The sequence below is a fragment of the Vanellus vanellus genome, assembly GCF_965231255.1.
Source record: "Vanellus vanellus genome assembly, chromosome: 18".
NCBI classification, from domain to species: domain Eukaryota; kingdom Metazoa; phylum Chordata; class Aves; order Charadriiformes; family Charadriidae; genus Vanellus; species Vanellus vanellus.
The window spans coordinates 7,754,788-7,897,696 of NC_138923.1; the positions used below are offsets into that span (position 1 = coordinate 7,754,788).

General features: G+C 47.7%; 4 protein-coding genes across 5 annotated transcripts; 2 read left to right on the plus strand and 2 right to left on the minus strand.

Moving 5' to 3' along the window:
• Positions 1 to 2,318: 2,318 nt before the first annotated feature.
• Positions 2,319 to 15,513, plus strand: POMT1 (protein O-mannosyltransferase 1). Its single transcript, XM_082492531.1, has 20 exons — positions 2,319 to 2,526; positions 3,224 to 3,369; positions 3,660 to 3,766; positions 4,375 to 4,425; positions 4,777 to 4,923; positions 5,940 to 6,051; positions 6,894 to 6,959; positions 7,513 to 7,606; positions 8,061 to 8,216; positions 8,825 to 8,955; positions 9,203 to 9,298; positions 10,695 to 10,787; positions 11,775 to 11,871; positions 11,963 to 12,055; positions 12,554 to 12,674; positions 12,946 to 13,043; positions 13,544 to 13,657; positions 14,173 to 14,299; positions 14,929 to 15,106; positions 15,336 to 15,513. Exons 2-20 carry the CDS (start codon positions 3,248 to 3,250, stop codon positions 15,508 to 15,510), a joined length of 2,178 nt encoding a protein of 725 aa, XP_082348657.1. The 5' UTR covers positions 2,319 to 2,526; positions 3,224 to 3,247; the 3' UTR covers positions 15,511 to 15,513.
• UCK1 (uridine-cytidine kinase 1) lies at positions 13,606 to 22,625 on the minus strand (the record flags this gene model as incomplete). Of its 2 annotated transcripts, none has more annotated exons than XM_082492530.1 (8): positions 13,606 to 13,688; positions 18,489 to 18,754; positions 19,176 to 19,224; positions 20,756 to 20,850; positions 20,950 to 21,092; positions 21,189 to 21,285; positions 22,204 to 22,363; positions 22,539 to 22,625. In XM_082492530.1, 7 exons carry the CDS (start codon positions 22,623 to 22,625, stop codon positions 18,567 to 18,569), a joined length of 819 nt encoding a protein of 272 aa, XP_082348656.1. In that variant the 3' UTR covers positions 13,606 to 13,688; positions 18,489 to 18,566. The 2 variants fall into 2 exon arrangements, with proteins under 2 accessions (XP_082348656.1, XP_082348655.1); XM_082492529.1 differs by lacking the exon at positions 13,606 to 13,688 and adding an exon at positions 17,597 to 17,734.
• On the plus strand, positions 22,624 to 24,818 carry PRRT1B (proline rich transmembrane protein 1B; the record flags this gene model as incomplete). Its single annotated transcript, XM_082492561.1, has 5 exons — positions 22,624 to 22,785; positions 23,392 to 23,645; positions 23,921 to 24,257; positions 24,439 to 24,564; positions 24,672 to 24,818. 5 exons carry the CDS (start codon positions 22,624 to 22,626, stop codon positions 24,816 to 24,818), a joined length of 1,026 nt encoding a protein of 341 aa, XP_082348687.1.
• A 1,560-nt stretch (positions 24,819 to 26,378) lies between these two features.
• Positions 26,379 to 116,244, minus strand: RAPGEF1 (Rap guanine nucleotide exchange factor 1). The gene is made up of 26 exons (XM_082492723.1): positions 115,769 to 116,244; positions 82,954 to 83,093; positions 78,236 to 78,414; positions 74,897 to 75,053; positions 69,759 to 69,847; positions 69,212 to 69,364; positions 67,514 to 67,637; positions 66,012 to 66,195; positions 64,903 to 65,418; positions 58,126 to 58,328; positions 55,442 to 55,600; positions 45,780 to 46,061; positions 43,658 to 43,750; positions 41,928 to 42,016; positions 40,425 to 40,536; positions 38,706 to 38,781; positions 35,358 to 35,446; positions 33,907 to 33,995; positions 33,349 to 33,534; positions 33,109 to 33,193; positions 32,783 to 32,877; positions 32,281 to 32,359; positions 32,036 to 32,137; positions 31,487 to 31,584; positions 30,289 to 30,417; positions 26,379 to 29,718 (listed from the first exon to the last, which is right to left on the minus strand). Exons 1-26 carry the CDS (start codon positions 115,785 to 115,787, stop codon positions 29,568 to 29,570), a joined length of 3,678 nt encoding a protein of 1,225 aa, XP_082348849.1. The 5' UTR covers positions 115,788 to 116,244; the 3' UTR covers positions 26,379 to 29,567.
• Positions 116,245 to 142,909: the final 26,665 nt, after the last annotated feature.

The following is a 142,909-nucleotide window of genomic DNA, read 5'->3' on the forward strand; positions in this document are numbered from 1 at the left end:
CTTAATTAAAAAGGAAAAAAAAAAGGTTAAGGAGGAAAGAAAGGAAGGGAAAAAAAAAAAAAGTGCTCCAATATATTTTTAAATGACAAGTAGAAGCAGCACAGTCATCAGTGAAGCAGGTATTAATGTTGATCTTCCATAACTTGCTCCTGGCTCTGCCTTGTGGCGGCTGTGCAGTGGTCAGTAACTCTGAATGTGTTTGCAGCCCATTGAACTCCATATGTGTTTGTGTTCATGCAGAGGCACTCCGTTTAACAGTTTCCTTGCAAGAATGCTGCAAAGCTACAAGCTGCCCTGTGGTTCCTGTGTATTTATAGATATATACTAAAAAAAAACCAAGTCTAGCATTTTTGCTATGTCTCACCTTTTGGCAGGCTACTATATTCACTTTCAAGTGAGCACCACTGCATGCCAAGATCTTGTTCTGTTGCATTTTGTTAACCTTCCGTTTTGCTTCTGACTGGTTAAGCACAGGTTAATTCCTTGTAGCGCAGGTTATTCTTGACATACAGCAGCCCAGTCTCCTTGTAAGAAAGATGCATTTGTGAATAAGAATTAATTTATAACAGGCATCAGGATACTTAGTTGTGGCCTGTCGACAGGAAAGGTGCATTTTGCTGAAGCAGTGCAGCTGCTGACTGTGAAGAGACAGCAGCAGTCCACCTACTTTTTTACTGTTGTTTGTTTGTTTTAATCCAAAGACCACCACGTTTTCCTAATGGCCATAGACACCCCCTTGGGTTCCATGGCCCGTCCCGGCTCCTCAAGATGTCTGCAGCCACAACTTTGACTCTTCCCCTGGGAATCACAGCAGCGGCAGTGAGGCGCTCGCCCTTTCGCATGTCTCCAGGCGTTGTCCTTAGCTGGAATCCTTCCTCTGGTTCTGTATAAATTGCATTTGTTGTTTCTCGAGGGGATATTGTACTCCTTAAAGCTTTTAACCTCATGACCTGTATAGTACTTTTTTTTTTTTTTTTTTTTTTGGCCTTTCCTCTCTTTGTCTTTTCATGTAGACCAGATATTTGAAAGGGCAGACGATGGATAATTGTGTAACGTGCAACTTGTTTATATTTTTTGGAAACTTTTACTTGGACCGGCACTCGAATCACGGAATCACCAGGCCAGTTGCGGCACACTCTTTATTGCCCTTTTTCCTCGTTTCAGTACCTATTGTTTCTCCTTTCAAATATGTGATTGTATTAGCTCTTTCCATATGAAAGAATTCTCCTTATTTAAATAAAAAAAAATAAAAAATAAAGCAGATTATGCTTTTCTCAAATTCCCATGTCCCTGTCCCTTCTGTGGTTCTTTTGGTTAGACTTGCCTTTTTTTTTTTTTTTTTTTTTTTTCTCTTGCCTGTAGGCGGCCGCAGCCCCGATGTGGGTGGCCGTTCGCCTGGCGATGGCGGGGCCGCCATGGCGGGGCCCCGTGGCCACACGCGGGCGTTGCCTTAGCAACGCCACGGGGCTCTTCCCTTTCCCCGCCCTCACGGCGCTGCGTGCGTCTGACGACACATCCGGCGCCGCGGGGCAGGGGGTGGAGCACGCCGCACTGGACGGCTCCGCCCCCCCTCCGGTGAGCGGTGGGGGCGGGGGCACCATCTCCTCAGGGCCGGGGGTCCCCGTCCCGCTCCCTCCCCCGGGGCACGGGCGGGCCGGGTCGGGGGTCCTGCTGCTCAACCCCCCCACCTCCGTAAGGCTCAAGGGGGGAGGGGAACGAGGCCTGATGGCGGGGATAGTGGCGCCGCTGCCCCCCACCCCGAGCCTCAGGGTGGGGGTATGAGGCCTGGTGGGGGGGTGGCTGGTGGCCCCGCGGCTCCCATGAGCTTCGAGGGGAGGGTGGGAGGCCTGGTGGCGGGTTAGTGGTCCTACCCCCCCCCCCCCCCGGAAAAATAAACGCTCAAGGGTGGCTATAGGGCTGGATATAGGGTGGTTGATGGGTCCTGTAAGCCTCAAGGGTGAGGCCTGGGTGTGGGGTCCGTGGTCCTGCTGCCCCCCCCCAAGCTCTAAAGGGGGAACAAGGTCTGGGAGGGTGGTTAGTAGTCCTACTGCTGCCTCATAAGGCTCACAGAATGGGCTGCAAAGCCTGGTAGAGGGCTTAAGGATTCTGTGAGGAGGTGTATGAGGTCTGGGGGACAGGTAGTGCTGCAGTCCTGCCCCAGGGTTCAAAGCCCACCTGTGCTGCAGGGAGAGGCAGGGTCCTCTCCATCAGAGTGTTCTTTGGGGTCCCAGGGCCTGCAAGGCGATGGCGTAGTGCAAGTGATGGCCTGCCCTTGTGCCAAGGCAGGCGGGGCACTGGTGTGGTGTCCCCAGTGCCAGTGGAGACCGCAGCTTTGCAAGGGGCTTCTTAAAAAAGCATTTCACAAGGCAGTGTGCAGCTGAACAGCACTTGTGTTTTGTAGGTAGTGAGAAACAAGGATGGTGGCGCTGTGCTTGATGGTGCTGATGAGCTTGCTGTCTTGCTTTGTTCTCTCCTGATCAAAGCCATGCAGATGGATTTATTCCAGTAACTTTCAGTCGTATTGAGGTGAGGAGATACAACACTGATTCCCTACTATTTTCTGACCTAGCTTTTAGCTGTTCTGCCTAGAGGAGTAGAGTTCAGCCCTGCTTCCTGCAGCACTCCCCCCTAGGCAGCGCTAGAGCCCTACAGCACCTACACCTGTGCTCTGATAGCCAGCCTTTTAAGACAGAGGATGTTTATGGGTTCTGTCCCCTGCCACCCACCTCTCTTCCCCCAAAGAAATATGCTCAGTTTTGAAGGAATTAACTCTTTTTATTTTTTTTAAAGCTACCTGAGCAGCTTGGTGCCTGAGCATGTGGTTTGCCTATCACTAGCATCAGAATTTGGGCTGGGAGGTTTGCTAAGCACAAAGCGAAATATAAGCTTGAATTAAGCTATTGTGTTTCTGCAGAATCAGTGTAAGAATAAGCAAAGTTTCTAGCTTACTATTGATGATAGAGAACCATACGCATGTAGAAGCAGAGCAGATGAAAAGTTACATGTGTGTGTTTAGTAACTTTATTTTCACAGTTACTCCAGTAGATACAGCAGAAAACACAGAAATGTGGAAAGCGAGAGAACTTTGGAAGACCAGTTACCATGAGCGACTGTAGCAGAAAGTAGTGGTGCATGCTGTCATGTGCATGCTGCATGGTGTTAAATGATCTTCAGCTAGCTTTGAGCAAAAGGGTGACTGCTGCTCTTCTCTCTTTGTTCTCAGAGGTTCGGACAGACCTTTGACAGGATGTTGGGATTTCTGAAGAATCCTGTGGTGGTTACTGCTGAGATAAATATGAACCTTGTGGCGTTGACTGTGATTGGATTAATAAGCCGTCTTTGGGGGCTTTCCTATCCACGGGCTGTAGTGTGAGTAGAATAGTTTATTTTCTACTTGAATAACACAGACTTGTTTTTTAAATGTTTGTGAGTAAGAATGCAGAAGCGGAAGAGCAGAGCTTGCCTGATGTTAGCCTCTGTAAATACAGTGATAGTGTTTCCCTTGTAGAAACTCCTGAGGGGAAGGGGAAGGGGCAAAGTCAGTGTGCTTCATTGTGTTCTTAGCTTTCTGCCAACACAGTGTTTCCTCTCTTAGTATCCCTGTAGCCTGCAGGATACTTCCAGTTAGATTTGACATATTTTTGCCTCCTGTATTTCAGTTTTGATGAAGTTTATTATGGCCAATTCGTTTCCCTCTACATGAAGAGGATTTTCTTCGTGGATGACAGTGGCCCACCTTTTGGCCATATGCTGCTAGCTTTGGGAGGTAGGACGTCTCCTGAAATTGGGAAGTCTCTGTTGCCTGTTGCTGTGGAATAGAGATGTGCTGTTAGAAATGAGTTGTCAGATCCTGTGTCTGGGGAAAAGCACAAGGCAGCTGAGAGATTCTGATATAGACAGAATTAGGATTTCCCTTATTTAGTGTTGTTAGGGTGCTGTTGCATGAGTACTGGGAAGGGGATGGAGCTATGTATCCATTACCTCATTGTTATCCAGTCCTTTGGATAAAGAGAAAGGTAAGATGAGAAGAACTAGTGACTGGAAATTGTAGGCAACAAGCAGACTTTCAGGCCTGAGTTGCTTTCTGTAGCTGAGATATGCACAACATAAAAGTGTCTGTATGGGAAGGAGAGATTAAATCTACGTGTAACTTTGTCACTGAGAATCTGTTGTTCCCAACTTATATTCTTTGTGCTTCTGCACATTATCAAGCACTGCTGCAGGAGAAACAGTATGAAAAAGGACCCTTTTGGGAAAGGGAGCTTTCATGCACGGAAAAGCTATGTGTTTGGGAAATCGTTCCAAGACCAATTTAGCACCAGTTTTTATACTTGTTTTGAGACTGGAAATTCTGAATTGTTGCTTATGTTGTAGGTTACTTAGGAGGATTTGATGGAAACTTCTTATGGAACAGGATTGGAGCCGGTAAGAGCTGATTTTAACTCATTTCTCATTCTTCTGAGAAAATAAGCAGTATTTCAGTGGCTGACAGGTTCCTTTTGCTTAACTAGTGGAAATAGTGCTTTATCTGAAACCCTCTCTTCTTAAATAAGTCTTCTGCAGATCTCTAACAGAAGTTTAAGGCATTATGATTCCATAGCACAGATTTTTTTAATCAGTTAAAACAGATTAAGAAGTATAAGACGGACAATAAATCACTAAGAGCAGGAGTTAGATTCAATAACTTGTTGCAGTCATGAGGAGTTCTGTATTGATCCATCCTCTCTGCAATTAATAGTTTCCAAATTTGTGCATCACTGTTGCCTCCTATTTCAGAATATAGCATGAATGTTCCTGTTTGGTCCTTGCGACTCCTGCCGGCACTGGCTGGTGCTCTCTGTGTGCCTTTAGCATACCAGATCTTGGTAGAACTGCAATTTTCCCATTGTGCCGCACTTGGAGCTGCTCTTCTGATTCTCTTAGGTAAGATTATTCCCCTGGTCCCCGTTCTTCATACAGGGGCAGAAGGGTCCCTTTTCCACTCGTGAATGTTTTGGGTGCATAAAAGGCCGGAGTAGCATCTTCCCACAGAATGCTAACAACATGTCAAACCCCGCTTTCAGCCCTGGCCTGTATCAGTCTCTGCTGTGCCTCTCTGGTCCCCTCTGTCCTTACAGCTCTGCAGCAGGCTGCCATTCTAGGCTGAGGCTTTATACAAGTTCATTTCATTATTAAGCAAAGTGGGCAGCCTTCACAGCCTCACAGAAAACCACGTTTCTTGCATCCAAGAAAGCTTGTACTCTCTTCCTCAGAGTTTTGCAGGATGAGTTACAACATACCGGTTTTTAACAGCAGGATGGCCCTACTTACAGTTGGAGCACATCAAATTTCTTCATCTCCAAGCTGCAGCAAAGCAGTCTGTGTCCTTAGCACCATGATTTGACACTGTTCCAGTGTATATAACTCTTTTTTTCTTTTTTCTCCAAGGGGCTGCTGGCAACTTCGTGAAAGGGAAAGAACCTCTCAACAGCCCTTTAGCAGTCTGATAAGAGAAACCTCTCCTAGCTAGCGGCTGCTCTGATTCTGGCTCAGGGAATCCTGCAGAAAGCAGCTCATTGCCACTCCCTTTCTTGAAGATTTGTCATCATGTTCATTGCCTTGCTGGGGTCACTGTATTGACTCTTGTTGTCTTGAAAAGCCCAGTGTTGATTTTTTTTTTGCCTTTGTAGGCAAGCACAATACCTTTATCTGCCTCCTGCCAGACTTTACTACTTGCCTACCTCTGTCCTTGGAGACAGTTACAGCCATGTACTTTGCTCCTCCTGGAAGGTTTTTGTCACTTTAAACCAAGCACCTCCCTATTACAACCAGTAAGATTGCAAGTAAATTGGCTGTCCTTAAAGGGGCAGGTCCTTCTCTTGGATAATGATGTGATTGTCTGAGGTAGCACTGCCAACAGATAAGTTCCTCTAATTTTGTGTCTGTCTCTTTTCCAACAGAGAACTCTTTGATCACTCAGTCAAGGTTCATGCTTCTGGAATCAATATTGATTTTTTTTATCCTACTTGCAGTTTTGTCCTACCTGAAGTTCTACAATTTGCAAAAGCACAGGTAAAGCTGGATTGTCTCCCATCCTTTTGGATATTCTAGTGGTGACTCTTTTTTGTCACAGACTGTGTGGGGTTTTTTTGTGGAAGTCACTTCACCATTCTGCAACTCACTTCATCTGTCTGTAAAATCAAATGCTTTGACCTCTCATATGGCTGCCCTAGAAGTTTTCTCTTCTTAGCAGTGTTAAAGGCTGTTTTAACTGGTAGCGAGGTTGTCTTTTTTATTTTACAATAAAAATGAAATCCCTTGGGAGCACTCCTTTGCCCACCTAGATTTTTTATTGGAAGGTTTCTTTCTGTGCACAGAAATACTGATAACAACCAGTCAATTAACACTTCTTTGTTCCTGTTTACAGGCACTGAATTTAGAGATATTTGTCTCTTTTCTTGTGAATTCACATGTTCTCTGATCCTTGCAGAGGATAAAATAATCTTTAGTAAAGTAAAATTATCTTTTAACTGAGCCCAGCAAGTGATTTAATACATTTATTTTATCTATAGTATCAGAAGGCAGGTAGCATTCAGATTTCATGGAATCACGGAGTTTTCAGAGTTGGAAGGGACCTCTAGAGATCATCTAGTCCAACTCCCCTGCTAAAGCAGGATTGCCTAGAGCACATCTGCCCTTTTGCTTTTCACAATACAGAGAAGTACATTTAACAACACGCTGCAGTTCTGGGCTGAGTTGGTGGCATGGGAGGTTCAGAATGAGATACCCCTGAGTAGAATAAGGAATAGTGGAGTCCTGCAACTTTTTTTTCAAGTTAAATTACCTGAATTCAGGATCCTAAGAAAGTGCCCAGATCTCACTGTAGCATCCTTCCCTTTGTCCTTTTATTTAAGTTCCTTTTCTGGAAGCTGGTGGTTTTGGCTTCTGTTGACCGGAGTAGCTTGTTCTTGTGCGGTTGGGTAAGTGATGACATCTTCCTTTCTTTTACTAAGCTGACTTTCCTGCCTGCCATCTGAGGTGTCAGTAGGGCTTTGGATTTTGAAGACTGATTCTTGGTGCTGTTCTGAGCAGACCTCTCCATGACCTTTAGAGAGGACATCAATTCACAGTGGGCAATAGCAAGCATTAGAGGGTACTATCCTGGGAAGAACAAAACACATTTCTTAGAGGCGGCTTTATGCTATAAATTAGCATCGATGTTTCGCCCCTCCCTCCTAGTTGCTTCAAGCTTCAGTAAGTCGGCATTTAGGGACTCTGTACTTTGTGATCTACTACCTTGTTATCAAGAAGGTTCTCTGTCACTGTGGTTATTTAATGTAATTGGCAAACAAATGATATCTTCTGGTGTCAAAGCCTTGAGGCTTATTTATGTTGTTGTACCAAACTTGTCATGGATCTAAGTCCTTGGACTTTATTGCATACTGTTCCAGAGACAGTTTGAATGTTTATGTCTTGTATTAGGTAACTGTGTAATTTTTAACCATGTTCATTTTTTATGCACTTGCCTCTCAGAGTGAAATATATGGGCCTGTTTACCTATATGCTGCTCTTGACTGTCGCAGGACTCCACTTCTGGCACATGATAGGAGACCAAAACTTGTCAAATGTAGGTAGCACAACATGCGAAATATATTATGTGTAACTTTTCAGTACAGGAGCCAGCTAGGAGCCTTGCAAGTCCATGCTGTCTGTAGCTGGTTTTTGTACTAAAATTCCTTGTCATAGTCTGCAAACCCTCCTGTCATAGAACAGTTTCCCAGCTCAGCTGCTGGAGAAGATTGAGTTGAATTTAAGATAAGCATGTGTGTGTGGCTGGCTTTTCTGCCCTTATCCCTGTCTTGGTGATTTGTGGCTCAAAATCGATACTGTTTCACATACCTCCTGCTGGCTCCAGTTCAAATCCTCAGTGGAAATTATCCAGTTGTCCACAAAGTTATAGCTGAATAAGGGTGGTTGGGGAAACTTAAAAAAAGACAAGCAAAAGAAGCCAAGTGCACTAGTATTTTTAATATTTTTAATACCTGGAGCATGAAACCAATGAGTTCTCTGTGTTCTTCTAGGTTTCCTTGATGTGCCATTTTCTAGCTAGGGGACTGGCCCTTGTCATCATCCCGGTGGCAATGTACCTGTTCTTCTTCTATGTTCACTTGACTTTGCTGTATCGCTCTGGGCCTCATGACCAGATTATGACAAGTGCTTTTCAAGCCAGCTTAGAGGTAAAGGAAATGTGGTCATGAAAATGATTTATTAGGGGAGAAGAGGGGGAAATTTGTCTTGTGTTCACTATTAGAAGAAAGGCGTGCAATTTTGTTCCTTTGATCCTGCATATTTGTTCCTTTTATATCATTGAACTACTCTGCTGCTGTAGTACTGCTCTACGATAAAGCAATAATGACTGAAATCCTAATAACGGGTGAAAAACTTTTCCCAGTGAACCAAGAACAGGATGTTCACTCTTGTGGTGAATATTTGTCCCTTCCTACAGGAAACTCCACAGAAGTAGATACAGTACTGAACTTCTAAGTGTTGGTGTTGTATACTACAGGATGATAGTATAATTTTCAGTAGAAGAGTGCTTAGTCTGTCTTTTAGAACAGCATGGCTTTAGGGATATTCCCTAAGACACTGTAGTCTTTCAGGCATTGGAGTATTTACTATTTGCTGAGTATGGTGCTGCAAGACTTGATTTTTGTAGATGCAACCAAATGAGAAAGCATGGTACTAAGATACTGCTATGTTAAAGTGACACGTGACTCAACAGAATTTGAACAGCATCTGGGTTGTTTCTTCTTCTTTCCACTTACCCTATCATTATACTTCTCAGGGTGGGCTGGCTCGAATCACTCAGGGTCAGCCCTTAGAGGTGGCCTACGGCTCTCAGATTACTCTGCGGAACGTGTTGGGCAAGCCCATGCAGTGTTGGCTCCATTCTCACACAAATACTTATCCCATCAGGTGAGGAATCTGGTTGGGTCTGTATTGTTAGGGTGAAAGTATGCTCTGGTTCTTCACCTGCCAGTCCAAGTATCTCAGTTTGGGTCCTGACAATCTCTTAATCCTTCAGAGCACACTGCAGATACACAAATTCTCTGTGGTCTGTAGGAATGGAGCCAGTGATCTGGTGCTGTTTTGTATTGCTGTGATTCTGTTGAGCACAGAAATGTACTGTTACCAGTGGGTTTTTTGTTAACCTTTTGTACAGGTATGAGAATGGCCGAGGTAGTTCCCATCAGCAACAGGTGACCTGTTATCCCTTCAAGGATGTGAACAACTGGTGGATCATCAAAGATCCTGGGATGTGAGTATCCAAGAGATTTAAATGCTAAGCTGCCATAAGCATAGCTTCTATATGCTTCTATACCCTAACCAGGGCTTGGATTGGACATAACTATTCTCTGCTTATGGGTGTAGAGGCCATGTGTGATCCTGAGCAAGTAATTTCAGCTCCAGGGTTGGTAGGGGCAGCTGTTTGCACAGTCCTCCTCTCAGTATGGTAAAAGCATTATTGAGGACTCTGAAATTCCATCTGAACCGCTCCTGCCAGAACGTGGGCTGTGCTGTGCCCAAGGGGAACTTTAAAGACTCATGAGACCGGTGGGAACTCTTCAGGTGCTTTGCATGAAAAGGAAGTTCTGGTTTTTGAAGTGTGTGAGCCATGGCACTGGAGTGCTTTGATGAGTTTTATCAAACTTGAATGGTCTCAGAAGAGAGTAGAAATCAATTTTGCAGAATGAGTATTTCTTTGTATTTAAAGTGTGGGATGAGCTGTAAAATCTGCCACATGGGGAGGGATTCCAAGTGGATGCCTGTGTCTGAGAGGCCTGGCTTCTGCTGAACTGTTTTGTTACTGTAACTGTCAGTGGAGAGCAGGACTCTTTGTTCTTGTAGTTTTGCCAGTAAAAGCCCTTGTGTGATATCATTTCACAAAAAGTTGTGATCAAAAAGTTGATTTTTGTACGTTTCTTACGTTGCTCTGGGAACTGTATAAACAGTCCTACCAGAAGGACTTCGTGCCGTTATAAATCACGTCCACATTGGGAAGGTTTGCCCATAGTGCAAACCTTTCAAGCAGGGACTGTGCCAGAACTACAGAAACCCAGTATCTTCATAAAACTCTTCAAACTCTGGACTTCTGCAAGCCCTGGAGGATATGAAGTCCTGCTATAGAACAGTAAAATACAGGCAGCAGATAGGTGAATTGCAGTGTTCCCCTTTGCCAAAGGGGGAACAGGCCTTAGCCCTGTCCAGAAGCAAGATGACAGTTTGGTCTTCATGGTGGAGATAGCTGTTGATCTGTCCTATAATTCTGCCAAAAGTGATATCAGTTGTGGTCTGAACACCTGTCAGACCGCACGGAAGCACTTACTCATTTCACAGAAGCCATCAAGCAGCTGTGTGGTGGGAATAATCTGAACTCACTCCTGAATGACCTGGATTCAGACCACTGACCTAATGGCTGGGATGTCAGTGTCCCATTACCAATCCTCTGAGTCATTTTGTCCTTAACGTACCTTTGCCTTGATGACCTTTGTTTCCATTCTGGTACAATCTATAGATTGCTTGAATTTCTCATCTTAACTGCCTAAATGTCTGTCCCTGCCTGCAGCTTCTTGACCTAACAGTTTGGTCATGACAAGGTTGTGTTATATAGAAAGAAGAATGTAACCACTTCCTCTTGGGTGTCACTCCACCAGGCAGCAGCTGGTGGTGAGTAACCCACCCCGTCCTGTCAGGCACGGACACATCGTGCAGCTGGTCCACGGCATTACGACTCGGTACCTCAACACGTAAGTCCTTTCCTCATCCTCTGCTCTGCCGAGCCTGCTGGTTCATTCTGCTTTGTCGTCTCTCAGAATAACTATTAAGGGGTCGAAGCACAGTGACTTTTGCATTTACATATGCTATAAACTGCCTGTTATTCATGGATTCTTAAAACGGTGGGGCTAGGAGAGACCTCATGTGGTTAGCTACACAAGCCATCCCGTGGTCCAGAGAAAGGATGCTGTATGCTTATTTCTTTTTTGCAGTTTACTTGACAGTGGGATTTGATACTAGTCACAAACTGTCCAGTGGTTGCTAGCTGTTTCTGGTCTTCCAACTAGTGGCCTTGAGAGGGGCTAGTGGTGATTTAACCCACGTTCACAGTTCGTGATAGTTCTGGAGATTCTGAAATACATAGTCCCCTTCACTGCCTCTGCTCCAAGCAGGTGCAGATATTCAGTATTTTGTGTGACACTTAACCCAAAGTCATCTATCAGCTCCACTGACTTTGATGGCATACTCCTGTGTGAAGGATGTGCTCTGAAAGTTAGGAAGATGTGTTGGAGAATACAGTGTGCTGTGGCTGATTGCCACAGATTCTTGCCTGTTTTGAAATGAAATTGCCTCCTGACTGCTTCCCGAAGGGTGTCTGTGTGTACTCAGATTAGGAAGCAGGGTGTTCTGAGCTTAGGTTTTTGCTATGTCCCTTCCAAACCTAATTTGTTCATTATTGGAAACCTCAATGAACAGTGTCTCTGTTTGTCACAATCAGTGCTTGTTCTTCAGCCTGGCATAGCTGGCATCTGTATTGGCTTTCTCAGAGCCTTTTCCTGGCAGCTCTTGGTAGTGGGGGGTGTTCTCTTTCAGAGTAAACAGTGCAATCTGTGTAAATGGGTTACTTGGTTTTGCTTTAGTACTGAATCTGGTCTAAGCCAATTCAATACCTTTACGGGTTTGCTTTTGTATGAATTTGGGAAATGGTGTTGGAGGATCTTACTTTACTTGTCTTCTAGGCATGATGTTGCTGCCCCTCTTAGCCCCCACTCCCAAGAAGTTTCCTGCTATATTGATTATAATATCTCCATGCCAGCACAGAACCTCTGGAGAGTGGTGAGTGGTCAAAGAGAAGGGAGAAGCTCGCCATGTTCCAGTAGAAATAGCTGAGACAACATGACGATCAAAAGATGTCTTTCTGTTGTAGGAAATTGTAAATCGGGAGTCTGACACAGATGTATGGAAAACAATTCTGTCAGAAGTGAGGTTTGTTCACGTGAATACCTCTGCAGTGCTAAAGGCAAGTGGATTTATGTTTATTTGGCTATAGCTTTTCCTCCATGCAGCTCTTGTAATCTCATAAACTACTAATCTTTCCGCTCCAAAATGTCTAAACCACTAAACAAAGTAAATAAAAGGAAACAATAAACTTGCTCAATGTGATAAAAGAGCAGCACGTGTTTCAGGTAGTCATACTCAATTCCTTTTCAGCGTGCAGAGCTGTCCTGCTTCTCAGGAGGTTGTGACCAATGTACACAACTGGGCCTTAAATAAATACTGCCTCAGAAGTTGATGCTGGGTCTGGATGTAGTATGTGACAGCGGCTGGAATAGTTCAAGATCTATTCACGGAGTTTGCCAAAATCACTGACTTTATGGCTGTAGCATTTATTGAGACAATATTGCGTGGTGACTCTTCACATACTTTCTAGCAATCAGAACTCAGGCAGGCCTAGAAAATTCCAGCCTGAGGCTCACATTGGCAGGACTGTAAGTTTACAGTCATCTTTCACTTTCAGCTCAGTGGAGCATCTTTACCCGAGTGGGGATACCGGCAGCTGGAGGTGGTTGGAGAGAAGCTGTCCAAAGGCTACCACCAGAGCATGGTGTGGAATGTGGAAGAGCACAGATATGGGAAAAGTACGTCTCAGCCATGTTCTCGAAGGAGATTTCTGTGACTGGGGGAGGCTTCATGTTGACGGGAAAGTGGTATCACGTGTATGTGTGTTCAGCTGGCTCTGGCTCTATCATGTCAGAATCCTTACAAATCCCCTTAGAGCGTTCTTGCAGTTGGACTGTGTATTAGAGAAGGGCTCCTGGGAGTGTGAGGAGCCAGAGGTATATCATGTGTGCCCTCTCCCCTTTCTAGTTTGTTGTGTGGTTATTTCTGAGCTATGCTGTTTTCTTCCAGGCCAAGAGCAAAAAGAGAGGGAAGTGGAACTCCACTCTCCCACACAGATGGATATAAGTAAAAACCTCAGCTTCATGGCGAAGTTCACAGAATTGCAGGTGAGTGTCTTCTTACTCCCTTCGTCTTTCCTTCTGCTGCAGAGCAGGAACCTGAGCATTTCTGCAAAGCCTGAGCCTGAGGCTTCATTGTTATATTCCTTGCTGATAGAGTACTCACTAAAAAAATATTTCTGAGTGTACTTAGGAGGGCAATAGAGACCTGTGCTGTTCAGTAACGAATACCCAAGTGATTGTGTAAAAAAAGAAGGAGGAAGATCAGCTGGGCACCCAGAAGCTGTCTGAAACTGAACTGTAATGTGTTGTATATGCAGTCAGTAGTGTTGATGCCCCTTACTACCACTGTAGCAATTCACTAAGGAAAGTGCATTACATAAGAACAAAATAAAACCATTGTATTGATCTGTATCCAGTATGAGATACCCAAAATCTTTCTCCACTCCCAGGTTAAGACCTGACCATCTTACATCTGGAACTGTTCGCCCATGCTATCCCACTCATTGTTCCAATTCTGAAAGCCTTCTCTTTACTTTTTTTTCTAGTGGAAAATACTCACATTAAAAAATGAAGACACAGAACATAAGTACAGCTCCTCTGCTCTTGACTGGATCACAATGGACACGAACATTGCTTACTGGCTCCACCCAACCTCCGGTGTAAGTACGAGAGGCAGAAGTAAACATGAACCTGGTGAAGAAAATAGAGTCCTGTTCAGATGTGAGCTCCCTGAGTGTGAGTGAGAGCAGGGCTGCAGTTCCAGCCAAGGAGCTGCTACAGGATGGACTCTTCCTATATTAAGAATGTATTTTCCCTGAGGGTTGGGTTGTTGGTTTTTTTTGGCATACAGCTTTGACAGTAGTTGCTTTTAATTAAATCGTGTTTTCTTGCACTTTTTTTTTTTAAAAGGAAAACTGCCATTTAATAATTTCCATTATTGATGCCATTTAGAAGATGAGTTCATCTCCAATAGCATCTTTTAAGTGCCTTACATTACAAAAGAGTCTTGAAGCAACAAAGTTTATTGGCTTGCTTTGTTCCGGGAAAGATCAGGTTACTAGCCAGGCACATGCTGAAGTTTAATTTAGCAAATCTGTGTAGGCAGTATTTAAAGTTATCTAAAAGAACTGCAGCATGTTCCTGCCCCTGGCTTAGACCATCTTCTGTTCTGCAGGCCCAGATCCACCTCCTAGGGAATGTTGTCACATGGGCTTCAGCTAACGTTGCTGCTCTGGTCTACATGTGTCTGTCCCTGTGGTACTTGATACGACGAAGAAGAAAAATTTACGACATTCCTGAAGGTCTGATTCCATTGTGTGTGTGTGTGTGTTGAGGTGGGGGGGGTTGTCTGTTCTGCTACACTTTAATGGCCTCAAAGCCACATTTTTGCAATTATGTGCTTGGCTATGCTAGCACTTGCTCCCTAACCCTGAAATTTTTATTAAACATGAAGAGTATGATTGTGGTCATTGCAATATGACCACCACCTTATGAGACAACATAGTAGCCAGCATAATATTTATTTGAATCATTCCCTGGACCTAAGAAATCTCAAGGCATCGGATTTGGATTCTACTGAGCCCTTTTGTGATGATTTAAAAGAGGTAGGGAGGGGGTTATTTTAGATGTGGTCATTCCAGCTGAGGTACTCCCTCCTCTGTGTGGCTGGGCAGTTTCATGCTGACCCTTCTAGCAGTACATTTTGTTGTCCTGTGGTGAAGCTGCTTCATGTTGGCTGTAATCACTTCATAAAAGCGTGACAAAATTTAATTATATCCCTCAGTTGAGTGTGGTCAAGCTAAAGGTCATATTAGTACAAACTGTAGGGGGGGCGGGGGGGGGGAAACAAACCACACACAAGTAGGCAACCTCTTAGCGTCTTTAGGTTTCCAGGGACTGTGCTTTCAGCTATATCTCCCGTCTTCTGCAGATGCATGGCAGCTGTGGGTATCAGCCGGGGGAATCTGTGTTGGAGGCTGGGCTGTGAATTACCTGCCCTTCTTCCTGATGGAGAAAACCCTTTTCCTGTACCACTACCTGCCTGCCCTCACATTCCAGATTCTCCTGATTCCCATCGTATTACAGCATCTTGGCAATCATCTCTGCAGGTATTTGGTTTCAACAGATAGATAGATAGACAAGAGAAATGACAGAGTTCTTTTCTCCAGGGTTGTCACCTTGGGAAGCTGCTGCAGGGAAAGCAGCGATTTTTCTAGCAGTGGCTATACTTTGGCATTTGCCTTTAGAAAAGATAGGCCAGATTTAGGTCTTCCTTTTGGAGGACGTGTTTGGCCAGCCTTGATGTAACTTGACTGCTCTTTCCCTCTCTCATCCCAGATCTCTGCTTCTCAAGAGCATGTTCAGTGCATTGATCGTAGCCTGGTTCTCTTCGGTTTACCTTGTCTATCGCACATTCAGCCCTGTGACCTATGGGGAGCCCTCGCTGTCCGTTACTGAACTCAAGGACTTGCGCTGGAAGGACAGCTGGAACATCCTTATCCGAAAACAGTAACAGTTACAGTCTTGTTACAGGCAAAAGGAAACGCCTTCTATGCAAAGCCAAGAATTTATTGTTAGTATAATTGAAATCTTAACAGTCTGATCAAGTAATTGGTAGTAGTACAGGTCTAATTATTACAGGAAAAGAAAATAAAAGAATACTGTTACAGAAAAGGTCTCAACAGTAATATAGCTGTTATGAGCAAAATTCTCGATCTCTACCCCCATTACAATCACCCTTCCACTGCCCTGAAGGTTGGTGACTTCAGTCAAGAGCATCCCAGGTCCTTTGCTGGGACAAGTATGCTGCAAGGGTTTCTTCTTCCTCTTTCCTGGGAGTATGTTGGTGATGGTTTCTTCTTGCACTACACTGCACTTCGGGCTATTTTGTATGTTCCCTAGCACCTTGGTCTGCGATTCCATGTTAGAAGTTACTATAAATAGATTCTCTCCAACATATTGATACTTTTTGCTGGTTTCTGTTACTCCTGTTGGTAACTGGCCCTGCAGCCTTCAGCATCATCCCATGACTATATTCCTCAACAATGCACTATTTGCCCCCACTTTGAATGTTCTGCTGTCATCCCTAGTTCATTACATTACATTAATTAAGCTAGGTTTATAAATAGTTCATTCTGCATAGAATAATGACTTGTTACTATTATCTATGTATAATCGTTTGGCATAACCACAATTTTTATGAAGCTAAGCAAAACAAAAAGACATTAAAAAAATTGCCGTTACAGCTAAACAAGCTAAACCAAAGCTTCGGGCAGGCCAAGAAGTCAGCCAAAGCCAGAAGAATCCTTTGGCCTTGCGGCATTCATGTGAAGCCTGTGGCCTGTTAGTAGCGATGGCGGTATTGTATTTACCGGGCTGCAGGGTTATACCTCAGCTCTCATAGGAAGAGGAACTCTTGAGCAAGGCAGAACTCATCATGCTGACAAAAAAAACCTGCTCTAGCTTGTACACATGGGTTCGGGGTAAAAACATTGTAGGTAGCTCAGCCCGTGCCCAGGCCTGCACCGCCAGTGGAATTCACAGGGTCGGAGACGGTGCAAGTGAAGGACTGGGATCGCTCAGTGGGGGATTTGCAATAGCTCTGTACAGGCATCCAACAAGGGTTATAGTACCTACGCCACATTTGCTTTTTTTTTTTTTATGTGTCTGCAGCAGCAGGATCTTGCGATACAGCTCAAAGCTGACCAAGAACAGTCCTGGACAGACCAGGGTGCTTTTCACTGTAGAGTTCCTTACAACTGCTATTCGAGGCTGCTTTGAGCTCCGCGCCTCCCCCAGAGGAAGGTATGATCAAACACCACAGTCATTCAGAGTAGGTTTTAGTGACTATTTTCCTCCTACTTAAATCAGCCCCGATAGCTAATGCTTCAGTGCAGTAGCTCATACTCTAAGTCTGTCACCCTGAGCTAAGCAGCACCCAGCAGCAGTTTGGAAATTAACTGCTTTCTCCTCAGCATTACAGCAGTGTACCACTGAACTGTGGTGATCGCTAACTGATAATGAACCATTACCCATTTCCAGTGTTGAAAAGACTGTAGGGATGATAGTGTAGACTGCATTTTTTTTAATTTTTTTTTTCTTCTCTACAGCTAAAGCTAACAATTCTGAGGTAAGGGGAGAAAGAACTGTTCAGGATAAGAGTAGCTCCAGAAGTGTTCCTTTCTGTACCTTCGTGCTGGTGTAGTGCAAGTAGCACAAATACCTTTTATATAAAATGGTCATTTCTGCTCACTGTTTGTTCATTTGTTTATTAGCCAAAGTAGCACACCCACAACCAACACAGCCAGACCCTGGTTTTAGAAAACTGGCAAATATGAAAAAGTTCCTCATAATATTTTCCCCCACCCTCATTCTTAAAATTACACCATAAGTCCAGACTCAAGAAGGATACCACAAAGACATTTTCAAAGGCCCAACTGGCACTTCATTTCAGATTTTTTTTTTCCAAAAACTTAATGTTGTGGCAGTATCACTTATCTGGGGTAAACTCCAGAAACTGGGATATCACTGTTTATACTTCCAGCCTCTTGTCTGCTCTTTTTAGAAAACCAGACGTTCTTGAGTTTAAACTGCCCGAGTGCTAGGTAAGTGCTTTGACCCTGCTTGAGGGTAGAAGCATGTCCAGAGCAGTTTGTGCCAGCAGAAGGAGGGTCTTGCAATTCACAGCTCATCTCACCACCCACTTCTGGAAGCGGACGGATTCCGCCCAGCAGAATCTGCAACCAGCAGTACAGAAATGCCTTTAAAGACACTAATACTGACAATGTCAGGTTTCTGTTTCCATGAGCAACTCAATCCAGTTGGAGCTCACACATTCAGTAACTCTGGTAAAGGAGATTATTTGGGTACAAAAAATAATCATACAGTGTAGCAACATTTGGGAGCTTAGAAAGGAATAAATTAGGAACCAGAATCACACAACTTCTTGGGCCTGTCCCCCTGATGAACTGCAAGTTCCCATTTGTCCCAGACAGTCTCTGTTTCATCTCTGTCTCAGGGGAGAGATTCCTCTACAGGTCAGTCCCCCACATGCTACTACAGGCTAAAAAAGGAGGCTGGCCATCAGGAGAGCAATGCCAGAAACTCAAGGTGGCAACAAGGACTGCACCTGCTTGTTAAAATTAATGGGTTGTAAGCTAGAGACTTTTTCTTTTGAAAAAGCAGCAGATAATTTTCCTGCTAAGGAAGATCAACATCAGGGAAATGAGGTATCTTGCTAATCACCTGGTAGCACTTAATTTTCAGGGGAGACTTCGGCATTAGATCTCATTTTGGAAATTAAAAAATGGCAAGTGGCACTGCCTTTAACCAGTTCGTCAAGTAACAGAACTCCAGACACCATGGGGAGAAAAGGGAGGGGGCTTGGAGGGGAGAAGGGCAGTCGGCCGACTCCTTCCTCTCCCCTCTGTGAGAAGTTTTACACCAGTGTCCCCTCCGCTACTAGGATCATTTAAAGGGCACTTCACCAACCATTCTGTTGAAGTCCTTTCCCAAAGTTGTCTTCAGCGTTGGTCTGGACCAGAGGCAAATCCTTCAGACGCTGACAGGTTAGTGCGGACGGCTGCTGGACTCCAGGTGGGAGCGTTTTCCGGCCGCTAGCACGCTGCTGCTCTCTGTTTGTTCAGGGAATGGGCGCTTGTAGGTCCGACCGTGTCCGTTCATTGCCCCTCGCTGCCACTTGCAGATGTCTCCGTTTAGGATGTCTTGGATGTGCTGCACTATTAGGTTTATAGCAACTGCAGAGAGGAATGGGAAATACAGGACACATCGGCTTTCTTGGCCAAGTTATCTAGAAAATGTGGAGCATTCAGCCCTGTTCGACTCAAGTTTTAACAACAAGCCCTTAAATGAAGCTATGCCTGCCCTCTGCAGTGAGGTCAGACCTCAACAGAAACTAGCAACGGCAACACCAGCTTTAACACCGGTGTCCTGCTCTGCATCTCCAATCGCATGTCACTTTTTCCAGCCCTCCACAGGCTGAGCAGCTGGTCATCCCAGTCAGGCTCTGAGCAGCTCCCTCCCCTACAGCCTTCCAGCAAAACACCTTTCCTTAGAAGCACGCAAACAAGACCAAAACAGTGTGCCACCTGCTCTCTTCCCAACCCCAAAGGCGGTGTCCCCAGAGAAAATCAGACAGAGAACCGAACTCCCTTTTACCCATGTTGTCAACTCCTCGGGGGATGATCACATCCGCATACTTCTTTGTCTGCAAAACAGAAATAGTTAAGACTATTAATGGGAAAAGCCAGCTTTATTCTAATGATCAGAGGGCTGGAGCCCCTCTGCTGGGAGGACAGGCCAAGAGAGCTGGGGCTGTTCAGCCTGGAGAAGAAAAGACTCCAGGGAGACCTTAGAGCCCCTTTCAGTGCCTAAAGGGGCTACAGGAGAGCTGGGGAGGGACTCTGGATCAGGGAGGGGAGCGATAACACAAGGGGTGATGGTTTTAAACAGAAAGAGGGGAGATTTAGATTAGATACTAGGAAGAAATTCTTCCCTGTGAGGGTGGTGAGCCCCTGGCGCAGGTTGCCCAGAGACGCTGTGGCTGCCCCATCCCTGGACGTGTTCAAGGCCAGGCTGGATGGGGCTTGGAGCAACCTGGGCTGGGGGGAGGTGTCCCTGCCCGGGGCAGTGGGGGTGGAACTAGATGATCTTCAAGGTCCCTTCCAACCCAAACCATTCTGTGGTTCTAGGAAGAAACTACCAAACACCAGAAAGCTGAGGGCAAAGATGGAGAGGTTCCTACGCTCCGGGACTGCAAGTTAAAGTGCTCCCTCATAGTAACACCTAAATGAATTGAGACGTCATACTGGCTAACATGCACTGGGTTTAAGGTCAAGAACTGTTCTTGCTGCCCCTTTGCAGTGAATCAACAGGTAGAAGCAGTAGGTCGTGTTGAAGTACTTTCTTTTACACTTCTGAAGAGCATGCTGCCTTCAAATGGGTCGCCCGCTTTGAGGCTGAGCTCTGTTTGCTAAGAACTGGTTCTAATCAGCATTTCACAAGCCATTGCTAAATCTCTGCTGAGAGCCAAAGTACCCAATGTGCATGTGAAATTCCTTCCTGCCTCTGATGACATTTTATTGATTTTTAGCACCATTGGGGCCCCCGTTTGCTTCCCCCCCCCCCCCCCTACTTATAACAAGGCTGGCAAATTCAGCATTTCTAATGAGAACTTTTACAATCTCAGAATTGCTTTGATCTAGAGCAAGAGGCGCCTGAGTTAGCCTTTTCCATCTTATTTAATCCACATACAGGATTTTGTTCTCAAAGGGTTTTTTTACAAATTAATTTGATTACGTGAGCACATAAATTGGCCCCGCACTATACGGCATAGCAAGCGGACACTATAGCGGTCTGCCCCAGGTTTTCTCCAGTGTTCCCTGCTGAGAGCGAGTCTGCTGGAAACCAAGCTCTTCTTTCTTCCTGCAGGACTTCAGAATAAATGCAGAGTGGGAGCGGTTCAGTCACAGGGACCCATGCTAAACTAGCCAGGGCAGCGAGCGGTGAGAAATGTGCACAGCCACTAGGGATTTCTACGGTGCTTTGCAACACCAGGGACCAACCATTTAAGTTCCTTAAAACAAGCAGCTTGTAAGGGTTAAATAGATGAGGCAGAGGGGAGAGCGTGGGGCTCGTGAAATACAAATATCAAAAGTCACCACCATCTACAGTGCAGGTGACCCTGCACCTTCTCTCCCCTCAAAAACCACAAATCAAATTAGTGAAACATTTAGTACCGGTAAGCAGAACTCCTCAAAGGCAGGCTTGACGAACGTGGTGTACTGGGTGAGGATCTGCTCAAGGTCCCTCCCACGTTTCATATCTCGCAGAACTGGGACAGGAAGATAAGAACCCATGAGTTTTACCACATGGCTGGGGATGGATAAGGACCATGAGCAGGCTGATGTTGCCTGTGACGGCCGAGCATTACCCCTGCGGGACAGCCGGACATCAGAATCCGTGTCAACAAAGAGCCGAAGATGGAACATGTCCCGAATGTCTTGATTGTAGAAAACCAGGATCCCTTCAAAGAGGACAACGTCAGCAGGATAGACCACCGTCGTCTCTGCCAGCCTGCCAGCAAAGAACACCCAGAGCGTGTTGTTAAATGGGTCTCACACCACAGTCAAGCAACACGTCCCCAAGACTTTGCACAGAACCGAAACCTACCTAGAATGGGTCACGAAGTCATAGGTTGGTACCTCAACCGTCTTTCCCTCAACAATGTTTTTCAGGGTTGTATGCATCAAATCATTATCAAAAGCGTCTGCAAGAGGGAGGTTTAAAGAGGAAGATGTTCCGATGCTGCTGCATCAAATGTTGTGCTCAGATTTTCTAGACCTGAAGGAAAAACTCTGCCAAGTATTACACCAGGAAAAGAGGAACTTCCGCTTTATCCTTTCCCACCAGCAGCAATCCAATGCTCCCCACCCGAGCTATAATTACTAGACTTCATTACAGAGAAAAGGAAGAGAGAATTTGCTGTTTATAAGCAACTACCAACACAATGAAATTAAGAACCCAAACGTGAAGCTGGTAATTGCATAATTTTACCAAACCACTTGGTAATTGTATAATTTTGTACAATTCTTTCAGCCTGTTAACTAAGAGCAATTTGAAAAACCTCAGACACCTTTAATGCTTTTCATTATCTGCCCTGGTGAAGCCACAGCAGGCTCCAGACTTCAGCCCAGGGCAGATCATTGTCCCGTTTGCAATCCGTGGCGCTCCCCCGAGCAAGGGGAGCAGCTCTTTATGTGGAAGAGAAACATCAGGAAAGGATTTGGGGATGGATGTAGTTTATCACTGAGCCTCTCAACAGCTGAGGATGAGGAGGCAGAGCAGTGTGCGAGCGGGATGCTCTCCAGCATCGCTGTCTGTGCCCTAAACTGGCAGTTGCCACCTGCAGCAGCGCAGCATTCCCGACAGCAACGTGTACCCGTGAGGGACAAACACAGGATCATTTAGGCTGGAAAAGACCTTTAAGATCATCGAGTCCAACCGCGAACCCAACACTGCCGAGTCTGCCACGCGTTTTGGAGCGGGCGAGAGCATTTCTGCTACCCAAGACTTGTCATTTTCCACAAGCCCTTTCAGCAAACCCCACGACCTCCAACCGCTGACGTTCAAGGCGAGGGAAGAGGCTGCCGGGCCCGGGCCGCCGCCTCCCGGCGCGGAGCCTCACCGGGGTGGTCGAAGTTGTACTGTCCCTTCAGCGCCTTGGCCTTCTGCTCGGCGGTCAGCACCTTGTAGAAGCTGTCCTGGCTGAGGATGAGGACCTTCCGCTGGCGGTGGTCCACCTCCTTCTGCCCCAGCAGCTCCATGATCTTCTCGCAGACTGTGGACTGAGCGGGGCGGGGGGCGCTCAGCCGGGCCGGGAGGACCCACCGCCCCCGCCCGGCCTCTCCCCGCCGGGCCCCGCGCAGCCGCCCCCCCCCCGCCCCCGGCCTCCCCCAGCCCCGCGGGCTGCTCCGGGCAGCGGGCTCGGCCCCGGCCCCCGCCGGCAGCCGCGGGTCTCACCTTGCCGCTGGCGGTGCCGCCGCTGACGCCGATGAGGAAGGGTTTGGGGTGCGGCCGCTCCGGCTCGGCGCCGCCGGCGGAGGCCATGGCGGGGCGGCGGGGCGCGGCGCGGGGGATGCCGGGAGGTGTAGTCCGGGGGCGGGGCCAGTGCCGGGGGCGGGGCCATAAGGGCGGGGGCGGGGCGGAGGGGACACGTGCGCTGAGTGCGTCCGGTCTCAGCGGCGGGCGGGGACGGGCGCGGGCGGCTGTACCGTGACATGGGCGGCTACACTGTGTCATGGACAGTTATACCGCGACATGGGCGGCTATACCGTGTCATGGACGGCTATACCGTGTCACAGGCAGCTGTGCCTTATATAGGCACACGTGTGTGTGTGCACACAGCAGCGCATGTACACCTGCGAACGCGTGTGCATACATAGGGGTGTGCAAACATACGTCGCTGCAGAAATATGTATGTGAAGAAACATGAACACACAGCGTATGAGGACATATAAACACAAATATGTATAAGACATACAGCGCACGCGCACACACCGTGTATGGAGAGATATATATACAATAGAATCATGGCATACCGGGTTGGAAGGGACCTCAAGGATCACCCGGTGCAACCTCTGTGTATGTACACACTTACATACACACACACACGTTAAACATTAGCTAAAATATATACAGGTTAACATACATTTTGTATATAAATAGATTTGTCCAGAATATATAAGAGCGCACTTTCTACATGTAAACATAATACTTTAAAATAAAGACAAACCCCACATTTTACACACGAAAAAAGTTGTTTAAATACATGTAAACGTCGGTCTGAGCCGCGCACCGTCTCGGTCGGCTGCAGCACCGCCTGTGCGGCGCGGTACAGCAGACCCACAAGCCGGACGGGCCCCGCGGCCGCCCCCGTTTGCCACCCCGGGGTCCCGGTGACCCCCACCCCGCGTCCCGTCCCGTCCCGTCCCCGTCCCCGCCCGCGCCGGGCGCTGGGCAAACAGCGGAGCGGTCAATCATTAACCCGCCCCGCCGGCGCTGCGCTCCGGGGCCGCGGCGGGGGACAGCCCCGAGCGACCGGCGGGTGGGGACCCCGCGGGCACCGACGTGAGTGGGGACATGGGGGTGGCGGGGGGGGGGTCGGAGCTCCCGCGGCGGCAGTGGGGCGGCAAAGGGGGGTGTGGGGGGGTGGGGGGGTGTCCGTGTCCGGCCACCTGCCGAGAGCCCGTCCCAGCCCCGAACGCGACCCGAATCACGGGGGTCGTTTGGGGTCGGTGGTCCCCGCGCCGCCGGCGGCCGCCACTGGTGGGGCGGGCGGGGGAGGGGGGAGGGGGGACGGGGGACACGACACCGAGCAGCCCACGGCCGCCCTGTCCCCGCAGGCGTCTCCGCGGGATGGAGGGCCGCGCACCGGCCGGGCCCGCAGCGGAGGGAGCGGAGCCGGGGGGCGGCGGCGGGGCGGTCGGGGGGCTGCCCAGCGCCGGGACCCCCGCGGCCGGGCCCACGGTGGTGGCGGCGGTCACCAACGCGGCCTTCGAGGGGGACCCGCCGCCCTACTCCCCCCCGGACCCCAAGAGCGCTCACTTCTACCCGCCGTTCCCGGACACCTTCTCCCAGCAGCCGCCTGTTGTCTACCAGCCGGGGCCGGGGCCGGGGCCCTTCCCGCCCCCGGGCATCCCTCCGCCGGGCATCCTGCCCGCACCTCTGTCCTACACCACCGTACGTATCCCTCACCCCGATGGGTCACCCCTCATTCCCCCCCTCTTTATCCTCCCCCCGAGTGTGTGGGGTCCCAGGCAGCGCCTCGAGCAATGCTGGAGCACCACGGCCCGGGGGGTGGAGGTGGGGTAGGGGGGCACGGGGGTCTCGTGCAGCTCTAACCACCCCCCCCGTGTCACAGTACGATGGGCCATCGCCCGCTGGCCACGGGCAGCGCCTGCCCAAGGACTACATGGTGGAGTCGGTGCTGGTGACCATCTTCTGCTGCCTGCTCACCGGGGTCATCGCCCTCGTCTACTCCTACGAGGTAATGACAGTGCGGTCTTGATTTACGCCGAACCCGCCCGGCACATCAAGTTCCCCCTCCCGGTGCTGCGGGTCTCTTCTAACGTCTCCCCTTCTCCCCCTCACCAGACCCGTGCTGCGCTCGGTCGCGGGGACATGGCCCAGGCAAATGTGGCATCCAAACGGGCCCAGTCGCTGGTCCTCTTCAGCCTCCTCTTCGGGTTGTTCGCCTCCATCAGCTGGGTCATCTACGTCCTGGTGGCCCTGTACCTATGACAGGGACCCCGAGCCCCAGGGACACAGCCCGTGCCAGGGGCTCCTTGCGGCTCACCATGGCCTGGGGGGCACGGGCAGGTGGAGCCGCCGCAGCCCCTGCGTGGCATCACCGGGGCTGCTGTGGGAGACGGGGGACCACAAAGTGTTATCGATGGGTGACCGCAAAGTGTTATCAGAGCTGAGGAGCAGCAGCCGTCCTTCCCGGCGGGGCGAGGAGCTGCTCCGCAGCCACACGTGCCTTCGCCCACCCGCTCTCAGCCCCACGAACTGCAGCGTGGGCAGGACAAACCCAAACCGAAGCGATGCTGGTGCCATGCCCCACCGGAGCCGGTTCTGGGCAAGGAGCCGTGTCGGAGCAGCAGCACCGTGTACAGGATCAGGCTCTGCTGCGGGATGTTGAATCCCATTGTCACGGACTGTCACGTGGAGGTGCCAAACGGGACTCTGTCGCAGGCTGGAGCCGGAGCAAATGGCCAAGGTGTAAGGGAGAGGCTGAGCCCTGCAGCCGCTCCGCCGGCAGCTGCTGCTCTGGGCATGCGAGAAGCCCTCTCTGGTAATTAATGTGAGAAGATGTAAACCCATGCATTTAGCTTCTACGGTAATTTTGCACACACAAATACACACACACACACACACACACACACACGCTGTAGCGCCACCTTCTTGCTGCTTCCAGATTGAAATAAAATACGGGTGTAGCCAAAACTTCTGTTTTCTGTGCGCACCAAGGATCTTCCCCTTCTTCCCCCGTGGCTTTTGTCCACCACAAAATTCAGGGCGAGTTCTCCTATAATAGGTTAAATCAGGGTTTCCCCCAAAAGCAGACAGGTGCCGGGGCCCCAGGAGACCCCGGGGACAGGACACGCACGGGGCTGTGCTGGGGATGCAGCAGCCCCAGGTCTGGGGGTGCCACTTGCGGAGCTGCTGCGGGGGAGGATGAGCCACTGGGTCTTCCAAAGGCTGCTCCGATGAGCCGAGTGGGGATGTACGTGTGCCCTGTGCGAGGGCCACGCTCGCGGCTGCCTCCCCGGGGAGCGCTGGGACACCCCGCAGCCCCCTTGCGCTTTGCCGGGCCGGTGGGATGCGGCACCGCAGTCCAGCCCCGGGGAGGGAGCAGGCGGCACGCGCTCGGTCAGTGTCTGGGCATCCTCCTCCCGCGCTGGTCCATGCCCATTATTTCCAAAGGAATTTTGAACCCCATCCAGGACTGAAATAGCGCGGGAGCGTGCTCGGCCGCCCAGGCCACCGCAGGGGTTATTTATAGCCCTCGGCCGCCCGGCACGTGGCCGCTGCATCGGCTGGGCTGCAGCCGGGCACACGCTTGTCAACGTGTGTTTTGGGGAGCGGAAACCCCCCAAGACGGGGCACATGGGTGCCCAGAGGAAGGTGACAGGAGCAGAGACCCCTCCACAAGTGTAGGGCTTGTACTGGGGGGAGACCACCTTGCTGGGAAGAAATTTATAGGGGAAAAATGAAAGGGAGACGGGCCGGAGGCAGAGGAAAAACCCAAGGGGCACATGAGAAAACACGAGGCCACACCAGTGCCAGAAGTGGATTCGATTGTCACTTTAATCCACAGACTGCTGCATGCACTGTAAACAGGATCATCAGGCGGGTTTGTTACGGGTGTTTATTTGTCTTTAATATAAAAGTTACAGGTCTGAAATGTTCGCAGGAAGATGCCACCATCAGGACTGGATTAGTGGTAAATATATAACACAACCGAACCACTGGGGGTGGGGGAGAGGCCTGGGAGCGGGGCAGGGGGCTGGTGACCGGGGACATCGCTTCTCCCCCCTCCCTGCCCCGTGCAGAGAGGGGACCGAGACCCCTCCCTCCCCCAAAAAGGGAGGTGATGGCCTCAAGGACGCTCATGGTCAGTCTTGCAAAGGGCTGCTGCTCCCCAGGGGTGCTGCTCCTGGAGGTGGGTGGATCTCTGGTCGGCAAACCTGAAGCTGCTTTGGGTAAGGAGAAGCTTTTTTAGGGTCCCTCCAGCCCTGCAAGCGTGGCCCGAGGCTGGGACACAGGCCAGGAGCCGTGGTTGGGACACTCCCTGGGCTGGGGATGATGGCAGAGCAATGGGGAGAAGGGGATGGGAATGCTGGGGGGGGTCTCGGCGCCACCGCGCTGGACGAGGTGCTGCAGCTGTGCAGCCCTCCCATCCCCATGCCGCGGGCTGAGCCTGCGGCCCCTGGGGGGGCTGGCGGAGAGCAGGGAGCGAGACCCCCCCCCCTCTTTAGCGCTAAGAGGGCTCGTGGTTTCAAGCGCAGGGAAGACCCTGGAAACAGCTCCCGCTGGGCAGCGAGGGAGGAGGGGAGCAGGGCTGAAGACAGGGTGCGCCCTCCTGTCCCTCCGTGGCATCGAGCCCCACGAACGCTGCACCCCCACGGCCCCCGCCGGGGAACGAGGAGAGATGGGCTGCGGTGGCAGCGCCACCACCGTGCACGACACTCCTACAACCAGGCTGTGCCACGGCACACCGTCCCAGGGAGGTGCTCGGAGCTGGCCGGGCAAGCCTGTGCCAGACACCGGCTCTATTTGCCTTTTCACAGTCTCCTCATGTTGTGGTTTGTGTGTTTGGTGCTTTTTTTTTTTTTTTTTTTTAAATCTTATTTACAAAGGGAAACACAAGCATTACTTCCTGCGTGGAAGGCTGGGAAGCCTCTGGGGATTGCAAAGCCTTGGCCAGACACAATGCACGGCTCCAATGCCCTTAGTGCCACAAAAATAAACCGTTTTGGAAGTGTTCTGACTCGGATGCCGTGTTTCAGCAGAGGAAGATCCCCACTCCGCCTGCCCTGGGGCTGCACAGCACGAAGCGGTGTTGGACCCTATGCTCTCCTGCCCCAGCAGACGCCCTGGCGGGCAGGGCGGCCGCTCCACGCTCCAGCATTTGGCTGCTGCACGAGTCCTGTGCCTAAATCTTCAGGAAAATAATCAAACTGTGTATAATCCCAGGAACGGGGCAACTGTCGCTGCCGCCTGCCAGCCGTCGGGCAGAGCTGCTGTCTGCAGGGAGCCGGCTAAGACTCGGCAATGTGTTTGTAGAAGGAAGTGCTTGCCACTCTGATTCACCCAGAATAAACAGAGGCTTTAGCAAACACAGAGCTGCTATTGAGAAATAAGTTAAGGATGCTCTGCGAAACACCCCGTCTCTATTCGTTGCGAGCCGCTGCCCTAAAACCGCAGGACTTTGTTAGACAGAACTCTGTGAAACCCTGTGAGCACGCGACACGGTGCTGGGAAAGGCCCCACCAGACTGCTGAAACCCACGATCCGCACTGCAAACCATCGGATGAGGACAGAGAGGAGAGCTGTGAAATGGCCCGGCTGGGGCTGCACTGGGGAGGACACTGTGGGAGGGACAGGGAGAGGGGACAGAGGGGCTGAATAAGGCACACGGAACAGATTGGGGTTAACGCTGCATGTGTGGGAAATGAGACCCCCCCCTCGCTCTTCCACGGCTGCCCCTGCCCTGCTGGCTCCGGCACGGCGGGACTGGGGACAGGGACCTGCTGGGGCTCCTGCCAAAGCACGGATCACAAAGCACAGCACCAAGGGTCAGCCAGACGGGGATCCCCCGAAAAAAAACATTTGGCAACAGTGAGAGGAGAGAGGAGCAGGGCGGAGGGGACGGTGGCTCGGACGGGCACAGGGCTCCTTCCCAGTTCCCATTTCCACCCCCAGAAACGGACCCGCTGGCTCCTTCGCCCGGCTCCTGCGCCCGCCCCGCAGCCAGCACCCACGTGGCCATCCCGGGCCTCCTTTCTTCCAGCACTTGGAACAACACTGTCACCGGTTGTGAATTTTATACATACTGTTTTGCACTTTTCTTTTTTTCCTATAAACCCATTGGTATTTAGACATGCATCAAAAAAATCTCCAATGGATTCTAAACACTAATATTTACAGTCTCGTATACTACAGCATTTACTGTGCAAAAGCTAGTACCATCTCTAAAAGATACGGGTTCACAGGACAAGTGAACCGCAGTACCTCCATGTTTCCAGGGTTCGGAGGGATTACTGTTGCTTAAATAACGAGATCTGAGAGGAGGAGGGGGATACGATGACCGGAGATGGCGGGTCCCTGCCCACGTTTTCAGTGCCTTTTCTGTATCTACGACCGGCGCCTTCCTCCCACGAAGAAGGCGTGAGAGATCTGGGGTAAACCGAAGACCCCTGTAAACACAAGCAGCTCTCTGAAAGCAGAGCTCCTCTGGCAGGCAGCGGGAGACTCTTCCATCCTCATCTCCTAGGGATGAACACGTTTCGCGGTGGCATTGCAGGGGAGGCTCAAACCCACGGCTTCCACGGCTGCTGCCTGCTGAACACCACTCTGGAGACAAGTTTGTGGGTGCTGAGCTCTTGCTGACCACCCTTTGTGGATGAAAACAAAACCCCGGGTACTCCCGGGTGCGATCAGCCAGCAAACCAGTAACACGCTTGCATGGGACCCTCCTTCCACATAGCTCTCTCCCCGGGTTTAAAGCTGATTCATGGCACAGAGGGACGGGAGGAGAAGGAGGGCGAGTGCAGCGAGCACCGGCTGATCTCTGCCCTTCGCGGCCGACGCACGCCGTCACTTCTCGCCTGCTGCGACAGCCCGACATTCGCACACCCAGGGATCGCTGCCAGCTGGGAGGGAGGGTGCGTCATCCAGTAACAGGTACAAACATTGAACTCCAGTCTCATAGCTGCCCTCGGTGCGTCTGCGGAGCAATTCTCCTCGCTCGCACAACCCTTCCTCCTAGGTTTTCTCTTCTCGGTCTGTTTTCCGCCTCGTAATGTTCCGAGGTTTGATTTTGAGGGAGAGTTCCCACAAGGCTTCCTCAGCCAGGTGGTCGCTGAAATCGTTGAAGAACGACACTATGTCGTCGTTTCTTTTGATGTCATAATGTCTGGAAAAACACAGAGCAGGGCGGCAGTTAAACAAGGGGTTACCTGGGGACCTCTCCCAACTTTGAGCCACTCCCACCCTGCTCTAAGGGACATCCAGTGCTGTGGGGTCTGCATTACCTGAGCCCAATGCTCGTGACTGTGGCGTGACACCAGAAAGGGGAAAAACCATCATGCCCACCGCCAAATTGGGGAAAAAAAAAGACCCTATTGCACTGAAATAAGCAGTTAGGTCTGCTCCCTCTGCTGCTCTGCATTGAAGAAACCCCTCCATGACCTAGAGAACGTAAGAACCAGCGACCTGGAGGAAAAACTGTTGTCTGAAAGAGAGTAGTGGGAAAACTTCACTGCACTGGATCTCAAAACTAATACAGGAAAAATGCTTTCACAAATCTTAGTATGTGACCAGAGCCCTCTTGTTCCCAGGTCTCCTTACATCTCCATCATGATGCTTTGACCTTCGACTCCCTTCCTCTTCCACGGGGGCTCCCCTGCCCCAGCCACGATCCCACACACCAATTCCCACTGTGCCGCCTCGAAGGCAGCTCTGACCCCCCTCCTGCTGCACTTACACTTGTTGGAAGCACCTCATGCTGTCCAAGATGTTAAACTGCTGCCAGCGCTTGGAAAAGTTCACTTTGCTGTCAATGTAATCAGGGTTTCCCAGATGAACAAAGGTCAGGTCCTGCAGAATCAGGCCCCTGAAAGAGAGAACCGGGTAGCGGGCCAGGGAGTAGGCAAACAAGTACAGAGGTTAGTCGCACAGGGGCAGGACGGCCAGCCAAAGGCAATCCAACGCCCTCCTGCTGCTGCCGCCATCAGCATTGCAAGGTTAAACCAGAGGGGAATGCCTCCCCCGGTGGCAGATCCAAAGGTGTTCAGGTGCAAGGTGCCCACCAAGCACAGCCGAGGACCTCTGGGGCAAGACACTCACGGTCATGCTAAGGGCGCTGACGTTGCTCTTTCACCCTCCATGGAAAGGAGGACCAGGCTGGAAGAAGGTCATAATGTGAAGTGCCTGCCAGGGGTTAAACCTTCCTTCCAGTTTTATGCAAGAGGGTTTCCCTCCTGTTGAGGTTTTGCTAGCAAGGGGGTCTGCGCTCCCTTCCTCCCTCTGCCTTCCCGGCTCAGCCATGTCTCTGCACCTTCCTGCCGTGGTCCCCTGCCAGATGAGATGCCACGTACCTACACAACCTCCTCCTACAGAACTCTTTCCATGGAAGAAAGCAAGACTGGGAGAAGTTTTACTGGTGTAAACCCAGAGCAAGTCTGGTATCTAGATCAGAATGTCCTTATGGAGAAGGGCAATGGCTTCAACCATTCATCTAGAAACAGGATGAAGCAGCACGTGTGACAAGGCAGGGTCCTCATTTATTAGCCCTTGCTGTCAGCAGAACCAGAGCTGTCGCAGAGGAGCAAGCAGCAGCTCGAAGCTGTGTAATCCATTGGAAAATTTGTCTTTCTGCACACAGACCCTGAAGAAACTCTAGTTAAAAAGCATCAACTGAAGATGCAGGCACTGATCTTTCCTTTGCCACAGTCAATTCACAAAAGCTTTCTTTACAAAAAGACAGCTGCCTCCCTGCTTTCCTCTGCTACAGGACAAATTGCTCCAGAGAGGGCACGTGGGTTGATGTGGCACATTCCCGTCTTATTCCAGATGCACGGCAAAGGGCAAGTGCTCAGCTGAGCAGAAGCTGCTGAGAAATCCTTGAAGGAACCTTTTGAATGTGCAGAAGTAACAGCGGAGGAAAGAAACTACCAACTCACAGGTAAGGTATGCAGGGGGGCTCCACATCAGCCAGAGCTGCTCGGTAGGCGCGGAAGGACGAGGAGCTGTCAATCAGCGTGCAGTACTCAGCCAGGCCCTGGCAGAACACAAAGCCCACGGTGGCACCACTGCCGCAAACCCCTTTTCTTTGACATGTGTCCCCAGAGAGCTATGCGGGCCAGGCAGTTAATGCCATCCTGCAAACACCTCCAACCGATTTACTCAGCCTGACCCCGAGTGGCTCCACACAGAGCCTCGCTGCCTTCAGCCTCACCAAGCCTTCAATTGGCAGGGAGGAGGAGGAGGAGGAGGAGGAGGAGGCAGCTTTTCTCACCCGTGACTGCGCTGGCACTCCTGCAGCTGTCAGAATGCCCGGCCACGCTGCGGGCTTCCAGCGCTGTGGCGTTATACCCACTGGGGAGCAGTTATCTGCCATCCCTCCACCCTGGGGCGTTGCTGAGCTGTTAAAACCACCCAGCTGTTTCATCCCGTAACCACAGTTATCTTTTCCCCCCCGAAGATGACAGCTCTCACCGCTCCTCCCTCACCTCTGAGGTTTGTTTCTGCCACTCCAGCCTTCGGATGGGTGCAGAATCCAGTGCAGAAAGAATGGCCAGATAGGAATTAAAATTATTCAGCTTTCGTAAGTGCTGTGAAGAGGGAGAATATACCAGTTACTCCAGAGATCTGAAAAGCTTTCTAGCATCAAACAGCTCTACCAAACAGAAGGTCCCACTCCCTTGCTCCTTTAAGGAGCAGTGTGTGTGATTCACAGCAAGAGCCAAGCTGATACCTTCATAATCTTTATGAATTTAAGGAGCAGCCTCTCTCGGTCTTGGGCTTTCTCTTGTAGCATAATTATTGAACGGACCCTGGAAGAACGGACAGAAAAAACCAAGAAAGTTAAACCCACTTAAGCAGATCTCAGTTTCCTTGTTTCATTTACAAAACTGCTAACTAATAAGGATGAATCAAGAACACCGAAAAGTTCATGATGCTTCCAACTTAAATGGAGCACTCTAATTCACAACAAAGAATGATTCCAAGGATGAGCATAATAACCCCTCACAGAGTGCATTTATTTGCAAGGGGAATGTTTATTTGAAGGGCTCAGTGGTACTGACAATAATTCCTCCAGTGTTACAGTGCTCTTCAAAACTCCCCTGATTTTCTTTCTTGTGTGCTCTGGGGTCTTTAATAAGTGCCCGGGATCTACTTCCCTGGCCAAAAATATACATTATCCTGCTTGTAACAAGGGAACCAGCGCACAGTTCAGTGCCATGGGTGCTCCTTACCAGTAGGACATGTTATTAAAGTGCTCTGTGAACTGTGTCAGGTTGGGGCTCTTCTCTTCATTTTGCTCCTTTGCCCAAAGCAAAACTTCTGGGATCTGTGGAGGAAGAAGAGGAGAGGGGGGTGGGAAAATACCACACATTAAAATGGGATTTCTCCCTCAAGATTCCCAGTTGCAGTCTGTGGTCACAGCCGTTTGCTGACACAAGTTCCGCTGTCTCCTACAACCCAACAGATGTGCTTGGAGAGCTGGCAGGAACACCAGAGATTGCAGAGGGTACAAGTTCAAATCCCCCCCACTGCCCTTGCCCCATCCTCATCTCCGTACCTCAATTTTATAGAAGAGTTCAGCATCTAGAAGGGTCAGCTGCTCGGCTATTTCATGACTGTGGAAATCATGCAGGGTCCCTGGCCTGTAGGAAACAAGGATGAAGTATAAAGGCTAAGAAAATGTGACCTGTTGTCTTTCTTTTCTTATATTTTGGACTGAGAAAACTCTTCTGTCCACAAGAAAGGGATGCCTTGTCTCTCAAAGGACCAAGATATGGTTACGTGCATCTTTCCTCACCTGGCTGCCACCCCACGGGCTGCAAGAGGTTTGATGGAATTGGCGTAGCTTAGCAGTTTCTTCTGATCCACTTTATCAAGGATATTCTTGCGTAACACTCTGGCGAGGCTCAGCTCCCCATTGCAGACCAGTCGGAAGACCAGGTCCATCAGCAGCTTGAGAATCTCCTCCGTCAGCTCCACCAAGCTGAGAGAAAGATGGAAAACCCAGGGAAGGCATCAGAGCTACGACTCTGAGCTAGACAGTTTGTATCTGTACCCCGTCTTGTTGCTCTTTCCCACAAGCAGAACCAAGTGATTGAAATTCCTCCCCTTCCCAGCTCTTCCTTTCTTACAGGTGCCCCTTTTACTAGTTATTTTAAAATCACTGACAGAGACAGGACACACTGAGAACCTGCTGAACAAGAAGGTTCAGCACTATAGGTGTCTCCTTGGTCAGGGTAGGGGATTTCAGCTGTCATCATAGATGAGGATTAAACAACACATCTTCATAACTGTCAGACTTCTATATTGTTACTGACCCCACATCTCCCATCCCAGAACGAAGAAGGCAACTCACCACAGCTCATCCACCACTCTCACCAGCACGAAGAAGGTGTTCTTACTGACTCGCTTCTTAAACGTGTCTGGGAAGTGGCAAAACTTCTCATATGTGGTTGCAAATTAAAGAATCAACTTCATGTGGTCAGAGCAGCAGCAGTGCAACCAGCAGCTGCCTTGATTAACGTTAGACTAGTGTACTATTCTGGCCTGACTAAAACTGGTGTACAATTTCCAGGAGATAAGGGACACCGATATGGCTCTAATTAACACGCTATTAAGCTGCCACCAGCTGCAGGTAGCAGGGGTGTGAGGAGGCACTTACACCTTGCAGAACTGATGCTAGAAGAGCAGGTGTACCCTGAAACCGTTCTCTCTAAGGTGGAATTTAATGAGCAGCACTCCTCTACTGTGATCTCCCCCACTGGTCTGTGACATCTGGTCTCAACAGACCTCAGATGTCACCTCTACTTTCCTCACCGCCCAATTTTGCTGCAAGGAGAATGGTGGCAGGGGAGACAGCACAGGTTGAAAAAGCTTCTGCCAGGTGGGCAAAGGGGAGGAGAAAAAGGTTATCAGTAAGTCAAGCATTGACAAGGGCCTGCAGGAATGCCCCAGCCGGCATTTTCACTGACAACCGCTTTGCAGAGAGATTTGCTGTGTCCTTGGCTGCGCTGATCCCAGCAGGAGCAAAGGGAGCAATGGCTCTGCTGCAGATGGCAGTGATGAGCTGCGACGCAGGACAGGGTGACGTCAGGCTCCCTTTGACGTGCGTGTACAGGACGAAAGCCCACGAGGCTTTTGCACTGCCTGAACGGAGACACTGACCTGCTCAGCTGACGGCGAAGGGAGACACGGGAACAGAGCCAAGGGGAAGGAACTGCAGGCAGGGTGCTCAACAAGAAGCCCTCTCCATGCTCTGCCAGAAACACTAACGCTCACCCTGCCACGCAGGGGCCCTTCGCCTCGTTAGCAGTTACAAGCTCAGTTCAGAACTGGGAGGCTAAGAGGGTATTATCTTCTGTGCCGCATTGCTTGTAATAGGAGAGAGAATAGGTCTTGATGGTTTAGTCATCTCTAGTATTAAACTACATCTGCCCAAGCAGGCAATCCCGACGGCCCCTGCGGAAGGCAGAGTGATCCCCGTTCTACCAACAAGGTGTCCCAAACAAATGACCCATTCCCCCAGTGATGTACAGAAAAACCTGAACTGCTCTTCTCCCCTGCTAGGGCTTGCAGGAGACGACTCTCAGGTCCAGTATTCCACCCTGCCCAGACCTGCCCAGCAGCATTTCCCATTTGCAGGGTGCAGAGGTGAAGGAAGCCCTGCCCGGGACACCTCCAGGGCAAGCACATTACTGACCACATTGTCAGCAGGCTTTTGACCAAACAGCTTTGCCACCAACTCCCTCCGCAATGACATCTTGGCTCTGATTCCTGGTGGTGGTGAACTGCCACTCATGCAAAAGGATATCTGTACTGCAGCTTCTTGATGAGCTCTTCAGGGGTAATAAACGTCCTGTATGTAGTCAGAAAGGCTTCACAGTACAGCACCAGATCTAGAGAGAAAGACAAGAAAGCCTCAGTCAACCCCGCTTTCAGAAAAAGGAAGCTTCTTGTAAGGTTGAGTCCAGTATTAGTGGAAGAGGACATGGACACGTTTTGACATGAATGGGCTTTGCAGAAACGCTGTGTGTGCTGTGGTTTCTTACCAGCAGATGGACCCTATGGCACAAGAGCAAACCGCCCTGTCCCCACTGGCCTGGCTCCCATTTGCAGGACTCAGGCTTGCTGCTTCTTCACTTATGCGACCACCAAAGGGGTCAGTGAAAAACCCCGTTTGTGGGACAGGAATTTTCAATACTGGGTCAAGGAAAAACGTGTTTTAGATCTCGGGGATACTTTAAGATCTGATGGTGAGAGGTGGGTGTCTGTTCTCTGTCTTTACTGCTTAGGCAGCACAGAGCCCTGCAGAAAGACATGGTCACTCTTCCCTCCTGACCAGGAACGCACGTGTTTGGACTTGATGACAGGGTGCTGCAGATCCTCTGCCCTTGCTGTGTTCCAGGAAATCTGCCCCGGGACAGTGTAAATATAAGATTATTTTCAGCCAAAAGAAGACTAAATTGCACTGCAAAAACTGATGCTACCACGACCATGACCCCACCACAACACAGACTGATGTGGTGCACGCAGACAGCTTTTGTTTATTAATCTGCGGTAGCACGTGCTGAAGGCCCCAGAATTGCAAAGGCTTTGGCCATCGTCATGGGCACAAAGGAGGGAATTTGGAAAAGCAGAAACTGCAAATGGGAAAGAAGACTTCAGGTCAAGACTGCAGTACACTCGCAGTGTCAGGCAAGGCTTGGTCACTGTGGACAGCAGTGGTCCAAAAGGAAATTTGTTAGCTCCTGTATAAAACCACGCAGTACTGCAGGCAGCACGTGCAGTGGGACGGCACACTGATGGCACACTGCCCCTGCTCGGTGTGTGGCAACCGCTGGCAGAGCCCTGTTAGCACAGACGGCGAGAAAAACCTTCTGCCCTGCCTGCCCAGGCTGGGCTGTACACGTAAAGCTTGTTTCAGCCGGGACAGGGACCACCCCACACCCATGTGCTGTACCATCCATCCGTTGCACGCGGAGGGTGGGAAAGAGCAGGGCACGGTGTGCTGGTTGTGCTGCTACCTGCAGTGTTCCTCTTGGCGGGAGCCGGACGGAGACGCCGCTTCCTCCTGCTCTTAAATCAGAGAGCACTGCTGCCTTTTGATTCAAGACAATCAGCCATAAGCTCTAAAGCCGGAGGCTGGGTGGTCGTGTCAGGGGTGAGCGCAAGGCCTCCTCCAGCTGTAATCCTGCACTCGCAGCACGCGCGTGTGGCTGGGAGCACTTAACTGACCATGGATTTTATTCCTAAAGACCACAAGTCTCTCTTTATCCCTTATTCCATTTAGCTCTTTTAGCAAACTCAGATGGACAAGAAGCATCATGCAACAGGGCGTGGAGTTACATTTATTCTGGGTTCCCATCTGCCCAAAAGGCAACGTGAAGTAATACAGCTGGTCTGCTCTGGCACTCAAAGCTGCCAAGAAATTCATCTTTAAAGGAAAGCCTCTTAACTATACCCCTCTGTGCTGTTTGGACGATTGATTTACAAGCCCCGAATTCTTCTCATTGTAAGCTTAATTCATTAACCCTCTCAGTCACCCAAACACTGGGTTAGCATAGCACAAATTCCTCTGTGCTCCATTCAGCTCAGCGGCTTGGCAGAGCCGGTGGGGCTGAGCTCTGTGACTATTCTGAGACACGTACCGCACAGAGCTCCCTCCACCCACCCGCTCTCCCCGTCCCCACTGCTGTGCACTTAAAATCCTGCTCTAGTTTTTCCTAGTCTTGAGAGGTTCTCCATGGCCTTCACCTCACTGGTCACAGCGTCCTCAGAGCTCCCCATTCATGACCCGGAGGTCTAGCGCACATCCCTTTACCAAGTAGCTGTTCTTTCAACAGAAAGAGTAGGGAAGTTCTTCCAATGTGGTGCTTGTTCCGGAGAACACAAGGAATAAATCAGAGCTTCTCTATTCCAGTTTCAGCATTTTTATAAGGGGTATTTCCACCATCTCATTTAGACTACTTTTTTTTTTTTAAATAGACATATCAAACCATGGTGCAATCAATTGCCTCCTCCTCTCTAGTGTGTTCCTAACTTTGGTCCGTTCTGCCTGGATTTGATGCCTGATGTAAACAAGGAAACACAGCTGTCAGAGGAAGGATTTTCTTGCTAACTGAATGGTGCTGGTAAGTAATTGGAAACACCTTATGCTACAGTAAAAGCCCTGCCATTTAAAAATGCACACGAAAGATATTTCCCCCTTGACTACCAAACCTCTAAAATAGGAGCACTGAGTGGTTCAGTGGGTTAGTGCATTTTGCCTTGCATCCCAGGAGATAAGGAGATCAATTCTGGTTAAGGCCATCAGCACAAATGTGTTTGGCAGGTTCAAAATCACTCCCTGGAAACACTGCAAAGGCTGTCTTTGCCACAGGTCTTGGAAAGGAGCTGCTTCATGTGGGTGGTGACTGGGATTGGAGAGATAAAGTGGTGTTTTAACAAATGCAGAGGTAAGGGTTGCTAACGTCCCTTTTCCTCCCCCACACCTCCTTTCTTGTACTGTGGATTCCTTCTCTGAACTGGTCTGGGTGGCTACCAGCATGCAAGTGGTAGACAGTGGGACTAGGAAGTGACACGATAAGTTGGAAATAAGGGGTGTCAGCAGACCAGCAGCCGGACAGCTTCCCCGATGCCCATGGGTACTGCATTAGACCCAAGCCAACATCCCTCCTCTCCTACTTCGATGCAACAGTTGCACCAGCAACTCCTACATCACCACTGCCCTGACGTTCAAAGGGCAAGGAGCACCTCTGAGAACAGGATCCATGCCACAACAGGCTGGTCACACCTGCCCTTGCGGAAGGCAGTGGCCTACCTCGGCAGGTACGGAGACACCAACACAGCACTGTCACCAACTCCACCGGTGCGCCTCGCCTTCCAGATCTGGGCAAGGGCTTTGAGGAGTTAATACCATCCCTGCTGCTAACTGGAACGAACAGGCGCTTATCCAGCTTACCTCCATTTCACCAAAGATAAACGCAATCCCCCCGCCCCTGCAACTCGGAGGATCACAGATGCAGTCCTCTCCTCCCCGGCCCAGCTGCCTGCAGCCACATCACGACTGCGCACACTGCAGAGACGCAGAAGACAAGCAGCAAAAGGCCACCCCGGGCTGAGCTCCTCAGCTCTGTTTTGGTGCGCCCACTGTACCTTTCCTGTCGGTCTCTGTTGCATGCACTAACAAAATGTCTCCGGATCCACCACGAACATCTGGCCCATCATCTCCCTGCAACGAGAGGAGAAACATGTTAGGCATGGCCCAAGCTCCCTTCGGCCTGGTTTACCACCTCTGGGGTTCAAGCTCAGCAACAACTGGCAGAGTACGCAATGTTCCTGGCACTGCTCACAGCACAAGCTGGGACATGGTCTTCAGTGCTGGGCTAATCCTGGAATTTGAATAAGCGTTTGGTGTCCCAGATGAGGATCTGGGCTGATCCTTACTCGAGGTCTCTGACTCCTTAAGGCCAGGCGATGAAGCTCGGCGAAAGCTGAACCTTCTGTCCGCAGAAGAATGAACAGAAACATCCCAGACTCCCAAATGTTCCCAGAAGACCATGAACAGAGCAGTAACACTGTGTGAACTGTCTCAAAGTGCGGGATCACGTACCACAGCGGCTGTGGGGTGAGAGGTCATGCATTCAACTTGCATGTTCCTGGAACGTCAAAACCTAGCAAATTAATTCCCTAATCTGGAACTATTTGGCTGGAGGTCACCTGAAACGACCCAATAACCGGGAGCAGAAAACTGCCCTGCTAACTGCTTGGCTCCTGCCTTACTACTCTCTAAAAACATCTTTCTTCTAGCTACTGCAATTCACAACTAAAAATATGCAAAACTGATCTATCAGCCAGCGGTTCCCATGCTGCAGGAAACGGCTCGCAGTGGCAGATCTGTACCATCTCAAACATGTAGACCGTAAAGAAAAGAAAGAAAAAAGAAGTTAAGGGTCGACACAGATCTGTTAGTCCCAAATGTTCAGAAATCACTGTTTTTTAATTGTTTTTTTAAAGGAAATATTCCTGCAGAGGAGATTGGAGTTGTGACTGGCTTCCCTTAGCAATGTCTTTGTAATTTCAATATGCAAAACACTGAAAAAAACATGGATTGCAGCCATGGAGCAGCTATGCCGAAGATGTGAATTTTTCAGGTGACCCTCTGGCAAAGCTCATTAAATACTACTTAAGGAATGACTAATAGCTTCTCACTCTCTCCTGCACATCTCGTCTGACCAAAGAACACTCCTAAAGTGCCAGTAAGTGACACATTCTCTCTTTTTTTCAGACTAGCCTCCTGACAGTCTGAAAGCTTCAAAAGCCCACATGTTCTCTCAAGCTGCATGTCAAAGCCAGCTTGGTTCAAGAGCACAGCGAGCAAAGCTGTCTGGGAGTGCACCCAAGGCTAGAAATAACACCATTTCTCAAATACAGAAACAGTTACTTTGGTTGCTCTTCCACATCAGTAATACAACGTCCTGCTCGAGAAATCTGCTAAACCTGCCTTCAGACCGAAAGGCCAACACCATAAACCTGCACCTGGATTTACTGTGCTCGCGCTCTCGGGGGCTTCGATCCAGACTGCTGCAGGCTGAAGAGGTGGGAAGGAGCAGAGTGGAAAAAGGGCACAGGATGCGCTGGTTTTCAGAGACATCTCACATTTTGTTAAACCCTCATTCATTGCCAATGCTCCCTGCCGGTCTCAGCATCTCATACTTCCACAACAGCCTGCACACATAAAGCTGCATACCACCTCTGCTGCAACCTAGTTTTTCCTGTCAAATAAAAGCCAATGCCTTGCTTGTGCACGCAGAAAATCAGATTTCAATACAGCGTAAACCAAAGAGTATGAAAGCAAACCCTGAATGCACCTACCTCTTGCTTCAGCGTTAACCTGGCCATAATTTCACTGTGGTCGATAAGGGATAATTCATCTACTTCTTCCTCCAACTGCGATGATTCCAAAGTATCTGGTGACTGCTGCTGCCTGTAAAAAAAAAAAAACAACAAACAAAACCCCCACCCCAAATACTCATCAGTGTCATTGCCCATCCAAGGGAAGAGATGCTGGGTCGACCTGAGCTCTCAATGCACAAACCTTCATTAAACGACAGTAAGTACACAGAGAGTCTGGAGGTAAATCTTTTGCAAACAAGCCCAAATGTCTAGCTCTAATTCTGTTGCTTTGTGCATCTTTTGAGAAAGATGAACCTTTAGGACCTGAACACTTGTCTGCCTGCACTTCTAGCAGACGGGATTTTCCTATGCCCTGCGTAAGTACACACTTCCACGTCTCCTTAATCCACCAAATTTTTAGTGCACACAAATCTAAGCCCTTCCTCATATGTATAGAGACTGAGCATACTCTACACTTGTATATCTTAGTCAGCTCATGATCCATTGTGCTGCTACAAGGGGAGATGACAGGCTTTCATGTTGCAGGGAGAAAGAGCAGAAAGCTCTGACCACTTTTTTGGTGTACATCCACAACTCTAGTATTCCTACCCGCAAAGGACAGTATGCTTGTGCCTGGACACGTGCTCTCTGTGCCCGTATTCCTAAGAAGAAAAAAAAGTACGCACGTTCTTTATAGCTTTCTCCAGGCACAGGCCAAAATCCCGTGCCCCAGTGAGTACTTTCAGCCCAGAGTGAGCTCTGCAGAGCACTCTCCTTCACTGCAGGGATTAAAACCTTCAAACCAACTGCAGGAAAACGGGGGAGGGAAGTTGACTGTCATACACAAAACAATGCTGTTCTCTATTTTTGCTTTAGAAATGCAATTGCAGAGCAATCTCAAGCAGCAGGGAAGCATTCTCTCCACTCCTCCTGAAGCCCATCTGTTACAGCCTGCACCTCTTCATTTACATAGACAAATGATGGTTAAGAGCATTAGAAGGGATATAAAGCCTCCTGCTTCGGGGCCTCAGCCAGCCTCTAACTAGCAGGGTTAGGAAGAAATTCCCCTCTGGAAAACTATTTCCCAACAGGGATACAGACTTTTTTTGCATGTTTCCCTGGAAGCGGGAGGGAGCAGCCAGTGTCCATGAGAGCACTGCTGATTAGACGGACTTAATGCAGCTAACAAGGGCTGCACTATCCCCTACAGCCTCTCTGAATGCAGCTAACATGGGCTGCACTATCCCCTACAGCCTCTCTGAGTTAAGTAACGACACCTTGATGGGATCCTTCTTGTTCAGCAGGATCCCACTGCCCACTCGTGCAAAAAAAGTGGACTTGAAGTTTAGAGGACACAGAGAAGGTTAAGGGCAGAAGAGGCAGCCTCCAGGACGGTCTGGTGGAGGGCAGGGCTGACGGGACGTTGGTGAGCCTCTGCCCTTGGAGGCTGGGAAGCAGGAGGACCACGGGGGTCAGGCTCACCTTTCAGCACCATCTTTGCCTTCCTTCCCCATGGCACTGCTGTTGGAAGCGGAGTCTTTGGAGTGGCTGTCTTTGACAGGGGGAGATTCCTGTGAAGAGAAGGAAGTTTTTCCATTATTACACGGAGTCCTACACCACAGTTCGTCTTGCAGTTACAGTCTGACTGCCTCTAAATGGCCCTTTACTGTAAATTCCTACGGAGCAGTTAAAGATTGATGCAAGCTAATGCCAAATGCCAGGAAAACACAGAAGTTAATTAGACAGGAAATTTGGGACCATCTCTGGAGACTGGTGTAATTAGTACTGTTTGCTTTTAACATTGTGAAATGATGCTGAAAGTTACAACACAAGTCAGCTGTTGTCTTGGATTTTAACCCTTTCATGACTTTTTTTTCCCTCCAGCCCTCACTATTGAAGTACACTTGCCTCCTGCTTTAATGAAACCGGACACAGCCACCTCTAGGCTGCCCAGTTTCAGTTCCCCTCCTTGTCACAGCTACCAAAATCAGCCTGTCTTAGGGGGTGGATGCACACTGCTGTTCCTACCTCCCTTGTCTCCCATCAGAAGAGGTTACACAATGATGCAACGTTTCCACTTTACAATTCCCGGCTGTGGAAACGAGGCTAATGCAAAAAAGCAGAACCATCTGAACCCACGGCATGGAAGAGCAGGTAGGGAGCTCAAAGCAAAGATACAGCATTTTAAATTAGCCATTTATTAAGGAGAAAAATACCCATGAACGGCAAATGGGAATATTAATCTAAGAGTGTTGGAGTTCAGAATTATTTAACATCATGCAGAGTGAAACTTGGAAATTCAACCTACTTGAACAGACAGGACTGAAACCACCCACACGCTATCCACTTGGCCTGGAAAACACACTGGTGAGTTTAGGTTTCGTGACGTCTGCGGAATTTTTCCAGACTATATCTGTAAAGCCCTTTGCTTCAAAGTTGAGAACCAGCTCACAGCCACCCAGAAGGATGGGCCTGCCTACTCGTGTCTCCTGAAGGAAGTGATGGGAGCCCTATCTCTTGGCGTATTTAACACCAGCATGGATAAAGGTCTCGGAGACATCCTGTAGGAGATGGGCCTTCCAAGATGAGGGCAGGCAAAAAGATCGCCACAGACCTCTGCCGCTGTTTCCTATGACCCAACAGGAAGACGGTACCTCCCTGCAATGGAAAACGCCCTGTCTCCTCTAGGAAATATCTAAGATACGGGGCTTGAATAAAGGAAGAAACAGCGTGCGATTACAATGCCAAATCAATCACAAATGGTGAAGGAAAAAAAAAAAAGAATTTAGTGCACAAGGCTTTCTGTATTAACATGGGGAAGGCAAAGCAGCTACAAGAATAGTCACGGCCCCAGGACGGTGCTGGACAGGGTGCAGCCTTCTGGAAGGGAACCTCACGCAAGCAGCTCCAAACAGACAGCGAAGCACAAACGGAAGAGCGTGGCAGGAAAAGCCGTCCCTACCTCCTGCCGGGGCTCACCGTGACCCCGACAGCATCGCCTGCTCTCCACCGGGACCGGGAGGGCACCCGAGCCTGCAAGCCAGGAGTGGGCAAGCAGAGGGACCGCCAGCAAGGGAGCCAGGGGAGCGGGATGGACACAGGAGCTCCGGGGTGTGCAGAAGAGGCCGGTGCCAAGCGCGTCAGCCCCGGCGTGAAGTCAGCATGCACCAGGCAGCCCCTTCCCGGTGTCCGGCCCTCTGCAGGTTACTTACTCCTTCAGAGCGAGGGAGTTCCCCGTTGCTCTGGCCAGAGGAATACAGATTGACGTATTCACCCTCACCAGCCTCCTCACTGGCGTTTTCACTCTGAGGGAGACAGGATGAAAGGAAATACGTGATGGTGCCCCCCCGCCAGCACTTAGCGTTAGTGAGAGAACGTGCCCACGGGCTGGGAGGAGAAGCGCTCTCAGCAGCTGCTGTCACCTAACTGGGAGCCCTTCCTCCAGCTCAGTGGCCAACACCGGCCACCAAGGCTGTACCTTCCCGGAGGTAATTATTTTCTGGTTCTTGAGGACTACCCTGAAGGCCCTGAGCTACAGCAGGACAGCAGCGGGCACTGCTTTGCAAGAGCTGCCACGGACTCCACGTGAGACTACGAAGGTGCAATGTGCACGTGTGGATTTCAGGGTTACGCAAGCTGAGCGGTCACAGCGTGACACAGAGCTACCCGTGCTGTAGTCCTGCCACTAAATGCAGATCAGCCCTGCAGCCCAGAGGGTATCAAACGTATCTCCCAAACTATGCTACAAGCGCAGACTAGAGCCGTCACACCAGGCTAAACCAAACTCGAGGGCTTACGGGCTGCAACAAGGACCCAACGCAAGGAAGATTCAACAGTGAGGTCAGGTCCAGAGTGTGAAGACCCGACCATTTACTCTGCAATCAGTGTCCCTCTTCAAAACTTTGTGAAGAGGCAGCACTAGAATGCATTGTGCCGACAGCTCCAATGTCATCAACTCTCGGCTTTGCAGCAAACGAAAGAGGAACTGCCTTGAAAACAAGGTGTTTAAAAAAGTAGCTGTAATGGAGAAACCTGCTCAGTGATCTGCAAAACTGATCTGGGACCTCAAACTAGTAGCGCCGTGTGAGTGTGAGAACATCCTTAGTCTAACTTCACCAACACGTGATGCTTTGCACCAACGCGCGCTGCCACCAAGCGCACAGCCAGGGCTGCTGGTAACTGGGAAGAGCAGGAGCCCGCAGGGAGCAACAGGTTTATGCCCAGGAGAGACAGAGCTGGACGGCACCCACCGCTCCTGGGGCTCCCCAGTGGCTTAGGAGGGAGCAGGGCAGCAATCACCAAATCCTGCCACCGCAGCAACTGCAGGATGCGAACCGCTGTCAGGAGCCCGTGTTTAGAAACAACCAACCTCACAAAACACTCCCTCACCTTCCTCAGCTTTGTACTACAATTGCAGGAAGCAACAGCAACTTCTCTCCCCTTCAACCAGCATTTGACATTTTATGTTTCCTACGTATGTGTTAACATTTTCTCAAACCTGCTGAGGTTGTTCATTTCTTCTAACCACCATTTTCATATGAAATTACCTCTCTGCAATTCACACACATTTGGAAACGAGATGTCCTGTTTTGAGCGAAACAGGACTAATTTCTCTGCTAATACTTGGGAAGACTGCACTTTTAGAAGACTCTAGTGACTGAAATTGTGAAAATATTTACTTCATAGCCAGCTATGGTGCCTGGGTTTCAAGATGTCAGTGTTTTCAAGCTTGCCAGGCGTGGGGATGAGGAGGAGCGAGAGCTGGGCACTTGACCCAAGCTGGCCAACAGCATTATTTCATACCGTCAACGTCACATTCAATATAAATTAGAAAGTTTGCTGCAAAGTTCTCTCTCTCCTGTGATGGTTGCCACCCTGAGAACTTGCCCCAGTGCTGGATCCCTGAGCCCTTCCCTTCCTCCCAAAGCTGCAGCGCTCGCAATGTCCCACATTCGCTGTCCCCTGCCGGGAGCGCACAGCTTCCTACAGATAGAACGGGCTGAGTACAATCTTTGCGTATTCTGCATTGGTATCAGGATCAATATTAGTTCTTTAGTGCTATTAATGTTAATTATTTAATCTTATTCTATTAAATCTGTTTATACTTCAACTCCCGGGTTCCCTTGGCTTTTTCCAATTCCCCTTCCTGGGTGGGGAGGGTTCATCAGGTGATAGAATGATTGTCTAAACGACAATAAATTGTTATGGGTTTCTCAAACCATAACACCAGACTAGATCACATCAAGCATGTATTAACACAAGAGACATTTTCTTTTAAAAAACAAATAAACCCAGCCTTGCGTTAAGGTGCATTATCTCTTTGGATAGTCTCACCGAAGGCGTCTGGAGAGAATCAGTGAAAGAGGTTTCAGAAGGAAGGCAGACAGGAGCATTCCCGTTAAAGCTGCTCTCCTGAGAAGAGGAGTTTGGCACATCCACAGTGCTGGGTGACTGGCTGGCCGCAGCGGGCACTGCTAGGGCAGAGCTCTGAGACGGATGGACGGGCGGAAAAGGTGGGGTGGAGCAGGAGGAGGAGGTAGAAGAGAGGAAAGGAGGTATGGAGACTTGGTTGTGAGGCACAAAGTCCTGGGAGTAGGACCTAAACACAGATTTATACTACAGGATGCAGAGACGTACAACACAGAAACACAGACGATGGGGAAAGGAAAGAGACAGACAAAAGAAAAAGTAATTAGATCGGCAGTAGCGTAGCAGTGACAGCACAAGGCATTTCTAACACAGGCGTGTCTCCGTCGAGAGGCCAACCCCAACAGAGGCAGCGCTATTTTACCATCCACATGCCAGAGCAGGAATCGCTACCTGGGACATGTCAGCCAGTTTTTTTTTCACCGCAAGGCGTGTTCTTGCGCCAACAGCAGCCAGGCTGCTCATCTCGCAGAGGGAAAGTGTTTACCTGCAGGTACCCAGCCTTGGCTAGGGAGGGAGAAAGCGGGGATAACTCAGTACTCTTAATGACAGTGACCCTGAAAATCACTTGAGTGGCTGAAAGGACGCGAAGGCATACAAAACCATGACTGTGAGCACGCTGGAAATATCTAGATAGAGAAAAGTACTCCGAGTGATTATTGCTTTTCTGGGATTTTCCACAGGATCCAAATTTAAGACGCCGTTTGCTCCAGCCCTGTAATTTAACAGCTACTGTGTCAAGTCTGTTCCAGAACACACAGCTCCCAGGGAGGAGTGGCTGGATACTATCCTTCAGTGTAACTTTGAAGACAAAGGAGATTACGCTGCTACTCCTTCCCATTTGAGAAACATAGGGAGCAAAAATGGTAATTGCCCTCAGGAGCGATGAACTCCTTATCAAACCAATCCTTTAATGCAGTGCCTCGAAGAGTCAGCTGAAGAGATGAAAAGAGATCATCTGCGTAAAGCTTTATTTCACTATCTCTCCTAATCGTCAGATTACCGTTCAGATAATATTAAACCGAGTGCAGTGGGAATATATTGTGCCAAGAAAAACAAGAGCAACCCTCCATCTTTTAACATCTGGTGCTAGTAAGATTTGCCGTCAGGCTAAGTCCAAAACAAAGCTGACACCCACCAAAAAACAAAAAAACCAACAAAAAAAGTCAATAATGCTAAACCTGCTGGAGAGGAGTTTATTTTAAAACCTGTAGAGCTCAACCACTAGCGAGATCTGTCTCATAGCCAAGTGGACTGAAGGAAGAACCACATCATCCCAAAAAACCCACGCTGAAATGGAGCTGTGGCGGTTGCTAGTCTGAGTGATCTGCTGCAGAAGGACGGTGCGTTACAGAGCTCTCCCAAAGCACAGACACAACTTGCTTAAACCAGGCTGAAAAGTCACACCGCTGAGATGAAAAAGGAGAAGGGGGAACAAAGGCATGAATTGGCGAATTCAGGCTACATTTTCTCAGGAGAGTTGAGCAGGCGATAAAAAGCAAAGCTGACTCTGTCACCTGAGCTGCAGTTCAGCAGTGGTATTTTTGTTTCTACCTAGGAAAGATGTGAGCTTAAAAATCTAAACTGGGAACAGCCTCGGGCCAGAAGCCTGGGCAAAAAAAAACCCTTTTCCACTACAAAGGAAAGGAAAAGTAAAGGTCAATGGCTAGACTTTACCTCTTTACCTTCCAGCACCTTAATCCTGGAGCGGTTGCCCTCCGCTGCGTGTGCAGTCTGGCGGTGCTCTGGGTGTATTCTCGGGGCCCAAAACACATTGCAGGCCATAATACAGAGGAGCAGAGGGAGATGCTTTGGGAAGAGAGCTTAAAAGACTACTGAAAAACAATCAAAATGCAAATCCCTACCACATGCCTGTGGCTAAAAGGAGACCGGCTCTAGGACAGGCTCCTCTCTCTTCCTGCCGCTTCTTTCCGGATGAGCAGCCCTGGCTCCGGGGACACTGTCAGCCTTTGGTGCTGCCTCAGTAACAATGACAAGTCTAATCTCTGTATTTACTTTCTGCCTGGATAAATGCTCTACATTTATTCATTTTCACTTGCATGGTACAAAACACTAAATCCCTCGTAAGACGCCTGGCTCATGACATCATCTTGGCTCAGCAGATTTATTATGCCTGCCCCGTCTCCCTGGTATTTTATGATCTCACCGGTGCTGATATGCCAACTATTGCCCCAAGTCCCAGGCTAGACCCCAAAAAAGAATAGGAGCAAAGCAAATGGAGAACCACTGCTGCAGTGGCTCTCGAGAAAGCACTCAACAAACTGCAGTCCCGATAACAAGATCCTCTGCTCCAGTAAAGGAAATAATTTGCTCAAACAGGACCTATCTGCCAGCTCCCCTCCAGCTGAGCTTCCTGCGCCCACAGGAGACAGGTGGCATCCGCTGTCCTTCGCTTTGTAGTTGATGGACATCTTCCACCGAGGAGTCCCACGGGGTTTTGTCTCTGACCTGCTGAAGCCAGAGAAAAAGCCAGGCTTCTGCAAAGCAGCAGTGGAGCTCACGCAGGGCACGAGTGAAAGGAAATTACTGTCCTCAATCAAGTCACTCTGGGACAGGCGGCACCCTGCGAAGCTCTCGCGCTGCGTGATGCTGCTGGCAGGGTCAGCTCAGGCCACACGCCGGCTGGGAGGCTCGGCAGCTGGGATGCTGCCTGGTACACCGCCTGCAGGCTGAGCAAGAGCGCAGGGAGATGAATTACTGCTTCCGGGGCAGGAAAATTTGCACAGCTTCTGCCTTGCATAGTTTCAGGGACATTAATCCCAATTCAAAGGCAATTTAGACCTAAATATGACATAACATCGCATAAATTTTAAAAGTTTTAATGCGGATACTTTACTACTGACAATCACTACACATTCATCTCTCCTCGGCCTCATCAATACACCTTTGAAAACAGTATCTTGGCATGAGATGGGTTACAAATGCTGGTTTAAGGACCAGGTACCCGGGAAAATGCATTAATCTTCATTATGTGATCTGTGAACAATCATTTAACGACGCAGACATGCTCTCAGCATGCTGTTAACAAAGGGAACAGCGCAGAGAAGCCTTTGGTGCGCTGGCATTAATTAGCCAGGCTGCTCTCGACTTGTTGTAAAGTCGCATCTTGTAGAAAGGAGCCAGGGAGCCCCCTCCTTCCTCCGGAGCCTGCAAGCAGCTCTGGAATTCCAGCTATGCAGCCGTGCTGGGACAAGAGCCAAGAATGAAGCATACTTTTAAAGGGGAAAAAAAAACACCCTGTGGTGGAGATGATGTCCATATGGCACCCATTCCCGCTGCTCCCCAGCCCGACCCAGCCCAGCCAGCAGCTGCGGCAGGAATTGCGGCAATGGCTTCCACAGGGTTTGGGTGTTGTACATCTCTCAGAAGCCCTGTCATCCTTTAAAAGACATACTTTTTTGGGGAGGGGACAGTCCATTCAACATAACTGTCACAAGCAAACCAGTCATCCTCTCGTCCTCCCCCAAAGAAATCACAGGCAACAGTTTATCTTGGAAACAAATCAGTGCTTGTTTTAATCTGCTTCTTGGAGGTTTCTTGCAGGGTCAGTAAGGCCTCTGTTATGGCTGTACTGACACAACCTCCTACTTTGCTTTAAGTGAAGTACTTCAAAATAACCTCTGGGAAAGCTAGAAAGCAGGGTGCAACTGGATCCTTTGAGAAAGGATACTTTCATCTTTCCACACTCCGGCCAAGCTGCCAGGCTCCCACCACAGGACCAGAAGATGGTCTCCCAGCACAAGTGATCCTGACCTACGATGGCAAATGGCCAACACAGGGAGAGGAGAGAGATCCCTCCCCTCTCACTAGTAAAGTGGATTTTAAAAAAACCTATCTGCTACTTGGGAAGTACTTCCACAAAGCGTGCTTTCAGCTCGGAGCAACGTTGTCTCCTGGGAATGACAGGAAGCCAACATGCCCGGACCTGAATGTTTACCACACACCGTGACACACAAAGGTCTTCCAGAGATGGCATCTTTCAACAGTTTCAATTTGCCGCCTTTGATTTTTTTGCAACGATCAATATTTTAGAACGGCTTTCCATCATTAGCAGCAGTGTTACAGGATGTCCCAAAGGTCAATGACATTACGACTGTTTGTTTGGATTAGATGGCAGGAGATAAGCACTCTAATAGAAAACTTACTTCAAGAGTGATGCTCCTCTACATTCACTAGGCATGGCTGACCACAAGTAACAGGGAGACAGGGTGTTTATATGCAGGGAGTCACTGGTTGCGAGTAACATCAGTCTCTACACTAAATTCAAAGTTGAATTCAATTATATGGCTGTCAGAGCATCTGCAGCATCAGCAGACACAGTCTTTACCTTTTAAGCACAGCCCTCAGTTACCCTACGGACGACTTCTGCCAAATTAATCGGCGATCCTGCCAGACACTCCCAGATCAGATAGAACATCAAACTTCCAAAACACGAAGCAATCAGAGGAAAGGATCAATCTTTTAGATCTCCTCTGCTCATGCTATTAAGAGAGCATCGTGGGCAACGTGCCAGAACTGGATGCCTGAATTCTAACAGGAGAGAAGTATGTTCCCAAAATACTGGGTGTTGCACAAAACTGCTACACCCTAAGGATATAATTGCATGGACAACTATTGGAAAAGACTTCCTATCTCATGACACAATGCTGGGCTTCAGGTACTTTTGCTAATGAGGAAGGAAATGCTCCTACAATGAATGGCTGGAAACACAAGCTGCCAACAGAACGGCTTCAAGCGCTGCCACAGGAAAGGCAGCAGCTCCTCCTGCTTGAACGTTTCTCAGCAAAGCCTCTGACCCGGCTGCACAGCTGACCTCCCTGCTTTTAAGCAACAGTTAGCGCAGCAGATGGATGGATGGGGCTTGCTGTTCCCTTGGGAAAGGGTGTCCTGGCTTCTGCACGAGAAAACACAAAATCCAAACTTCTCCTTCAGTGGGAGGGATTCTTCTACACCTTTGCAACAAAACAAATAAGGGGGCAGGGGAGGAAGAAAACATTTGTAAGATTTATTAACCATGCTATCATGCATCTCTCTCTTGAAACTATCAGGAGAATTCAATCTGATCGCACCTACAGCGTCAACTCTTGGTGGTAGACAATACCACTATGTCTAGCTAGCAGATCTTTAAAAGGCAGAGCCTGGAGACAAGACTCCTAAAAAGTCAGTCACACAAAAAATGTAGTGCGTGTGGCCTATGAAGTCAATAGGGGACTGTTTAGAGAGACCTACACAGAGATCCATAGAGCTCCAACGGCAAGAAAATGTATAAACCACCGGAGGAAGTGGTTTTCAGCAGCATTCAGTGATGCCAGCATGCAACAGGACTATTAATACCACCATCCAGGCCTGCTGTGGGCAGTGGAAACGAACACAAACGCAGAAGGAACGCTAAACAGGAAAGGCAAAACAATACCTAGAACTCAGCAGCTGGTTAAATGGATGCAAATTTTTTTTCCTCCTTGCCACTGCTCCAGACTAATGAGCCAAACCCTACTTAGGACAGAAGTGAACCCACACACATCTCTCAGTTCTGGTTTGATCATGGCTCCCACCATCGGACCACCACGTGAATCAAAACAGCTCAGTCTCTGCTGCGGGCCAGAGGTTGGTGTGTGTTGCAGACTGGAACTGAGCTACTTGAGCACAAGCGAGGCGGGGAAAACATGCGAAGCACATGTCTGCATTGTGTGCGTCTTTAAACACTTATCTGACCCTCCTTTTCCTGAACATACATTAGCACACACACAAGAAAGAAAAACAGTTGCTGTGAATTTTCTGTGTGCTTGCTCCGTTTGCTCAAGAACAGTGGGAACAAGCGAGAACAGAAGCGCTGAACTGGAGCTTTCATAAGGAAATCACTTGCGCCTTCTGCTGGAATCCAACAGCCAATTTAGTTTCTGGAAAAATACTGGAAATGTTTCTTAATTAAAAAGAAAACATAAGAAAAAACAGCATTTTGAGAAAGGCAAGTTATTTCTCAATAGTGGAGGACGCAGCCAAATTTTCACTAACGGCATGTACATGCCTCAGAGAACAACTGCATTCCTTGTTTCAGTGAGGAAAACGTTCCTAGCTGTAAGTGAATGCAAGACTTTCTGCAGCCCTTGGTGGAAAATATGTGGACGGACAGCAGTATAGCTTGACACCGGACTGATTTCCTCTACCAGTGCAGAGTTCCCCAGCTGCCGGGAAGTAATGAGATTTGATTCCTGCCACTTGGATACCTGCCCACCCGCTTCCAGTCAAACAGCACAAGGTGTTAACAAACCAAAAGATGGTATCTCTGTCTTCACAAGAAGGAGGGAGGGAGGCAATCAGCTAGAAAAAACCTACTGCCAACAATTACCAAGGGTGATGCTTTCTTATTGCATACCTCCTTTCCTAATGTCTAGCAACAGAAAGTGCTTTCAAAAGAGACGGGAATCCCTGAAATGACTCTTGACAGCACAATCCAGTTGTCCCCCTGATGTGGGATTTAACGGCTTAGCTGTGTATGGGATGGGGAATATGATGCTGCAGATCCTTACAATACCAGCCCACGCTCCAAACACGACCCTGGCTGGCACAGAGGCCAGACGGGAATCAGACTCGGTAAAAAACAAGCTCAACTCGCCAAACCTACGAGGTTTGATCCAGTTGCTCAAGATCTGCCTCTATCCAGTAAAAGCTATTACCTCTGACACAATTTCCTGCAAAGAAGGGAAAAGCGCGATTAGTGGGTTGACAGAGCAGCGGTGGCTTCTGGACTGCAGCAGTGTCTGCAGCGCTGATTGGAAAGAAAAAAGTCAGGGTTCTAGAGAAGAAACTCATACATTAAAAATTAAAAGAGTAAAGATGCTCTGAACAACTCAATCTCTTTTTTGCTTCAAAACACTCCTTGAAAACAGTCTTTTTAAGCCCCTGAAATCAGTAGTAGGGTGCTAGTTCTTCACCTGGAGCACAGAGCTAATGGGCTAGCATGCAAAACATGGTGTAGGCTCAGCTGCGTGTGAACAGACGGGTACAAGGCCAGGTCTTCCCTCTGGGATTGCCTCCTGCTGTCCACCCCAGGCCTGTCCTTCCCAGGGAAGGAAAAAAGCACGGGGCACTTTCTGAAAATTGGCTACGCTTGGCAAACCTGCAACGCGTTGCTCACATTGGGTCAATGGACAGCCATTTCGTTGATCAGCTCTGACTTCCTGGTATTGATTTAAGGTTTTTGCTTCCTGTACAGAATGGATAAAGTGCTATGTCTTCTACATTAATCGTTAAGAGATTTGATGATCACCACTGATATTTGGGTACAGAGGAGGCCAACTCCTCCGCTGGCCGGTACGCGGAAGGTATGGTACACTCTCCATAGCATTAACTCCCTTGCTGGGGCTGGTGGAAAGCCACTGCTTATATTTTAACAGGTTTATTGTTCACCACAGTGCTCACTTGAATGGCCTTTCTCTGGTGAGACAGGAAAAATAAAGACACAAGAATAAGAGGAGCAGAGGAATGTGCTTAAAGTGTTAGTGGTGCAGCTCGTGGCATCCCTCGCGTGAAACCACATGGTCTCTCCAGCCAACGCTCGGGAGCAGAGTGCAAGAGGGGCTCTGGTCCTTCCTAGTGCTGAAACGCAGGGTGTCACCCTGGGAGAGATCCAAACCTTGACAGCTGTTTCACATCTCTGTCTTATTAGGGATAGGGAAAATGGGATAAACCATGGTTATGGTATTACATGGGTCAGCTATGATGCATGTAAGGACATTGGTATTTTGCAGCTCGGAGACAAAGAGACGCTGTCATAGTGAAAAATCTCATTTTTGCCTGTGAAAAAAATAGACCAGCTAGAGTCATGAGCAACTATGAGATTGTCATAACTTAAAGGCATTAATGGAAAAATCACCATTTTTAACTCAGCTTATTTCCTTTGTGCATTTGACAGTGCACTATCTAATTGTTCTCATTGTTCCTCATGCTCCAGCCATTTATTTTCCACTCACCAAACTCTTGCAAAAACGAGCAAGGATTTTTTAATTAAGTTTTAACATTTCACAAAATAATATATTCACAATAATATAGTCCAAAGCAAGATAAGAACAGGTCAGAACAATTAAGTAGGTAGTAACCATTTAATCCAACCAGGGCGCTTTTTTAAATGAAAGTGCCCATGTATTTTTAGAACATTGTAGTATCATATTTATAGCTTCTCAATTAAAACAAAAATAGTCAAGTGCTTTTACCTAGTGTTACAGTTCTGTGTTTTGCTTGCAAGGATCACCATCAAGAGAGCTGTACAATTCATAACTTCTGCATTACTTCAAATTTTGGAACTGTTTACCACAAATTTATGCAAGCACTAACCTTTCCGCGCCTCAGCCTTTTCATCTGTGCAGCAAAACTACGATACTGCTCTCTCTCACACAAGTGGAAGCCAAAAGCTTTAATTCTTTGCTTGTGAAGTAGCACTACTCGTAAAGTACTTGAATACTTTCTTCTTCTTCAGACCATCGATTATCGCTAATCTTTAGAGAACGAGGAAGTGTTGAAATGGGAAGATAGTAGTGGCACAGTGGGAGGATACCATTTTCATATATTTAATATTAAACCAATTGAACACTTCTGAATTTTCTCAGTTCTTGTCTGACAATTTCTTCTCCAGAAGAAGCCTAATTTACTAAACATCCAGGTCACTGTTAAAAAATAGCCTATTCTCAGTTGCCATCACACAGCAATCAGAGCATAACCACATAGTTTTACATGCAAACGAGCCCCATACTGATGAGCTGTTGGAATCCCATGGTTAGATTTAATTTCATTACATTAACACTTTGTTATTACTACCATTTAATTTAAGCAGCTGATCACAGATTTAAGCAGTGCGCTAAGATTATTCTTATTTTGATTTAAATAGTTCCCAGCTCCTCCTGCCGTTCTCTCTTCAGGCTGCTCACAAGTGCTGCAGGAGAGAAAACCCTGCTCGTTCATCAGCAAACCATACAAGCTTCCTGAGCTTGTCTGGGACCACGGAGACGTGAAGGGAGGCAGACAAGCAAATACGAGATGAAAGATCTGGTAGAGGCCATTTTCTAGAAAAAAAAAATACGAAGGAGCTGCAGCCACGGTTCCATACATTTGACTAAACCCACGCATTTTGGGGAGAGCATCTTGTTATTTCTCCAAAGGCCAGACTCACACAGCAGCCTTTAATCGACTCATCCACATCGCTGACATTGTGCAACGGAACAAAAAGACTTTGCAGCTCCAGTGTGCAGCCTGGGGAACGCGCAGGTCAAGGGAGTGTGCCTGGGCACACAGGCCAGCTCTCCTTCGTCAGTCCCTCGCCACAAACGTCAATACTGCCATGTGTATAAAGTAATGAAAGCCACAACTGCCCTGCGCTTCATTTAGTGAGATTTACACACAGCTTTTCTCATCTGGCTGGTTACTACACAAGTTCAAAAGCCCCCTGAAAGAACCTTTGTCTTTACCTGCAACCAAGAGTGTGAGCACGGAATTTGCACACAAGCGTTTCACCGACACAAATACGCACACGTGTTAAAGTGAGGAGAGCAACTCACCGAATGCACAGGAAAGGAGCTGTGCCGGTTGAGAAAGGAGTTAGAGACTGACATAGTGAGGCCCTGAGTGGCACCGGTGTCCTCGGGCGTGAAGGGCACTTTAGTTTGCTGGACACAGTAGGAGACAGAAGAGAAAGAAGAGGCAGCATAGGAGGCCTGCTGAAGAGGGGGAAGAAAGCAAGAGACAGAAGACACAAAGAAAGAGAGCACAGAAAAGGCTATGAATAAAGGATAAGAAATGCTAACTGTAAAACAATGCATATAATGGCTTGCTAAACAAACAGCTATTCATACAGTTCATCAGAGCCAGACACACCAATATGCCTTTCTTGAGCTTAAGAGGCATGACAAAAATCACAGTTCAGATCTTCTTTGTTTCACAAATCCCTTAAAAATAAACTCCCGCCTCCCCCTTCCAGTTCACCCATGGACAGCTGCTGCGGGGAGAGGCAAGCTGTTCCTCGCTGCCCTTTTTTCCCCATGGCATGGGGGACAGATGCCCGAAGGAGGGACTGGCTTTTTGCTCCTAGCTGTTAAGCAGCCGGCTCTTGCAGATTACTGTTTTTTCACAGCAACCTGCAGACTGGGAACTTGGTCCTTCCGGTGCGATCTATGGGCCCTCACTGGTACTGCTGAGATACTGGATAACAGTGATCTCCAGCCATTTTTCAGTCCAATCCAAAATGATATATCATTTGCACAAGAGTGAGATATTACATTGTAATAAATTAACACTATTAAGGAATTTCTCCTGAATCCCACTACGGTAAGGAGTGTGAGGGAGGCCAAGGTACATCTAGGTTTTCTCAGCTCTGACTTGTTGAATATAATGTGCAACTGTTTCATAAATGAGATCCAAAGCTCACAAGCAAGGACTTCCTAATTATTGTTTTATAGAGGAGTCCATCCAGCAAAACTTGCCTTCTGCTAGAGCAGCTGATGCCCGTGTGATTTGCTGTTTCAGAAACTCACGGCAGCAGGAGCAGAGGAACAAGAGTCTTGTGGCTTTTACAGTGATTGTTGAATAAGCTATCGTCTGCTTGCACCACTTTCCCAACAGAGAGATGAAGGGAAGGGTGGGAGGCTGCACTTGAAGAAACCTTTGCTTCAGGGAAACTGCAAGCAACACCTTGATGGTATGAGCTTGCAAGACTACAAGAATGCCTAGTGGGCAAACCGGTGACAACTTGGCTGCCCAGGTGATGATTAAAGGGCAGCAAAGAAATGCTTTGCTTCAGCTGGCAAATTCAGAAAAGGAGCAGAATTTCCCTTCTGCACAATGGCTACAGTAAATCTGTGCTTTCCACACCCTCTCTCATGACTGCGTAAGGCCAAGTCACCACTGCAAAGTATCACTAGAGTGTAGCTACCTCTAGGAGAAGGTAGGGCAAGGGACTACAAGGTACAAGTGACGGTGCAAGGATCACACTGACAAGGGGACCACAGACTCTGGAAAACTCCCTGATCCTTCAGAGAGGAGTTCTGTTGACTCTTCAGTGTCCCTGCAAAGCAGATGGGACACTGGTGTTTAAGGTCTCATCCCACAGAGCAATAGTGCGTAATACGCAGTTTAGCTTAGCCGGAAATGTTACTTTATCTTTTTAGGACTCCTACCTGCATCTCAGGAACGTAGTAATGCAAATCCCAAAATTAGATTTCCTGGTTGCTTTGCCATTAGAAAGTAACACCTTAGGACAGTCAAACTTCAGCATAGATAGCATGAAGAAATATTGCAACAGTTGCCCTCATGATGGTAAGACCATGGCTCTGTTCCCGCGTTTCCTCCTGTTCCGTTAAAGCCATGGCCAATTTAAGTTAGCTACAGCAGCACGAAAGATGCATTTTTTTTTTTTAAAAAGGCAACTCAGTTAATTAATATAATCAAACGCCCCGAGGTTGGAGTTTAAAAAAAAAACTGAAAAGAAAGGAAGACCCTTAAAAAGAAATAGGACAAAATCCCAGCTCCCCTGAGGCTGGAAACAAAACTGCTGCTGCCATCACTGAGGCCAGGATTTCATCCCCCACGTGGAAAATGGCACTCGCTGTACTGTTAAACCCATCGCCCAACACACAGACGCTTGTGGACCCGCCTTTGTGTGGTGGCAGCCTGGGAGGGCCAGCAGAACACTGAAAAACAGGTAAAATCCTGAATCACACAAAGGGACTAAAAAAAACATGCACGAGTTAAATAATGGCTATACCAATGTTCTGCAGCTCTGGCAAAGACTGCGCCATAAAAGTAGTTATTACGTATAAATGGTTATTATTAGTGGCATCCTTGACAACAGTTTCAAAACAGCACTGGGCACAACAGTACAGCAATCTCTTGAAAATCGCGTTGCCCAGCGTGTCAAAATCTTCAAAGCAGTTGTCGTTACACAAGCCTGTAGTCTGGCACAGATTCAGCCATGCCATGTGGAAGACTAATGTTTCATTTTTAGGGCATTTTAGGACTTTCAATGCTTATGGGGAACAGTCTGAACGTGGGGTTAGAAAGGAGCTCAAAGTAGATGATGCAAAATGCCTAAAAACATGTTAACGAGATGACAAGGAGCACGATGTGGGAACACCGACGAGACATCCTCCCACCACCGCAGCCTGTCAGAAACAGGAGCAGCAAGAACAGAGCTGTTCCTGGGAGGCTGGTGTGCCCTGCCGGGGAGGGCACCGCGGATCTCACTCACCAGCTGCCGCTGTTTTGGTGGGAGAGCAGGAGGAGGTGCCAGATCTTGAGAGGGGTCTAAGCTGATAAAGGAGTCATTGAACCCATAGACTTCCATGAGGTGCTTGTTCTTCTGCTGGTAGATGTGCTCGTTCTGAGGGGTCTGGTAGAACACGGACGGCTGCGGCTCTGAGTAGTCTTCCACAAACTGCATATATGCCGTCACTGCAAAGAAAGGTCACATCACTGCTCCTGGTTCACACGCTGCAGCTGCAACAAGCAGGCATTCTCGAAATGAAGTAAGAGTAAGGCCATGCCACTCTTATTTGGGCTTTGCCGCAGGCCGGGAGCAGCACGGCACCCGCGCTGCGTTCACAGGTAGCTCACACAGTCAGCTGCCGTCCTCCTTGCAGGAAAGGATCTGAATATCCCATCCCGCAATCCAGCGCACAACAAACATAATCACAGGCCACAGACATACCTGGCCACAGTTTTGCTTAAACCAGTGAGATCTCCAAACAGCTACTTGGAAGTCTGATTCACTGACACTTAGCCCCAATCCCTTCCTCGTGTAGCCCATGGCAATTTTGAAAATATTCCTCAACAGATAATGCCCACAGTCACCAAAAGAAACAGAATAACTTCAGTCTGCTTTCTAGAAGCCACAAAGATGCAACCTTGACAATAAATCTATAATAATTTCTGTGCCTGTAAGTCTCATACCTGTAGTCAGCAAGATTTCTAGAACGAGGAGGCTTACAGCCTTTCTCCATTCTAGCAAGCTGATAAAACTGTAATCGGGGAACACCTGCCTGCGAGACTGGGTGTACCTCTCCCTCAGCTATTTATACGGCACTGCCAATGCGGGCACAAGAGACTTATCTTTTAGAAGTGCCACTGACCATGCCTTCCCACCTCCTTAGCTCAAATCCAACACCCTTTGCTACCATCCCTCTTCAAAAGCATCTTAGCACCTCCAGTTCTTCAATCCAATGGATTCAAAACCATTTCTGAGATGTGGTTCAATGGAAATATTAAATGGGATCAAATCTCCTTTAGAGGACCTTTCCATCTCTACAATAGCCTTCCAAAATCTGTGAAAAAACTCACTCAGGTCTGCCTATGCAGCTCTGACAGAGGATTAGTTACTGCTGCAATATTTTAGTCTTGGAGAGGGAGAATGACACCCAGTGTCACAGAAAGACTACTACAAACCCCTGGAATTATTAAGGATCAGAAGTGTACTTAATAAATGTAAAATAAATAAAGAACTCTCTTCTGTGTACCTAGGAACAGGAACAACAGATATATTTAAGTGTCTTAAAAAAGACTAACCAAGGCCATTTTGTAAATACGCTGTCATGCACAAGATACTCTGTGATCATTCCTCCCTTCTTCCTGATAAACAAGCAGTTGTCAGTTTTTGTAAATCTGGTCATTAGGTGGCAATTATTCAGCTTCTGCTGGCATTTCAGTTGTACAGCTGAAATGAATGGATGACTTCAGTGAAAGCTATAAATACGACGACCACAACGCACTGTTCGCACATCGTGAAGCCGGTTCCCACACTAGCTGCAAGGCAAAGCCCTCTGTTCGCCCGCCGATGCAGACCCACGGGCCAGCCTATTTCAAACAGGATGCAGCCGTGCAAATGCGCTGGCAGGAAGGAGTTGCTTTGCACCTGTCTTTTGCACCTTTTTTCAGATTTCCTCTAATATTTTAAAATCTGTTTAGAAATGGAGCTAACACAGCTGCCCCTTCCCACAGAATGATGTCCCTCCTCCAAAAAATAGAATAAAGAAAAAAAAAAAAAAAGAAAAAAAAAGGTTGTGGCAATTGCAGTGCAGGAAACCTCAGCTGATGGATTTCAATCCTGACCGGTAACAGCTGCTGTCCCCATCCTGTGACCTCACACAGTGCTGCCAGTGGACAACCTGTCCGTGTCCCGCCGTACTGCCAGCTCCTGCACAGCTCTGCCAAGGTTGCTGAAATCCTGACCCCCAATACCCCCTGCTACCCGAGCCTTGCTCCTCTTCCTTCCCCAGCCACCCTCCTGCCTTCCCAGCACCAGTTCAAGGAGGTAAGTCACCACCCTTGCTGGTTCAGAACTCTCCTCTTGGAGGGAGCGTGGCAGAGGTTTCTAACTGCACACACAAACCCGTCAGTGTGTGTTTGTGGCGGCTCATCTGCTGCCATCGGCACTCGTGTTAAAGCCAAGATCAAATTTGCTCATGCACATGAATTTCAGCCTAAGTCCTAAGAGTGAAAAGAAGCACATTCTGGCAATATTCTCGTATTTGAAATCATGGTGAAGGAGTCTTGATGTAGAAAATAGAGAATGGCTAAAATATTGTTTTCAAATATCCGCGATTCAGTTGACTAAGGTACTCCTATTAATATCCGTGCCCCGAAAAATGCCTTGGTATCATACTACAACTTTAGAGGATAAGATCTAAAGACGGCTTATGAAAGATAATTCTCTAGCAGCAAAAGTGAACTAAGGATCAAGACTCCTTGGAGAAGTGTAGAGGACAAGAGCTTGAGGGAAAAGACCGCATTTTGAGAGCTCATCAACTGAGTAGGACAAAAGCCAAGGTCTCGGGCTTGGCAGTCCTGGTATAATGCAGCAGACATTGTCATTCAGACCAACCCTTCATGTGGAGTTACCTACAAAGACAGTACTTCACTATCCGTATCTGAAGACAACCCTCAGGATCATGCTGTGAATTCCTGTGTTCAGACATCTGTATGACACAACAACTCAGGAAATGTTGGCGAAAAGGGTATCACATTAGACATTTGCGTAAAATTAAATTACTGTAACTCAAGGTAGTACATCTGAATGCTGTTGAGAGCCTTAACTCAATCTGCAAGGGAATAATGAAGAGCTCTTTTATCGCAGCTCTTTATGTAGCTAATGCATCCCATCGCCACGGCAGCTCCGCTGCCTTGCTTGTTACAACTAGTCCAGGGCGGGTGAGCGCGTCTGCTTCTACTTTGTCATCTTTTCTGTTTTTAGGCGAAGTGAAAAAACAGTTGGGATGGTGAAATACAACCCTGGCTCAGGAGTAGAGACTGCAGAGTGCAAATTAAAATGGGCATCACAACAGAGTAAAGGAGCAGGACCACTCCTGAGACTGCTGTTTGCAAAGGGTCTTCTCTTCCCCCTCTCTCTCCATCCCCTTTTCCCTCTCTGCTGGGGTTTTTAACAAGGCAGAAATTTAAAAAGCAGATGGGAAATTACATCACCAGCTCAGATGAGGCTGCACACCCTGCAGCGACTGTGCAGAGGGAGAGATGGGGGCCGCAACCGCCACGGTGAGCGGCCTGGGTGGAGTGACACAGTCTGAAGGCAGCACCCCAGGAGAGACGGGAGGCGTGAGAGAGAAACCTCTCCCACCCCAGTACCATGCCCAGCTTATGTCAGTTCTGAACCCAGACAGAAAATATTTGAAATTCAAAAAATTAAATCCCCGAGTGAGGCTAGGAACACCTTCCCAGCAATCTGCCTGCAGCGCCTTGGCCGTCATTTCTGAAGGAGCTAAAGCTGCTCGCGGGTTTCTAACACACACCGGTTCTGCCCACATGGTAGAAGTCACAGGAGCTCTGGGGAGAGCAGTCACCGGTCCTGGAAGCGGCACTCGGCTGCAGGAGAGGACAGGAGTCTCCAGCGAGTGACCTCTTGTCAGGGAAAAACCCTTGGACCAGTGGTTTTTGGGGTCTGCAAGGAATTGCTAGAAGATTTTTAGCAATAAGGCACATCTGCAATAAAGGTAAGGCACAGCAGTACCAGCGCAGAGGGCTCGCTGAAGGTCTAGCCCAACTCCTGGCGCTGTGTCAGCAGCCTGTGTTACAACTGGCCCCAAACAAGCGCAACAGATTTGTGTGCATGGACAAGAGCCAAAATGATGGAAATTCTTAAGCTATACTGCACATCAACTCACTGGAGAAGTCAAGGTCAAATAAGCCAGTCTTTGCTGTCACCTCCGGGAGGAGAGCTGTTTTTCAAAGAGCTCGCATTATCCGCTGGCTAAGCCCAGGCCGCCCTCAGCATGGTTCCTGCAGTTAAATACCAGCTGCTTACAGGGCACCAGGCTGCATTTTGTTCCCACTGACACGGAGGGAAACATGAATAAGTGCCTCACTACCAGTTTCCAAGCTGTTTGGGAGAAGGATCTTGTTATTTCTGACTTTGGGCTCTTCGTGGCAGAAGCTGCTCTGTGTCTGTCTTGTACAGCAGGAGCACGATGCTGGTGCTCAAGCAGAAGTCTGGAGTAATTCGCCTTTAGCACAGTAACATGTACTCTTACAGCACAGTAAAATAACAATAATTCACGCCAGACTAAAAGGGTCATCACTCCTCTGTTTAAATTATACAGAAGTCAACTCTTGGAGGTCCCTCTGAGCACAGCTCACAGCAATACACACGGTTAACTCATGCAGGATTTGCTGTGTATTATCAATTAAAAGACCAAAGTCTCTGCTGCAACGTTTCCTGCCAACTCCCAAAAACGACCCACAACAAAAGGACTACAACCAAGTCCCATCTGTGAGAGGTCTACATGTTTTTAATAAATTCATGCATCTCCTCTGGATCCCAGGAGTTTGTTGGAGTCGTGGAAGCAGCACTGCCTCACCTTTGTGATTACACAAGAATATCGACATGCATCAGCCTCCGGGCAAAAAAAAAACCTGGGTGCTACCATACAGCCTGAGTAATGTTTTACTGCCCTTTTAATGTTGAAAATAAAAGTAAAACTAACAACCACAGATCTGTGGTGTGATATACTGTGGAGTAAAGACAACCTAAAACAAGTTCTCAGTGTCACATGAATGCAATTAAAAAATCGGCAGCAGTGAGGTATCAGTCCAAATACTAATACAAGCTTTGCAGCGAGGATGCTTTATCAAACCATCAGAGCTGACAACACATTAGATAACAGCTTCTAACTTTCCTAACAATGCAATCTGATCAATACTCCACGAGCTTCTGATAGTGCCAGACGACAGATGACAATTTACTCTACTCTAACATCAAAGAAAATTCACGTACAAGGCCTTGGTATTGAGGTTAAAAGTGTGCACGGGCAATAAAATTGTTTTTAATTAACTTCTTGACATCTCATATGATAACAGAAAACAAAGACATGAGGCTTAAAGAGAAAAGCAAACAGCCCAGGTCTCTCTTTCAACTGTCAAATTGCCTCTTACTCAAGACTCACGCAGGCGCCTCCCCTACAAAAGCTGCCTACGTGTACAGAGGTGCATTTCCCTTCATCATCCCAGTCTGCAAGGTGTAAACCCACCTGGACCCAGCCCTCATTTTTAATATGCAGAGCCCACAAGGACCCGATCCTACAGTAAGGAGCCTCTATATCACACCCCCTTGCAGCTGGTACCGCAGGCGAGTATTTTGAACAGCACGAGCCGTAACAAACAACCCTGGCAATGCCCTGTGCCAGCATTTATTTCCTTTCTGATGTCTACAGACAAACATCTAAGCTCCTTTATAGCTGCTTTCAGTATCTTTTAACTGCTTGCTTACCAGAGAGGGACAAAAGTGATTTCCCGCATATGGGGACACTGAACTACGAGACCTTTGCTTTCAGGTTAAGCCCTGTGGTCTGATTAAAATCCCAGAGGGTCACCAATGTGGAGTGATTGCTTAGGGATAATGGAAATGCTTTCAGCCAATGCACTTTTTTTAAAAAAAAAAAAAAGTGACTGGCACAGGAAACTATCACAGAAATGGACAGAATACTGACCCTGCTGCACAACACACCGGTCTCACTTCCACCTTAGTCTCAGCAAAAAGACTATAAACTGCAGAAATGAGTCAGAAGGCCAACTCAGCACTTTCGAATCAGCTCTTCACTTGGGCTGCCAACCGTATGCCATAACGCTGTTGATCTGGATCTTGTATATGCTACCTCCTCATGCAACGTACAACTGCAAAGCCAGCCAGTAACTAGTAAACTAACACTGACTAGTAAACTAATATGTGCTGCATCTCACTATGTAGTCCACAGCCGTCCTTGGAGGATCAGTATGGCAGCTCTTTTGGCATGAGGTTTCACACGTTTTTAGCTGTGAACATTAAGGAAATCAGAATAAGGTCGTGAGTTTGAGTCACAGTCAGTACTGGTGTGCCAGGAGTCTGGCGGGGGATGGCGAGCTTTCGCATCTAGAGGCTGCTCATTTTAACGATGTGGGAAATTCTTAGGCATCCAAAGGAAATGAGATCCTGTAGCTAAACAGCAGTACTGGACACTAGGTTAACAGTGCTGTCTTGCACAGCTATGTGGGTGAGTATGTTCCTATTGCCAAATAACTGCTCTGGCAATCCTTGGTTTTGGACAGAAAAGCAGCCCTTTCTCTGAGCTCTTGGAGAACGCTCAATTCTTTTCTGCGGTGGGAAAACATTCACAAAATGGGAGCAGGGGGGAAGGAATGGACATAAAAAGGGAGGATAAACCAGGAAGATCTGCAAGGCAGAGTGCCTCAAAGAGTCGAACTCAGGTAAACAGACAAATAAAATGGTCTCCTGACAGTCATGAAGCTGCTGCGTGATGCCAGCTCCCCGGGCCTGGATTGTTCCTGTCTCCAAGAGTCAGTCCCTGCCCGCCAAAGGACTGACATTTCCCTTCCACACCTTTGACACTAACTCATTTTGAAACTCAGCCTCACATAAGCAAGGGCATTACCTTGGGGTCACCATTACTTAGTGGTCATCAGAAGCACGACAACTGCGAGGAAGTGGAAAGCTGAAAGCAAAACTCAAATACAAAAACTTGCTTACTGTGTTTGTTTTTCTTCTCTGGCAGAGGTGGTGGCTTCTCTGGGTCACTGTTAGAATCTGGAGCAGCAAAGTCAGCAATGAATTCAACTGGTGCTGAAGAGTTTCCTTGCTGGAAAGGCAAAACAGCAGCAAACGGCGTGAAGGGTACTGATGGGACGGACGCTGCATTCTGCATGTCATCCTCCGAGATGTTATCGTATTGGGAAGGGTGCCTCTCGTAGGATACCCTGCAGCCTGAGTTATCTGAAGTCTGAGAGGCTGCGCTCCTCCTCTTCTTTTCTGGTAAAGCTGGAGGAGTCTCTGTTGGCTGCGCTGCTCCCGAGAGGCTGCAGAATTCCAGCAGAGGAGAGCTGCCCTGCGGGAGCTGGAAAGCATGTCCATGGAAAGGGGAGCCAGACTCACCCAAGGACTCTGGCAACGGGCTGAGGATACCTGGCATCTGCTGAGGTATCTGGTCAGCATTCGAGAGGTCCTGCTGCAGGAATTCATAGTCCGGATCATAGTGATCTGATTGATCTGGTTAAACAGAGGGGACAGGAGAATGATGCATTAGTTTCTCTCTTTTACTGTTTAGCCCTTCTCTGTTCTGCCCCTCCCATCCCATCAGTTAATTAATCAGTTCATTTAATCAGAGTGGTACTTCCTTGCAGCAGGGACCATTTTGCTACACCTTCTGTAACGTCCAGCCTTAATAAAACTCTTACCATTATTTCTTTACACTAGCAAACAAGTAACAAAAATTCAATAGGAAGATCATTGTAGAGATTATTTATGTTTCATATTTTTATTTTTGTTTTCTTTCCTAGTACCTAGAAACAACATCACTTTAGTCTACCAGAACTGTCATTTCTGCAGACAAGGCTGAAATCAACAAAACATTCCACTTGAGAGCTGAACTGAGTTTGAACACAATCATCTATAGCTAGGGAAGCACATTCCCCTGGGCTTTTTCCTATCCGACAGAATATAATTCTGCACAGAACTGCCTGCAGCAACTACAAGATGACAGTTGCAAGCACAATCCATTTACTTTTGCATCACAGCCATGACAGCTCCCAAACGAGAGCGAAGGGGGCTCCTCCAGCAGCCCTGGACAACCCCCAACTTACCTAACGTTTCACAGCTTGTGTTGCGAGAGCACTGACCACTGTCGCGGTCCAGAGAAGAGAGCTGCTCGTCAGACTTGCTGAGTTTGCCGATGCTACTGCATGGCGAGAGGCGAGGAGATTCCCCCCCATATGAGTGGCTTCCACCCGACAACCTCCTCTGGGCGTAGCAGTCAACATCAAAATCCTTAAGCAAAAAAATCAAATCACCGTCATTCTTGGCAGCTCGCTAGCAAGCAAGATGCAGGTCGAGGAGCAAACACCTCACAACTGCGTTAAGAAAACCAGAAGGGGAGAGGATCAGTGCTGCTCACCCTCTCTAGTTAAACAAGCTTGTCTAACTAGATCTAATCAACCTCTGATTTGGTAAAGGGCCCACGCCAGGGAGCTCTGTGTTTTTGCTTCCAGGTAGCGCACGCTGTGACCCACAGTGGACTTCACAGACACTGAGAAGATGACCGAGTCCCTCACCGCTACACACAGCTGATGACTGCTTGTCAAGACACTGATACTACGTAACCAGACTGCAAGATGTCTCATTAAATAACTGGGGCTTTAGCAAATATTTGCTTAGCTTAGGTGCATGCAAAGGGAAAATAAGCTATAGCAAGTTACAACTTTCCGTGCCTATGACTACATTTCTATTTTGGAAATTACCTCAGACTTATCAACCTGCAAATGAACCCCTCAAGTATTTTCCCACTCCTGCAAAACAACCCGAGTGTGATTGTACCAGTAACTGAAGCACTGCCACAGCTTTATCTGGGTCAGCCAACTGATGACAGAGGCTCCCTAAGCCAGAGGTGAGGCTTTCGGGATGAGGACAAGACTTGATTTTAGTGCGATTTAATATGATTCAGGTCCTCCCTGCTGAGTTAGTAAGTTCCTGAATGTGTAACGAAACCCAGCCCTGTACAATCTCATAAACACCAGATTAGCACAAGCCATGGAATACGGCTAACACACAGAGTCCCAAGTTTTCCATTTTTCTACCAGAAAATCTACAAACTCCCCCAAAGCACCAGCAGCGGTCAGAGCAGTTGCTCAAACTACTGCTTGGGTTAAAAGATGCTTTAAATTGTGACTGGATGAATACAGACTTCTGATCCCGATATGCCCCGTGCTCCCTGGCCTGTAAGTAAACGCCGGTGAGATCTTGGGAAGCTCAGCCAGCCGCTCTGCACCCTGATCTATTTGACACAGCAACACTCAACCGCTCACATCCTCACACTCTGCTACAGCTCAAGGCAACAAAGTTTGCAGCAATTTGTTAATTAAATCCAACAACGCTGTAAAAAAAAAAAAATTAAGCTGTTCACATTCTTTATTATACCGATGTTCCTGCCGCTACAACTCCTGCTCCGGAGCTCTCCCGTAGGGGGCTGTTTGGGATGAGCAGCAGCGTGCAGGGCACTGTGCGGCTGCAGGTCACAGCACCTCTCTGAGCTTTTGCTACAGTTCACAGCACGTTTCCCTTGGCTTTCACAAAGGGATTACGCCATTACCTGTCTGTTGATTCCAACTGGCAAACTGGACCCACTGGTGGCTCGACTCATGGGGGCCACAACTGCCACTCTGGTTGGGGAAGGTGCCGACTGCCGTTTTTTAGGGGGCAATGCTGGTGGAGGGCTGCAAGACACAATAGGCATTGATACTTACATTACTCTTCCAGCAAAAAGACTTTTAGAGGCTTCACAAACTGGTTTTCCAGAAAGCCTTTGACTTGCCAGGCTTCAAGCTTGCAGGTTCTTGTCCAAAGCTGGCCAGGAGCTACTCAGCAGAATATATCCACTAACAAATATCAATTTAAGAATACTATCACAGGTAAGGTCCTGTTCAGTGATTTATTTTTTAAGGTTGGAAAAAAGTTGGTATTTCTCAAACAAAAACAATTGCTGTTTTAAAAATTATTTTTAATGGAGCTAATTAGCACTGTAATTATTTCTTAATAACTGTGGTAAAAATCCAAATTAAATGTTTTGGTTGACCCAAATATTGTTTCCATTCATAGAAGTCCCTCCTCCTCAAACCTTCCAGGTTTGAAAAATGTTCAAAGTTTTAAAAATTTACAGGACAGAAAAATTATTTTTGTGCCCTTTTACTCTCCTGGTGAACAAAATCAGGCTGGATGGGGCTTTGAGCAACCTGGTCTGGTGGGAGGTGTCCCTGCCCGGGGGAGGGCGGTTGGAACGAGATGACCTTTAAGGTCCCTTCTAACCCAAACTGCTCTATGATTCAGGGAACAAGACGGTCGGCGTTGCTCTCACCATGTATACTGTGAGGGCCCATGTTTTGGCATGAAACTGTTTCAGATACACACATTAGCAGTAACTAGTGAGATTTAACCAGTGTACTTTTAGTTTTTGATTCTAATGACACATAATTCTGGTAATTGTCAAGCCTGCAAGGTTCCCAAGAGCACACATCTTCTTTTCCTGGAACATACCAGGAAATTTTTATATAACCCATGAGAATTTGTAAAATACATATAAATATGATTCTTTTTGCCAGCCACAGCACATTTTCAAATTAGTACGACACGTATTTTTCACACCATTCATCAGCGCCAGTACTAGAGAAGAAAACCACTGTACACACACACCAAAAACCTGCAAATTTGGGGTTTTCTCTTCCTTCTCAAAATAGAACATAGAAACTCTCACGTGGTTACTCGTAGAACAGGGTAAGAACAACCAAGTAAAAGATTTCTTTCACGCACTATCAGTAAAAGATTTCTTTCACGCACTATCAGCTCCTTTCACTCTTAAGCTGATAAGCAATGCAGAACTACCTGGAGGTGCAGGACAGACTGGTAACCACCAGCTGAGGTGAGCAGAACATTTCCCATTGATACAACAGCACAAGACGCCATTGTACGGTGCGGTATATAGTTTTAAATAAGGTTCTTAGGCATTTATGTGATGCCTCTCATGCATGGATCTCAGGACATGGCACTATCCTCGCACAAAAAGAAAGGAAAACACCGATAATGAAGGGTACAGCTCAAACAGGACAGAGAGAACAGTCATAAACAGAGTCCAGGAGTAGGGAAGAATTACTCTGGAGGACTGGAAATTCAGAGGCATCACTAACCGTCCTCATGACCTCTCTTGTGCACATTTTGCCAAGATTGTTTAAAAAACAAAAAGCTGGTAAGAGCCACTGGTATTCTTCAGTCAGCTCAGCTGGTTGGCCAGTATTACCTGTTTTCTGCCACACGAATACTAGGCAGAGGGGGTTTAGGAGGTGCAACTTCTTCATCCATGGAGTCAGTCAGCAGCTCGTTGGATTGAGTCATATTAGTTGTTTTGTTGAGGATCTCCATTTCTCGGTCTGTAAGGGGAAGTTCTGATGGGCTGCAACAAGCAAAATACAGATTGTAGATCATAAAACACAGTTGGAATGCAGCAGGCTGACAGATTAATACATATTTTAAATTATATGCAATATGAGAGGCACTTACAGCAGAAGGCAGAATTTGCATCTGCAGGTGGAATTCCAAGTATATGCAGAATACAATGTGCATGTTTCATGGCCAAGTGATGTTTCATTGCCAGATTTTGGTATCTTCCCTATCATAGCATATTGTCCTCTTTAAGTGATCCCACTGTAATGGATGAGGCTGCATAAAAACCACTACGCTACCCTCTGTGAAGAATAACTGAATGCTTTAATTCAACTCTCAATAGCCAGAAATTATCCCTTCTGTATTTGTCCTGCACACAGAAGAAATCCTTGTCAGTGACCCACCTGTCAGATTTACATGCTGGTAAACTGGGTTTAACTGGGCTTGTGGGAGAGGGATGTTCCTGCTTTTCGATCGTGAGTCTGACCAGCTCCTGATGGATGCAGAGAAGAAAAACAGAACAATCGTTATTTGCTGAATGCCGCACTCAAACATCCTAGCACAGAAAGGGATGCTACTGCAGTAAACCCTTAGTTACCCAGGGTATGGATTAACGATGGCACGGACACAGAGAGCTGAGCTGGGTGCAAATCGGGTACAGAGCCACACAATGATGCACTGCTGCTTCTCAGGAGCAGCCTGCCCCCAGCAGTAGTTTAGCCATATCTGAGTTAAGTTCATAATCCCTGGCCCTATGGGGATTCTGCACAAAGCCGCATATGTGTCTTTTTGCTGTGCTTCCTCTTTCCTCTGTCGTCACAAACGTGTTCCAATCCTCACATCACCCTAGAAAATGGCAAATTGACTTTACATACATAAATATGTGTTACATAGTGGAATACTTCACCTAGCCAGTAAAAAAAAAAATATATAAAAATTCTTTGTATTTTATAAGCAGGCATGTATTTGTTTCAAAAAGCAAATTTTCTGTAAGATGCCCAACAAATTAAATAGTGAACCCCTTAATTAAGAGGACTGCTTCCCTTGAAGCCATCTTTAAAATGTTAGCAATGGAAATCTTAATCATTCAAGGAACTACTGTAGTGTATCTGCTATAGGCAGATAAGGCTCTGGATAAAGAGATAAGGGCATGATAATCCCAAACTACAAGTCTGCCAGCAGTCAAAACAACAATCATTCACACGAGAAAGATGGAGAGAACATTTTATGGATGTCTAAGGCCGACAAATAGATCTACTGCTCACAGATACAAACACATACCCTCTTACAGGCAGGCTGGAAAACTGGCACTGCTTCCTGACAGTATTGGCTTCCCAGCATATTATGCAAAGGAAACTACACGGGATCAATTCTGAATTATTTATTTTTTTTTTTAAAGCAGCCTGAAGTACAGTGTCATCATTCCAGTATCATCTTCATGTCCATGCCTGTTGAGGTTGGAAACAACTGTCATTGCTCTCTCAATGCAGTAACTCCAACACGAATGTCATCGTCATCATCCTTCTGAGGAAGAGACACATCCTAGTTCTTGTATTTTTATATAAGGCTCTATTTAAAGCCGAACTTCTATGTGTCAACACAGGCACAACGAGAGGAATAAAGTACTGCACTGGATGTGCAAAGGATGGCAAAGGCAGTCCAAGTGTCCAACGCAGCAGATACTGGTTTTGACGTTCTACTTACGTTCTTGTTGTGAGATTGTGCTCAAAAATAATGTATACCACGTCAACCAAAAACATGACAAAACACTCAGCTTTCCAGAAGTTGTCCTGGAAAATCCCACATGTGGGGAAGGAAGAGAGAGCATAAACAGTGCACATACAGATGTCCATGCGGGCTAATGCTATGAAGATATTCCTGTCTGGGACAGACAGACAAGAGGCCTGGCGAGGAACAGCATGTTCTGAGAAGTGATGAGAAAAAGCCCAGCACCAAGCTGACCACAGCTGACCAGCCTGGCCAGCTCCCTCCTCCAAGGAGGGTCACATCCCCCAACGGGGAAATACTCTGCAAGAAGGAACAACAGACGGACAGGGCTTTTGACAATCTCTCAGCTCCACAGCAGTAATGGACATTACACTGTATATAGAAAAGTAAAATAATGAAGACCCTTCAATCACAGAACTACGGCGGTAACACAGACACTGAATTGACCTCGGACTTCTCTGCTGAGTGACCCCAGTTACTCAACAGAAACTATTTTTTAAAAAAATGTACTTTCCTCCATTTCATCCTCTCTTCCAGGATGAACAATCTTTAATTAAAAACTTGCTATTCCTTTCAGACTTTAGAAATTACCCTATAAAGTTTACAGAACATCACTAGGAAAAACAACCGTTGGACCTGGGAACCTACAAATCCTGAAGAAGGCTTTTCTGTAAATCAGACGATTTGGAAATCACACAGTGACACAATCTGACTTTTCTGGCTGCAGCTGGCACCACGCTCCGAGTCACTCTCAGGAGTGAGCGATGACACAACTGATTGCCACCTTCCTGCCCTCTGGACAAGGTTCCACCGCTGAAGAGGTTTCTTGAGACTCTTGTGCAGTTTAATGGACTCAGCGTTGGACCCTGCAGGGCTATCGGGCACTCACCAGCAAGAGCAGTGACTCCACACAATGTGTTGAGAGCACAATAAGGGAAATAAAATGTATGGGCATTCAAATCAAAAGCCAAAACACTCCTTAAACATCCCCTGAAAGGACCATGGAAGGGAAAATGTAACATTTAATTTTCCTCATCTTTCTTCATCATGTTTCACACCTTAAATCAAGCCAAGGCCAGTGCCGCAGCCTGCGGTGGTGCAGCTGTGCTGCGGTGCTGATGAGCCCCTGACACTCGGGGCTGAAGTGCTCAGTTTTCCTATTTTGCCCGTTGTAAATGGACACAGGCTAGTCCACCATATGGGAGCGTAGGTTACAACAGGGGAGAAAACCAATTGAATCTGGCTCAAAAGTATCTTTAGAATTATTCAAACCATTGCGGCTGTGAAAAAAACCCCAAACACCTCCCACCAGAGACACCAAGACAACTTACGATTGCCAATGTGTGAGAGGATCGCTTTATCCTCTAAACTTTGACAAATATCTCCAGATTCTCCCTGGACTCTGACTTTTTCTCTTCTCTACTAACCCCAAAATGAGAATTAGCATTTGAAAATCAAGCCAAGATCTTTAGTGTACACACAGAGGTAATCAGCACGCAACCGAGCCAGATGCACATTATGCTACTCCTTATCAGCAAGTAAAGAGATTCCTGCAGCAGTAATTAGAGATAATTAAAGCCTCTCTACAAACTTATGCTACTTCAGCAAGCTGGAAATTCCAAAATGAGATGGATTTTTAGGAAGTTATGTAATCAAAACAAGGAATATTTTCTTCTTTTTATATATGCCTTGCAAGGCACTAAAACCTGAGATGAAACCAGCAAGTAACACAAGTGAACAAGAGACTCCTTCATGTTCAATTCTCAAAATAAAGGGGGAAGTAAGCACTGAAATGTGGAAGCGGATCTGGTGTGATCTGCCAGAAAACCAAAAAACGCTCTCCACAGCAGAGAAGTGTCCAACTTCTCAGTTCTGCTTCCAGATCTCGTCCCTTCTAAAATAAACCTTGTTCCTCACTATGCAGTAGATGAGCACACGCCACTTTCAAATGCTGACCCGTTGATGGGCAGACACGTTCGCATCCACCCAGACAGCCACACATCTGCTCTAACCGTGCTCCAAGCTGACCAGACATAAGCCAGCTCCAACTGGAAGGCCAAAATAACTTTTAGCCTAACAACAGAGTAGAGACTGATATAGCCCTGCTGCTCAGCAGGGCTCAATAGCTCAGGCTTAGCACTGTATGGATGCTTCTGCATCGCTTCCAGCCTGGGCTGGCTCGCGTGGTGGATGGCGAGACCTTCCACCCCTCCGCAGAGGCACACTACTTTGGCTGGAAGGCAACAGGTACCGGGGGTTTCAATATTACCTAACGTGAAAGGACAGTGGGTGTCCAAGTCTCACGCAACGAGACTACACAGCTGTGTCCTGCATCCGGTGATAACACGGCTCTCCACGGGATTGCGCAGATTCATTCAGCGGTAACAGAGTGAACCGTCTCGCTATTTGCTGGGGTATTACAGCTCAGATACCACAGCGCAGATTTTCACATACTGCAAATTGCTGCTGAATTCCAACACTAACAGCAGCTGAGACTTTACTCTAAACTCTTTTTCTCCATCCTGCTGTGCAAATTTAAGACCGGCTTTACTTTTCAAATCTGGAGCTTAAAGTTAAAGGGCATAATGTGCAAAAATAATCCTGGAAAATCTGTCTTCTTTAGGTGATGGGAATGTTTTGTTTCAAAGATATTGGTTTAAAAGGCTCGATAAGTAATAGCAGATTTTAGTATCTGTATTTGAGCAACATTAAAGAGATATTCAGAGCATGCAAACACCACATCAAGAGTCCTAAAAATGTGACAGCCAAACCTTGGGAGATCTACTTCATTTTTGCATTCAGGTCCAGTTAAGAAAAACTAAGCTGAGTTTGAGCACAATGAAAGATGCCCGTTCCCGATACACTAATCCAGGTGAAACACCTGCTGCAGTTCTTAAAACTCTACCCCAACTTTCCTTCTGTACTTGATCTAAACATTCACCTTTAGATTCAGCCCTGCTCATGAAAGAGGCTTAACTTTAGCGAAAGTTAAAATAGTTCGCAAAATAAGGTTCCCAGGAGGTATGATGTCTCTCCGCTGGTGCCCTGAGCCCAGCTCAAGCAAACTTTTATCTGCAGTGCTAGAACAGCTGAACCAACACCCTCCGTGGCCATCAGCCCAGAGACAAGCCTCTGAAACACAAATAATGGGCGCCAAAAGCTTACCGGGAGGTAGAAGGAAAGCCAACAGCTTTCCCCGGGTGGGGCAGGGAGGGGACTTGCTGTAAGCAAGTCTCACAAAGGACACAAAGGTTTCTGTTAAACGTTCCCATTAGTTATGTAAAATTAATCTCCAGAAAACTGAGCTTAGCTCATCACCTGTTCCACGCCCTAATCCGATGGCTGAAAGCAGTGATGTATCACTGACAAACCCCTTGAAATTTATGTTAAAAGATGGAGTTGCAGTCTTTGATTCTCTGTGGGCATTGACAGGGAGCATTTCCATTCTATTTTGCCTAGGCAGAAAATATGAAAACTCTGTCTTGTAATCTGCATGGGAGACTGGGAATGACTTGCTGAAAATTTAATACAATGCTCGATAAAGACTTATTGTTTCTTCCAATTCATCCAAATGCTAGGGTGAGCATTTCAGAAGTGCACACTAATAGCCAAACTGTTGTGCCAGTCTTTAACCAGCGCACCGAGCAGGATCATTTCACTTACGGAGCAGTTGATTCAAGAGGTAGTTTATGGAAGGTAAGAATAAGATCTTTATATTTTACCTGCACTTAAAAACCTCATTCAACTAGATCTCTTCTAAAATACATTATTATATCTTTTATATAGTATAATTTACAATATTTGTCTCATTTACCTTGACTCCATCCAGAACAGCTTTTATGACACCTCTCACTGTTGTCACCATCTCCTTGTCTTCTGAATTCACACCTTCCAGCATGACTTGATCAGACCAGCGAATCAGATTGGCCAGACTCTGGTACACACGGCTATAGCAGGACGAGATGGCAGAACTGGATGGCACGGGAGGAAATAGAACAAAACAAAATTATAGAGATACTATCAGATGTTATGAGAGTGCCTGATTTAAAATAAATTTCACACTGTTAAAAATATGTGATTGTTCTCCTTTTCTCTCTGACATTCAGAATTTGTGCTTCGCAGGTGACAAAGCCCGGGTCTCTCCTCCACCGCAGTTGCTCTCCCATTCTCCAGCACCAAATGGGATGACGTGAAGGTACGATCAACTGTTTCTTCCCAGCTAACTGGGAACGAATTAGCTGTGCTGCAGGTTAACACAGCCATGCTAAAAAGAACGTGCTTTCCCTTTTAATTTACAGGTCCATTCTGTGCCTTAACTTCAAAGGTAAAATATTTAAGTCCTGTATTTAAGTCTGATTTATATTATTTCAGTATTATCTATGCTTTCCTTCTTCCTTATTAACTTTCCCCAAAAATGTCATAGATAATTGAGAGCTGACTGTACTCATTCCTTTACAAATCATTTCCTCAGTTTATAATGCCTGAAAACATGTAATTAAAACCTGCTTCTTTACAGAAACTGAACTGAATGAATTTCAGGTTTGGAAGAGGAAGGGTGTTGCTTTGTTTTGTTTTTAATGAGAAACAGAATTGAAGCTATTGTTCTGAAGGGGAAAAAAAATTTGGAAGGATGACAACTCTAAATAAAAGTTCACTGTAACAACAGTGCTCACAGGCATTTTCCCGGCCATTCTGAAAACACTTACTTCATTACTAAACAAGGTGTGTTAACAGTACTGTTGATGGCAACGCTTCAACAATTCTTTGTAAAGTGAAATCGATTTCAAACTGCATCAAAACCATAAACAGATAAGAGAAGGTGTAATCTTGCAATCATTACTGATACAAGTGTTCCAAATCTCCCCAGTTCTCGCTGGTATCCATTTTACACTGGCTTAACTCCAGTAATTTCATTATCTGTGAGAAGAGAATCGAGCCCACAAGCTTCAATGAGATTATTTCGGTGAATGAGGTTTGCAGGACTGGGGAAAGAACTATTGTCAAGCCACAACCAGGGGGATACAAACAATGGCAAATACTTTTTTTTGTTTGGTTGTTGTTTTTTTTTTAAAGAACACTGTTAGCCATTTGTTCTAATTTCAGATTAAATTGGCTTGGTAGGAGATATTTCCTAAATAGGGCCCTCCCCCTTCTCTTTCTAAGGCTTTGATTTCTGTGCCATTAATCTTCAGTCTGCTTCCTTCTAAAGAGGCAGTAATTGAAAGCCCATTTTGTGCTAGATTTAATTACTTTTTTCCTTGATGCAAATGCTTCCCCTAAAGCAAAAAAAAAGTCCAACAATAATCGTAGGGCTTTCTTGCACACTGACACAAGTCTTGCTCGCTTTTCTTGGGGGGAATTTGCTATCAAAAGCATCCCTGCTACTACTCAAAAGAAATAAAGTGCAAAGGTAGGCATGAAAGGACGTGGCTTTTTGAGAATGCCAGATCCCCTTTTCTTCTGTGAGGCTAAACAAGGCAGAACATACATACGGGATCTGTGCTTTAATACATACTATTTCCAGAAAGAGAGACTATGTAGAAAACCCCATTGACTACTATGAGAATTCTGCTCACGTGGGTAAATATGGATATCCAACTGTCTAGGTTGCAGGAGTTCACTAATAAGAAAGAAGGTATAAGAAATCTGAAGAACAGAACTGTCTGAAATACTGTTGCTGCCGAAGACCATTTAGTTGACATTTATTTCCAAATATATTCTTGGAAGGAAATATCACCGAGTGAACACCCAGTGGATACATAAATCAAAGCAAGTGACTATAAAGATAACATGTACTACCCTAAAAATATTTGCTGACATTTTACATGTTCTGCTGGTGTAAGGGGAAAGTTCGTTCTTTCTTTTATTAAGTGAAAGCAGGTGCTTGTCAGGAATTTAACGGCTGTGGGAAACCCGATAGCAACTGAAGAAACTTTTATGTCTGTGTCCAGAAGCCTGGTGCATGTCCCCATTCTAACACCTATTGCTCTTTGTAGTTCTACAGATCTAACCTAAATTGGATCTCTCCTGTTCCAGCCACAGCTCTGATGCTCACCCATTGCCTCCTTCATTTTGTAGTCAGACACAACCCTGGCCTAGGTGTTAGGACCAAACACAGCTAAGCATCTCTGTTTGCAAAATATTTGGCACCCTACTGTTGTCTCAACCATACTGTAACTCTTCCTTGCACCAGAACTGAAATAAGCACCTTGAAACAAAAATTTTGGAGATTCTTAATAGGAAAACAAATAGGAACAGTGCAAAAACTGGCAGGATTTCAGGAACCAAACACCCGCATTTCTCTGCCTAGTTTTGTGCTTTTCTGTCTGTGCTAATTTTGCTCTTTCCATAGTATTCAATGATGTTTGCTTTTTTTGTGTAAATCAATCGCTCCAGCATCTATGGGACGAACAGCAGCTATATCTCTATGGCTTCACAGCTCCACAAATTCTTATAATCCATGCTGAGCTTTGCTTTGGCAAATTTCTACTTCTTTTCTGGTTTCAAACCCACTGTCTAACTGGTTAAAACATAATACACATAATCTGTTAAAACATAAACCAAATAATCTGTTGAGAGTGCACAGGAATGAACTTGGACTGGTTAATCTACTGAAGTACATCTGTTTACTTCTGTTCTGTATCTGATCCAGTAGAATCCAAAAAAGCAGTTAAGAGTGCAGGCTCAGACTTCTCTAATATCAGGGTGGATAAACTGAGCACAGAAAGGGATTACTCTGAAGATAAACTCTTTTTCAGGTAAAACCTAATGGATTTGTTAGGTTTTAGGATACCATCATGAACTGCAGAAACAGTATAGCGTGTGAGGAGAGTCTCCCGCTAGTAAATGATGAATTTCCAAGTTTATGCTAAGAATCAGCCCTTCCGCCTCTCTGAAACCATTCTGATTTGCTTTATCTTTCCACAGCACGGGCTTCTTCGCGGCAGGGAATCTGCTTTTAAATTATGTTTGAAAACTGCCACATAATTAGTAAAAATAGCAGTCACTTCGTTAGCCACTGCAGCATTTCCTGTCTCCTGCGCGATGCGATTCTTCAGACCCAAGAAGGAGAGAAGCTGGGAGCCTGCTGGTCTGTCACAGTCCCAAAGCCCAAGAAGGGTTTCTTAGCCTTCCTTCCGAGAAGGAAACTTACCTTTGCTGGATGCGTGGATCGGTTTGCACCAAGGGCAGGATGGCTTCCAGCACTTTGCTTGCGGAGCCCGGCAGCATCTCTAACACTTTCTTATCAACTGCCATTTTGTCCACAATAGTCTTAAAGTAGCGCAATGCACTGACGACCTCCTTCTCCTTTTCCTCTAGCCATGATACATTCTAAAAAGGAGGAAAAAAAGGAGAGAGAGTTGTTAAAACTTCAGGATTTTTAAGGGCAAGGTTACTTTATCTTACCTGAAGTACAGCGACACCAATCAGGTACATTCCACAGGGACGGGAAAAAAACCCTTCTACCACAAACACTTTTAAATTGAATTACTACTCTTTCAAAAGAACAGTCAGTGCACAATTGCACCCACACTTTAACTTTCTGAATTATGTGCATTCCAAATTGAAGGCTAATCTTAATCAGTTTTAGGCCAAGATTAACACTACTGATGACGTGAAGGGCACTGCTTTGAAACACACACCACAAACTGGGAGGGTGAAAGAAAAAAGTATACCTAGTGCAGACAGTAATGATAATGCAAGAAAGGAAGCAACAACTACTGATTTTAATAGAGTTGCCCCTCTGATACAATCAAAACCCTTAAGCACATCTCGCTAGCAAAAGGTCTTTTCAGTCAGTAAATGCAGTGCATCAGCTGAAGGGAAAAAGAAAAGAGGAGAAAACCCCCCAACACAAGCAGAAAAACTTCCAAACTCCAGAACAATCCAAATAGATGCCTCCATTTTCCTACCCATCCTTGACAGTTTCAATGACATACGTGGTGTTCACCCTTATTATTCTGGTTAATTCTGCTGACTCCAGTACGCCTGCTTGTATGAAAGCGGTCTACAGTCTTGTCTCTCCATTCACAAATAAAAAACTCCTTCCCGACCAGTCTCCAACCTCAGTTATTTTGCGATGCTGCTGGAAAAGGGAACTCACATGGGGACAGACTGTGAAAGCTAAGTTTTGGCATCAGTGAATGAATGTTGCAGAAGGGAACAATTCATTGGAATAAAGCTGAGTTGCGGTCACCAACTTCCGTGCCATCACCAACACTAGAAGAGGGAATTCAGAAGTGATACGTGATATCCTGATGGCACTCTAGACAGGGATATTTTCTTAAAGTTTACCAGAGTATGCCTGGAGGACTTTCAATGCCACAAGTAGTTCCTAAGTGAGGTTTAAATTAACTACTGAGCACTGCTAGAAAAGGAGCAGGGAGCTTAGCAGGGTCAGGTTTCATCCATTATCTCCTCAGTAAATGCAGCTTCAAGAATTAATGACCTATGGGCATTGTGCGCTCCCCATACTCTTGTCAGCCATTAAACTGCTGCTTTTCTGCACTATCAGGCCAGCAGTCCAAAAGGTTTTAGGAAGAACAATTTCTAGGCAGCACTGGTTAGTAATTTGGGGCCAGTTGCATAAAAGGATTAGAGTCCCAAGTTCCATCTAGCTCCAACTTTAGAAGTCGAAATCCCAACCCAAGATCTGCAAACCGCCCTGTCATTTTCCGTCTCATCTGGGAAGTGCCCAAACTCTGCTGCTGCTTCCTCTTTTGACAACACTGCTTGCCAGGCACCTCAGAACCTGAGCTGCCCCTCACAGCCACCTCGATGTCCCTTGCTGAGGAGCATTCTGGCAACTCGCTGATGTCAAAAATGACATTTCCCATTTTTCAGGCATGTGGCCTCACCACTGCACAGTTTACTACAGCATATGGAGAAGCTCAGTCCCTCCCGTGAAGGTTTTGCATTTCACGTGAAATGACCACACATTTCAGGGACGAGTGTGCCCATATATTCCCCGTGTGAATATGATTATGGCCCAGTGGTCAGAGCTCTCAAACAGAAGTGAAAAAATGTGGATTGCAGTTCCTGATTGTATTTCATTCAACAACTGTTTCCTGCAGAAAGACTTGCGACTTAATAGCTTAAACACTCTCCCGGTGCACAGGAGGGCTGGGCTTGACTCAGAGTTTGGGCTGAGAATGACAAGTGGAAACACAAATCCTTCCGCTGAGCGCATCAAGGCAAGCAGATCCAGCGACCGGACACTATTTGGGACCCAGCCCTTTTTTGCTCTTTGAGTGACGTTCCCTAAGAGCACGTTTTATGAATCCCTTTCTGAGGTCCAAAGGTATTGTATGTACGTGTGTATACACGTGCACACAAACACACCCAAAGAAAGCCTACACATCCTACAGAGGATTGCAGGTTCTGCTGCAAAGCTCAGATACATAAACGTCAGTTGTTGCTACAAGGCTGAAGTTTCTCGTGTTCAGTACTTTACTCACTGAGGCCTGAGAACAGCAGCAATAAATCTAGAGAAAGGAGTAATAACGTGGTGGGAGGGGTGGATATTAACCTATTCCAGTGTCTGCACCTCACAAGACTAATGATATTAAGTTCTTCCACCAGACATTTCAGCGTGTCCCTAAAGCCAAAGTAAACACGCAGTGGTACCCCTCTGGGTCAGCAGAGAGGACCTGAAGTAACTTCTCATTTCATTTCTCAGTGGAGGTGAACTTGCCCCAGCAGCTACCCCACCCCAGCGGGAGCGCAGATCGGTGACTGGGGGAGCTGCTGCGGCGGCAGGACCACTTGCTTCACCCATTTCCCTTTTGGGCATTAAATGAGACAAACAACATTCAGGAAAACATCGTCTCAGCTCCCCTGCCTGCCTGACGCATGCAGATGTTTTTGCACGATTTTTGAAGTCTTCCCTCAAATAATCGTTACGTATGCATCATGTGAGATACAGCCGACCCAGAAAGGGTTACAGTGAGCTGTACCGAATATACCTGATTACAAAAGCTGGAACAGTCCCTTTCCCCCTGCATTTCGGCAGTGAAAAACCTATTATAACTTTGCATACAGTGTTGAAAGACATTACTGTTCCTACAATATGACCTATGATAAGAATCAAAGACAGGGTCCGGAGGACAAAAGGAGGCTCTGAAAAAAGCTGCCCCTACGTTGTCCACATTTAGGTATAAAGGGGAAGGGGAGAAGAAGATGCCTGCATGGGTTGAGCATAAACTTCAGATTACACGTAGTGATTTTGCATTACTTTTTAGTATTGCTATTTCTGCTCTACAGTGATTATCCACTTCGAGAGTATAAAAATAGCATCTTAAGGACTTAAGAGGGAGGAAAGGATAATATTTGGTTTGTCAAGTGTGTCTTCTGACAGAAAATCTCCCGTTTGTCAACTGATGTCTGTATTCCAGTGAGAGAACCTGGTGACAATCCAGGCGTATCCTCCTCTCCACTCCCTCCCCACAAAGCTAACAACCTGACTACATCCAAATAATTCATCAGTTGGATAGTAGCTATTAAAATAGATATGGAATGAGCCAGAAACCAACAATATTTCACAGTGTAAAAATGTACATGGCTTAAATAATCATATACAATAATAAAAATTGTTGTGTTTTGTTTCCCAATATAAAAAATCCCTATCTGTACATAAAAATGTTTTACATGTTTAGCATGCCTTATCAGTAAATCCTCTTGTATTTATTTTTTTTAGGAAAAGAAAGAAAAGCAAAAACTTCACCTATTATTAACGTGCTTATATATATTTGCTATACTTGCATTTTGAAAAGGGCTCTTCATTTTCTAATTTATTTAATATGTGGTCACATATCAACTTAAAGGAAGGCCTCTAAATTATCTCAATATCCCATCCTGAAACACCATTGGAATTAAAAGCCTTCAAAGAGTACTCCCAGATTTATTTTTTTTATTTGTATTTTTTAGTAGCAGTCAGCAACACAAGGTGCTCGGCTCCCTAGAAAGCATATCCACAGCCTCCTGGGGAAAAAAGACCCTACAGCCTGGGAAATAGAAGCCTCATCATCTTCCACCTGATGGTGCAGAATAGCGTTAGGAAGCCCTGCAGCGACTTCTCCGGGTGTTAAGCACATCGCACAGCATAAGATAACTGTATCTCCCTGACTGCTGTCAGTAACGCTACAACAATCCTCAACAGAGATAATCTAAAAAAGTTTGCACGTCTGGTGCTGCACATTGGATGAGCCTTTCTACAACAACTGGGAAAGATTTTGAATTATCATAAATAACCTCGCCTGTTCTTAACTTTTGGCTTAGATTTACACTTGAAAACTGACTGCAACGGTATTATTACAGAGATAGTCTCTCTTCTACATAATCAGGTCACAACGGCAGAGGAGATAACACTTCCAGGTTTGCGCTGGGAAAGAGCGGTGACCTCATCTCTTAGAGGATTTGAAGTATTTTGGGTCTGAGGAACAGTGTGCTGGAATCAGCAGCTGCTTGAACGCATCTGTTTGACTCTCCCTGCTGACGTCGTCAGAGATTGAGCACATCTTTGGACCAGCTTCAAGGCTTTGCTTGCCTGGGTTTTGGGGTTTTTTAAAGGATCACACCCCAAACCCAGGCAGTTGTTTGGAAGCATAACCATAGGGTGTGCATGTGGCGAGGATGTGTCAGGCCATAAACTACATTCCATAATGAGATATTTAAATGCTTATGGAAGGAGGTCTCATCAGGCTCTCCAAAGTACATGCCTTGGTTCCTCTTATTTTATACTACACAGTGCCTTTTATAACTAACCATAAAGTAACCCTGAGAATCCCTGAAAAATCTGCAGAATTCCGCAGAGGACAAAGTCACGCACTGAAAGCAGGGCTGTGGATTTTGATAAACTGAGTATCTGCTTACTTTGTTCGCTGACTTCTCTGGTGTTTTCACTGTCAGGTCAGCTTGCTTTCCTTTCTTTGAAGGAGTTCTCTTTATTTTTGGTGAATGAAACTTGCCCTTCAACTTCATAGTGAACGAGGAGAGATGGGAACGCTCAGAATCTAGAAAGACACAGAAATGCGTTACTGGATTAGGGTAAATTTGTTGAAACCAGGGAAGTTGTGTCACAGCATTATCTGGAAGACCAGCCTATGAAAACACACTGCAACCATGTAAATTTATTGAGTGGAACAGGAAAAAAAAATAATAATTGTGGCTCTCTATTATGTTTCCAACCGCAATATCACCATCATTTCCTGCTTCCCCTCGGAGGCAGCAACGCTGCAGTGCAAAGGCAGGAACAGCGGGATTGCTACCGCTCCGCGCCTTGGAGAGAAAAGGAAAACCACCTCTCTTAAAAGCACTTATCTCCAGCAGATCCCAAAGTACTTTACAAAGGAGGTAATCGTCATCCCTCTTTTGCAGATGAGCAACCAAGTCAAGGGGATGAAGTGACTTGTTCACAGACCCCTGGCAGAGCAGAGCTCCTGCCTGTGTCCTGGCTGGGGGTCAGTGGGTGCGCAGGCAGGGGTCTGTCCTGTACCCAGGGCTGGTGGCTGCTTCAGGAAAGGAGAAAACAGCCCGTTGTAATGCCCGGCCCAGGCTGCTAACAGCATCACCTTTCAATGTGGCTCCATCTGAGCAAAAACGCCAGCTCTCGTCATTCGCAATGGGTTTCACTTCAAATGTACCAGACAAACTAGAGAACGGAGGAACCACTTCCATACCACGGCATCCTTGAAGAGGCTTAATTACAGAACCGCTCAACCCTTTTAAAAACTGTATTTTCATGTGTTTTTTGAATATCTGAAAGCAGAAGTCTCAAAGGTTTGCAATCATGCCACACGCAGACTTATTGTTGAAATATTTTTACCTGTTTAGCCATGAAGCTAAATAAAACTAAGCTGCCTTGTAGAGAGCAGTTTAGAATGTATTTTGAGCAAAGAGCACTTTAATAAATGAAGGTTTGAATTGCTCTCTGGTGACCCAGATAATTCAGCAGAAGATACCAAACTTGTCTTTAACTGCATTACCAAGAAAAGTAAGCAGTTTTGCTGTATGTTTCATTTTTCTTTTAGATTATTTGGGAATTGACTGCACGGGCCGTCATGAGTCAAACCGACACAGTGCCATGCATGCAGCACTGCACCACCTTGTTAGCATGCAGCCTGCAAACAGAAAAGGCTGCTGAGTCAAATCTAGCACCCAGAAGCTAAATACCACACTGCAGCGCAAACGCCGCTCCTCGTACTCAGAAATTACCTAACCACAGCTAGAGGGAAGGAACCTGTGCTTGCCTCCCCATAAGGGCTGTCTCCCTTTAAACTTGGTTTCCTGGTAGCGTGCTAAGACCCTGCCATTAACACCTTCACCAGAGCCAAAACTCTGGTTAGTTATGTTCTCTGGATCAAAATTTTGCAGGCATCCTATTAATGGAAGCTACATCAGCACCGATTCTAATCTAGTCTGGCTGCAGACCTGTTCTCCATTTACAGGAGTAAATGTTTTTCAAAGTTTTCTTTGTATCATGAAGTCCTGTTTAATGCACCGAGGAGGGAGGCACTAAAAACCTTGGTCACCGCAGATAAATCCAGACATATCAGTTGGCCTCTGAAGAATCACTTGCAGCAGCTGGCACCCTAACTTAGCAACAATTTACGTCATTGCTTTACATCCACAAGGGGATCTCCAAACCCTTAAAACCCCTCCGGCTCCACAGAGTGCCGAAGGTCACCACTGAAAGCAGTCCCTGGCTGCTGTGATAATGCTCTTGCGCTCCTACCCAAAAAATAATTTGTATTTATTTTGCACACGATATGAGAAGTTCTATATGTGCCTGTGCACGCACGCTTGCCAAGAGAAGTCACGGCTCTGAATTTATTTTTCAAGAACTGGCAAACAATTACAATAATTAATCTACAGGGAAACAGTGGTAGCAGCAACAAATTGCGTCTGGCTCCTCCATGGGCTGCAGTGAGATCCAAACTGCTCGTCAGAGTAAGAAAATATTCAATACGTAAAAAAACTCTTGGTTGCTTATGGTGATCATTTTACCTTGTAGGGACAAGAAATTTGGAAGGGAAAAAGATTTCAGAAGACTACAATTTCCTTTTCTCCTTCCCACCAGACATCCCCACCCACCTTTATGGGGCACGCACAGCAACAGCTGAACCCATGGGTGTGAATGGTCTGGGACCTCCAAAAGGACATGTCTTATCAGTGGAGAAAGTTTCTCTTCTGCTGACAGGAGATTCCCTTCACCACCACCACCAGCCTAACCATTTCCCTTCACTCTCTTTACCCTTCTGTCACATCAAACATTGAATCATTTGCACACCACACTCCGAGGGGACACAGACCTACAGAGCGAGGACAGCAGCAAGTGGCTGGAGCAGAATGGGAACTTCTTAAAATAGCACTAATGAAGTAAACCAGCTGACATTTGCAAAAATAATAAACATTATTGTTAGCCCTGCTAAGTCCTACTTTGAAGATCACAAATTAATGCAGCTTTTTACTACCTTGTCTTTCCATCTACAAGCATTTTCCAGATCTCATCTGCTCATGAGTTTCTGATGCATTTGCAGTTAAACAAATGAGTCAGAAACCAATATTCTCTTACACTCAATTACACTTAGCACTTAAAATAGCACTTTTCTTGTTCCAAGCACATTACAAACATCTCTTTCTCATCCTTAAACAGTTAGGTCTTAACCTCACTCTGCAGATGGGAAGCAGGCACAAAGGTGAAGCAACTTGTCTAACCAGAGCCGAGGGCGAAGCGGTGGCTCCAGTACAGCATCTCCATCAAACTGCAGGCCCTCCTCCCTCTCCCCATACTCATGAATCAAGTGGTGGAGCTACTGTGATTATGTTCAGTGAATGCCAACACACATTATTCGGCACGATGGGCTTTATGGTTTCCAAGCAGATACATCGTTCAAGTGTTATAAACAGAATTTGCATTTTAATGAATCTGGATGAAATGCTATAAAAGATGCTATAAATGCTATATATATATATATAAAAAATGCTAAAAAATGCTATAAAAAGTTGCACTTAAATAGGAAGGTATTCCAGCTCAAAGGTGTAACTCACCTAAGCTTTTACAGATGAAGATGAAACTCTCCTGTAAAAAGCACAGCTGAGCAAGACTTCCCAGACTGGTTACCATAGCACTGGTCGGCTTTGAGAAAGTCCCTTTCTTTACACTACATCCTAATTTAAATATCTAACGTGTGCTATGTCTGTCCAGTTTAAAAGTTCTAACAGCACAGCATGCCTTTACAGATCAAATAATTTGATAATGTACAGACGGAACCAGAAAACAGAGCCATGGCAGTGCTCAAACAGCTTCTCCTGTCCCTCTGCTCTTTCCTGCCCATCTGCAGTAACCAAACCCCTTAATGCAGCATTGAGGTTGTTCCTGAGCTTGGTAGTCTGCCCGCTGGAAATTGTTCTATCGTATTACCCTCGCCTCTCCGTGATGAATAACTGGCAGTGTTTAACTGGAGTCTCAGCACTGGCCTTCTGAACTTCTCTTTCTCCTTTCTGGTGGGCAGGAGGAGGGTACCCTGTACTTACTTCTATGCAGTGTCCAAATACTTATGAGTGTGAAAAAACAGGATAATAAACTCAATAGAGTGACTTCAACTGGAAGGGGGGGAAAAATAATACTGTTGTATCAAAGTGTTGCTATCTCAAAGGAACCACTGACTTTTGGCCCCCTCGCATTTCATCTCTCTGGATGCTCTGCTGCTGCACACAACAGGGAAAAAAAAAAATCCCTGCAGAATTACTTCACTACGGATTTGAGTTTCTTGATTTCTGACTGGAAGTTTTAATACGTCACTTGTTTCATTGCTAATTCCAGCCCCCCGTTAATGAGGCTCCCGCTCCGTTGTGCTTGAACACGCTCCAGCTGTTGAGTCACGGCCCTGCTCAGCTCTCAGGCTCGTCTCCCCCGGCCGGCACGTGTCTGGGGTCCGACCACACACGCAACACGAGAAAGCTCACGTTACAGCCCGCTCCAAGCCACCCTGCTGTCAGGGGTGGCCGGAGGGGTTTTTGGGCACCCCCCAAGCCCCCGGGGCCAGGGAGGCCATGGCTGGCTGGGAGCTGCCTGGTCCCCAGCGAAGCAGCGCTGCCGGCCAGTTTGCCGACAGAAAGCTAAATCTGGTGAGGAAAGAACTGCAGATTTTAAATGACAGAGGATTAAGAGGCACAAGGGAAGGCAGATAAATCAGCTTATGTATTTGTGGGCAAAGAAACTAGGCTGCTTAGGAGAAAGCCGGCAAGTCAAAGCCCAACGTTCATCGCTGCCATAGTCAAACGGTCACTTTCCACTTGGGTTCAAACAAACGCCAGAAATTAAGTCAAAACACGTGCACGCTGGTGAATTCCACCAACCTAACCCAGCAGCAAATTATTTACTTTAAAGTCAAAGTGAAAGTTCAGCCTTTTACAGAGCTCAGTCAGGGCAGACTTCCAAGCCGCCGGGTCCCCCTTGCTGGCTGCATCCCACGCCGGCTGTGCCGACCGGCACACGGTGGGCTTCAGAGATGGGCAATCGCCCCCGGCTGCCTCCGAACCCGCCGGGCATGCTTTTGACGCTACGGCACAGCTCAATGGCCAGCAGGCTCCAGCAGCAGGGATGTGCAATCCAACTGTTCAACTTGTCTAGTGATTGTATCATAGCAAACAAATTGAAAATAGATCTTTTTTTTAAATACCCCTCCCCCCAACTTTAGAATACGGTATCTTTTCTTTCCTTCACCTGAAAACCTAAACCCTAAACTCTCCATCTTCTCTCTCTCTGTACACGTTCACACACTGAAACCCTGCAGCTTTAGAGGAGACAAAGCCTTAAAAACGGGTTATAGTTCATTTTCCAGCTTGAACTGACTCTTGTGGCTCGTTAGAAAGAAAGAAGTGGACTCTAAAAATCTCATCCCACAAATGGTTCCCTTTTTAAAGGCCATTTGCGTCTCTGCTGGATGCACATATTTAAAAGCTATCAGATTAAAAATAACAGCAGACATCTCTCCCCATGTCATAACGAAGCTATTGTGCACATTTTTAATCAAGCGCTCCTGCCATTTATGCCACGAGTCTTTTGAAGGCAGAGGTGACTTACGTAATGACTTACACAACGATGCCCATTAAAATGGCATTTGTTCCCTTGGGCTCAGCTCCATCATTTGTGGAAGACAAAAGGCAAGTCGCAAGGCTTCAGCTAAACCCTAGCTGACAGGGACTTTAAGAGTTCTGAAGCAAAAGGAAAAAATAACGAGCAATAGTTCAAAATGACCTTTCGGCTCGGTGCTGCGCCGTGCTGCCCCGCCAGAGTCTGCGGGGCTGTGGCTGCGGCTCCGGCTCCTCTAGACCCAACTCTGCCGTCAGCAACATGGGAGAACAGGCGATTCAGGACGGACAGATGGGCACGCGAGAGCTTCCCACAATAACCATGAAGCATGCTGCAAAGCACAGATCTTTCAAGATTTTATATGTCTATTACTAGAATTCCCAACTGTCTTCCTCCCACCCTCTCCCTTCGCCTTAAGGCAAGGGCCGTTATCTGCTACATACTTGTAAGTACACAAGTCTGTGCGGCCTCTGCCCTGGCTAAAGCTTTTGGGCTCTCCTGCAACGCAAACTTAATGTAATAGTGCCTGACAGAAAATCAAAGCCTGTGAGCTTTGCAAAAATGTTGCTCTAACCTGAAACTCCAACAGCCTCTCCCGACAGCGGAGTTCCCCTGCAGAAGAGCTGGCAGAGCTGATGCAGGAGGAATGATGGGAAGGTCACCAGTGGGCTGTGGGCAACAGAAAGCTACCACAGGGGCACTTTTAAAAAGAATTTTAAATAATTTTGTGGTGGAGGGCATCTGTGTCTTTCTTGCAACAAAACATTCAAGCTCGCTAGTGTGTAACTATGAGGATGGAGAGGAAGCGCTGGGCTTTCAAAGAGGGTTGAAGAAACAGCTGAGGAGAACCCCAGATACGTTCTCGGTCCTTTCACACCTGCAATGTAACTCAGCTCTCGCATTACGCAGCAAACAGCCTCCTGCGATACTTCACGCCCTCCTTCTCCAGAAGTCCTGGGGATGTTTAGAAGTCTAAAAATGCTGATATGCAGCACTTGTGCAGTGCTGTATGTTCTCAAAAGGATGAACTGGGATCCTGAATACAGAAAAGACAGAACGTGACAGAACAGAATTAAAATATCCCTTTTAAACATCTGAACATCTTCTGTAGCATCGTGGATGCTACAGAAGTCTCTGAACTACCACTTCCATCTCCATGAGTTTCCTCAACGTTACCCCCAGAAGCTGAAGCAAAGAGAATTTAATCAGAAACAAACAAACAAAAAGACCCAGTAGAGGATCCAGAAAGGGAAAAGAAAAAAAAAAAAAAAAAAAAAAGGGAGGGTCCGGTGTCAATCAGGAAGTTTGCCCACCCTAACCTTTGTACCTTAGGTGGAGCTGTTTGTAAGTTGCTCCAAGTCCCTCTCCAGGGAATGCGTTTGCTAGGAGAGCCGCCAGGTTTTAGAGGAAAACGGTGGAGGAAGGGCAGCTCGAGAATCAAACAATCATTCTTGAGCGCTAAAGAAACTTTTCCTTTAACATCACGTCACCTTGGAAGCAGCCAGCATTTGGGAGCGGAAAGACCGACTGCCCTTTTTCTTTTTTGGCAACATTACAGTGAATGAGCATAAACCAGCGAGCATTAATGATGTGCAATGACAGCACACAAACTTCTATGGAAAAGGGAGGCTCAGTTCCCTCTCAGCTGGCCAGGCAATGCTCACTGACTCACAGGCTTCATTATTTTTATGCCGCCCTCTGGGGCCTCCAGAGGAAGCAAAACATTTTTATTTGTCAGAGAGCACATTTTTATTTTGATTTTTTTTTCTTTCTAAGCAACCATGAATGAGGCATCTCCAGCTGCAGCAACCTCATGTGGAAAGAGCTCACAGTGTTTGCAAGGGAATTGGGAGGCACAGAGGGCAACTTATCAATTCAGCCACGTCTCCTGACTGCAGCAAAAAGGATTGGGTCAGTCAACAACATTAATTTTACGGTGCATTAGTACTACAGCTCTTCTTCCTTCCAGCTTCATATTTGGAAGCAAATCTTCAGGCTGCGAGAAGATGCACCAGACCAAGCAGCAAGTTCAGAGCAGCTGACCAGGTTCCTTCCTAGTCCTCTTTTAGCCTGAAGCATTTCAGAAAAGACAAATCTCCTTGCATACAGACACATAAACCAGGAATCCTTTAGCTGCTGAAAACTCTGCAGCAATGTCACCCAACCAATTTACAGGGGGGAGGGAAAAAGAAAAAGAAGGCACAATTAATTGAACAAGGAGGGATTTAAGGCAGTAGGACTCTGCTGCCCAAGTTCAGTTTCCTCCAGCAGACCAAAGCTGGCTTTGAGACTTCTTTTTGAAAAAGATGGTGTAATTTATTGATAAGCAGCAGACAGGGCTTTTGCTCTGTTTTATCTGATAGAAAGGCGCTCCAGCAGATTGGTCTCATATCAACTCACAAGCAGAAACGTTGCCGTTCACCGAATCGCTAGCAAACCTTTGTGCGGCATCTGGTGAGTCTCTGGTAATTTCCCATTTAAGTACTGATTTTGAACAGCCCTGCAAGCCCGAGAGAACTAATGGGATTACAACACTGGTAACATGACTCGTAACTCCCCCTGTGCCAGCAACACTAAAACAACAAGAGAGTCAAGTAGCCTCCAACATCAACATGACTGCTGTGGTCCACGCTCACTCTGCTCTACACATAAAAGCCACCAAGGTTGTTAACTAAACATTTAATTTTAAAGGGGAAAAAAATAATCCAGCTACAAGGCATAGCCTCTGCATTACTTCAGCAAGCAGCTCTGAACGCAGAAATTGCAACGGTTGCGAGGGAATCTGTTGAATTGCTCTGTTCACCAAACATGACTTAATATGGGGTCCGTGGGCATCCCCACTTGTCTAACAGCTTTATGAGGATATAGTCATGACAGTGATTCAGACATCTAAAAATAAAGCCCTGAAGGCAGAAGTATGTGCACGCACTACCTGAGTCACTCCAGGCTGTAAGGAGCATGTGAGCCAAAGCTAATTCCTTTCATTCACATTGCTGCCATGGCCAAGCAAAAAGCCTTGTCACTGAGCTCTGCTTAAACCCTTTCTCCCCTCCTCTCATTTTACTTGAGCGCATTTAGACTCTTTCCACATTGAAAAACCTTTGCCAGACTTGGGTTTCAGTCGCACGGCTGTCAGCTTTGAAACTCAGACCTGAAAGATTATAACCCGATGTTGCTGAAGCTGTTTATCCATCTCCAAGGTGACAGAATGTCGTCACTGGCACTCTGCGGGACAGCAAGCAGAAACACATTATTTTAGATGCTTTAGGGAAAAGCCTAATTGCTCACAACCTGACCACAGGTTTAACAGCTGAAAAACAAGGTTGTAAATGAGAGTCTTGACTTTGCATCTGCCCCACAGCACCAGTCTTGAATGAGAAAAACTCAGCCCTCTTTCATCCTCAGAGCGTAACCTCAGCTCTCATTCATTAGGTGATGGAAAAAAAAGAGAAGCTGGCTCGGATCTGCCTGACACAATTTCCAGTTGCTTTGGACATTACTAATTATAGTCATCTTTATTTTTGACCTCTGATTACAGACTCTTTGCACATTCAGTCTGAATTGTAAAGCTAACCCCCTCTTTTCTAGTAGGCTTGGGAGGAACCTTGTACCCTGCCCAAAGGCCACCGCCCACACTCATCTGAGCTGAGCGCAAGAAGGAAGATCAAAACATGGAAAGCATTTGCTGAAACATGCTCAATTTTATTTCCTTCTTTAGCAAGTACCATAAATTAAGGGCAGCAGTCCAGGTGAGAGTGTGATGTAAGCTCTTTTCCATGCCTGTTAAGAGATGAGCTAACTTCTCTGCACGGAAGCCTCATTTCTCACTGTTCCAACTAGCACCGTATCCTCGGGGCTCAGATGCTGAAAAGCAGATATTCGGTTCAGTAAGATTAAACATGTCTGCACAACTCCAGCGCACCATGCTGGGGGCTCACATCTCCGCAAGAGAAAGAAAAATGAGTTTGAGGAACCAGGCCAGCACTATCTCCTAGAGATACCAGTGTAAACTTCCCTAAGATTGCTTACTCAATAGAACAAGGCTCCACAGGAGGGCTATGCAAATCACTGAACTTTGAAGTCCTACTCTAGTGCTGCCCCAAAGGGGCAGCTCTCTATCTCAACATACAGACGAGCACGCGTGCAGTGATCCAGCGGCACTGGAGGTGTGAAATTTCTGATGTAATCAGGTCGAAGCTGCTTTTGCATTATTGTTGTACTGCTTACACAAAGGGTTAAGAAGCTGCAGGCCATATCCTCAATTCCATACCCTATTCTATACCTGATAGGATCTGCAACCAAACCACCAGGTTTATTGCCTGCCTACAGGCACTAGGAAATTTTAGTCTTCTATAAGCACAATTTGAAACATCAGTGCCTCCAGCAAGGGGAAACCAAGATGTTAATTGAACTGAACAGCCCAGGAGGGAGAGGAAATACTAGCCCTCGTCTTTGTTAGCTGTAGGATTAGCACATCCCTATACCATCACGGCAGGAAACATGGGGTAGCTCACGGAGTCTGAGACGTCTATCTTTTACTCTACTGCACATAAACATTAAAATTTACTTTAACAGTAAACAATTCTTTGTGACAACTCTCTATTTTATGCCGTCTCCTCATGCCTGAATTAAAAGCGCCTGGTTACATCGCTCCTACAGACAGGTTTCAAGAAGAAGGCATACTGCTACAAACACCCATCTTCTCAGAAAATCCCAGCTTTAAAACAAACAAACAAAAATCTTTAAAAAGATACAGAACAAAAAAACTTCTGCAGCAGCAAACCATAGCAGATCTGTACAAGCGTCACCAGAAACACGACGGGAAGCTGAAGCAATCCATGCAACATGACCGAGTCTACTGAAGACTTGTGGCTTCAATAGCATGGAAACAGCCACCAATATTTTACTCGTTCATTTAATGCTGAATAAAAAGCAGCTATTCCCCAGCTATTTCAGAATATTAGGCAGCCTAACGCAGTGACAAGTTTGGAAGCCCACTTAACAAGGGGATAGCTGAGCCTGATTTCTTTGGAGCTTAATTCTTTGCTGGCATGCAGCGTTATTTCTTGTATCATCCCGGCTATCTGTATTTAAACAGTTATTGTTATCTTTTATGGAAATTACCAGAAGTGGGCCCTACTAAGAATCAGTTTCTATTTTTTAATGAGGTTCCAGTTTACTGATACAGGAAGTTGGCCTACGTTCCAAGAAGAAACGCCTTCAACTGGGTGATAGCTAAAGGGAGCTAAGCTGAGCCCGTATTTTACCAAAAACAAAGTTGAACCTTATCTCAGCATCTCTTTACAATCCTGCTGAAACAGTTCTTTTATCACCGAATAAATCTTGGTGAATTAACAGCTACTCAAGTGAGGTTTTACTAACAGCCTGTTTGCTCATGGCATCGCATCCCATGGAGAGCATGGCATCAGGATTCAAAAGTGAGATCTTGCCCAAGAGCCAAATGTGTGCCACACGAACGCATTCAAAGACCACAATCCACTCCATGTGAAAAAGCGCATTGTAAAACCCTGTGCCCAGATTCTGTGGCAAAGAGAACTTAGGATTCTATAAATAAGAAATAATTTTGTACAGTCTTTATATTTAATTTTGTTTTGACGAAGCAGCAAAACCACAACTGCCAAAGCTATTTAAGTCACTGCAACACAAATATGCGATTGTGCGGCGATCCTGCCGTCCAGCCCTGAAAGGTGAATCAATACTAATTTCAGCTTGTGGTACACTGAACAATACTTTGGGAGCTGAGGAGGTCCGTTTGGAAAACAGCAACAGTCTGTAATGAGACATTTCAGCTCCATGAGGCCCCAGGACATGTGGCGCTTGGTCCGGGCGCTTGGTCCGGCAGCCCCGGGAGGGCTGCGGGTCGGGTCCCCAGAGCGCTGCCTCTTCGCTCCCGCTAAGCCCGGTGCTTTGTCGGAGCTTCAGTGTGATTAACTCCATGCTCTTTAACTGGCAAAAACGTTCAATAACCTACTGCTTTCTGCAGCGGTTTTAGCAGTCATAGCTGCTTGGACTCAGAAAGACATAAAGTTTATAAAAATACCTTTGGTGCCATTATTAGAAGTGAATACCTCCCAGACCTTCTGTGCTTAATATTATCAACTGGTAACGCACAACCACCCTGCACAAGCCTCATCCCTGTCGGATTGAGTCTTCAACTGGGTGCAGCCAATGAGTCAAAAAATTACACTGCAGTAAAGCAACAAGAAATGCTGTAAACAACTTTCAACTAATAAACAACCACCTATAATGTTGCAGACACAGAACTGACTTTGTACCTACAATCCATGTTTATTAATATTATTTTGGAGTATAAGAAGCATCTCGTACTAAGCTTTGTGGCAGCCCAGTTAAAAAAACCTAGCTCTGTAATTGGTGTCTAATATCACATGAGCTAAAAAACACCTATGCCCAAGAGATTATGTGTCTGAGACTCTGCAATAACAACAACAACAAAAAAAAAAAAAAAAAAAAGAGGGGCAGACTGGTAGTCCCACAGACCTTTCTATTTTCTCTATTCTTATCTGAAAACTCCTGCGGGGGGTGGGAGGAAAAAAAAGGAGGAAGAGGAGATGGAGTGCTGCTCGGCAGAAATAGCCGTGTGTTGTGGGAGGGGGTTGAGAGGAGCTGAACACTGCAGCCATTGACCGCAGGACCTCAGCAAACATCTGCTCCCCCACAAGGAACATTTCCAATCTGAGCTTGGACTTCATTTATCTTACCATGTGTTTTGGGGAAACTTCCCTCTCCTTTCTAACCTGTTTACAAATTTACACAACAAAATCGATTCGCCTCCCTCCCCAAACAAACAAGTAAGTTTTGCCTTTTTTCCCTCTGTGTACTCATGAACTCCAGTCTGAAGCTCAGCAAATAAACTCTCAGCTACATCTACTTCTAAACTGCTGATTTCTGTAGAAGAATGACAGATGGAAGAGATGTCTCCTGCTTCATTTTTGGCAACTCTGCAGTCAGGGAAGTCTGAATACAGTAGATGTGTCATCATTCTTCATTAACCCGAACACCAGCTATGTATCTATTGCAAAGAGTGCAGAACATGAAGATGTCTCAAACAAATCTTGGAAAAGACATTTGACTTGGGAAAACCCGCTTCATTAAAATGTGTTCAGAGTCCTCAGTTCCTCCACAGACGGCATCTATAGTCTAGATGACTTTAAACAATACGCAGCATTTCCACGTCCATCCTGATACCACACACAAGCCATTAGTACAAAACACCCTTAACGGCTTGAGTGCTGCCGTTTGATAAAAAAACCCCGACACTATATATAGCAGGCACATTGTTAAATTATGAAACTGAACTCATTCATCTAGAAACTTTGAAAGATGCCCCTCACAGAAGACATTTTCAACAGGGATTCAAATCACTTTTAAAAGAGAATTCAAAATATATAGAGAAAACCATGGAATCACGGAGTTTTCAGAGTTGGAAGGGACCTCTAGAGATGATCTAGTCCCACTCCCCTGCTAAAGCAGGATTGCCCAGAGCACATTACTCAGGACTGCATCCAGCTGGGCGGATCTTGAAAATCTCCAGAGAAGGGGACTCCACAACCCCCCTGGGCAGCCTGTGCCAGTGCTTTGGCACCCTCACCGTAAAGAAGTTTTTCCGTGTATTTGAACGGAACTTCCTATGTTCTAACTTGTGCCCATTACCCCTCGTCCTGTCACTGGGAACCATTGAAAAGAGCCTGGGGCTCCATCCTCCTTCAGCCCACCCTTTAGATACTTAGTCAATGAGAATTGATTAAGTAATACTAAATACTTCAATTCCTCAAGCACAGTCAAGTTAATTTGCCATTCATTGGAAGAGAACAGAGCAGGTGAAGAGCTGAGCTGGTCTTTTGGCAGCTGTACGAATCTATACATTCAAGGATACCACTTGAAACTGTAATACATCAGTAATTTACCATGATAAAATGTACCAACATTCAAAGCCTTACAGCTCAGACTTTATAAATGAGAGGGCTTTTCCATCCAGGAAAGTTAATCCAAATCAAGGTGAAGGTTGGAAACTCACACACAATATTCCCAATTAACTCCCTACGCAGTTTTACTTTGGAATAAGACTGTCCACTTGCAAAGGGGATTTAGCTAATTAGAAGCCAAATTGGCAGCAAAGGGAAATATTTAGGGATAATTCTCATATATATGGGAACCTGTTTCTCAGATAAAGTTCAGCTTTGTCAAACAGAAGTAGATGACAAACCTCCATGGAGGAGATTTTTCTTGTAGTCACTCTCCCCACAAGCCAGTGTCCTGTTCTCCAAATTGTTAGTGTCTTTTTTCCTTTTTCCCAGCTGGTAGGAGTGGTTTTATTTTGTAATGTTTATTTCTTTAAAGGACATTCCTCTGGTATTATAAGGAATCAGGAAAGCAGAGAAACTAAACCTGTTCCTCCAACAACATAAACCCAACATTTTCCATTGCAAAGCAGAAATTCCTGTTTTGTGCTCTCCTGTTAAGAATTGGGTCTGCATTTGCAAACCAACCCAACAAAGAAGTGCCAGCTACATTGAAATACTCTGTCATTCACAAACCCAGTGGAAGGCAAGTCAACTGTAGACCTAGGAGCAAAGCTCTAGGCTTACATTTAGGCAACAGTCTAATCAAAGCTTAACCTAGCACATAACAGGCATGTAGTTTTACATAGGAGTTTACAGAATATCTCTTTCGCCCCTTTAATGTCAGAACTGTCACCTCTGTGCCTCTGAAATGACTGTGTGATGGGTTTTCATTTTACACAGCCAGAAATTCATGGCACAAATGGGTAAGAGGTCAGGATTCAGAGCAAGTGACGCTTGCTATCAGTCACGTGAAACACTAATGCAGAACAGAGGCAAAACCATGTCAATATTGGCAGAAGACCTACCTGGATGATGGCAGCTCAATTCTTGATGTCACCGCAAATGGCACTGAAGGACAAATGGACTAACCATGATCCTGAAGCTACATAATATTCCTATAATCAGCTTGAAACGCACTGCCAGTCAACGGGCAGCAGATCGTAAACAGTTTGGTAGAGCTGTCCAAGCAACAATCAGGTTACTGTGAAAGAAATGACCAACATTCACAGCAAATAACGCAACATAACCAATCTCACCATCCCTAACAAGCTCTCCAGATTTAACAGTACGAACGCTTACAGTCGCTTTCAACATTTCAAACCGAGAAACCACTCCTTCATATTCTTAATTGCCTCCCACAGCAAGACAGACCAGGATTTGGAGTCTCCATGAATTCTTAGTAGTGGAGAAGTCATCCCATAAATTTTCTAACATTAAGTCTACAAGGCTTATTTTATAAAATTACTAGCCAAACCAGAGTCTAATAATGAGATGATCTATTTGGAAATAATATTTTGCTTGGAGGAAAAAAAAAAAACCACCATTTTAATCTATAATACCCATAAATCATTTTATTTACAGGGTACAGCTTGGGGACTCGGGGCCAATCGCAGTGACAGAATTTCTCTTCTATTTGCACCATGTCAGCAGCTGCTCTCTTCATGTGAAAACAAAAAGCTGCCCAAGGACATTACGGCACTTTCACACCCTGAACCCCCTATATCCCAAAGAGTCTGCCTAGATCAGTTAGTTCTAAGCACACAACATTTGCATTTCCTACCATTTTAGTATTGAAAGTGTTTAGCTGAAGAAATGACAACGTTGACTGTTAGAGTAGCTCTTGTTCAGCTTCAAACAAATTTAAAACATTTATTTGAAAAGGTGAAGTCAAATGCTCTAAGACTTCTTTCAAGAAAGTGATCATGCAGCAAAATGATAGGCACACAAGGTGAACACCAGAAAATACAGTCAAAAGTACACCCTCCTCTCCCTAGACGTGTTCCTACTGTTCAATTATACTGTGGTAGACATAGTTTGTTAAAGGATTTTCACATGCCTAAGGAGCCAAGTCTGGCAGTGATTTTTTTTTTTTAAATTCAAATAAACATTTTACTGCTATCTATACATAGTGCTTTTAAAGAGAAGATCTGATTGCACTGAATTACTGTATCAAGAAAGATTCCTCTCCAAGGTAAAAGGTAATAGCCAAGCATGAGAATAGTCACAACAGGAAGAAGACAAATTATATTCCAGATATGAGAGCAAATGACACTGCTTTCAAAGCATGCTAGGGGCTATGCAGAGCCCACTTATTGCAGATAAGAATTCAGATTGAATTTTGGAGGTCTAACCTGAAATACAGAGTCATAATACTCCTGGGGGTAAACAGCTCCAGAGAGCATCGGTGCTACAGGAGGCGGCTTCTTCTACCAAATTACCATCCCTCTTACTTGAATTCACATCTTCTGGTTGTGTATTAACACAACAATCTTGTATTATCTTAACCTCAGTCTATCATTTTACCTCCACAGAAGCACAGGCCACAAAGGGAACTCCAGGGTTCAAGCCCATTCTCTTGCTGGATCATAAAAATCACAGCGTAACCATATCACACAAAAGGTCACCCACTGGGACTTGATGCAAAACAGGGAAAAACAAAAAAAGGAAACCAAACAAGGAAACAAAACAAACAAGGAAAATCCTTAAACAAAGAAGGAAAATCTTTGAAATCATCAAAATCATCAGTCCGTTCACTTAAGCACTGTTAATTCATAACGATTTGATTCTTACAGCTAGTTCTACATTTTCAATAAACTGTGTCATTTTATTTAAAAAATACAACCTACATTTGAATTTCTGAATAAGAGCACAGATGTACCCAACGCTTTGCATATTAAATATGTGGCTTTATAGTAGCTTAAATTTCACACGTGCCCACTATTTCAACGGTAAATCTGTTCTGACATTGCTTATTGTTACAGGATCTAAAAAATACGGAGACACAGAGAGCGCCTAACATGCGAGTTCTGACAGCAAATAGGCTATCTGCAGAGAGGCTCAACAGACAGCGGAGGAAAAAAGAGGCTGATCAGTCATCAGTCAGACTCTTTTTAATCAGGTTGAAACACTTTGCTGCGGAGAGGGGGGTTCAATCTCTGCAATCCACATTCCCATCGCTCATGCTGCTTTCTTAATTAGCAGCAAGTGGACAACAGCTGTCAGTAGCCTGGAGGCCAGAAAGTTATCAGCAAAAAAGGGGCACAAGTTAAGGAGAGAGACATGGGGGCAGCCACAGAACAGGTCTGTTAAATGCACGAGTGGTCGATACATGCAAGAGATCTGGCCGCAGCCAAAATGGCATACTGACACACGGCCCTGCAAAGTGACACCGAGAGGACACTCTTCCTGCCGGCCTTAGCCTGGTTGTTTTAACATATGACTAACTGCAATTGAATTTTTTTTTTATTAGTATTCCCATAACAGGAAAATTTAAACTTGAGAATAGAAGGAAATGGGAAGGCCATCCTATCATCTCGATGGAAATACATGGGGGTCAACTCAAAGGCCGGGCACAATAAAGTCTTCAAGACTGTTCCTGAGGTTTTAAGCATAAAAGTTGAAGCACAGGAGAAGGGGGTGGTGGAAGATCTTTTACTTAAACAGAAGAGAGAAACTAGCAGAAGATACAAACTTGATTAGAGAAAACTAGAAGCCATAACCTTAAATAGCACGAAAACCAAAAACTGTACTCAGTCATCATTATTTGTGTATTAAATCCTATGAGCCCAAGTCACTGGCCCAAGTCACCTTATTGTGCTACATACTAGACTAATGTGGATCAAAAAGAAGTTTCTGTCCTAAAGACGTGATACCCTGATAAGCCATGTGCTTATCTGACAACACAACTCCCTGACTCTCTGGATGATCGTGAGTCTCCAGATGATCAAGAGATAAAATGATTGCTTCCCTGTTCGTGACTACTGTCACTCATGGCAATGGGGGAACTCAATGCAACTGTAAGCAATAAAATGAAGTATTAAAATTTCCCAATGCCCATTTGTTAATGAAAAGTTGCCATCACCCTAACTCCAACTTCAAAAAAGCCAGGCTTCTTTCAAATTTGGCTTTAACCTACTCAGAAAGCATAGACTTGGAGCAATTTTCTGAGGCCTGTCTGGCAGGCTGCAGTTCTGACGGTTCTAAATATATACCAGCTTTCTGTGCTTGAACCTACACAAGGGAAGCTGGGCTGAAGATGGAAGCATTTCCCCGAGCTGCCAGTAGACTAGCAACACATTTAAAAACCCTCATCAAATTAAGTGCTTAATTACAACTCAGACTTTGAGACTCTGGAAATTAGGATAATCTTCTGGGAAGTTTATTAGTCTCCTGCAAAAGAAATTGCAACATATAAGCCAAAAAAAGCACAGAGCTTGGAGAGCATTAGCCCATCAAATCACACCTTGTACTAGACTCCTCACCCTAATTCCTGGAGAATATGAGGTGAGATCTGTAATTTAACTTCAGATTCTTCAGCCTCAGTGAAAGATTAGGATCAACATAACCAGGAGGCTAAATAACGAACAGCAGTCTCATGTAAAAAGTTGAGAAATGTTTGTTGAGAAGAGTTGATGGAAAGGTAGCTCTGCATGGACCTCCTCACACTTGACTTGGTGAATGTACTAGAGGCAGTGCCACAAAGGGCACTGCTTGGAGAAGATCTCAACATAGCCATTCACAGCCACCTAAATTTGCCAGCAAATCATGGCTACAGCCTTGCTGGCCTGCTCCGTTCCTCTAGGTGGCATGCTCTGTGCACGCAATATTACCTGCATCTTCCCACAAATGGAGAGATGCCACCACTACACAGCACTGCGTCTTCCACTCTCACTACATAATGAGATCTCAAATGCCTTAAAAACATGAACTAACAAACCACTCGCATGGTATACAGCTCCGGTGATAAACTGAAAAGCACACAGAAGCTTACGGAGAAGTAGACATCATCTGACCAAAGTAACAAGTTAAATCATACCCATAAATTAAACAAGGGCAGAAGTTGTACTCGCTATTCTCACCTCACTACAGAGAGCACTTTTTGTCACCACCCATCATGAAGTCAAAAGTACAGAGTAAATGCTTGCATAATGCTCTAAAAACGTAAAGCTCTAGATACACACTAAGCCTTACACATTTTCCTTTTTGATTCATGAAATCATTCCATCAAGGGAAATTGAATCTTGTTCTCAAAATAAGCCAGAACATCCCATATTTCCCATTGCTACCACCCTTATGAGCCATGGCCTGAGAACCACGTCCAGCAGCAAGAGAAGCTCTACTGCTTGGGAAAGACATGTATGTGTGCCTTTTTGCTGTGGCATACATACCACTATCTGTACATCTCCAGGACAACCCCGCCGAATCAAAACCGTGTGACACAGGCTCTTAGACAGGATGCACTACAAGCAACATGAGTGTATGCGTCAAAAAACCTGCAAACTAAGAGAAACTAATGGCAGTGAGAAGAAGAAATCGTATCCTGGTATCAAAGACAACAAGGAACAATACAAAATGAAAAGCAATTCAAACACAGAGCTCAAACGTAAAAGGAAGTAAGTAACTGAACTTGGGTTGGAAGTATCTCAGAAGCTGAGCTAGGAAACTATGACATTGTGTTCTCTTGTACAACACATCAGCTATAGGTGGAAGGGTTTTCCCCCTCAGCAGCTTATCTCTGCATGCTCAGCTTCCAGACAGGTTCACATTTGCAGCGCAGTAGTTGTTGACTACTCTTTTTTTTGTGAGCCAAAGGTCAGCAGGTCTGCTGCTACAGCCACCCGAAAGCAGGTAGAGTCCAGCGGAGCCCCGAGCCTCCTCTGCTGCTCACAGCTGGCACTGATCAGACGTGTTTGGACCAAAATAATAATTTATTTTCCCAGAAAATATCAACTACAGAAATTAAATTAAATGTCCATTAATTCAAAACGAGCTTTTTGGTGGAAAGCTATGGAAATCTATGTATCAGTCTCAACAAAAGTCAGCTCTGTGATTAAGAACAAAGATAGACTATCCCCCAAAAGCCCCAACTTACTGATTAGGAAACTCAAGATGGGGAGAAGACTGCATTTCAAGCATGTGCCCTGTCTAATACAGGCCTTGGTAGAATTCCAGTCTATATAAAACTGGTGCTACAATGCTAGGAAATGCTAAAAGCCATGGAACTGGTTGAGATGCCTACTTATAGAGACAGAAACTGCTACATCAACTCAACATGGGATAAATCAAATAAAGTTGTACCCTGGAGCAAGAGTCTGGGGAGTGTCCAGACAAGCCTTTACAAATATTAACTAGCCTGAAATTAAATACCTCTCGGTAAACTATCCTACAGACTTTGATACCATAAGAACCAGAAACTTTTTCCAATATAAAATTCCAAGCAAGTGAAACTATGAAAGCAGTTCTTGATACAGCTTAATCACACTTTGGTGCTGACGATTTAAACTTGTGCTGCTTCCTACTGATATTAAAGCTTTCACAAGATTTTTCATATGGCTTACTCATAACGAACAGCTGCTCTGGCAACTGCTGGAGTCAGCATGTACTTCCTGCCTTGAAAAAGAGTCATCAATATATCTCAGTATAGAAAACCATACTGTCTTCAAAACAATTCACGATAGGGTTAGATATCAACTGGCTACACGCCACCGACACTCCCTTAAACAATGGTTACACCCTCTATACAGCTAAAAATGAAATAGCTGAAAGGGAAGACGTTTTATACAAGTTCCCAGGGTACAACACATCTAAGAAGCACTGGTCTGGGAGTGACATTGTTCTACTAAAAGAATAAATATCTCAGTCCAAATCATATTTCCTTTACCACCTTCCCAGACTTGCACAAGAAGAAAATCCATCTGAGCTTTCCTTTTACACTTCTGGTGCTCTCTAACCGACCAAAATCCCAGCATTTTATAAAACTGTTATATAAATTAGAAGTACTGCAGTTTATGATTTACCCTTTGGTTAACATGGCTTGTAGCACCAGTGAGATCATTTGCCAGCTAAAAGGAGGTCTGAAACTCTTTCAATGTTGACTTTACGCTGAACACAAATGTTGCGTGATCTGCCTGTACAGTGAGTCTTCAACCACAGAGATCTCCTCGCGCAGCAATGCTGCTTACAATGCTGCCACAGTGAGACAGGGTGTCAAGACAAACATCATTGTATTAATTGCATCTGTTGATTAACCAGCCCAAGAACAGCCTTGTTTCAATCATAGGCTTTATAAGAGAGTACTGAAATGTTACTGTAAGTGTTGAGATGGATGAGTCAACAGACAAAATACAAAAGTGTTTGTAAGGAGACTCTTCACTGGAGTAACTTGATAAGCTGCACAGCTACACAAAATGATGGTCTTCAGTGACACAGCTTGCTCACGTAGTCTGTAACTTGGTTTTATGTTGCAGTCTTGTTTTTTGCAAGCTTTCCGGTCAATGCTGGGCAAACACACATGCCCTGTTACCTTTGCAAAGGTGAAAGACGGGTAAAGACGTGTAATCAATCTGAAAATAGTTTAAAAAGTTGTATTAGATACTAACCCTTCTCATTTGGGGAGTTTACAATGACTCTCCTCTGTATTTCGGAAGCTTTCCTTGACCTTACGGAGCAAAAGACCTTTCAAATCTCCAGGTAAATATAACACTGGGGGCTCGGGGGTCAGACAGACACAGAGCACTGGCTGCACATCACCAGCAAGCCTCTCCTTCCATTCTTACTCGCCTGAAATGATGTCTGCGATGCCACGTATGGTCAGTAGTTTCAGGTTACTGAAAGAATGACATTTTAAACCTGGTATCTCTCTCATCCAAAACCATCTGCAATTTATCTTTTAAGGCTGAGATTATTAATTCTAGGGGAATTATCCACTAACCAGTTTTTATCTCCAGTCTAGGTCTTCACGCTTGCAGCTAGTCAAGAGCTCAGTCTGCCAAAGGTTTTGGTTCCCTCCACTCTCACCAGAGGCCATGGTAACAGAAGTCTCCCACAGGACAGGCTTTAAAATACATTTGATGGCAACTCCATGACAAAAGGCAGGTCTGCGCTAAGGAAACTGGCAACAATTTACCAGCCGACACTTCACGTAGCCAAGGTACATAGGCACAACACAAGGCTTCAAGTTATGAATCACCTTTATGGGGCTGTGCCTTCGTTCTTTACGTCTTCTTGCACAGGGAACTGCTGCGTGTGGTTTTGCCCCACGATGATTTTCTGAAGTAGGATAAAAACGAAGCAAAACCAGAATGCACAACAGAAAAAGGGCTTCAGTATTGCCCCCAAAATACAGACAAGCAGAAAGTGGTCAGCACTGACTTTTGGCTCTTCAGCACACTTGCTCACTAGCCTGGCTGCTCCTCTGTTCAACACGTGCCACAGTCAAGTGCGAAACTCCAGAGAAGCATGAGTCAATACCCTACATTCTGCAAGTCCTTCTCCCTTACTTATTACAGCTCATCCTTTTGCTATAGCCCTGCCTCTTCCAGCAAAGCATTTCCTATCGACTGTTCATTTGCCACAAAAGTGGTTTGCTCCATTCACTCGCCCATGCTATGTACCAGCATGAAATTAATTTATAACTCCGTCTCCCAAAGCAGACATCCCTGTTCTGCAGGGGCTTCAAAATAAGATATGCCCTTCATTTGCAATTATCCTGCAAAAAAACCCCAAATCCAAGCAGATAAGTTGCCTCCTGCATTTCACCCAGAAGCCAAGGCAATTACTGCAAAACTTGCAGTTTGCACCAGTAAACACAGCAATGTAATAATTTTGGTTTAGCTAATTTTCAATTTTGAGGACGGTGTAAAACCAAAACCAAAACCAAACAAAACTCAACTGGATTTCTCCTGACAAGCAAATTGTTGAACTGGCCAAAAATCATATTTTAGCCACAGCAAAAGAGAAATTCTGGAGATTCTTCAGCTGATTTGGTTCCGGATAAAGGGCATTTACAGCTGTACAAGTGAGAATATTTTGGGAAGAGAGAGATGTTTTTAATTCCCTCTAGTTCATTTAATAAAATCTAAATACCATAGCTTAAAATAACCCTCATAGAAAAGCAGGCCAGACCTTCGTACCCAATACAGGATAACCATGTACTGCCCTCAAAACTCCTCTACACCCTCTCCTTGGGTAAAGTAGCAGGGATGGAGAAAAAGAAACCATTTACAGAGAAGAGCAGAAACCTCTCTACCCAGACCCATTTGTTTTACTCTGCAAGTATTGACAGATGAGTAATGAAAACTCTGCTGCAGACACAGGCTCTTCTTCAAGGCAGCATCAGTTAATAAACCACAACCACAGCTGCAAAAATATTAAGGAATTTAACTAAATGACTCTGTCAAGGGCACAGGATTGCAGGAGGAGCCGGTTTTTGTGCTTCGTTATCATCCCAAAGGTCAAGTTCATAGTGTGCAGCATCAACACAAACCACTGTTACTTTTCTGGATATAACAGCTTTGAATAACAATCTCATTAAATGTATACTACTGAGTACTAATACTTCTAGCATGATTTTTTTCTCCATTATGATAATACTTGAAACTTAGTATACTATGCAGCCAAAGCTTTTAGATATGAAGTACCTCATCTAAGAAGTATTAAATGATAAAAACAAACGAAAATAATAGTAACAATAAACCCTTGTTAGCCTGTTAGCTCTCCCCATAGAACAAGCCACAGCACTGGTAACGTTGCCGAGAATGGCGTTTTGCATGAGGTACCAACTTTGGATGTCTGACTCTGATCAGGACCTGAACCAACAGCCATGGGAACAGCACATGCACACTGGGAATGATTTCAGAACCAATTATGCTTTCACTTGATGGGGAATTTTTTTTAATATTGCCAGTGGAGCTCCAACAGACTGGAGGACCAATGGCTGTAACCTCAGATGCTATTATTTTTACCAGCCCTAAGTACTTACAGAAGTTGAGAAGTATCAAAACAATGACATAAGCGATCAACAACATTCCGACATCATTTCTGTTGTCACACTCTTACAGACCTTGTTGCTACAGTCTTTCAGGACCAATAGAAAAACTCACCTGTTCAGCTGCCAGAAATAATCCCTCAGGCGTTTCCTTAGTTTTTCTTTCTCTATCACGTCAACTCCAGCCAGAACAAAAAGCGTAAAATACACACTCGGGTGGTAGCCCTGAACACAGATAATTGTGGTCAACTGCCAAGTGAGCATTTTTTCCTTACGCACATAGTAAAAAGCCGCAACAGTTCCAACAACCCCAGGCAACGACGCGGGTTACACTGATGTCTGGTCCGAACGATGGTTTTGATCCCTTGGACCCTGGCGCTCCCCAGGCTGCCAGCCAAATGGAAGCTCAGAGTTCTCCAGTGGATCGCTTGCGGTATACCTGATGTCTCCAGGGAGCCCTAGAAGTATTACAGTGAAATGTACACCTCAGATTTGAGGTCTAATGAACAAGGCTGTAATTCAGGATAAAACCTAAGAGTAAGAGCTGCCAATGCATATTTAAAGAATTTATACAAGTGCTTTCACCCGAGACAGACAGGAGCAAAACCATCTTTGTTTAAAGACTACCTGGAAATATACATAGACAGTAACGAGAACCAAATTCGCTCTTTGCATGGTTTTTAGGGGTTCATTTGCCCTGCCATTTTTACCAGGATACTTAGGCTTTTAACAGCAACCCACCCATTTACTGCTCTCGATTGACTCCTCTGAGCTGTCCCCAGAAGACACACATATTTGCTTTTTTCCAAAGGATCTTGCTTTTCCTTGGCATTCTGTGTTCCAGACCAACCAGTTCACAATTCAAGTAGTCTTTGTTCTAGCAGCAAAGGAAAAAAAAAAAAAAATTATCAGTGTTTTTAACTTTCAGCCTGATGCCAAACCATCAGCTGATGGAACACGATACCTCGCATCTCCCCGGGCTGAGGAGCACAAGGGAAAGCAAAGAAATTCACCTTTAAAAGGTCTAGTGTCTGTTTCATCTTTGGGAACTAACAGCAAATCAGATTAAAATGCTGCCAGCTCACAGCCCCGCCACCAGCAGCTGGGTTAATGTTAAGTGAGCTCTTGCAGGCATCCCCTCTGTGGTACATAAGGGTCTTCAGTTAGTTCTCTCAGCAGTGACTTGTATGTGAGATGGGATTTTTAAGAGGCAACGGGTCTTTCTCCTGATCCTGCTTTCCTCCCTGGAGGGTCAGGCAGTCTGAGGGGTGAACACTGTGGCCAAAAGCATGCTTGCTTTAGTGCTGCAAGAAACAGGCATGCTAAAGCAAGGGTGGCGGTGAAGATAACTATAGTATCAAGCAATATCTAAAATATCTTTGAACAGCTTCCCAACAGGACAGAAATCTGCCCAGGGCTGGGATTCATCTCCCCCAAACTTAGCTGGGTAAATGCTAGGCGTTAGGGTCTACGCCAGTCATGGTCACCACAGGCTTTTCCTACAGTCTCTGCTGAAAGATGGGCATTTCCAAACCAATATAACCAGTATTAAATCCTTTTGACAACTGCTCGAATCCTTGAGGGAATAGAAATTTTTAGAACAAAAATTATATATAAATAAAAAAAATTTAGATTTTGTTTACACAAAATTTTAGGTATTTCAGTATAGGTGCAATTTTGAGCCAGCTTCACAAAACTGACTAATTCTGAGCAACGATATTCTCAAATCACCATAAATTCCTTTTATGAATTTATCTTACCTTCATAAATTTAGAGCTTAAATGATATAATCATTTTTTTTTTTACTAATACAAGTGTGCTGGTGCAAGGAGTTTAGTGGAGAAATGAAGACAAGTTTCTAGGCAATAAAGAATTTATCTGTTCATTCTTAGACCTTGCCTATACATGAAGTTTGCATCAATTAATCCAGCTGAGCTTGAACTAGAGTAGCTCCCTGAACAATTTTCTCATATTTTTTCAAAATACAGTCAGATTTATCTCATGCTGCGAATTTTACCGTGCGAGATAAACTGAGACAAGTTTAGACTGACAAAATGCCTATGCAACTTAATAAGCATAAGATCACAACCTTAGTTAAATTATCAAATAGCAAACTACATCATCCAAGTCCTTTTTTTTTTAAAAAAAAGTATTTTTCTATGAGAAGCAAAACTAGTGAAACTCTGTCTATTCTTCCAACACATGAAACCAGCTTCCTCGCATCTCCCTTGGCACCCCTCTGAACAAGAAGCACCACGTGTGTTAGTGGTTTTGAAATGACATGTGTACCAGTTGGCACCGGATGGCCGAACAGAGCATGAGACAGCTACATCTTCCCTTTTGCCATAATGAAGGCACTATTTGTGGTCTCTTTGTTCTGGTCAGTCTTCTTCAGCAAATGTGGAAAAAATTAAATAAATTTCTAATATTGATTCCTCTGCAAAGGTTGGCCAATAGGTCCAAGAGTTCTACCAGAAGGTGGATGAATCATCACTATTTCCTTAGGAAAAGATGCTACAGATTAAGAGAGGCACAGACATAAGAAGTGAGCTTACCTCTGAGCAGATGCACCAAATTATGCGTCAAGACTCAATGCTTCTTCTTTAAAGTGATACTGTACACCTGAATGTCGCAAAATTGGCCATATTTGAGAGAGCCAGCTCATTGTAAACAATGTACTTTAAATACCATTTCTTATACTCATTAGAACATTTTAAGGGGGTGGTTCCACAACTTTCCGAAGTGTCTCTCCTGTAAACTACGACGACCAGATTGACAGAGCAGGAGACAGAAGTGCCACTGTTTCCAGTGACAAAGAGCAAACAGCTATTCACAGAGCAAACAGAAAAACTAACCTGAAAACAGAGAAACTCCCCACCTTAGTTTGTCTGTTATGTTCTCCTAGGTTGCTCATAAAGATACAAGACTTTTAAAAAAAAAAAAAAAAGTCATGTGACTTTCAGATGTCTTTTTGGGTACAGTAAACTTCTCCCATATAGTAGCCCTAGAGAAGCAATTCCAAGCAATAAAAGAGTAAACTCAATCCCTGCACCACTCCTACCATGCTCCATCAAAAACCTGGCACCAGACTTAATATATGATTTCATGTGACCTTTGCAAGGATATTTATACAGACAAACCACCTCCTGCACAAACCAGTGCTCTACATTTTCTCTAAGTCCCTGTAAATTCATAGATGAGCTCTAACTAAACCTGTTGCAGACCACCCTAGTTACTTCAACTTATTATTTGTGTATATAATTCAGTTTAAAGCTTCTTCTAATTAGAAAAGAATCAAATATACACTTTAAAAAAATAAGATGGAAAAAAAAACAGGGATATTTAATTTCTTCGTATATGAACGTCGCAGCACACATCACTCCCAATAATGAAATGCAACGTTGCATTGTTAAGCAAAAAGTGGATGGGAACCATCCGCACTTTATCTCCCCATACTCAAACTGACAAACTGAAGTTATATAGTTAGAGCACAAAATGAAAGGATACTATATCACCCAAGGAAAACTGTGTTTTAAACAGTATTGTGCTGCTAAGTGAAACCCACCATCGGATGGATTCACAGGGCACTGCTATCTACAACTGGTGGAATGTACTATACCACCAGAACTAAAATATTGATTTCCTTGGGTGCCCTTTATTACATGACATTTGGTTCGTAAAGGAAACTTTCCAAATATGGAATTAATTCCTGAGGCTATTTTACCACCTCTTGGGCAGTACGAACAGGACAGATTGGTAGACTGAGAAGCACAATAAAACTATCAAAAGGTAGGGGATAAAACAACCATGCTGTACATTGTGAACACACTCCTTCACTCCTTTTGCTCCCATTTTAATTATTAAAGGCTACCTATAAACTATGGTTTAACAGATACAGAACCACATATTCAGTCCCTTGAGTAAAATTCTATCAAGGTTTAAACAACCAACGAAGTTGCAGCACCTGCTTACTCCAACTTTGCCAGCTATGGGTAACTATTCTTTGATTTTAACTTCTACTATTTTTTTCCTTTCTTTCCAGAAGCCTAAAAAGAAAATTCTTATCTATTTTCTTTCAAAACCCAAGGTTTTTGTACATGTGAGGGATGAAATTAAAGACCTTGTTTAGAATATAAATGGGACTGGTTCAGTGAATATGTTAACTACTCAACAAAGGGCATCCCCACATGAAGCCTTCAGAGAGAAAGAATGAGAGCACAAGAGTGCAAGCAAGCTTTAACCTTTCTCGCTCAGCAGAATAATTAATTGGTATTTCCATAGAGGCACTGATGGTCACACCAAGATGTTAACTTGAATCACAAATGCACAGTATTTTCATGACACCAGAAAAGCTCTACACAAAGCAGCAGAGAGCATCACCCAGGTAAAGTAAGATAATGCAAATCATGCATTTGCTTAATTCAAAGAGCCTCAACCCCATAATTAAGAAATCTCTTCTTCGGGCACCACCCATGGTCAATCGACCCTCTCAGTGGTATGAAAGGGTAAGAAAAAAAAAAATAATATAGAAATGTGAAACCAACATGCTAGCCAAGCCTTAGAATCTCCACACAGCTCTTGCAAATTCTCAAATCTTTTTGATTACTTTCCTAACTATAATAAAATAGAAAAAAAATGGAGAACCGAGTCTCCCAAACACCCTCGATACTGTATCTCCCACAACACTAAGTGAACACACTGATACAGACCATCTTTTTCTTGTACTTGTTTCTATTCACTTCTTCCTTGCTCCCAACATGAAAACATCTTACAATCTCCAGAGAAGGTGAGCTATGGTAGCAACTAAAACAGCAAACAGATTTAACATCAAGAGGCTGTTTCAAAGCCAAAGAGCTTTAACTGAAGTATGTAATGCAAATAAAAGTAGACAATAATCTGATCCATCAACTTTCTCAGGTTGCTTCACATAGTATGTAGGGACATCGTTTCTCTCTCGCATAGATGAAATTGTTTCCTCTATCAGCATCAATGTCACACACCATAAGAAGAGATCGGAAATGTATTTTTAAGAGTGGATGCTACGGGTCAGGTAATGTAGCTGTAAATTTGTCAGGCTGCAGTAACGTGAATAGCAAAATGGCAGAACATTCCTTTGGCAGCACGTCCAAACCTGCAGGATTCCTGCAGCTTTTCCGGATTGCTGAAATTCATCTTCTGTCTCTTTGCCTTGAAACAGAATCCTGTGAAAGCTGCCGGGAGCCTCCTCCTTGCCTGCTTTCCCTTTTTGTCATCCGTCTGTCTTTTCCTATCGGCTCTACTTGCACGCAACTTAGCCCACCATTTCCTTCTCCTCTAACATCCAGGGCTTGAGCATCCTCCCGCTCGTTTTCTGGTCTTTCCAACCATTCCACCAACATCTCCACTTGTGATGTCTTTTTCCTTCTCTGGCCACCTTTTTATATACCTTGGAGTTCTGTGGCTGCACATTCAAACTTGCAATGGTGTGAATAAATCTAGTTTTTCTCCAAATCTCTCCCTCTTCCTCTAATCTCTACTAAAGCACTGAGAACGACACACTGTTCTCTATTACCATCCCCTCATCCCATTATGTTCTACAGTATTTCTTCACTGTAAATCATGAAAGCCAAGCTTTGGTTATTTAGACGAAACCGACAAATAACAAAGCTAATATTCTTGCAATAGCTACGTGATTTTAATGCTCCTTCCATACTACTTCCATGACAATGGCCGAAACTGATAGTTTGTTAACATTAATAAAGAAAAAGACAGGTGTAATGCCAAAGCAGAATTTCTCAAATATTCAAGCACTTCCAGCACAATAGATTTTCAATTGTTTTCAGAGAGAAAAGCCTATTCCGTCACAAATTGAGAAGCTGAAGGATCCCTCTCCACACACAGGTTTTTCTCCAGATAATGCAAAATCTCCTCACAAACAATACAGACTGGAAGGATTCATTTCACTGCTAAGCAACAGTACACAGGTCAATAGCTTTGCAAACCAGCAGAACACCCCAAAGCTCCAGACCTCTAGTTTCAGCAGAAAAGTGTTGGGATGGTTTGCCTTGGAAAATGGAACAAGTTTTATCCTCTACATGTATCCAAACTATGCAAAATGATGGGTGTGGTGAGGAGCAGGGGAGAGGAAGGCAGCTATTAAATCACCTTACTTGTAGCTCTGACATGTAATTTGTTGTTTTTAATAAACTACATAGTTTTGGGAGTTTTATCTGGCACAAAGACAGGAGATGCTCTCTGTCATCTTACTGTTGCTGAGGTACTAGGATCTTCCAAATTTGATGCTATGGTAACAAACAATTCCAGCTGCCACCTCTCAGTAGCCCAACTGAGGACTATTTAGATGTAGTCCTATAAAACACATAATGATTGAGTGCTTGAATTAAATCTGATTAACCAGCAAATGCCTCTGCCAGGGAAAGGTGTAACATCTCCCTAGTTTTTTTTAAATAAAGTCTAGAAAGTTAACACTTCATGTTCCTCCACTTGCAGTTAGGATGCTGTAAGCTTCTGAACTGAAAACTTTCCTTTCCAAGGATTTGTAAGACAACAACAAAGCTCATTTTTCCAATTCTACCCACAGGCTTTCAACTTCCAAATAAATAAGGCATTAACGTATATATTTTTAGAAAGACCCACACCTTTGCATCAGAGCCTATCTGCACTCACAGAGTTATCAGACTATCAGCTGAGGTATCAACCGCAATTCAAAATTTCCAGAAAGATGAACAAAACCCCAAGGAAATCTGAAAAAGCAGTCACAGATTGACTCCCTTCCCTAGAAACAAATACCCAGGCTTCTTCCACTCATGCAATACATCATTGCAACAAGTAAAACTACGCTGACGGCCTACAGGTCCCTTACAAATAGGAAACGTTCTCTGCAAGCAAAGCAACAGAACTAGATGAGGGACATTTGTGTTATGAACTTGACTGACAGTGAACGTCCATTCATCTTTCTGCTTGCCAGGAGGTTAGCAAGAGCCAGTAAGAGTTACCACCACATAAAAATCACACCAATAGATATATTTAGTCATTGCGGTTCAAGGAAAACGATTGCTTGCACTGAAATTAAATTTAGCGATTGTTTCCAGTTTCTGCTTTTTCACTGACTAAGGCACAACCCAGCTGCTTCACATTCCAGTAGACTTCAGCTGTCTTTTTTTCTCCACTCCTTGTCCACTTCCTTCTTACAACTGCTGTGACCATCTCAATCTTGCAGCAGTTATCCCGCAGGCTACATTTCTGAACACTCCAGTCTTGAAGCTATGCATCAGAACACCTGTCAAGCCTATGCTGACTTATAAAAAATGCAAAATTCTGCTCTTTGTGCCATTTTGGAGGAAATACTAAATAGTCATCATCTTATACCTGTATTTTGCCTCTACACAAAACCAGACTGAATTGCTGATGCTTTTTAAGGAAGTTACAACAAAACACACATGCAATGTCACTATCTGAGCACATATAATAGGAAACACAGTAGGTGCTAAAAGCCCAAGTAAGGAAGAATTGGAGCTTTAGGGTTCTGGGTCTTTAGGGTTCTGAAGCGAGTCTTTAGAAGAGTTTAATTTTCAGATTCCAGGACAAGACATTTCACAGAAAATTTTTACTTCATTTGAAAACCACCAGTAGAGCTGCACTTACACAGGTCAACTTGAAAGCCCTCACTTACACTGAAGAACATGGTGCAGCGGAGAATGCACAGCTGAACTGAGAAGGAGTTCTGCCTAGGAACTCACCTAAGCACACCTTAGACAAAGAGGAACTGCAGAAAACTGTACAGGTGTAAAAAAGATGTGGGATAATTGCCATAGAATGAACCAAGAGATGATGACAGTTCAAAATATACCCTCCCAAAAATAAGACCCCTGGGAAGCTTCACGTTATTACAAAAACATTCACAGATGCACAATTCAAAATCGTGTAAATCGGCATGGAAGACTGAACAAACACCAAGTTCCTATAAAGATGGGAATAATCTGGCCTCCTGAATTGTTTTTCCTATTTTACTATTTTCCTTAAGAACAGAGTTCTCCTGAGATTACCCCTAGATGTTTATACCATCAATACTAAAGGATGAGACTTCAGAGATTAATTTGCTATCAGGCAAACGCTTATGAGTAAAAGGTGAAGACAACAGCATTTTCATTCTGTTGGGAATAAATACATCCAGTTGAGTCCTGGGCAGAACAGAGATAACTGCCTGCACTCCAGGTAGCTAACGCTTGAAACGGTTATCTCAAACAACCTTTAGCAGACAGCTATTGAAAAAGCAAGCTTACAAGGGATAAGAAAACCCTGCCAAGAAATTACAAGATTAAGATTGAAAACATCAAGTAGAATAAACCTTCAAAGTATGGCACCCATATGTTCTTTGGTTTTAATAAAAGACATTCTTGAATGGACCTCCTTCATGGAAGAGCTTTTGTTTTAGACCTGATGGTGTCTGACTGCTCCCTTATTCTCCCTGAATGATGCAGAATAGTTCAACTCCCTGGAGCACATAATCCATCAGGTAAATAAATACAGGAATTCATGTATTGCCATGGTAACAGGAAACCCAAGCAGAATCTGCGACCTTCTCCGCTCTTTCTTGGCATCCCTGTTTTGGATTTCAGATCAAAACTATACAACTAACTAGGGTGAAAGCAAATATTTTCTGAAAGTGAAGTCACAGTTCTAGAGTAAAGAAAAACCAGCATTTGATGCCATTGCTTCTCTTCAAGTCAATAAGGGTTCTGCTTTGAAAAAGTAATTTGGAAGTCTCCTGGCTGGAGCCTCACAAAACAGGGAGTCTAATACTAGTGAAAACAAAATACACCGTCTTATTCTACATTACCAGATGGCTCCCCTTCACTCCAAAGCAGTGCTCTGATTTGCTCTACGGTGACCCTTCTGTTGATTAAACAGCAGTACTGAGAGGCTCCAGAGGGAGCCTTGTCCGCTCTTTTTGGTGGACAGGATGGTAGCTGTTATCTGTAATCATTTATTATTGTTTTTCATTTAAGTGCTGACAAGGTGTTTCATTTAAGGACCCAGGGAGCCGATGTACGTAAGATCTCTAGGGATCTAACCCTATAAGGTAGCACTTTTTTTTTCCCAGCAGCCTGACTAGACAGACATGAGAGTCAAACCAAAGCCCAAGCCAAATCCCAAGTTTGTCAAAATGGCTTGTTATCAGGCAACAGCCTATTTTATTTACAACATAATGGGTTTTGCATGTATTTCCGTTCCCATAAGAAATAAACAAATTCAAATGTACGCAAATACACAGACCTTAGACCTCATAGCATTTGTTTCGTGACTATCCTTTGTTCTGCTACTGTATACATTTTGACAAATATTATCCCAGAATTACTGTGGTATTACAGACAGTGTTTATTCGGTGACACTATTAACTGAACTGTTTGTGTCAATCAGAAGTTCAAACACTCAGAAACGGCGATCAAGACTGTACTGCACTGAAACAGCTGGCTTCCAGCCCTCCTTCCCTCCCCTTCCCCGTCTCTTCTCCTCCAGTTTATATTTGGACTGGATTTTTTTTTTTAAATACCGTTCTTAAAGAAATCAAAGTACAAGCAGTTGAAAGAGGACAGTTTCCCAGATTTACAGTTTCTCTTGTTCAGCAAATCATCACTACGATGCACACCCCGCTAGAAAGAATGCCTCCGCATCAAGGCTTCACCCATTGCATCTTCAAAACTGTACATTTACAGCACTGACCTGGGGATGGATCCTGCATGATGTCTTGAGTTCTTCAGTGGGAGTTCAGTATGTTGCAAGGTCGGGTCTCTAGGTTGCGCAGCGTATGACTTTTGTATGGTATTTTTGGCCTTTCTGTTCTATTGTTTATGGAACCGCACTGCGTTTGTGTGTGTCTACAGAGTCATCTTCCCGCGTTTGAACTCTTCACGCTGCTTCGCTGGTGTGGAGTTATATTTACTATTCTCACAGGGTTATTTACTGCACGCGAATAAACAAAACGTGATCACTTATTTATACATCTCTAATTACTGTCTACAGCACTATCAGCAGTTACTAAAATCCCAAGCCGAATTCACCTCTAGCATAAACAAGTGGCAATTATTTTAGAGCTGCCTCGGGGTCTATATACGCTGCTAACACCTTCCTTACTCAGTTGCCCGCTCCCCAGACAAACAGTTGCAGCGATGCACCAGTAAGCACTGAAAAGACATAGCCAGAATCCCAAAGCAAAGCGTTGTGTTGCGATTCTATGTAAGGGATCGTGCATCAGATTAACCTATGATATTTCGGGAATAACATTTGTCCCATGATGCGATGAACACTTGTTAGACGGTAACTTAGTGCTAAGAGCTGGAAACATGCCTACATACTGCACTTAAAAGCCGGCTGCCAGGCAGCCCGTCTGCTTATCCTTGGAGGCCACTCCAGAACCCCTACCACAGGAGAAAATATCCGTATACAGTGCAGTGCAGAAGCCAGAACAAACCAGGACCGAATGATCAAATCCAGAAAGCACTGCTACCAACTCTACTCCTTTGAAACGGGAATCTTTCCTAAATCGGTGGCTGCTGTCCTGGAAAGCCTGAACGCTGTACTTCGCACAACCTGGCTGAGACCGCTACCCTACGTTCCCCAGTAGGGAACTGCCTAGCTATTCCTTACAATAAAAAATACAAAACGGCATTGATTTTTCTCTGCTAATTAAATGCAACATAATTAAACTCAATAACTTCACTGCTTGATTTGCAAAACACTAATTGGATCCTTAAACATACTACTCCCGTTACACGGAAAAACAGGGGCATTCAGCCATCTAAAGTGACAACTGAGAACCAGACACGACTCCAGAAGCGCAGAGAGACAATATGATCCGTGCCTGAGCTGTTCCTCGTGAGAGCCGAAGGGATCTCGGCAGCTTCCCCCAGCTCTGGCTCTCGGCGAGCGCCCTGGGCAGCGGGGAGAGCTTTGCGAGAGAGAGGGGGGAAAAAATGAGCAAGCTCCCTCTGACATTTGCCCACGGACTCATCTTTTCTGATCTTGCACAAACACCAGAAGAGGAAAGTTGGACAAGTTGCAATCAATCATTGCGTGTAGGCCCCAAAGCGTTGCAGCGCCCCGGCTTTTGCTGATGCTTGGCTACATGGAAGGGACGGTAGGGGGGCGGGAAAATAAAACGTAATTTAAAAAACAGGGAAAAGGGGGGGGGGGGAAGGGAAAAGCGGAGGAGAAGACAAAAAGCCTGACCCGCAGGGCGCCGGGCAGCGCCGGGCCAGCCCCTGGCAGCGCGGTGGCGGCGCCGTGCAGAGCATCCCCCCGCCGCCCCGGGCCCGGCCCCGGCCCCGCTCCGCCTTGACAGGAGCCTCCCGCCGGCCCCGGGGCGCCCAAACCCGCCGGCGCGGGGGGCTCTGCCCGCCTCCCCCAGCCCCGCCGGGCCGCGCCAGGCCCGCGGCCGACAGCTCCGGTAGCTCCGGCGGGCCGCGGCGGCGGGGCGGCGCTGAGGGGAAGGCGGCGAACGCGGCCGCCCCGGCGGGTTCCCCCCTTTCCACACGCCCTCGCCCCGGCCCTCCCGTCTCTCTCACCTGCTTTCTCGATCTTGCCGGACATGTCGGAGCCGGGGCTCGGCGCTCAGGCCCGGCCGCGCAGGTAGCCGGTTGAGCGGCCGCGGCGCGGGGCTGCCAGCCGCCGCCGCCTCCCGCCTGCTGCCGGCCGGCCGGCGGCGATCCGGGAGTGGCGCTGCGGCGGCGGCGGCCTATGGAGCTCGGCGGTGGCGGTGGCGGTGGCGGCGGCGCAGGCAGCGCCCGCCCCCCGCCCCGCTCCGCTCCGCTCCGCTCCGCCGGGCCGCGAGGGGAAGAGGCGGCCCGGGGGCTCCCGCCGCACACGCACACGCGCCGCCCCGGGCCGCAGCGCCCCCTGCCGGCCGCGCCGGGCAACAGCCGCCACGGGCGGGGCGGGCGGGGCCGCGGGCGGGGCCTCCGCGGGGTCCTGTCAGGGACCGGCGGCCCTGAGGGGCGGTAGCGGTGGGGACGGGCGGTTCCGCCCCGGGGGCGCTGAGAGGGGGCGGGCAGCGTCCCCAGGGAAACCCGTGTCCCCGGCGTGGCGGGGCTCGGAAGGCCGTGGGCAGCGAGGCGGGGGATGCTCAGCGCCAGAGGGCCGCTGCGGGCCCAGCTCCTCTCCCCGGGCCTCCACCAAGGGGATGGGGGAAACCCGAGGGAAAGAGACGTCTCGGGGGGCAGCCCTGGGCCTCTTGGGGGGGGTTTCCCCCCAAAGTGGAATCCTCCGTGCGTGGGTTTGGGAAGAGCCAGGACCCACCGCCCTGCGCTGCCCGGGGCTCGTCCCACCGGCGCTCTCGGCCCTTCAGGAACTCCTCCGGCCTCGCAGCCATGCCGCGTTTTTCCAAATTTGCTCCTACGGCAGAATCTTACTCTTAGAGGAGCCAGCAGCAAAATTACAATTAACCAAAGGGGAACAAGGATGGGATTTGCACAAACCCCGATGTGTTTTCTAACTCCGGTGCTGCTGCCGCAGAGCACCCTCGCTCCCAGCATCGTGTGCGTACCCTGACTCCAGCACACAGGCCCCACTCGGCGAATGCGAGGCCGCGGTCACCCACCGCTGCTGCTGCTGCTGCTGCTGCAAGCCCGGCAGGAGCCGCAGTCAAGCGCCATGCCCCAGCTCCCGGCTGCCTCGCACCCACAGCTCGGCCTTTGCCGGCCTGACCTCCGCCTTTGCCAGCCTGACCGACGCACTTGGTTTTAATTTGAGCCCAGGAAGCGGTAGCAGCTCCCTGGGGAGAAGTGGGTTCCCTCTAGAGGGAAGTGACAGCGGAGCCAGTGGGGGTGGCCCTAAGCAACAATAAAAGGATTATGGTCCTATTTGAAAGTGAACTCATTTCTACGACTTAATTAGGGACAGACATCACCGCAGTACCTTGGCTTGCAGGTACTGCCCTGTGCTATGTGCCCGTAAATCTCTGAAGCCTGGTGAGCCTCCAGAGGCTGTTTACTTCCCCCTCTATCAAATAAATCATTCATGAGGCTGCTATTTCTGTAACACACAACTTTTAAAGTGACTTCATCAGCTTGTTTAAACATCTCACACACCTGGGGCTGGTCACAAGCTACAGGAGGAAATCTCTAAGAGGGAGAGAATGTATTTTTCAGTTGTTAATTTTTTTTTTTTTTTTTGAGAGGCTTGTGGAGAGTTCCTGAGTGCATTTACTTATAAATCTAAACAAGAAAGATTTGGGGACAGATCCTTCTCTCACTTGCAGAGGTGTAAAAGGTGGCTGTCTTGTAGCCACGCTGAGCTGACTCACTTGTATTAGTGAGCGATAGTAACGAGGAGCCGTGGCGGGTGATGCTAATGCCAGCAGACCCGACTGTGAGTACACACAGGAAGCAGACAGATGAAGTAAGAAGCTGCTATTCTTACACCCGCTGTTTTCAGACTTGGGCAAGGAAGAAGGAGCGTGTGTGCAATAATGTGCGATATGAACAGAACAGCTACTAAATTGGAAGGTCTTTTCATAGTCTCTGATATAAAAAGCCCTATTCTGCCCATGATGTATTGCCTTCGGGGGATGCTGGAATTTCTCTTGTGCTTTCTGCATTAAGATGTAACTCATAACGCTGGGAAAACCTGATGCTTCTAAATATCCCATTGAGCCAGCCAGGGAAAAAAACCACCCCAGAGCTGATTGCGTCAGTGTGAATGTGTTGTTATGGACAGAGCCGGGGCCAGGAGAGCTGGAGGAGAGCTGTGAAGAGAGACGTGACTTTTCATGCCGTTACAGAGCAGTGTGAGATCCTGTGGGGATGTTTCTTGCTGCAGGCTGGGGAGAAAGGAAAGGGGATAATGATGGTTCATTACCTTCAAGAGGGAGCAATTCTGAAGCATACTGCAAAGAGCCGATTTTTCAACTGCCCATGCTACATCAGGAAGGAGAGGAGAAGGATATGTGGAGTCCTGGTACCTATGTGGATGCCTGCTTTGCTGTCAGATGAGAGTGCAGTGCTAAAGTTCACCCTAGCCATGCGAAGGGGATGCGACAACTGGACCCTTCCCCAAATGTCTCTTTGTTGGGAGAAACTACCTGGCAGCAAACCTGCCAGCAACACCAGACAGGCAGTCGCTCTCTGCGTGCAAACCCCTCCGGATGAGCCTGCTCCAGCCTTGTCCACTTGTGCCAGCTGCGAGGGAAGGCCACCAGACATAAACTGCAGCCCCGCAGGGTCATTTCCTGCAATGAGTCACTGAACTTTACAACTGACCCACTGAACAGGGGAAATTGGGCAAGAAATGCCAACAGCACCAGCGAGACGTGCAATTAGAAAAGAGCTCTCCTGCCCTCTAGTGCCCTTCCCCTCTCCCGGGCGGCTTCCTCCCACCCCAGCCTGAGCTCTCCTGCCCTCCTCCGGCTTGTGGGGCCGGGGCTGGGGTGATGCTGCATCTGTCCCTGCAGAAATGCCGGGAGATAGCGGCCGTTCACCCCCAAACACAACTGGGTCCAAGTGGGTTTCAGTAGCAGGGAATAACTGGGATTATGTAGGGAAATGCAATTTAGCCAAAGACCTTCTTGCACAACGGCTTCCAGAACAGCATTGGCTTTGATAATGTTGGTGGTCAGTGTGGATGCAATTTGGTGAAGACACCAAATTTTACCGCTCGCTGTAAAAACCTTGTTCAATATGCACGAGGATCCCCGAGTGACAGATACACCACAGTGACCCGATGTGCCCCTGCCACCACACGCACTCAGCCCTCAGGGTGGAAAGCTTTGCAACTGGGAAGAGGTGAGAAAAATTTTGTGCAAGCAAACTAGAGCAAAAGGACAAGATTCTCACCTCCTGTTAACGGATGCAACTCCTCTGAGGTCTGCAGTGGTGGAAAAAATAGTATGGAGATGTCAGTATATAGGGGAGGAGAGGAATTGTTCAGGGAAGGAGCACGATGGTGGGTGACAGGTTCTGGGTGAGGGACTCAGAGGAGCCATGCAGAAAGGGCCAGAGCTGGGAGCTGAAGCAGGCAAGGACAGAGCTTCTGTATCAGTATCCTGGGAAAATATAGACATGATGTGGGCTGCATCAAACTTCATATGAGCAAAAAAAGCATAAATGGGAGACCTTGATTTTGGGCACGGCCCCACTTTCACCTCCCTGAAGCAGCCTCAGTGTTTTGCAGTTTTTTTTCGCTGCAACAGCTAACAGAGCGAGAGACAGGCTATTCTTCCCGAGCTGGTGGTCTGGGCGGATGGGGCAGGAGGAGAGCTGGTTTCTCCCCGCCTCGCTGCGGCCGTGCGGGTCCGTGCCCCCCCGGGGGGGGGGTCTCACTCTGCACCCGCACACTGCCGAGCCCCGGGGGGGCATTTCCTCTGGTTCAGCCACTCTGACATATGATTGACAGGACTTGCTCCCTAGCAGCTTTTTTCCTTTAAAACAAAACAAAACAAAAAAGAAAAGTTTGGGTGCTGACTCTAGAGGGCAGCATATGCCGGCACATGGGGCTGGGGGGGGGCCGCCGCGCTGACACCCCCCTGGCAAGCCGGAGCAAGCCCGAGCCAAGTAAACGCTCCCGTACGAGGAGGCGGGAGAAATCCCGGCACTCGTTATCCCGAGGTACCAGCCGTGAGGATGCTCACCACGCTGAGCTCCGAGTCCTTTCTGCATCTGAGCACAGAAGAGGGGGACCAGGAGGTGGGGAGACAGCGGAGGGGGCAGTGAGGGGGCTCATCCCCATCTGCAGGTGGGACATCCCAACGCCAAAACACCTCGCTCCCTTCCCTGCTTGCTCACAGACTTTCCTTCTCCAAAAGGAATGAAGCGCCAAAATCAAACTCGGCAAATCTCAGCCCAAATCCCCACCTGCTGCCCAGCCCCGCGAGCCAGCACCCCTGCCAAGGCAGGGCTCTGCAGCCCCTCTGCCTCGGGCTGTGCCCCCACGGCTCATCATTTGCTTCAGGAGGCAGATCCAACAGATCCTTTGGCTGCTGGAGATGTCCAAAGCAGATCCTTTGGCTGCTGGAGATGTGTCACTGTTTCAGGGCTCCCCACCTGTAAAACACAGCCAGCCACGCGGGCAGGAGGGCTGAGACCCAAAGGTGCTTAGGCCATGGGGTGGTTTGACTGGGAAAAAATATTGCACTTTCAGATCTGTTAAGGTGGTGGCTTAAAGTGAAGCTTTTTGATATCCCTTGCTTAGTCTTTTGTGAAAGGAAGTAAACAGGAAAAAAATCGTTGTCCTCACACTGCCACAGGAGGATGAGGTGGATCTGAGGAGGAAGGCTGAGAACTCCAGGTCCTTGAATTATTAACGAGAAAAACAGAGAGAGAGAGATTAACAACTTTTGACAGCCCTCTTGTACATTTAGTCTAATTAGGAAGGTGAGGGTGAAAGGAGAAAAGCCTATAAAGGTTCTTTCTCTGGCTTAATCTTATCCCTCTACTGGGGACTATATTTCACAGTGGAAAAATAAGCACGTAAATCACCACAAAATACATATTGGGTAACGCCAAAGGGAGGGTTTAACAAGCCATCTAGTACCCCAAGGTGTTTCTGTCAGCACTGCCTTAGTGGTCAGACATCTGGCTGTCCTTTCACCTCACCACGCGTGGAGGTTCACATCGACAGCTCATCCTCTTGGGGTTTATTGAGATAGTGGTGGGTAATTCAATAAAGATCTTTTCTGCGCATGGTTGGAGCTCAGCTGCTGACCTCACTGACCAAATCATGTCTCCATCCTGGCTGTCCCCAAAAAGCAAAAGCAGCTGTCTCGTGGCGGTGGGTTACCTTCTGGCGTCTGTGCTGCTGAGGCCGGGAAGGGTGGGAAGATCCCTCTTTGCTCTCAGAGCCCAGGGGACGGTATATCCTGGGCAGTCCCTTCCACTTGCAAACTCTGAGGGCAACTTCCCAGAGACACAGATGGTCCCAAGTCAATCCCCGTAGGATGGCCTGCACATCAGCAAGTGCCACTCTACATCACAGAGGCCATAGACAGGCGCTGTAGTCGGAGCTATAGGATTAAATGAAAAAAAACCCAAAACCACCAAACAAAAAAGAAAAAAAAAATGTGGAGATCCTTCTCAGACCACCAGCTGCTGCTGTTGCAATGGGATGGGCTGGGTGGCATTTCCCTGTGTTGCAGTGGTCCACTGGCAGCAAAACCTAAAGAGAACTCATCACACTGAAAACAGCTCTTGTGTTTGCCCACAGTCAGCGGCCACCAGCTCGTACGGGCCTTGACCAACCTCTGTGCACGGAGCAAGCAGAGGAGAGGGAAGTTTGTCCTATCATGGCACGGGCTGCTGGGCGCATCGGGTCCGTGGGAAATTAACCTTAGGCTCTGCCTGGTACAACCGAATTTTTCCTTCATCTACAGCATCATTACAGGTCACTGCTGGAGGTCTGACACAAGGAGGATGCAATTCTGTGGGAAACCCTCCCTTTCAATCAGAAACCGGTCCTGCTGCCCACAAAGATCAGAGGATCTCCACATCCAGACCTGCTTCATCGCAGTGTAGTTCACATCCACCTCCAGGAAGGACCTCCTGGAGAGGGAGACAAGTCACCGTGGAGGCTGGGGGGATTCAGGAGGAGGATGGAGGGGCCCCAAAACAGCCCATACACAAGTGCTCTTTAAAACCTTGGTTTTCTTCCAGGTCATTTTCCACAGACAAGTGACCCTTACTGCCTCACACTACAGAGCAAGCAGAAGTTGAAGGTGACCCAAGTCACTCCCTGCAGGAAAGAGTGAAACTGAAATGAATCAAAAAAGGAAATAAAAATCAATATTCCAAAGTCAAATAATAAAAATTGTGTTATGGAAACAGAGGTCACCTGGAGAAAAATGTAATCGGACATGACAGCCCACGTCTCTGATTTCCTCTCTCTGCCAATCCCAGGTGGGGGGACCTCGTGCCCAAGCCAAAGTGTCACCTGCCCACGTTACCGAAGCACCATACGGTTCGTAGAGCTGACAGCAGACACGCGGACCTGGAAGGGTGGGGGAGAGAGACCTGAGGGAGCTGGGGGAGATGCAGAGGGTCGTGGTTGGAAATAGCAGAGGTCTTGTGGGGCAGGAACGAGCTGTGTAGGCAAACCCGCCTGGGGAGCCCAGCACTGAATAAACGAGGCTGTGGCAGGGCAGGATCGAGACGTGCTGAATCCTGAAGGCTGCAGGAGAGCAAAGGATCCAGGCTGGGGAAACGCGGCGGTCCCTCTGTGCAGTGAGTGGTACCAGCACAGAGGATGCACAGGAGAGAGGAGCCGCGTTTGCTGGTGGAAGGGCACTGCTTTCAGCACAGCAAGCTGACTTGGGGCAGGCAGACCTTTCTGTGCCTCAGTTTCCTCTTTTGTAAAAGGGCCTTTTCACCTTTGCAATTAAGTAAGAAAGGCACAGACTCCTCTGGAGCTCATTTGTGAGCGCAGGAGCCGCCCTGGCAGCCAGTACAAAGGAGAACCAGCAATTCTCCTCTCAGAAGTGTGCGGGGTGATGGGCTGCAGTGTCTCACGCAAGTCTCTATTTTGGCTGTTCTGTCCCCGAAGGAGGGACTGGCCCACCCCCCTGCCGCTTCCATTATGCCGCACAAGTCCCAGCGTGCATACATTTCAGAGAGCATTGTCAATGTGGGGCACGTAGTCCTGATAATGATGCAAACTTCAAACCATTATTTCTCAGCCCAGAGCGCTTCTCTTCGTCGTCAAGCCAGCGCTGATGGGTTCTTCAGTGTAGTTTTTTCCTCCTTTTTTTTTTTTTTTTAAACTTGACCTCCTGATTCTGCCTGGGAATTTATGTTGGATTCTTTTTATTATTGCCTTCTTTTTTTTTTTTTTTTTTTGCACAAAGTTAGCAGCAGGGAGATAAACTGCCCATGAAGTCCATTTGCCAACAAAGCTTTCTTTAGCAGAACAGACAATGGAAAAGCAAAACTGATGCTCTGGCTGGACATGACATTTCCAGCACCATGGGGACTGCGGCGGCTGCTCTCTGCTCCCCCACAGCTGGCCCAAGGGTGACCTTCAGCTCCGTGAAAAGCTGATTTCCCCGACAGCTCTGTGCCTGCCTACCTGGGCTGAGAGTCCCACCGCAGGAGCTGGAGCTTCTCAACTGTTTGTTTGGCAGCCCCATCTCGGCAATCGCCTCTCCAATTGCTCTTACCAGCTTCATTATCTTGGTTTGCTTCTCTTGGTCTTCAGTGCTTCCCTGCAGGTTGGGATATTTGAGGCATGTGCCCTGTGTGCTTAGGGGTGACTGGATTTAACCGAGGAATAAAGAGAGAAAGTAAAAAGTGTGGTGAGATGGAGGGGTTGAAATCTCGGTCAGAGTCCTGTCTGCATGAACCAAGGAAACTCCAGGGCACCAGGGAGAAGGCACAAAGCTCACAAACCCGAATTCTCCCCCTTTCTGTCTCTGCACATCTAACTGGAGCCCCTCAAAGTAGCCAGTCCCCGCTGGGAGCTGTGATCAGCCTCTGTCTCCCAGCTCTCCGGGCTCCCCGTGTCCCCAAGGCTGGAGCCCTGCGTGGGGTAACAGCGTGATCCAGCAGCGGGCAACGGGTGGGCACGGACAGCATGGGTACGCCTGGGTCTCCTGCCTGGAAGAAGAGGCACAGCTGAACTCGTCAGCCAGAGCAGCCCCTGCACTCCTGCGGGTCATTTAACCCTCGGTACTATTACCACAGGCCAAACCCTGTTTTCTCCCCAGCTTAAACGTGGCCAGAGTTTAGCTCATTTCTGATAAAACTGACACAGCGGGGGTCTGGATGGCAGAAAACCTGGTGCGCAGCCCATTTCAGATGGACATTAAGACCCATTTCCTTGTGGATGTGATAGGAAGACAATAAACTTCTCATCCGCCCCCCCCTCCCAGCAAGCTGGAAAAGCAGTAAAAGCCAAACTCCAACTTGAAGGAGACCCAAGGGATAAAATCCGGGAATAATAGACCAGTGACCTTCCAACAACAAAAAAATGAACTGATTTAACTAATAAAGTATCCAGGTGAGTATGATGAACGGGGACAACCCCTTGGCAAAGAGGCTTTGCCCCCCCGAGACACCCCAAGAGCAGGATGCGCAGCGCAGGCAGTGGGGCGCGCTGCCTGCCACCCCCCGGCTTACGAGATCTCCCAAGGGCCCAAATAATTGTGTATAGATTGGGCCACCTCCCCAGTTAAAGGGGAGCCTGTGCGCTGCCCGCATCCCCCCCCGGTGGGTTTGGATTTGCAAACACAAGCAGCTGCTGAGCCCGCGGATGTGCTGGGAGAGAGCTGGAGCTCGACGGAGGGCGGGTGGGAGCGAGAGGAGGGGGAACACGGTCGCTCCCCATCACACACACAGGGATGCTGCTAAAGCACCATGCGGAGCAACAGCATCGCCTCTGTGTCCAGAGGATCCAGAGAGGCTCTGGACCACACAGCAGCAAGACCTGGGGGGGGGGGAACTCAAAAATAGCTATTTGAGTCCTAGTGAGATCTGAGCAATGTTAAGGAGAACGCAAAAAAAGAGCAGGGGCTGGGCAACACGACTGCACATCTCACCTACTGTGACAACTCCAACGCAGACACATGGAGAAAAACACAGATCCTTCTTAAACACCTCCAGTGAAGCTGTGGCTGCCCCGTCCCTGGAGGTGTTGGACGGGGCTGGGAGCAACCTGGGCTGGTGGGAGGGGTCCCTGCCCAGGGCAGTGGGGGGTGGAACTGGTTGATCTTCAAGGTCCTTTCCGATCTAAACCATTCTATGAGTCTCTGATTCTGCTGGTGGATGGGGTCTTAGTGAGCGATACGCCCTCAGGGAAGCAGCCTGGAAAGTGCTGCGGGCAGGTCCAGGAGCGTGCAACACCGGGGGCAGAAGCAGCCCTCTCCCCAAAGCCGGTGGGTTTGGGCAGCGCAGGGAGAGGCCGCAAAGCTGCAAATGTTGTCGTGACTTTATAAACTTCACCTTCAGCGGGAGTCTGCTCTCGTCACCCCATCATCTCAGCAAAGATAGAGCAGAAATGGAAAAGATCCAAAGAAGTGCAACAAATAGTATCAATAATCCATGAGGAGAGATTAAAAAAGATTTAAGACTATTTAGTTTAAGAAGAAGAGGGGATGGGATAGAGGTGAAGATAAGGAGGGCACGGCAGAGGCATACAAAGCAACGGCTGGTGTAGAGGAGGTGCCGGGGAGCACGGATTTGCCCCTGCAGCGCCAAAGCAGGAGACGTTCAATGTGATTAGAGGACGATACCTTTCAAACCAAGAGCAGGGAATACCGACGGGCAGAACTGCAGGACTCTGTCTTGAGGTTTCATGGGAATGTGGAGTTCAGCAGGATCCACAACGCCAGTGGGCATAAACCAGAACACCACCAGAGTTTGCCAGGGTTAAATTGAAAAACCGTCCTGTCCAGGATTTTGTAGCTTTGAGGTATTCGGCATGGTCTCTGCTGAAGACAGGACACAGGGGTGGGGGGAACAAACCTCCAGGGTTAATTCCTACACCTCCAATAGCCTCATGATAAATGGCCCGAGGACAGGCCTGGAGCTACTGGTGGGGAAATAGGAGCTGGATTTCAGCATCTGCCTGGAATAGATCCCGTAAGGATCCTTGAGGGACTTGGCCGTGAGATGAGAGAAATACATTTGAGGACCTATAAAAAAAGCAACAGTGAATAATAATACTTGGCATCTACGGCGTGCCCTTCATCCCTGGATCTCAAAGTGAGTGCCTGTGACTCTCTCCTGTCTGCCTCGAGAAACCGAGGCACGATGAAACGCGGGCACACGGACGGCAGCTCAGCTGAGAGCCCACGGCTCCCGCACACGTGTGCAACGCACCCACAGCTTTCCCTCCCCAGAGCTGCACACCTAGTTGGCAGCAAGGTAGGTAAACAGGAGCGCTGCAGAAAAAGGAAAGCAAATTATACATTCAGGGCCAGGTGGCTACTCAAGGAGGGCTGGGGCATGGAGGGAAGGACATGCCGGGGGGGGAGCTCCTGCAGCATCAGCTGCATCGGCTTGCCCCACTGCCCCGCAGCAACCAGCATCCCCAAGGCCATGTGGGGACAGTGGGGTCTGCAGCCAAAGCAGGTCAGATGCCTCCTGTGTAGCGAAGGGGACGGTGGCACCGGCGGGAGGAGGGACAGGTCACGTCTGGCTCAGGGCGACGGGATAACGGGAGCAGCGGGGACCACCTGCTCCACCTGGTTTGTTCGGAGGGTTTTGCTGGTTTGCTGTGAGAGGCCAAAGAAGAGGATTATACAGGAGCCTGTCAGGAGGCCAATGACATTTATAAAGTATTAATCCCTGCAGTGTGTCACTCGCCAGCGTGTTTGATAGCGGCTCTGTGCTGGCTGCCGTGGTCTCTCGCCTCTCTGCCGCTCAGCAGTGGTTTTGATACGCTTCAGGGGCTTGCTGGATATTTTTCCCCCCTAGTCACCTTTTCTACCAGGAATTCCTCATCCTCCTGTCCTGCAGCTGGTCTCTCCTCCTGGATTTACCGCGTGGCTTGCTTTGATCGTCTGCTCCCTCCATCCTACCCTAGGCCCCCAACTTCTCCCCCCCCCAGACAGAATCCCCAGTGCCATCTCTGCCAGCTCAGCCCTATTTCATCTTTAAATGAGGCTTAAAAGGCTCTTTATGGGGGTAACAAGGGGAGAAACAAATATTCTGCCTCCACACGTGTGCTGATTCCCGCCAGCCCCAGCCCAGCGGCACCCGGCCGTGCTGGGGCTCAGGGATCATCACACCGCCGTGACACTGCGGTGACAACTTCTGTCTCTTGGCCGCCCTCGGGGAACAGAAATGAGCAACTGTAGCTTTAAAACAAAGATTAGATGCATTCCCCCCCACCCCCCCACCCCTTTCTCTCTCCTTTTTTTAACGGGAACTTGTCAAGGTTTCCATCAATAATAGATAATGGTGCATCACTCTGGCAGGTTACACCCTCCGGCTGTTTTGATATTTTCCAGAGAATTTGTCAGCAATCTTACAGCAAAGGAGGGCTGGGGGAGGGGGGAGGGGGGGGGGGGAAGGCCTCATTAATTTTTTGTCATTTGCATTCGCGCTGTTAAATAATGTATTGATTGCTCTTTCTCTCTCCCTCTTTTAATTCTCTCTCTTCTGCGGCGTCTCGCAGCCGATGGCCCTCACTCCGTGACAGATGAGTTTGTCAGAGGCACCAGACAGCTCGCGCTCCCCGGGACGGGGCTGGGAGAGCTCAATGTGACCCCGGCGCCGGTTCCGGCATCGCCGCACAAGTCACAGCTCCGGTGGCACCGGTTCCTCGCAGGGGGACACTGAGGTCTCCCTCAAACCAGTTGCTAAGGCATCCCGGTCCATGGCTCAGTGATTCACCTCCATACCCAGCTCCTGCGGCTCGCGGTGTCGAGGACAGCAGCGCATGGGTCCTGGCATGCTTGGAAGTCATCAAAGGAGGAATTGATAAAAAAGTTGGAGGAACGGTAGCGATGCACAGCCAGGGAAGGCATCACCCCTGCCCTCGCCCGCGGCTGGCTGAGCTCCCCGGGCAGCTGCGGGGCTCTGCAAGAAGGAGCCGCTGGAAGAGCCAATGTGGGCAGCTCTGACCTCGGGAGGGCAGGGAAAATGGAAATGCCGAGGGGATTTTGCTCCTACTGACTTCAGCAGGAATCTGCTTCCCCATCCCTTCGACAGACCTGAGCCCAAGGCCTTGGGAAGCCAGACACGAGGTCCATTGACTTGGCAGCTGAGCTCAACAAGAATTTGCACATGATTAGGGCTTTGCTTGGCTTAATGCGGCTTGGCTTCCTTTTTAATTAATAAATACTTAATTACATAGTTAATATTTTAATATTTCCTTTAAAAAATGTCTGATTTAATGGAGTTGCTGCCAGCTATTTGTTTTGTATGACTTTTATGTTTATCTTCCTCTTTCATTTCTCGTTTCCCCCTCCACCCACCGCTCGGATCCCCGACACTCCTGGCTGATCTTTGCTCCTGGAAATCAGCAGCCGGGCTTTCAGCTGAAATGGAATCTGCCCCTTGGTGCTGACATCCATCAGCCAAAGGTGCTAATGTGAGTTATTAGCACTCGGGTACTTCACCGCAGCTGCACCAGCCCCCCGGGAGGAGAGGGGAGGTGAGATACTGCTGGGGAAGGGGAGGTGGGAGAGGAGCCCGGGTGGTGAGCGGGTACAGGGCTGGGGCTACCCCCAGGGTCATCCCCAAAAGTGAGGAGAGCTCTGAGCCTGTGTTTGCCTTCCAGCCAAACCTTATCGCGTGCACAGCTTGTCCCAGGAGCAGCACAGGGGTGTTTAGCGGCACGGTGTAGCCAGGCGAGGGTGGAGAAGGGCCCCAGCAGTGATGATGGAGGGGACATGGATGTGACCTCCCGCAACGGTGATGGCTCTGCACCTCCTCTCCTAAGCCCTTGGCTCCTTGCTCCAGCTCTTCTTGGGCCAGGGTGGTGCCCATGCCAAGCCCTGCACAGGAGCGGGTGGATGGATTGAGACAGACACTGAATTAAAGCAACTCCGGCTTCCCACGCCCCCCAGGCAGCCCCCTGCCTTGCAACCAGCCCACCCCACCAGCAAAGCCCAGCTTCAAAGCAGCGTTCCCACGGCATGGGTGGGCTGAGCCGTGGCCCTCTGCCCCACCTGGGGTGGGATGTCTCCTCCAGCCTGTCTGGGGGAGCACACGGTGGGGAAAGTGGGTGTTTTCACGGTAATCTCCACGAGCAGCCTGTTGGGATAATAAAAAAAATAAACAGAAGAGTTATAGCCAAGGCACTCGGGGCACCATAAAACAGGCTAAAAGCACATACAGTCTCATTAATCCATCATAAAATAACAGCCTCTTACGAACCCGAATGCATCAAAATGAACGGGAGACTGGCGGGGTCACAACGCAACCAGGGACGTGGTGAATGTGAAGTAGGTCTGTAAGCAGTGGGGTGGAAACAAACCCCAACCCACCGGGTACCGGGTAAATCAGGACTCCAGGAACTCCGACCTTCCCGCCCAGGTGGGTTTAAAACCAGTAACACCCATTCAGGCCAAGAAGAGAGTTATGCTGCACTCACCTTTGTCTCGTGGTCTCCCGTTCCCAGGAACCGGGATATTCCCAGCAGGGATGGCACTAGCAGAGGCCGGCCAGCTCAGTGCACGTCTGCTGATGAGTGATGTGGGCACAGCCCTAATGTGGGGCCAGAGACATCGGCGGGGTCCCCGTGGCCGGGCAGGGCGAGCAGGGGGTGACCCAAGCCCCTGGCAGGACACGAGCACCACGGTGCGGGGGGGATGCTGAGTCCCAAATCCCCGTGGTTGTGGCAGGACCTCGCTCATCCTGCCGGTGAAACCGGTGGTGACGGGGCAGCATGTCAGGAAGGAGGAGATGAAACACGTCGGGATGGAAACTTAATGGTACTCTTAAGTGCTCCGTCTTCCCCACTAATGAGGTTTCTGTGTGCGCGGGGGCGAGAGAAGAAAACCCACCGTGTGCTAATAAAGCCCCGTGACTTTGCTGACTGGAGGCACCGGCGCTAATGAAGTCACCAGAGATTTGGGATTCCTTTGGCAGGTCTGACATTGTTCTGTATAACCGTTATTTTAATTCAGTCTGTGGAAACAACAATAACAACAAAAAAGCCACGCACCAGAGCGACGGGCGCGGGCGGCAGCCAGTTCCTCCGCTTTGCTCGGTGGCTGCAGAGCCTGGGTGGGAGATGGCTTTGGGAATGGGGATGAAGTGAGCTCCTCGATGGATGGGATGCTCAGGTCACCCATGGAGCAGCTCAGGTTGCCCCGAAGCTGGGCTGTGAGCACCTCCCGGCTGCTCACCAGGGAAACCCATGCCCCATCCCACAGCAAGGAGATGCCCCGGGGCTGTACCCGGCTGTGCCGGGAGCCCTGGGGGCCTGCGGGCAGCGGGAGATGGAATGCATGGAGAGGAGCACAGGGACAGACAGGTGGACAGACACTTATCACGTTTGATTTCAAAGCGTTTCATAAATGCCGTATGCACACTGAGCGTGGCTGACAGAGAGCCATCCTTGGAGAAAACACCCAAAAGGGCCGGTCAATAACCCAATAACCCTGCAGGCTGAAGACTTTTTTGAAAGCAGTGGCTTTGTATATACACATACATATTTAAATATACACCCTAAATGTATTAATATATTAGTATATTTATATTTAACAAATTAATATATTAATAATATCCCTGAATGTGCGTGCACACACACACATATATAGAAAATAAGCTCAGGGCCTTAGTCTGGCACCGACATCAATGACTTTGGCAGAGACTATTTTTGGAAGCCTCACAAAAGTCCACTGGGCCCCCCATTTCTCGCCGCAGCGTCTGTTAGTTGAGCAGAGCCGTTAAGGAGGAGCCGCTTCGCCGTTCGGGAGCCACCGGTGCCCGAGTGTCCTCACTGTCACCTCGGCGGGCAGGGAGGAGCAGACACCCCTCGGGGTCCTTCACTGCCTCTTCTTAATTAGAAACCTCATCTTTAAGTCTTACATGCCCTTCCGTGGGGTTAGTCGCTCTCACCTGCTTAATCCGGGGAGATTATTTTCCAGTCTCCTTTTAAAAAAACCCAACCACCCCAAAGCCTTCAGTCTTCTTTCGATTCTTTTCATTTCACCTCATTTAATTCCTTGCCAGCTTAATGACTTGGTAGTAATGAATAAGATGAAAATTAGGGCTTAATAAGTGTTAAGAAAAGACAGTTTTCTTGCTGATGAAGGGAGCGCGCTGGTGGGAAAGCAGAGCCTGGGGAGATCACAGAGATAACCCCAAAGCTCTACCTGACCTTGAGCGACGTGATGCCAACTCCAGGCTGTGACCGGTCACAGTGACACGCTGCAGCCGGGACCAGGGACACGCCACTCCCAGGAGAAGGATGCTGGAGGGGTGCGGGAGGGAATGGACACAAGGAGGGGCTGGCACAGGGAGCTGCTGGAGGTGAGGCGACAGTGACCAGCTCAGGATCCCAAATGCCCCGTCGCTCTCTGGCCAGGGCAGGGGCGGCGCTGGGGATGCAGCTCTGTGCAGGTCAGCCCTGGGAGCTGGGAAAGGCCGAAGGCTGCAGCGACCCCCATGTTTGGGGAACCCCACACCCCATCTGGGGAGGTGGCTTTGGCCCGTGAAGCCCTACAGCTTCTGCTGGGGTGGAACCCGCCGGGTTTGTGGCCGGGGACCTCAGAGCCCAGCAAGGCGGCGGTAAATCCAACCCCAAAGCTGCGGTTATGGGACCAAAACTGCCGTAACGTCACCACACAAGACCCTGACCTGCCATGGAGTCTGCCTGCGGGGCCAAATTCTTGTGCGGTCACCTCTGTGCTGGCGCTACAGCGGCATCAGCGTCGGCTGCAGAGGGCATCAAACTGGTAGAAACGTAATATCGCACCCGCTGCTTCGTTTGCCAGGGAGGTGCCTGCGGGTGTTTCCCGCTCCGCTGCAGCGTCGGTCTTCCCGGGGCACAGCCCGGCGCCGGTGGGTGGGTGGGATGGTGCTTTGTGCTGACTCAGCCAGAGCGAGGAACCTGCTGACTCAGCAGAGGCGGTGCTGGCGGGAGCCGCAGTGTAACGCCGGGGGGACCCGGAGCAGCCGATGGTTACCGGTACCCGAGCACCGCAGGCACGAGCCTGACCCTCGGTGTGGGCTGTGCCGGTGAGGACGCCGGGATACATAATCAGATCAGCCCCGGCCTCTACCGTGAGCGCGGCTAGCGACGGGCCAGCCGGCCGCTCACGCTGCATTCGCTGACCCGGGACGTACGCTCTAATTAGCGACGATATTGGGACTGACAGGTAGATCAGGGGAAAAAAGGTGCAGAACTAATTGACCTGCCAGAAAACGTGTCCAACAAGATTCACCCCCCCCCCCACCCCGCGCACACCCAGCCCCTCCATAACGCCAACACCCCCCTGCCGCCCCCAGCCAAACACGGGGCAAACGCCGCCGGCGAGCCCGAGCCCGAGCGCCGGGCACTGGCATGGCCCCACCGCGGGCAATACTGATGAATTCCTAATGGGCCCTGAGAGGCGTCTCCATCTCTGCCGCCGGCCGCGTTATTCGAGCGAGCGGCTCCTCAATCATCTCATTTGCGGCACCCCCGGCCGTCCCCTGCTCCCAATTTCTTTTCGGTGCTGCCAGCGCTTTTTCCTCCCAGAGATTGGTTTGCTCCTTCTGCTCCCGGGCGCTGTCACTTCGGGGATGCTGGTCATTTTTAAAGTGCATTTCTTGTTCTTTTGATCCTTATTTTACTTCCCTTGGAGTAACTGGGCATGACCGAGTGAGAATATCGGCTCTGAGTCCCGTCTGACTCGTCTGCGTGGATCCGTGGAGGGGTCTGGGCGCAGCCCGGGTTAATTCGGGGCAGGGCTGTTTTGGAAGGAAGGTTTTATGCGAAAGAAAAGCGTAAATCCCAACACCTCCAATTAACGCGAGGAGCCTGCCACACGGCAATGCCGGCAGTCCCAGCTGGGGCTGAGGACCGGGTCTGGCCCTGCCACCGTCTTTGCTTCGCTCGGCTGAGCGGGGCCGTGCCGAGAGCTGTGCATCACCGCGGGGCCACGGAGGAGCGGTTTGGGTTCGGTGTCAGAGCGTTTCTCGGGAAAGCCGTGCGCTGGAGGACCGGGCTGGATGCACATCCGTACACCCATGCTGGGACCGTGCGACATTACACACATGCAGCTTTAATTCCAGCTTTTCCAGATGCAATGAGACACTGAAAGCCAACGACGGTGGGGCGTGTGCGGGGTTTGCAGGCAGCAGGGCTGCCCTTGCGTCGCCTCCTCCTTTTCCAGGGCTTTGGGCGACACCGGGGGATTTTAATTCCCCTTTGCAAGGAAGAGAGGCTTTCCCGGTGCAAGGACTAGAGGCAGTTAAATGGGTTTTCCCACGTAGGGGTTAGGTGAGCTGATGAAATTGTTACTAAGGGTGATGCAGGTGAAAACCAAACTGTAGGCTGGAGAGGACAGTGGATGAGGAGCTCAAAGAGAGGTGGGCAAACCACTTTAGGCTCAGGAAATTCCCTTAGCCAAAAAAAGTTGTCACTAAAATAGGTATTAGAGGGCTCAAACACAAAATATTGGGGGGGATCAAACACCTTGACCTGTTCCTGCTCGCTCTTGTGCATCTGCTTATGGCTACTATGGGAGACAGGAGACATAAAAACCACTAAAAAGCCACTGCTTTGTGGCAGGCGCCTCCAGCAAACCCCAGCGGGGAGGAGCGCGTGGGAAACCCTGGCCGTGCGAGCCGGTGCGGCGGAGCTGCTGGAGGCGGCGGTGGGAGCTGCACCGGGCTGTGCCGGGCTGGTGGGTGCTCGCCGCCGCGCGCCCGGGCTGGGAGATGAGGGGGTGGGTGCATCTATTTTGAGGGGAGTGCGTCGTGCTGGGAAAATAACTGATTTAGATGGGGAAATTTATTCCTGCTGGCACTGTGTACTATAGATCCATAAATAATCAGCCCTTAGAAGCAATCGCCTCAACTAAATCAGAGAGGCATGTAAACATCCCAAAGCTGCATGATTAATAAGGGGAAATTATACTGTAGAAGAGGCTTCACTACTTACCTTCCTGTCCACGTGGCAGAGCCGTCCTGGAGAGCTTCTCCCCATCGCTTCAAATGTGGCGGCGCAGGTGGTGGTGGTGTGAAAGCTCCCGAAAGCTTCGTGCTGGCGAAGGTTCCCCGTGGTAGGGAGGGAAGGGAGCAAACTCCCCGCTGGTCCCGTTTTACCGGCCATGGAGGAAACAGGAGGGAAGGGGAAAGCAAATGATTCTCTTCTTGCAGGAAGAAGGCAATGAGCAAGGAGAGGATCTGGGGTCTGTCCCACCGATATTATCCTTGTGCATCCCCTGGGTGCTGCAGCGGGTGCAGGAGGGGCTGTGGCCATCCCTCCGAGCACCCCCACGCTCGAGGCTCTGCCAGAGAGGTAGCGGAAGAGAAACCCCCAGAAACCTTTTACCTTTCCAGCATCCTTTGGTGAAACCTCTCCTTGGGCAGCGCCGGAGTTGTTTTCCCAATGTCCGGAGCGACAGTGTGCCCCATGGCGGAGGAGCGGACACGCACGTGGGACATCTCCTGTGAGGAAGGTGCTGGGGCTGCTGCTGAACTACGGGAATCCCCGGGGCAGACGTGAGGGTGCACGTGGCCATGCACAAAATGCCGCATCTGAGAGGCCTCGTCGGTGGCGCAAAGCCGAGCAGGGAGGAGCCTTCCCCCTCCCCCGGGGTCTGGGTGCTGCAGCATCCCCATCCCCATCCCCTCCGCCTGGACCAGACCCCACTGTGCCCTGACCCACCGCTGCCAACGAGCTTTTGTTCATTACCGGACCAGAGAGCAGCACTTGGATTCAGAAGGATGCTCCAATTCCCAAATGCTCTTTTTATTTTCTTTTTTTAATTTTTTTTTTTTTTTATAAGCCCTGTAAGTCTCCTCCAAGCCTGGTCCCACTGTGACAAGCGGCTTCAAAGAGCCCTTCCACATTAAAATCGGATGTTGCTCCTGCACAGCCCAAGATCAGAAACACCTGCAGTGGGGATCGATGGTCTGATTAGGGGGAATTGATTGCCCCAGCCTCATTAGCATATCATTAGTGCTGACCCCATGGCTGGCCCTGCTCAAGCGGGCCATGACCTGGATGGATTAAAAAGCGCAGTGTGCCGAGGAGGGATGGGAAATCAGTAAACAGGAGAGGGGGGAGGCGAAAGCCTCGGTCGATAACATCTACCTCATTACAGCGCTGAGGCTCGGTGCGCTCGACACCCATCATCCCCGGGAGCGTCGCAGGGGATGCAGCTCCTGGGGCACCGTCCCCTGCCCGCTGCAGTCCCCAAGCGGAGCATCCCCGGTGGGGACAGCGGAGGGTTTCTTCGGGAGCTCCACACCTTTTGAACGTCGACTAAAAGGCTTTTTTTTTAGTGCCGTGAGTCAGTAGCCCCATATAGGATCTCCATCTGCGCCGTGCGAGGCCTCGCCAGACTGTGTTTTAGGCCTCCGTCCAAATGAAGCTGAAGAACTAGTTGGGTTTGATTTGTTGGGTTTCTTTTTTCTTCCTCAGTTTTGCACACAGAAGGAGGGCGGAGGAGCCCGGGCTGGTCCCGAGGCCCCGTCCAGCCTGAACCCCCCCCAGGACCCACCTTGCGAAGGACTTACCCTGGGCCGGGGGCAACGCACAACGTACACCCGCAACAGGCAGTGGGTGGCGCAGAGGGCATGGAGAGCCCCCAGCGCCTGGCTTTGCAGGAGAATCTGGCTTTGTCCTGAAGACCCGAGCTGCGGCACGTCACAGCTCTGCTGTCGGCATCCGAGGGGACGCGGAAAGTGTTTCAGTTTGATCAAAGGACCACGGATGCTGGAAGGGGGTGGAAGGAACAGCTTCATCCAGAGACCTGGCATAGCTGCTGCCCGACACCCCGGGGTGACATTCACCCCAAGCTGAGCTCCAGCCCTGTCCCCAGAACCACCTTGGTCCCTGCTGGGACTTTCAGGCTCTTCTCTGGACCGATTTGCCCAGAAGCCCCTGTGCGTCCTCCGCTTTCAGGTGGAGAAGCGATTCCCAGCCCCGGGGAGGGCAGGAGCATTAGAAATGCAATCAAACATGCAGCACAAGCCCTAATATTTGACTGCAAGCTAATGAAATCCTGGCGTTGGGCAGGAGCAGACCGGGCGTTTTTCCAAGGCCCCGTTAAGTGCCCGGGGCCGTTCGCGGGAGCCAGCGCCGGCAGCCAGCCCCAGCGGGAGCCCCGCAGAGGTCACGGCCACATGTGCAAGAGAGGGATTGTTGGGAAACTCTGTTCTCAGGCAGCTTTTGAGCACTCAGGATCAGTTCTCTCCTATTTTTTTTTTTTTGTTTTAAAAGCACAGTGAAACCTACAAGAAGCTGGGATGCTCGAGGACCTACGTGTGCAGCACCAGTGACCTTGTGCAGGGCAGTTGTCCCCAGGAGGTGACATTCAGGTGTGGAGACCCACTGCCCATCTCAGGTGACCGCGCCAGGAACCAGCATGGGCTGGGCAACGCTGGGAGCATGTGGGGTCCTCCGAGACCCCCTGCCCTTGCTGTGCTGGGGGGACTTGGGGATCCCCCCGTCACCACTGCGCTGTCCCCATCTGTGGGATGGAGGTGCTCCTGTCTGACTGACAGCAGCGCCGCGGGCGTTGTTCAGGTTTGTGATGCGTTTTCAAAGTAAAAAGGGCTAACAGCAAATAAATTTTGGTTTCCCAAATAATCAGCACAGATTTGGGAAAAAAAGGGGTTTCCTCACTTCCTCGCTGCCGTTTGGGACGTTGCTGCAGTGGAGCTGCCGGCTCCGGCCTCGTATGCAGCGGCATTCCCGCATGGGATGAAGTCCTCCACGTGGCTGCTGTCCATCAGCTCTCATTACGGTTGGCTTTCTGCGTTGGGTGAATTATTGTGGGAGACTCCTCACCGGCAGTCTGCGTTCAGCCCTTTGCTGGATGGATACTCTAACACAGCAAATTAATTAGCAGCGATGTGTTAACTACCCGTGAATCTCATAACTGTAATTGCGCCGCAGTGCTCCGGCGAGGAGCATTTGATCTCCTATTGATTAATGAAACGGGTTTCCCCCTTTCACAAGATGTCTCGCTTCCCACTGGTTTCGTGCCACCGTTCTTGAAGAGGAATAACTTGACTGAGGAAGAGCCGGAGCGCGGGAATCGCAGCTGCCCGCAGGATGGATGCAGCAGCCGGTGGTGGTCACCCCGGCGCCGGCAGCATCAGTGCAGGGAGAGGTGTGCACCAGGGACCACGCGCATCCCTCAGCATCTCCCAGCTCCGACAGGTACCCCAGGAAACGTGGGACAGGGCCCTGCTCCCTCCTGCTTTTTGGCTATGGAGCCCCAAGGAGACACCTCCGAGGCATCCTGGTCCGGCAGCCATGGAGGAGGGGGGAGTAAAGCTCTCACCCGGCACCGAGGGATGCTCTTCCCTGCACCAGTGTATGGGAATGGGGAGGGAATGACCCCCTCTCCCACAGGGCTCCATGTGGGACCATGTTTCAAGGAGCGTTTTTTGAAGAAAAACCTTCCCGAGCCTTACCTGTGCTTTTCCAACTGCAAGAAAGGTGAGTGCCACCGCTCCCCCCCAGCCTGGTCCCCTCCAGCACCGGAGGAGCCTCGTCCCACTCGGCGCTGGGCCCCACCACCCCTGAAATGGAAACGAGTAAGCGGGATTCGTCTGAATTACAGTGACCCTTCCAACCCCAACGCTTTACAGGAATAATTACACATTATTTTTATGAATAAGTAATGTCTCGCCACAGATTTCCACCTGTTCCGAGCGCCTCCCTGTGATCTCAGTGGCTTTCAGAAAGGGAGTTGGAAACAGAAATCTCTTTCGCAGGCAGCAGAGATGTTTGAAGCCTCCTTCATCCCGCGTTTCAAGTGTTTATCTCCTTCTCGCGGCACAGCTGTGCCTCCTTCGTGGCAGGCGGGTGCGACTGAGCAGATCAAGCTCTTGACATAAAGTTTTTGCTGCTGCGGGTCCCTCTCCCGGTCCAAAGGAAAAGTTGTTGTGAGCATCATTAAGCCACTACAGAGAGGAACAAAACCCAGATAAACCGGGTTGGCAGCTGGATCTCAGAGACCGATTCATTAATTAGCTGATTAACCATCCACATGTCCAAGGCGGGCGGCTTCTGCATCGCTTTGCTCGCCAGCGCGGGGGAGCGGGGGCTGCGGGAGGTGCCGGGACGGCAGAGGCGCTCGCCACGCTGCCCTCATGCGCTCGGCACGGTGCAGATAAGTTGCTGTTGTTTAAATACCTTCCTCCTCCTCTGTGTAACAGGCCAAGAATTAAATGGCAAATATTGCTTTGCCACCTCCACCCAGCTGGCAAAAGGCAGGGTTATAAAAACTGCCGTGGCCTTCAGGAAAAGAGAAAAAAAAAAACAACAAACCAACCCAAATCCCACCCAAGCTTCCTCTTTGCATCCCTTGTCAAAATAAACAAATGAAAAAAAAAATACTGAAAATGTTTTGCCACCAACCTCACACTGTTTTGCTGTTTAGGTGTTCCCCCTCTTTATGAAATCAGTGTTGGCCAAATTTAGTTATTTTAACATCATTTCAAGACAAAGAGTCAAGATACTCCATTTTTTAAGTATTATGAAGAAACACTTTGACAGAAAACCCAACCCCTCATTCATCAATTGCTCATCTAATTCAGCCCAAGTTCATGAATAATTTCCATCAGCCCGAAACCGCTTATCGCTGATGAGATGTAGCCCAAAGTGCCCGTACCGATGTGGGCATCCCCTCCCCTCTCGGGAGATGCAGCAGTGAGATGCCCCGCAGCTCCCGGGAGCCGAGGCCCCGCAGGACTTGCTGGGAAAGGTGACCCCAAAGTGCCCGCGAATCTTCTCCTGGGTCCAACACGGAGCAGACTTCATCTCATTTCCTTGCTCTACAGCCAACAAATGAAAACCTGGATGAGTCGGGTGAAGCGGTGCAAAACCTCCCAACACAGCTTCCACCCCGCGACGGGGGAATATCCTGATAAATATTTTGCGCCGGTTTTGCTGTTTTGGCAAACAAGAGCTGTTTGGAGCGACAAAGAAAATCCCACCCCGGAGCGAAAGCCACGAAACAGGGGCCTGTGGAGCCAGCGAGGGTCCGGCCCCCGGCCCCGGCCCCTTCCCGGGGGGGCAGAGTGAGGGTCTGTCCCGCGCCCCTGGAGAAGACCTCGGCCGCGCTGAGCACCAGGGGCTGCCACGGACACCTCTGCGCTCTCAGCTCTGCTCTCCCCAGGGGCTGCGGAAGCCCCCAGCTCTGCCTCGCCGTGCTGCAAACCCCGCTCCTGGGAAGGGGCTTTCTGGGGTGGGACGGCAGCGTTTGGGGGAGATTTGAGGGGGGCAGGAAGGCAAAGAGCTCCCGTCTCCCCTCCCCGCTCCTCTCCACGGCAGGCTGCCGGCGCCGTCAGTGCCTGCTGCCCTCAAGGGCTCTCCGATGGCTTCACACATACCTCAGCAGCGCAGGGGCTGCCTCTTGTTCTCGTTTCCCTGAATAAACTTCGCTACAGCAAAGATTTTTCTGCTCTGATTTGTATTAGCATTAGCGGGGCCCCCCCCGGATCGGGATGCGGCTGCAGGACGTCCCCGTGCACCACCGGCCGTAAACCGATGCAGGAACTTGAGTCTACAACTTCTGGCTGGCTTGCAGCAGAATATTTTTATCATTAATTTGTCCTTATGAAATCTTTTGAACCGCATTTTCCCTTCCTGGGTTCTCCCGCAGGCAGCGCGTGGGCGTCCAGTGCGGTTTCGCAGCGCCCGGCTCCGCCGCCAGCGCTGATCGGCGGGGTTACGCTGGAACCTCTTCCCCTTACCACCTTCGCAGCTCTGCACGGTCGATTTTAAGCAGTTGGTTAAGATCCAGCCAGGCGTCCCAGCTAACAAATGCTCCCAGATAACCTGGAAAACATCAAACCTCGGTTAAAGCACCCGTATGTGTCACAGGGGTCGATCCCGGGGGCCGTTTCGGCAGCCCGGGACGGCCCTTTGGGCAGGTGCTCCCGGGGGTTCGCAGCCCAGCTTTCCTAGCGGCACCCCCCGCCCCATGCCCGAACACCACCAAGGAAAGGTCCTCAGCCCCCACCGAGCCTCCCCGGGTAGTTTTTCCCGACAGCCCCAGGCAGCCCCTCTCCCACCCGTGCCGCCGTGCGCAGGGCTGCTCCGACCCTCCATTTCCAAGGGGATCCATGTGATGCCCATTGGGAGCAGACGGCAGTGGAGGAGCCGTGCGGTGGCCGCAGTGCCCGGGAGGGCGAGGCAGAAACCGAGGTGTCATTCAAACCCCCTGAAGCTCAGGGCTTGGAGCAGCACGGGCTCAGCAGACAGGTCAGAGGAGGGTCTGAGGTGCCCCACGGGCGCCCACGGGCAGGGGATGCCCTTGGGAAGCATCTCCCTCCGGGCGGAGGGATGGTGTCACCCGGCGCCGAGACGTCAGACCTTGCCCCGGCACAGCTTGGCTGGAGGAGCCGTCCGCTCGCGGTGGGACGCTGCCTCTGCCACAGCCGAGAGCTGGAGGAACAAAACAGGCCTGGGCAGGGAAAAAAAACTTACAAAAAAAAAAAGGAGAAAAAGAAAAAGGAGATTAGAAATTATAAACGGCAACAGACAACAACAACAAAAATACACAGCTTTCTCCTCAAACTGTTCTTTTAGTCCCAACAGCTTCTGCTGTGCAGAGCTCACGTCTCGAAATTCACAGCTGCTCAAAAAAAAAAAAAAAAAAAAAAAAAGAAAAGAAAACCTCATGAATTATTTATCCCCGCTCAGATCAATCCTTCAGCGTGCTGTCAGCGAGGAATCAAAGCCCCAACAAGGCAGGCGGGGGGGAGGAAACGGCTTCCACCACCCCCCGAGCGGCCGGCGGGTCCATCGGCTCGCGTGCCACACCTCGCCCCCTCCCTGTCCCCATCCCCATCCCTGTCCCCGTCCCCGTCCCCATCCCTGTCCCGGTGCGGCCGCGGTGCCTGTGCCGGCAGGAGGCTGGTGGAGCCCCATACACCCCCCCCCCCCCGTTTCTCAGCTCCTTCCAAGACCCTGCGTATTAATAATTGATGGCAAAAGCTTATTTTAAGGCACATAAGTCACCTTGTTCCCAGGGAGGCTTCTCCCCCTCACCCCCAATTCCAGCCTGTTTCCACCAGCACAGCACTAACCGAGGGCGCGTTATTCCCAGCTCTGCCTTGCGCGTGGTGGGTCCATCCCCTGCCTGCAGCCCCTGAGGCTCCGAAAACCCTGTACCTCTCGCTGCTGCCAGCACCTCCCTCCCTCCCTGCCGGCTCTTTCCCTCTGCAAAGTGACAGGGAAGTTAAAAAAGGGGTTTTGCAGCAGCCGAGGGAAGGAACCGGTCCCGTCCCAACTGTCTCCCGTCTCTTAGAGGCT

Coding starts and splice junctions, on each gene's coding strand:
- POMT1 (XM_082492531.1), top strand. CDS start 3,248: ATGTTGGGATTTCTGAAGAATCCTGTGGTGGTTACTGCTGAGATAAAT. Junction 4,924..5,939: donor TGCTCTTCTGATTCTCTTAG/GTAAGATTATTC, acceptor CTTTTCCAACAG/AGAACTCTTTGATCACTCAG. Junction 15,107..15,335: donor CTTGGCAATCATCTCTGCAG/GTATTTGGTTTC, acceptor CTCTCATCCCAG/ATCTCTGCTTCTCAAGAGCA.
- RAPGEF1 (XM_082492723.1), bottom strand. Junction 65,419..66,011: donor CACAAGCTGTGAAACGTTAG/GTAAGTTGGGGG, acceptor CTGTTTAACCAG/ATCAATCAGATCACTATGAT. Junction 29,719..30,288: donor ATGAGGTGCTTCCAACAAGT/GTAAGTGCAGCA, acceptor GTGTTTTTCCAG/ACATTATGACATCAAAAGAA.